The 144,179-nt window shown below is 44.2% G+C and overlaps 3 protein-coding genes across 5 annotated transcripts; 2 read left to right on the top strand and 1 right to left on the bottom strand.

Moving 5' to 3' along the window:
* Positions 1-52,960: 52,960 nt before the first annotated feature.
* Positions 52,961-69,340, bottom strand: adamts15b (ADAM metallopeptidase with thrombospondin type 1 motif, 15b). 3 transcript variants are annotated; one of them, XM_078930107.1, is made up of 9 exons: positions 68,298-69,340; positions 65,106-65,238; positions 60,689-60,856; positions 60,233-60,516; positions 59,985-60,162; positions 58,772-58,947; positions 56,308-56,483; positions 53,505-54,232; positions 52,961-53,104 (listed from the first exon to the last, which is right to left on the bottom strand). In XM_078930107.1, the coding sequence occupies exons 1-9, from the start codon at positions 69,183-69,185 to the stop codon at positions 53,091-53,093; spliced, it is 2,745 nt and encodes a 914-aa protein (XP_078786233.1). In that variant the 5' UTR covers positions 69,186-69,340; the 3' UTR covers positions 52,961-53,090. The 3 variants fall into 3 exon arrangements, with proteins under 3 accessions (XP_078786233.1, XP_078786232.1, XP_004076049.1); XM_078930106.1 differs by having other exon boundaries at positions 52,997-53,104; positions 53,449-54,232; XM_004076001.5 differs by lacking the exon at positions 52,961-53,104 and having other exon boundaries at positions 53,306-54,232.
* A 2,087-nt stretch (positions 69,341-71,427) lies between these two features.
* On the top strand, positions 71,428-88,058 carry LOC101155949 (A disintegrin and metalloproteinase with thrombospondin motifs 8). The gene is made up of 9 exons (XM_023961706.2): positions 71,428-72,214; positions 73,594-73,833; positions 78,411-78,543; positions 78,643-78,810; positions 79,354-79,646; positions 81,393-81,579; positions 82,067-82,239; positions 82,345-82,520; positions 84,871-88,058. The coding sequence occupies exons 1-9, from the start codon at positions 71,594-71,596 to the stop codon at positions 85,613-85,615; spliced, it is 2,736 nt and encodes a 911-aa protein (XP_023817474.1). The 5' UTR covers positions 71,428-71,593; the 3' UTR covers positions 85,616-88,058.
* A 1,363-nt stretch (positions 88,059-89,421) lies between these two features.
* Positions 89,422-112,808, top strand: zbtb44 (zinc finger and BTB domain containing 44). The gene is made up of 6 exons (XM_004076003.5): positions 89,422-89,715; positions 98,998-100,094; positions 102,299-102,383; positions 102,698-102,849; positions 105,944-106,244; positions 109,006-112,808. Exons 2-6 carry the CDS (start codon positions 99,026-99,028, stop codon positions 109,403-109,405), a joined length of 2,007 nt encoding a protein of 668 aa, XP_004076051.1. The 5' UTR covers positions 89,422-89,715; positions 98,998-99,025; the 3' UTR covers positions 109,406-112,808.
* The last annotated feature ends 31,371 nt before the right edge of the window (positions 112,809-144,179 follow it).

Here is a 144,179-nt window from a genome sequence, read left to right as displayed (position 1 = left end):
GTCCAAGTTATTTTTAGCAACCACTCTTCTTTTTGTTTTTCTGGAATTTTATTTCATTTCTAAAATGTCAAGGTTGTTTATTCATTATCTGTTTGGCTTTTTAAATTTCTGATACGATTTGTTGATGTGATTTGGACATTAGGGCCACTGTACAATAGAAACATCCCAAAAAACCCTGATCAACAGTAAATGGAGTATTCCAAAAAACAGTTCTAACTGGTTTAACAGAGAATACAGCAAATTTTAAAGCCAGCTCTGGTCACGGAGGCCTTTAGGAGGTTTTGGATTGACTGAGCTTGACTGTTTGAAGGAGTTGTGAAGCAGACACAAAGACGTAAGTTGGTGGAATGGACGGCCGATGGTGGGAAAAGTCTGACTCAATGTGAATCTGAAGGTTGTTATTCAAACTAAATCCCCAAAATGATGACGTGACCCTCCAAACTCTGTTGACACAGCTACAGAAACATGCAGCCGGTTCTCTCTGCGCACAGATGGATGATGAAAGCTGTATACATTAGAAACACCTGGAAGTACCAGCTTCAGGTTTCACGGCTGGCCTCATGAATGAGTAATAGTATGGAATTACACATGTATTGAAAAACCTACGGCACCTTGTGTTTAATAAGAGCCTGTCCTTCTGTCAGGCTGATAAATGAAGGCCCTGGATTGTTGAAAGTGTTTTCAGGGATTCTTTAGGCCCCTAAATAACACCTCCAAAAACTGTTACGCAATCTTTCTGAGGGTGTCAGGAAGAGTTCAGTCGTATGTTGAGTTGGAGTTCTTAAAAACAGAAACCCACCAGAGAGAGGGGCAGATTCAAACATATCGACTCTCAAATCTGCAGTGCAGGAACAGATCCATTCCCCATCCATTCAGCAAGTACGAAGGACAATCCAATGTCATACAAAAGTCAAGAAACCTTTATTTCTGTGTCTAATGCAAAGGAACATGGATTTGTATTCCGTTTTATTGGTGTTGACATGAAGCCTGGAGAAAACCCAACATCTGAACATGATTGTCTTCAGGCCAGGAAGGAAGAACTCCTCCTCAGCCTCATTCTGTTTCACGGTTATGCAAAATAATGGAAGCCCTGATCGCTTTCATTGGATTCTGCAACCCAAAACCCGGATTCTGCTTGGTTTGGTTCAGTCCAGCCTGAGCTTCTGTGTGAGAAGCTCCAGAGGAAACAGGCCGCTGCCTCCATGGCTGAAGAAGTGAGCAGCAGGTCAGGAAACCCTGATCTGTTGTTGTTCCCCCTGTACCTTTCAGGCTCTCAGTAAAGCTCAGACTCATGCAGGGAGCCTCGATTCCTGTTTAAAGACAAACGCAGTTGTGGGGACATTGATCCGTATAGGGTAACATCAGGTTTACGCCATCACACACCTTTTATTCTTTTGTTACATCGCACCAGCCTTTGTATGAGCCGATTAAAATGCTTTTTTTTTTTTTTTATGATTGGATTTATCTGCGCTTTTCAAGACACCCAAAGTACTTACATTGTGTCCATTATTCATTCACTCCTCATTCATACTTGGTGATGGTAGCTGTGGTTGTAGCCACAGCTGCCCTGGGGCAGACTGACAGAGGCGTGGCTGCCAGTTTGCGCCTACGGCCCCTCTGACCATCACCAGGATCATTCATACACATTCACACACCAGTGGAGCCACACTGGAGGCAAGGAAGGTGAAGTGTCTTGCCCAAGGACACAACGACATTTTGGCTGGTGGGAGCGGGGATCGAACCGCAACCCTTCGATCATTGGACGACCCGCTCAACCACCTGAGCCACTGTCGCCCCTTTTCTTCACTGTTGCTTGCTCATTAGCAAATTTCAAAACATTTTTTTTACGTTTTTCTTTATTGTTGTCATTTTCTTATATGTGGATCCAAACTCGAACCAAAACAAAACGGTGACCCAAAAGTGGAGGTTTGAACTGAGTCATGGGTATAGTGACTCTTTGCACCCCCAGTGTCATGCGTCATGTCTTTGGGGAACAGAAGATCGAGGATTTATAATCCAGGACAAGCTTGAAGAAGTTCACAGATGGATGCTGGATGATGGAGCAGGCAGTAATATGAAGGAAGAAACAGCAGCTGAAGCTCTGGACCAGCACAGAACTGAAGAACCTGCATGGGTGTGTTCAACCGTTCACGCTCAGCCATCTGAAAACCTGTTCCTCTGATCATAAATCCATCATCCAGTTTACATCAAGAGTTAGAAACAGACCTAATGACCTCATACACGGCTGTGCAAACTAATGAAATGACAGACAAACGGATCTGAAGCTCATATTCCAACTTTGGTTGGTTTATTTTTGGTCTTTACTTTGGGGAAACAAATGGACTACAGCATGTGGAGAGCTGTGGCAGCATCTCCATGATATTTTCACAAACATTTTTATGACATTCCTGGAGATTCTCAGTCTTCCAGGTCGTCCTATCATGGGATTTCTAGACATTAACCCTTTAACACCAGAGCTTTAGCTCAGCTGTTGGCGTCAGCGTGTGATGTTTAGGCATCAACATCTCAGGGGTTAAAAGGTCATCTAGAAGACATTTCACTACTAATCTTGGTTTTGAAGCTCACTATGAAAAGTGAAAGGCTTTCTAGATGAACCTGTGAAGTTCTGTTGCCCCGGGGGGGCAGGAGTTTCAATAAAACTCTTTTCTAAGTGGAACCTCTTTTTGCTTCAGTTGCTGATTTAGAAATGAAAAAATGTCTAAATGTTATTAAATGATTAGGTTTAAAAACAAAAGCACTGTTTTTTACCGTACTTAGCAATAAAGAACAATAATCAGAGAATCCCAGCTGGTTTATAACACGTCCAGCAGGTCACAGCTGTCCCAACATCTGCAGGCTGAGACTTCTGCAGCTTTTCTTAAGTGACACCAAAAGTACATTGGACTTGGTCTGACTCTTCTAGTCTGTACCGTCCGGATTAATTGGGGTTGACAGTTCTGAACCCGAGAGGTGACCCGGTATGGAACAGCACCTCCCCGTGCAGACTAAACACACGGATGCAGCCCCTCCGTCAGTCATGGAGGCTTAAAACGGAACGCTGCCACTCAGCTGGCCTTAAGTGACGCATCATGCATATGTGTGAGAAAGTCAGAAATGTGTTTGACAAAAGGAGAAAAAGGGCAACAACAAAGTCCCAAAGCAATGCCAACGCTTGAGCGTTTTTGTTTTTGTGTGATTTCCTGTCTATTTGGGCCTAAAAAAACACCTTACAATTTTAATTTTTTTAAAAATATTTTTTATTTTAATTTCCCAACATGTCCACTGTAGAGGACAACAGGACGATATTTCTGTGAAAATAGAACTCAATTAGGAAAATCAGAAAAAAGGAGCAGATTAAATCTTTAGAGTGATATTCACCCAAAAAACATTAAATTTTGTTCTAAAACAATAAAACTCTATATCACTCTGTTGTCACTGGTTGGACCATCTGCTACAGAGGAAGATTGACCAGTAAATTGAGAGCTTTGCTTATTGGCTCAGCTCTCTCCTCACCACAACGGACCGGCACAGCAACCACATAACTACGGACGCTGCTCCAATCCGCCTGTCAATCTCACGCTTCTGTCTTCCCCCGCTCATGGACAAGACCCCAAGATAAACTTCTCCACCTGGGGCAGGAACACTCTACCCACCGAGAGATGGCAAACTACCTTTCTTCGGTTAAGAACCATGCCCTCAGATTTAGCGGTGCTGACCTTCATCCCAGCCGCTTCACACTCAACCCAACTCACAAACCACCCCAATGCACGCTTAATGAAGCCGCCAGGACAGCGTCATCTGCAAAAAGCAGAGATGAAATCCTATGGTCCCTAAACCAGACCCTCCGGCCCCTGCCATAAAAACTATGAACAGAACTATGATAAAAAGCATCCCTGCCGGAGTCCAACATGCACCGGGATAAGGCTTGATCCTCAGTAAGGCTCCCCGGACCCCGTAATCCCATAGCACCCTCCACAGGGTATGGGGGACGCGGTCGAACACCTTCTCCAAATCCACAAAACACATATGGACTGAATGAGTGAACTCCCGCAATCCCTCCAGCACCCTAGAGAGGATATAGAGCTGGTCCACTGTTCCACGACCAGGACGGAAACCTAACTGTTGTTCCTGGATCTGAGGTTCGACTATCGGACGGACGCTCTTCTCCAGTACCCTGGCATAGACTTTCCTAGGGAGGCTGAGGAGTGTGATTCCCCGGTAGTTGGAACACAACTAGATCAAAAACAGATGTTATCAATGTACTGTGAAAAGTAAAGGATTGGACACCAGTATTCACAAACTTTAGCGTCATCTCGATAGGCAGGGCGCCCTGCTAGCACAGGTGCAAACCTGCTATGATGGACGTTTAAAAACACAAAAAAATCAAGTTAACTATAAAAACAAGTTATTTTTTCCTGAATCTCATCCTCATCCTTTTTACCATCCGAAAGCTCCAAATCTGAATCTTCTCCGACTATCTGGCATAGAATCCTCTCTGCTTCACTTTTTTCTCCAAAAATCATGTGCAGCCATCAAATACATTAAAATGGTCTCGGTGTCCCCTACAGTGGACATTCCTTAAATGCCTGCTGTTTTAAAACAGAAACCATGAAACTGTTTTCAGATCTAAATATATTGTTCCCAACATGTTTATGACCAAGAATATATATAATTATCATGGTAAAAAAAGGAATAGATACAGAATATTTGACTTGCCTTTCACCTTTCCATAAAAATAGGTAAATGGTCTGGTAGCCATCTTGGTAGAGGTAAAACTGAAAGTTCCCAGCACGCAAACTCATCACATGACACATCACTGGAAAGCCCAGGATGTCCTCTACAGAGTAGAGTAGGATTTTGAAAAGTATCTCTTAAATCCTTAAAAATATACAGGTAAACAAAATGCCCATTATAGAGGACATAAATGAATGGGCCGGGTCTCAGGAGGATATACATTTGATTTGATTCCAGTGGCTCAGGCAGTTGAGCAGGTCGGCCAATGATCAAAAGGGTCAGCGGTTCAATCCTTGCTCCCCCCAGTTTTCTGTCATCGTGTCCTTGGGCAAGACACTTCCCCCTCCCTGCCTCCAGTGTGTCCACTGGTGTGTGAATGTCTATGAATGTCCCGGTGATGGTCAGAGGGACCTTGTCGGTAGCCCCGCCTCTGTCAGCAACGCCTCTATCAGCCACGCCTCTGTTAGCCCCACCTCTATCAGCCAAGTCTCTATCAGCCCCGCCTCTGTTAGCCCCACCTCAGTCAGCCAAGCCTCTATCACCCACGCCTCTATCAGCCAAGTCTCTATCAGCCCCGCCTCTGTTAGCCCCACCTCTGTCAGCCACGCCTCTATCAGCCCCGCCTCTGTCAGTTGTGCCTCTATCAGCCCCGCCTCTGTTAGCCCCACCTCTGTCAGCCAAGCCTCTATCACCCACGCCTCTATCAGCCAAGTCTCTATCAGCCCCGCCTCTGTTAGCCCCACCTCTGTCAGCCAAGCCTTATCAGCCACGCCTCTATCAGCCACGCCTCTGTCAGCCCCGCCTCTATCAGCCACGCCTCTGTCAGCCCCGCCTCTATCAGCCACGCCTCTATCAGCCCCGCCTCTGTTAGCCCCACCTCTATCAGCCACGTCTCTATCAGCCACGCCTCTATCAGCCACGTCTCTATCAGCCACGCCTCTATCAGCCACGCCTCTATCAGCCACGCCTCTATCAGCCACGCCTCTGTCAGTTGTGCCTCTATCAGCCCCGCCTCTGTTAGCCCCACCTCAGTCAGCCAAGCCTCTATCAGCCACGCCTCTATCAGCCCCGCCTCTATCAGCCACGCCCCTATCAGCCCCGCCTCTATCAGCCACGCCTCTATCAGGCCCGCCTCTGTTTGCCCCACCTCTATCAACCCCGCCACATGCTAAATCAGCAGTTACTATTACCAAGTATGAATGAATAACGGACACATTGAAGAACTTTGAGCGTCTGGAAAAGCAGATCAATCTAATCCATTATTGTTATTAGAGTTATGACTGAAGCTGTGCTAGAATTGAGTAATAGCTGCTCAATTTATGACTTGAAGGGGCAATTGTGGGATCCAAAATGCCTTAACTGAGCTTGTTACAGCCATTATAGATATTTTTCCAACCTATTTATCAACAATCACAAAGCTGATAAACTGCCTTAAAATCTTCCAAAGCATCATACCAACAGGTGAAATGACTACAGGGTTTTACATTCTATATGTTAATACTTGACATCAGGCTAGTTGTCACCTGTCAGCGATTATCATCACATATGAACTTTTTTAAATTAATGACCACAAACAAGGAAAAACTAAAGGCCCGTTCACACCGGGACGAATTTCGCGCGCGATTTTCGCTGACGTTTAACGCCTCGTGACTAAACAAAGGGCAACAATGTGAGTGTGCACACCGACGCGAAAAAACGCCACGCGTCAAAGCGTAAAAAAAAAAACGCCTCGGGTTCGTTTTTTTTTTTTGACGCGTCGCATCGAAATCTATTCGACCAATGAGAATGGCGCTTTTGCACACGTGTCTGGAGCTCCTGAAGTTACAGTAAAACACAACTTGGGGAAGCTCAAACACAAAATTGCCTTGCTGAGCACACATACCAGCGAAGAAGATAGACGCCGAGTTGCGTCTACACTGCCGCGAAGAAATAATGACGGACATTTTAAAATATCCCCGAACCAAGCACCAGTTGGAGCTACTGGTGCTTGAAATATTCATGTTTTCTTTGTATGATTCTGACAAGCGCGTAAATACTTGCTATCTTCTTCTGAGGGAAAAGCGACTTTAAGAAGCGTAAAGTTGCGCAGCACCACCTTGTGTACAGGAGTATTTCTGTTTTACATTAAGCACCATCTAATGTCAGGGAATGAAATTGCATGTTCACTCGGCTCATCCTCAGCGAAAATCGCCTGGGTGTGAACACAAAAAACGTGTTGAAAAACGCTGGGAAATAATGGCTGGCGAATATTCGTACCGGTGTGTACGGGCCTTAATGCTCAAATAACATGCAATGTTGTATGACCCAAGCATGGCCTTTGCTTCAGAAAGGACAAGAGAGGAACAGCAGCAGCTCCACCATCCTCCTTTGGTTCTGGGGCAGGGAGCAGGCTTCCTGGGAGCAGCTCTGCGCTGGCGAAGCGTCTGCAGGTCATGTGACACAAATGGCTTTTTTCCAGAATGGGTTCATTCGGAGCGAGTGAGCGTGAAGGGAAAAACACTCCCTCAGAATGACATCATGAGAGCTGTGAGGAGCGTGTTTGATGTCCTGCACGTATCGTGTTCCCGCACCCCCCCCCACTCCGTCAGCAGACAGAGGCTTGCTCTCTGCCTAGGCTACGGTCATCGGTACCCCCACGTTAGGTTGCCATGGCACCGGGATACACTGAAGGGAAACAGAGCTGCAGCATGAGGCGTGGTGTTTGCACATTCCTGCAGACCAGCATCCAGAGCTTTACCTGAGTCAACAGACGGAGAAGAAACCATCCTTTCTGTCCTCAGGCTGGAGCAGATCTCTTTCAAATAGCAGCTCTTCAAACCAAACTCACAGACCTGCAAAGGTCCTCCTGGAAGGATGCGTAGACGCTTCCCTTCCCTAGAGTGACCTTTTATAGCGTCTTTCTCTCCTTTAGGTTTTTTCTGGACAAAGAGCAGGAGACGGCCTCTGACAGGCGTCCACATGAACACCATGATATTAGAAGATGACATCATGCGCCATGAAAACAAACCAGAAAGGCTTTGTTCTCACTCTGAAAAAGTTGAGGTCCTGGTTTCAGCAGATGACGAGTGAGGCCCCCCTGAACCCCCCCTTACAATCTGTAAATGCTTGCTTGACATCTCAGACACTGCGCTGTGACCATAATAAGCTGTGCTGTGAGCGGCAGACCGGCTCTGCTGGGCATCAGTGTCACGCAGATGTGCAGCTCTGCTCACATCTGGTTTGGGGACATCTGAAGCCATCCACTCCTCAACAAAATAACAAAATCGAAGACGAAGAAGAACTTTTTCTGTAAGTCTGTTTAGTTTTTGTCATGTCCACCATAGGTTCCCCTCGGGGGGACTGTCAGTGTCCACACTGGACAGATAAATTCCAGCCCCTTCCATGTCTCAGGCCTTTTTAGGGCTAAACATGAGAGACTTTGATTGCTATTTCTTTCCATCAGAAATGTTGACCAAATTACAATCCAGTAAGAAATGCAAAAGAACTTTCCTGAAGCCTTAGTCACATGCACCTACACGGGGGCTGCAGGGTTTTGGGTTGACCCATAGACGGTCGTAGACAGCAGCAGTTCAATCTTCAGGGCAGCGCAGGTGTGTCTTGCAGTTTCATTGAGGCTCACACGGCCATCGTGAAAATGGAACACACCATTGTCGTGCGTGTGATAAGTGTATTGTGAAGTATTTGTGAGGCTAATGGAAGTTTCACAGACTTATAACGTTTGGGTGATGCGGTCATACGAAGTGACATTAGTCGTTAGTGCAGTGTGCACATGCATGGGCTACTTACTGACTGCACAAATGCTGCACCCATGAGGTGTGCAGGTGAAGCATACATGTAAGTACCCAGTGCGACGATCAGGATGTCTGTACAACCTACGCTCTGATTGTCTGATTTCCTAAACTCTAACCCAGAAAACTCCTCTTCAGTCAGCCTGGTTTGTATTTTCTAATATTTCTTTTTATTTTCTTTCTTTCTCTCTATTTTTCAGCGGATAGTTTCTGCAGTGAGGTCAGATTCCAGAAATGATTGACATGCTGAAACGCTTTTTGTGGGTTGGTTGTGTTGGTGTGTCCGGGTTGCCGCTGGAGAACAAGTGTTCTGTTCTGTTGGCCCTGTTGCTGAACTAAAACACAGCCGAGCTTGAGTCATCCACCAAAAATGCTCCTCTGCTTTCTGCAGCTCCAGTCAGCAGAGAAAGTAACAGAAAACTGAAATCTTTCTTTCTGTCCTTCCTCAGGTGCTGGCAGACGTTCTGAAATGTGGACACAGCAAAGAAAGTGACCTCACTTTGTCCCTGCTCACCGGTGGCACTAAGAGCTCCTTCAGTTTGACCTGGTTTTGACCTGGCCACCCAACAACACTAAACTACCCCATAACCACAGCCCCACAGCTACGTTCACTGCAATGCTCATCCAATGAAAAGAGTATGCAAATGTGTTCAGCATATAAATTCTAGAGTTCGGGTTTCGCTGCTCGAGTTTTTACGACTGTTTTCAGCTTCTGCGGAAAAAAAACCTGTGACTATTGAACATGTGTTGTTAGTGAGACCCTCCCTGCTTGTCCAGTGTGAACACTATTAAGACTAAACGCTGGTTTAGCGCGTTTTAGAATGTGGGTCAAATGCCCAGTGTGTAAGTAGCTCCACATGCATGCACACACACACACAAACATGCACACATGCAAACAAACATGCACACACGCAAACAAACATGCACACAGACAGGATGTACACACACAAAAATGCACACGCAAACAAACACGCACACACACAGGCACACACACACACACAGGATGTACACACACAAACATGCACACGCAAACAAACACGCACACACACAGGCACACACACACACACAGGATGTACACACACAAACATGCACACGCAAACAAACACGCACACACACAGGCACACACACACACAGGATGTACACACACAAACATGCACACGCAAACAAACACGCACACAAACATGCATGCGCACACAAACACTCACATACACACACAGGATGTACACACACACGCACACAAACATGCACACGCACACAAACACGCATGCACACACACAGGATGTACACACACACGCATAAAAACATGCACTCGCAAACAAACATGCACACAAACATGCACACGCACACAAACATGCACACACACTCAGGATGTACACACACACGCAAACAAACATGCGCACAAACACACACACGCACACAGACACCCAGGATGTACACACACACGCAAACAAACACACACAAAAGATTTGCCCACACACGAGCGCATAGACACATACAGACACACACAGGATGTACACACACACACACCCACAAACAGACACACACGCACAAACATGCACCCACACACAGGATGTACACACACATGCACCCACAAACACACACGGACCCACACACACAGACATACACAAAAGCGCTCATACACACACACGCACCCACAAACACAGACACACAGCATGTGCAAACTAATCTTAGCTTTACTTGTAAATGCAGTCCAAGTCTTCTTGGACGCTTCTCCTCCTAAACAGAATTCTCAGTGACGTTGGCGTAAACTCCACATCTTTGAAACTTTTCCTGTGCTCAGCCCAGTTTGGATGGGATTTCGCCATCGTGAGGCAGAGCTATGAGCTTCATCTCTTCTCAGCCTACATTGTAATTGAACATGAAATGCTTAAAAAAACAGACATTTTGATTATAAAGAATAAATGCAATAATTAGAATCCCACAGACTGGCATCACTGGCATAGATCAGTGCTCTTATTAGCATACATCTCATGATGGCAGGTAGGGATGATGACTGTTTCTGATATGAAGGTGGTAAAACTTTCCCGGGCATGGAATCATTGAGGCTCTAACCGGCTTTATTTCTCTCATGCAGAATGCTGAGTTGGCAGCAAACCGCAGCAGGTCAAACATCTTCAGTCACTGAAACGAGTCCAAAGACAAGATCAGAAAAAGCTTAGGAAATGATGCAAGGTGAATCACTCAGCAGGATCATAAACTTTGAGGCAAGATAGACCAGGAAATGTTACCAAAATAACAGTCTGGGATAGGAAGCAGAGAGAAAGCTTTTGAAAAATGAAAGATGATAAGTTATATAAAGGCGTCTAAACGTTTGGTTAGCCATACATTCCACGTTGTTCCACCAACAATGTTAGTGTTTCGTGTTTTTGTTGCACATTTCCCATTCCTGCCAAAAGTAAGATCGGTCAAATTTGCCGTGCCTCTTTTTTTCTGTGAGGTTAAGGTCAAAAATGTGACGCAAGCTGAAGGACAAGCAGAAAGGAGCTGCAGGATAAGAATGTAAAACGGGAAGTTTCTGCAGATGCAGAGGGTTAAAGATACAAAGAAGGAAAACAACGTCAAGCTACAGCATCAAGGATGTGCAGAAATACAATGACTGTAGAAAAAAGCCGCCAGAAAAACTATTTTTACAGGATTGCTGATAAAAATGAAGAAATTTTGACAGTTAAGGAACATTCCTGGTTTGCTCCCATTGCCTCTGTGATGCTCTGACCTATTCCACCCATCCATCTTCAGAACCGTCTTCAGCTAGAGCCATTCCAGCCACTGGTAGCTTCCACAACCTTTGATGGATGCTACACAACTGAACATGCTCATTTGTTGAATCTGCTGCATTAGGACATTAGAGCTACTCTAATCAAAAACATCTTCATAGGTCAGGTTCCATCTTAACATAGGAGCTCTTATTCTGGAGCAGCTTCACAACTCTCTCATCCATAGAACTTGTGAATTTTTAGAAAGCTTATGCTTGAATATCTCTGCAGGATGTCAGGATAGCCTCCCAGAGCTGCTGCTTGGATGGGAACTGCCCCCCACCCTCAGAGATATTCAACTTGAGGATGCTCCAAAGGTTCTCAATAGGGTGGAGGTCAGAGGATGATGGGGCCACCATCAGTTTCTCTCCTCTTCTGCCCATGGCAGCCAATGATGCAGAGGTATTCCTGCAGCATGAGATGGTGCATCATCATCCATGAAGATGGTTTGTTACAGAAAGCACGGATTTTCTTTTGTCCCATGGAAGAAAGTGGTCAGTCAGAAACCCCGCCCACTTTTCAGAGGTCTTCCTCAACCCAACCTGCAGACCAAACAGTAAAGGCTGATTTCCTCTGGTCCGTCAGTGGTGCATCTGCTTTGCGCTGTGTTGAATGTTTACAAGGCCTTGGTCATGTCTGCGTCTCACATCCGTCGCTCCGCACTGCAACGCAACGCAACGCAACACAAGCTTTACCCAGGAGTTCTATTTACAGTCTGTTGACACATGAATGTTGCAGCAAAAAGCTGGAGAAACAGGAAACAAACCAAAGACCAAAAACATTCTTTGTACTTTCAAAATAAAATGTTATCAAATTTAATTTTGTATTTAAGGTGACATGCCCACACTCACATTCGTCCATTTTCCTCATGGATGACAAACGTTTAATAATGGCAATAAAATAAAATAAAATAATAACTCAATGAGGAAGGAGAGGGGGCGGGGCCTGACGGTTTAAGTTTTAGATGAGTGAAGGGAGCGGGAAAATCTACCCAACACGCAGGACAAACCACTCCGGGACGGGCCGAGACGCAACTGAGACAATGTAAACGAACATCCGGCCCACCCAACGCAACGGAGATGCAGCGCAGACGGCGTGTGTCATTTAGGTGTCGCTGGCAGCATCTCCAGTGTTAAAAGGCTGAGAATCACGCTGCTCACTGATGTGAGGGTTATTGGTTTGTATGTTTGTCTCACCTCAGCTCAGAATGTGAAGCTGTGAAGTGTCAGGGTGGAAGGTTCAGATCCCAAATCACTAACATGCTCTCATTGACAGATTTTACTCCTGTGACATGCTCGCTGGGCTGCTGGAGAGACAAACGAGTTTTCTAATGTAGATTATTGCTACAGAACAAGAAAAGTTAGTCAACTTTAGGCAGTTTTGTTTAATTGTTATAAATCAACTAAACAAAAAAAGCAAAGGAACAGAGAGAAACTATTGGCTTCTTGTCATTGATTTCCAATACCTACAGCACTTTTCAGTCTCTTTAGACCAGTTCTCTCCAGAGCTAGACTTACATGATATTTACACTCAGCTGCTAGAGAAACCAGAAGCTGTGATGTATTAAAAACGTGGCTGTACGCTGAGGCAGCTAAACAGGCGACACCAGCCTCCATTAGGTCTGTCAATGGGTGAGAGCAGCTAAAAGAGCGTGCATGTGAGATAGCTGCACTGGTGCTGCATGCTGACTTCAGATGCTCCGTTATGCAAACGCTGTTCCACTGACTCATGCTCCTGGCAGCAGATTATATTGGGGGTTTTCAGAGACATCCCAGCAGAAAAGTAAACTTAAAGACAGAGTTACTGCAGGTTTATGGGTTAAAATGTGTTTCAGCTGAAACTTCTGGACACACGGTGTCAATGCGCCGCCAAGTCCAACCTTCCCAAACGACGAGCAGATGTTGTGTGAGTGAGCACAAGCGCGTCAAGAAGGGTGTAAGGCTCTGTGCGCCTTCAGTCATTGGTCTGAAACACACAAACCGCTGACTGAACTGTCATCCCACACCCCCTCTATGCTCCCACAGATCCCCTAAACCACACACAACATGGTTCAGGCTGACTTTGACCAGTCTGCACCACTCTGTGTGGCTGTAGACTGTGTCTGAACTGTACGATCTCGTGCAAACACTTCATACACAATGCATGAGCCTGAGGGGTCTGGGAGAATGTATGACATAATTCAGAATTAACTGATATGCATGTGTAATATCAAAAGATGCATTTCTACTCATCACAAACTGTACATTTGATCCACCTGCACTTGTTTCTTACACACCGATAAAGACCTTTGTTCCTGGGCGCCAGCGTGTCGCACCCCTCCCCACTCTAAGATGAATGGTAATGTGCAAATCACACAGAAATGGAGTGTGTATTCACATGTGGGGTGACAATTTAGCAGCTGCAAAGACATCCTGATAGAAGATCAGGACGCCGTTGCGACCCTCCAGGGAACAGCCGGTGACACATTATCTGATGCTGGATGAACGGTTTTTCCAGATCCAGATCCAGAACCATGAAGATTCCTGCTGACCACCTCCTCTCTTGGATGTCCTGTTGGGGGCGTTACCAAGTCTGACGTCAATGCTTTTCCCGATGCTGACCACTCAACATTTTAGACAGCAAACTACTTCACTAAGGAAGGTGAAGTTCTCTCTCTGTTGCAACGACCTGCTTATCTTTTCTGCTGTGTTGCACATGCTTTCAAAATCTTGAGTTTCTTTGTTTTCATGTCGTCTCTTCATTTTAGTTACTAATATATCTCGTTTGTCTTTTAACGGAGGTTCTTTGGGCTTCATGGCTTCACTTCTGCTGCGCATTTGTTTTCATCTTCCATGTTTTGTCTCTTTACTGTCCTTTCAGAGCCCAGCCAGTAACGTCAGACAGTTTCTTCTTTTACATTCGGTTCTGCTGGTGGTCTCTTTCAAAATCTTCCATTCAAAGGGATTTCTCCTCTTTGCCGTCACCTTTTGCTCAAACAGTGTGAAGAAATCCACAGAATACCCTGACAGTTGTTGGAGTGACTTATGCCTGAACTGAATGACATAAATGCTTTTTTGTGCAGTTGTTTCATTGATGGTTTAAATTCAAAAATGCTGACTGAAGATTGATCCACAACAATGATTATCTGCAGTGTCAGAGGATGGGGGGGATTCTTCAGAAAAAACTGTTTCATATTGGTAAAGAAACGTTTGGCATGTAAACCAAATGCTAAAGGTGAACAGGGTTGATTTGCACAGGTGCTGTGGGTTTTGGGATGTTCACGGCCGTGAAGGGGCATAGAAAATGAGCAGCCGCTTCTTAAGAAAAGCACAGGTGAGTCTTTAAGTTTCCTTAAGGTTTCTTGTAAATGGAACCTATGGTTATTGTGTATAAATGGTGTGTACTTCCATAGCACTATCTACCTTCCTCAAGGCCCAAAGCACTTTACAGTCACAAACCCAATCACCCACTGATGGTGGCTCCGCTGCTAAACACTGGCGCCAACCTTCCTCCAGAGGCAAGCTAGGGTTCAGTGTCTTGCCCAAGGACACTTCGACACATGGGAGGGCAAGGTGGGAATTGAACCTGCAATATTCTGATCACAGGTTGACCGCCCTACCGCTGCACCACAGTCGAAGACACCTAAGTGGGTATAGGCCCCTCGCTCAGGCCACAGGATTTGTGGGAGTTAAAAAAAAAAAGGAAAATCTTTACGACATGCCAGCATCTCACCTCCTTCATCCGTACTTTATCCAGCGTGTTGCATAAGTGTTCATCACAACCTGTCGCTTGCCTGTAGCAAAACATGTGCATGAACACGCTTGATGAGCTCACACAGTGATAGATGACTTTACCGTTTTGTGCAACCAACCTGCATGCTGTACAGGTTTGCCCATTTTTCGCCTGCAGACCGCCCGTACCTAGCCATGTGGACAGTGGTGATCTCACCTTGTTTTCCCAGTTCGTCTGTTTGAGCATTGCTCTAAAACGAATACTCCATTTTAGTGATTTCACTTAGTAGTTGAGTAAAGAGTGTGTACACCTGTACACTCAGGTGTACAATCTTGTCAATGGTGTCTTTGGACAGCTCTTTGTCTTAAAGGTTGTAATTTAACTGTTTAGGGCGTGGAAAGGTGTCTTTCATGCAGATAACTTGTTCAAACTGGTGAAGTAGCCCTGAGTAAAAAAACACTCCCAAATCATAATGTTTACACCTCCATGCTTAACAGTGGGGATGGTGTTCTTGGGGTCATTGGCAGAGTTTCTCTTCCTAAAAAAACGACGGGTTGAGTGAATGCCAAAGAGCTCCATGTTGGTCTGATCTGATCCCAGCACCTCTGTGCAAATCACCTTTTGTCTAAACCATGAAGGTGTTCATTGGCAAACTTTTGCCCAAGTGCCTTCTAAAGCAGGGGGGCTTTGTGAGCTCTGCAAGATGCTAAACCAACATGAAGTATTCCCAATGGTTTTCTTGGGGACTGTGGTCCCATCTGCTTTGAAAATGATGAGCGCAGGAAACACCTATGAATTATGTGCATCACGCACGTCTCACAGGAATCACTCATGGACAATGAGCAAATTATACGTAGTGGCAGTGTGACACGACCCTGGCATGAGAGTCAATCCAAAATGGCTTCCCTCTGACACCCACTGTCAGGTGTGACTTAAGAAACTGGAACTTTCCGGTTGAGTCTCCGTTAAATTGAAAAGGTGGGGGCGTGGCCAATGTTTGTGTATATTTTTGTCTTTGTTGCTTTAGCTTTTGCTGCATTAAAAAAATGAATTAAATATGTATTGTATTGACTAGTAATGAGTAAATGTACTAGTATGTAGAATACAAATCCAAAGTAACTTTATTGCAAAAGGGGTTTATTCAGACATACCTCTGGTTTCTCAGAAGATTCATAACCCCTACTGTTAAAGTAAAATTTGTCCAACACAAGATCCCCTCAGCTCTCAACTGTTCGCCCAGCTGTTGGACAGGACAAGTAAAAAAAAGAAATAAAAGAAATAAAAAAATCCAAATAAAATGTGTTCTGTTACATTTACAATTCCAATAGATGGTATTTAGAGTTATATTGTAAAAAAAAGATTTTTTTTTAAACAACTTTTTAAGGAACATATTAAGTAACGTTTACTGAAGACGTGCACGTCTTGAGGTCTTGAGGTGTGTCTTGAGGTTCTAGTAATGTGTGCATACCCCCGCCTTACCGGCTGAATGCAAGTGTTGTACGCAGGGGGTGGGGTGCAGGTTGTACAAGTGCCTGTAGAACACCTACGCAAACTACACTGACTGTCTTATTTCCTCATTTCTAACAGTCAAGCGACACGCATGGAGTGAGCACTTGTCACATGCACAGTGCGACATGCCTGCATTTCACCGATTTTACCCTGTCGTGATGTATAAGAGCTCGCTGCGTCCTGTTGCTCTCAACATGCTCGTAGGGTAAAATGTGCCTGGAAATGTTCGCTTTCTGGGCTCATCGAGTGGTTTACAATCTTAAACCTTTGAGCTGGCCACCCGCCTGCCCCGAACGGGTATGCCTGTTTTTCGCCCGCAGACAGCCCATAGCCACCTGAAGGTTGGGACTAAGGTATTAATCATCTGAGAACAGCTATTCATGAAATCATTTCCCGTAGCCTGAATGATGAGAGCTGCTTCCATGTCTAGAAGCTCTCATGATCTTGAGTTTCAGGGACCCAGCGAGCTCCCTCTTGTCTGAGTTTCCCTCCAGCCGTCCACTGGCTCCATCAGAAGACATCCTGGTGACTCAAGGAAGAATGTTTCTGTCTGTCGGCAACCCCCCCACCATCACACACACACCTGAGCCTGATTGTCAGTTTTGTAGAGTTTAGAATCTGCTTTGCCTCCAGCTAAGCTTTCTTCTGTTTTCTTTCCTGATCTCTTGGGAAACAGAAGAGCTACTGTTCATTCATCCAGACACAAAGAATCTTTAGTCTCCAACACGTGTCACCATTGTTGTACCTTTAGATCTGCAGATGCAGTTAAGGACCAGGATTTAGCTGCATTCTTCTCTGTACTTCTGTACTGCATTGGATCAGAACAAAAAACGTTTGATTCCTTTTTCCCTTCCTCAGAAAAGCAGAGTAGCTGCTTGTTTTTTCTGAAGGGAGTCCACGCAGAAGGACGTCACATCAACCTCTCTCTGGGCTTTGATGTGCTCCCGGGACTCCAGGCCATCCCATTCATCATTCGCTTCATGGCTCTGAGATGCGTCATCTTCCTGCAGTTCAACTGAGCTGAAGAGCGCTGGATTTCTGTTGTCCATAGCGTGAGCAGAGCTCAGCGCACCAAGTCCTTTTGTTATGGCGGACATGTCTGCACAACTGTAACTCATGCCGTGCCTCGGTTCAGGAGCCATAAAATGACCTTTCGTTTTTTCTCTTTCAATCCAACAGTTGGTTAAAAACAGAAAAAGCAGCATCCTGCAGGGGTGCATCTTTTATCACCAGCGCAGAGACAAGGTCAGCGCAGGTTATCAGCTGTGAAATTCCAGATTTATGGGCAGTTATTCTTAAGATTTGTGGTTTTGAAGGTTGCAGGTGAAACTGCTTTAGGCAGAACACTGGCCATGAGTTTACATGAACACAATGGCTCCATCCTTTACTGCAAATGTGTTATAGCTACAACACAAAGACGAGACCTTATGCAGGGTTTTTCTAGGTTTTGGAAAATTTTCAGGGACGTTTTAGGGTTCCCTAGAACAAAAATTTGAGCTTCATACACCAGAGTTGGAAAGGAATTATTATGGCCCGCAGCAGCAGTCACTGACTGCAAGGACCATATTGTTTTCGCAGTTGGAACGACGACTTCGCCGCCTTTCAGCGAGAATGTGACCCCCGCCGCATGCTCGAAAAGTCACCAAAATGTGCACACACCTGGGATAAATTGCAAATGAATTTTCCACAAAGTCAACGTCACCCCCCCGAAGACGATGACATCACGGCCAGCGATCCCGTCAAAAAAATGAATGGGCCGAAAATCGCGTATGGGGCCCAACAAAATGTACTTCAAAATACAGTCGCGAAACCCAAACACATGTGTCGGGGATATCCCAAAGAAGTTTTGAAATCATTACGGCGCGGCCACACGACCTACGGCTTGGCGGCCATTTTGTGGCGAACTCTGAGAATTGGCGATTTTCGTGTTTTCCCACGATATGGGGAAACGACACTTTTGTTTGAGCGATTTTCACGCAATTGCACACACTTGCTGCCAGCTCCAGTCTACAAACACCACAGAAGTGTCGTTGACCTGTGACCTTGGGAAAAGTCCGCCATCTGTAATTTTCTCAAAAAAGCACCTTTAGCACCAGATACAAACGAAAACTCGTCGTTGGAATTTTCATCAATTGTCTCGTAACTTTTTGGGCATCAACGGCCAGCTACTCTGGACAAAATGTTGGAATTAGAAGTTGTAGAATTTGAACGGCGTGCGCGTGGCGAGCTCGCAACCGTTGCCATCTTAGCTAGCTCGCACATTTTTCGTCGGAATGTCGTGAAGAGGAAATATGCAATTCCCTGGCCCGCGCTGAAAAAACGATGTCACGCACGACAAGATGGATAAAGGAATGTGGGCGTGGTAAGCAAAAAACCGTCGCAAAAAAATGTGCCGACTCGGCAAAAAAAAATCTGATTTTTTTTTTTAAGAATTGGCTAACGAAACCCAGATAACTTTGTCCAGTATATCCAAACAAAGTTTTGAAATCATGACCTGATGGCGACACGACACATGGTTTGCCGGCCATTTTGTGCCAAAATCTGCCATTTTGAGTTTTTCGCGTATTTACACTATATGGAAAAATGAACTTTTTTTTGAGCGGTTTTGACAAATTTGACTTGCATGTCCCTAGCGTAAGTTTTACAATCACCTCTGGAGTTTCATCGAAAGGCGGCCATCTTGAATTTTCTATAAGAAAACACCTTTGCCACCGGATTCAAACGTAAACTTGTCGTTGGAATTTTCATCAATCGTCTCAAAACTTCTCTGGCATCATTGGCAAGCTACTGTGGAAAAAATGTTGGAATTAGAAGTTGTAGATTTTGAACGGCATGCGCGTGGCAAGCTAGCAAAGTGGCGCACTGTTATAACTCCCATGCATTTCAATACAATACAGTGAAAATTGAATGCATGCATTCATCCCTGAAACTGAATGCATTGAAAAAGACTGGATATGGACATATAAGGAATGTGGGCGTGGTTAGCATAAAACCACTGTTGCTAAGGACGACAAAAAGTTTACTTTTACCGATTTGTCCGAAACTGACGTCAATCTGTTCGTCTTCCTGAGGGGACCAAGACATAAAATGGTTGTTATGGAGATAAAATCAACAGAAAAGCCGCCATTTTGAAAAAAGTGTTTTTTTTCTAACTTATGACATATAGCTTTCACCAATGGAGGAATGTGTTTTTCGGAGTCAGTTAATGATGCTGCTCGCTATGCTAGCACTTTTAGCAACATTAGCATAGCTAGTATAGTTAGCATAATTAGCAATTGCCGTTTTGACTAGCCTTTATCAAAAGTGGGCAGTGAGGGCGGTGAGGGAGGCGGTGGTGCGTAGCGTTGGGCGTGGAAGGCGGGTTGCGTCTGCGGGCCATACAACGCCGCTTGCGGCTTTAATTATAGGTTTGTATTGGTGGCATAACTGTTATATTATCAAAATAATGTTGGAATAAAAGTTTAAGGATTGATGGAAAAAACAGTATAAGGTCATAAGGTGATACTCCTAAAAACTACTCAAGTTATTTGTTACTTTTTCTGATGTTTAGGGGAACAGTTGTTTTTCTCAATTCAACATTTTCAATATAAAATCTGTAATAGAGAAAAATATGTTTTTGTGACATAACAAACAGCCAAGGTTATATCAAATTGTTTAAAAAAGGACAGTTATGGTGAGAGGTATGTCCTAAAATAAAAAAACAAAATCAACCAAGTGCTCATCTTTCATTTTTTTTTTAATTAATAATAGAGATGTTTTAAGGCAGAAAAACTCATCATTAGGTACTTTTTCCATTTTTCTCAGACGGACTTGAACATTTTCACCCTTTTACTTTTTCTTTAAACTCTCAAAGTTCAAACCTTTGTAGAAAAAGAAATCATAGAATTTAGCTAATGATCTGACAAGCTGTGCGCATTCTGTACAACGATGGACAATAAGCTCCAGCCAATCAGGTTACAGAAAAATATGTACTGTAAGGAACAAAAAAACATGCAAAATTACATCAAAAATATAAGAAAGAACAAGAAAGGTGGACTGCTTTACAGCGAGGGTATTCATATTTTAATACCTTTATGACTGGGCCTTTAAAGGTACTTTAAAGGTCAAAAAGCCAAATAAATTAGGGTAAAAATGAACAAGTTCACCTTAACTGTTTGGACTGAGAAACTAACAGTAACTGACCTAACTAGAAGACATACTGGGGGAAGATACAGAGACACTAGAAATACACTGCCTCTACATAATCTGTATAAACATGGGGGAACCAAAGCATTTTACAAAGAAAAACGCTTATATTTATACTGAAAATATAAACATATATGCAATGCTGTGAGGGTAAGAAGCTGGAAGGTCAGAATCCACAAAGATCTTTAATTATTCTCACTTGACACTATTGACAATGTGAGAGCCCTTAATTACCTCAGTACGGTGGCCCTGAAGTACAAATCACATCAACAAATGACTTGATGCAAATACATCTTAAAGATCACAACGACAATTAAAAAAGCAAAACAAATCTTGAAAAACAGCATTTCATTCTAGAGAACAAAATTTTAAAAACCAAAACGTAAAAACATTTAGAAAAACAAACTTATTTTCCAGAACAGAAAATGAAATGTTAAAAAAATGAAACACAATGAGAAATGGGAAAAAGTTTTTGGCCAATGTTGATTGGATGATGACATGCAGAACGACTCCATGTCAAATAGCTTTTGATTGAAATGATGGACTAACATCTTGGTCCAGTCAGCGACATCCCATCGGACGTTTTCTGGTAGTTTTCTGGTAAATTTCACTGACGGCTTTAAAGTTTACAGCAATTGTTTTTGACTTAATCTGTTCTGAAATTATGGAGACTAATAATTCTGTAAACAAGTTAGTAATGAGGAAATCGCAGATTTAACACATAAAATTTCATCCTTTTGTAGGACTTAATAAAGTATTGTCTGTGAATTGGTAAATGGAAGACTTTTCTTTATGGCTCCACAGGTTTCCTCGTTGTGGTTTGTGTCTTCATGGATGTGGAGGTAAAACTCTGCTGAAGCATCTGGCTTGGACACGAAGTAATATTCTGGAGACTAAAAACACAGACAACATTACACCATCTCCCAGTTGACACATTTTCTACAGATGTGGTCATGACCTTCTTCCAGCCAGAACACTTTTGGACCAAAAGCTCAGGTGTTGGCTGTAAAAGCCGTCGCAGAGCTTCCCCCTGCTGCTTTGTGGCCCTGCAGACCAGTCAAAGCATGAGGCCCTGAGAACAAGGTACACGACGGCAGCAGGTAATGTGAACCAGGTGCTGTCGCTCAAGCGCATGTGGGTGGCAGTCCCCTCAGTCTTTGAGCGTCATTGACCTTCATCCTCTCAGTCTGAGCTTCATGAAGTTCAGTACATGAAGTGTGAGATTTACAAGGTGCTCTGTAATTAACTACTTTAATTAGGAGCTCCATCTCACTTTGGTGGAGGTAGCTGGATGTGGACTTTTAGTTCTCCACTGAGTTCTTGTGAAAACATCACATGTGGTGGTCCCGTGTAACATTACTAGACTCATGGTTTGTAACGCAGCCTCATGTGTCTCATGGGACTGGTGGGAGGCTGAGATCCACAGGAACGTCCCGTGTTTCAGCATGTCATACAGTTGTAAGTATTCTGCTTGCAGCGGTGTTGCCGTGAAATCACAATGAAAGACCGTAAATGTCAGTCAGAGCTGCTGTCATTGTCTGTGCTGACGTGATTTCAAACGTCAGTCAAAAAAATGAACACTGTGGTCATCATTATTCAGGAGGGCCTGAACACTGAGGTCTTGCATGTCAGCGAGCCAAGAACAGACTACATGAAGCTCTCTCTGCAGCACATTTTTGCAGTGGAATGTTTTTATACCTCATTTATCTTTCTCTTGGACATGGAAAATATTAAAGGTGTCCAGGTTTCTCCATTGTAGCCGGACCACTGCAGGTTCAGTACATTGTGTCCCCTTTCTTTCTCTAAACTTGTCTGACAACTAGGCATTTGGTGTGATACAAGATTGGACTTGACTACTGGTGGTTTTCTAACTGATGGTGTCTGGACACGGTTATAAAAACTGGTTAAAACTTCAGGTGTAAACACAGTAAACCTCGTAGGAGCAACACAGGGTCAGTGGAAGGGGGCAGGGACCAAGCAGCTGTAGGTAAACTTGGCTCAGTACCTCCTTAGAGGGTTTTTCCCCCTTATATCCACTGCAGTGGGTACTGCAGTGGTTAGCGTTCTTGCCTTACAGCAGAAAGGCCCCCGGTTCATGTCCCGGGGACGTGAACCAGAACACCAATGGGGGGCCTTTCTGCGTGGAGTTTGCTTGTTCTCCCCGTGCATGTCTGGGTTTTCTCCAGCTTCCTCCCCCCGTCCAAAAACATGCTTCATAGGTTCATTGGTCACTCTAAATTGTCCCTAGGTGTGAGTGTGAGAGTGAATGGGTGTGTGACTGTGGCCCTGTGACAGACTGGAGACCTGTCCAGGATGTCCCCCGCCTTCACCCACGAGTGGCTGGGATAGGCTCCAGCAGCCCCGTGACCCAGAACAGGAACAAACGGGTTTAGAGAAGGATGGATATTCACTGTTTTGATCATAGAACATTAAGAAAAGCTCAGTCATCGTCTCTTTAGTGGAAGCTCAAAAATCCACCATGACTCCTTAAAACAACTTAATTGTAATAATTATGAATAATGAAAGAATAATGTGAAAAGATGATGTCAAAGAAGCAAAGTGGAGTTGAATTTAAATTGTTTTGAAACATTGAAAACAAAATAATGCCATGAATCCTGGGCTGGGAGAGAAATCAATTATTTAACAGTACTATTGCCATGACAACACAAACTGTATTGACATCATAGCTACAGTACATCCATAATTCTGACCATGTGGTAGATCACAAGAACATCTGAGGTCAAGGAAATGAAGAACATGAGGATGAACACATGCATTTGATCAGCTAAGGTCAACGTAAGCTCCAGAGGTTTAGCAGCAGGTAGCTGAAGTAAAGGTAAACCTCAACTATGAGAGACAAAATGAGAAAAAATCCAGAAAATCCCATTTGTTTATTATTTATTTGTACATTATGGTGGAAAATAAGTATTCGTTCACCTACAAACAAGCAAGATTTCTGTCTATCACAGACCTGTAACTTCTTCTGTAGAGGATCCTCTGTCCTCCACTAGTTACCTGTATTACTGGCACCTGTTTGAACTGGTTATCTATAGAAAAGACACCTGTCCACAACCTCAAACAGTCCCACTCCAAACTCCACTATCATGAAAAAAAGAGGATTAGCAATAAAACGTTAAAAAAGATAGCAGAGCAAGAATGGTTATTCTGACCAATGACTGTGGTTGGGTCTGAATTCCTTCCCTACTCACTATATAGATCATTCTCCATGTTCTAGAGCTGTCTGAATCTGCAATTCCAAAATCCAGTGTCCTAGAAATTTCCCAGAAGTCTCTGTGAAAAACCAATGTGCATAGATGCTCACTAGATTGGCGAATATAGACTACAATGCATTGCATTGGAACAATTTTTGCCAAAAAAATGTATCTATATCTGTTTTTTAATAAACCATCAACGTTTCATCAGAACACAGTAGATTCATAGTTGTAAAACGCTCATATCAACTAGATTTTCACTTTGTGAAATCAGTGACGTCATATTTGCCTTTACCAAAAAAGACTTTTAAAATCCAGAGCACTAGATAGTGTTTTAGTAGTAAGGTCTTAGGGAGTAACAGCCGTTTATTTGTCTATCCCATATGCTATCTTAGATGACCCCACCCTTACATTGACGTGTTATTCCTACCATGACAAAGGTGGATAAAGGTGAAGAGGATTTCATGTAATCCATGGACACCAGTGAAGATCACAAATCATTGAAGAAAAAAGGTTCAGAACTGTCTAGTGGGTCTAGATGACCCAACTCCCAATGTTTAAATGCCTAGGACAGCACAAGGGCTATGGCAGTCTGTGGGATTTTGGTTCCTTGGAGCCAGCAGGTTCTTCCTGTTTGGAATGCCAGGGGCAGAGGAGTCACTCAGTCCACTTCTCATTTACAGTCATTGGTCAGAGTCCTGGGGGGTGATGTTAGAGATTGTCCATCCAGAATCTGTCGGTTTATGGTACATCATAAAAACAAAAGTAACCCTTTTGCTATCCTAGGCACTTTACCATTGGGAGTTGGGTCATCTGGACCCACTAGACAGTGCTCTGAACCTTTTTTCTTCAAAAAACACAATAATGACTGATCCCGAATGGTTCTGTGGTAAGAGGAAAATAGATGGATACACACAAAGGCAGGAGACGGGGTCCCAGTTAAAACTAATTTTAATTACAAGATTCCAAAACGACAATTAAGAATGAAATATTAAAATACATATACACCTAAAATGAAAAAAAAGTTCAGTATGCCGAGGACCTGAACGTCTAAGGGAGGTAGGGTGAGGCTCCTGAAGAACACTAAAGTATAAATCAGAAGTTGTCAAAGAAGCACTGATGTTAATTGCTAAAACTGTACTATAAGGCGGGAAAATGGAAATGATTTCCACTCTTTGACGTCCAACTGGGGGATCTACGATGGTGAGACGAGTGACAGCTATGTCTGCTAACTTGACCGATCCGGGATCTGGGAAAGTGCAGGTGGTTTAGGATCCAGTGTGATGAGTCCGTGGAAGTACAGTACAGTGCAGCTGTTGGGTTTTACATGATGTTTGAAGATTTCTCCACAAGAGAAGAACTCCTGACACGACTGCCCTTACAGACGACTACAAGAGGAGTTGATGTTTAGAACACAGTGAAGGAGTGTTTCCTGCAGAAAAGGTACCATGGAGAAGCTGGTAGCAGTGACTGCAGACGGGGCTCCAGCTAGGATCAGCCGGCAAACAGGTTTTATCGCTCACTGGAAAGCTGACTTCCCAAAATGTCTGCATTAGCACTGCATCATTCACCAGCAGGCCTTATGTGCTAAAGTGATCGGGTTTGGGCACGCTTTGACTCCGGATGTGAAATTCATGAATAACATCCGCTCCTGCTTTTGCAGGAGATGTCTGCCACGGTGACCTGCTGCTGCACACAGATATCCCATGGCTCAGCAGACGACTTTTACATTGTTTTTAGGCACTTTAGGGTGAAATCAAAGAGTTCCTGCAGTCCAAAGGCGAAGACATCTCACTGCTAGAGGACCCAGAGTGGACACTGTTTGACGGACATTACTGGGAAACTAAACCATATCAAACTAAAGTCGATATGATAAGTGCTTTAAATGTTTTTAAAGCCAAGATGAAGATTTTCTCTGGATTTACAGAGAAAAAAGTGCTGCACTTTCCCTCTGTTCAGTCGGTGCTGAAAGCCACTCCTTTTGCATCTCAGGAATTTGATAAAGTGGCAGAAAAAGACTGGGAGGTCATAAACAGACTTGAGTAAGAGTTTGAGAATAAGTTTTGTGACCTTGATCAGCTTGAGCCACGTGTGTCATTCATTTCTAATCATTTCATGAATGTGGACACAACATGCTTTGCTGAGCGACTAATGTTCAACTTGGACGCTGGACAGGTGGAGATTGACACCACAACATTGCAGAATGACCTCCAGCTCAGAGCCCACCAGGCTGCCCCTTGCTGACACAGATAAGGACAGTGATGTTTGCACAGCAGCCATGAAGGTCACCAGCCTGTTTGGTTCAACCTTCCTCTGTGAACCAGCATTTCTGACATGAACTTCATCACAAACAAACACAGAACACGCCTCACTGATGCTCATCTGATGGACCCACTCACAGCAGCTACACACCAGATTACAACACTGCTGAAAATCAGTCCGTCTACATCCATGAGATACCAGAGGCTGTCAGTGAAACATGGCAGTGCCGTGGCAAAGTTGAATCAAAATATTGAAGAAATTAGCTCAACATAAAAGTTTGTTCATGACATGCAACAGTTATTATTTTGTTAAACACACTACAGATTAGTTCAAAATGTGACTAGATTTAAAAATGTGTAAGATGATTTTTCTTTAACATAATTGATAAACATGGTGCAACATAGTGACAATAGGACATTTTTCCTATGAAATGTAGTGATGTAAGGGATCATCTGAAAATGTCATAAAAGGCTGATTATTGATATCTGTTTCCCGCCTTGTTGTCACTATTATGAGAACTCATCAATGTGATCAATGTCTTCACGTGGATGAGAATCATTAATCATTATCAATAATGTAAACTAAACCGACCACATTTGTTGTTCCAGGAGACCCTATCAAACTGACTCAGTACCCATGAAGTAGCTCTCAGTCTGAAAAAAAGGTTGGTGACCCCTGACCCAGAATGCTGACTTGCTGAATGCTGATGTATTGTTTTGTGTTTTCCAGAAGGAACGTCTTTTTTCCTCGTGTGTTTCCTGTTCTTCAGCTTTGGTTCAGCGTACAGACCGCCCATCTAAAAGACACCTTTTCACAAATAATATGGCGCCGTCCCACCCAGCAGCTCCCACTGTGTTTTGCCAGCACACCTGAGGACGGCGGCTCTGCTGCTGTCCTCACTGGTGACGCAGAGTAATGACAGCTTAGTGACTTTATCACACAGAGCAGCCTCACAGTACGATCATCAGTCATGTTAAACTGCGGCAAACTGCCACAGGAAACAAAAGCTTCTTAGTTTTGACACAGACATCTGCTTTAAGAAAAGTTTTATAAAAACAGGTTTTCCATTAGCTTTTCCAGGACTAATGTCACATTTTGATTTCAACTATATCTCAATAAAAGGATCAAATATATTTTTCATCAGAAGAACATTAGAAGCTGCTTCTGCTCTCCAAAGATGAAAACAACAGAAAATCCTGTTAAAAAACTAGATCATTCTTTGTCTTTAAATCGTACTTTTGATCAGAAAATGCGTTTGATCAGCCTTTGAGTTCAGAATTGATGTTTGTTGCAGTTTCTCTGTGTGCTTAAAGCCGTTGTGTTCAGGCGCCAGAACGTGTCTGAATCCTGTTGTGCTGTTTTTGCAATGAAGTGACACTACAGCAGCCTTCATGCAGTGTGTTCATGTTTGTGGATGTACGTTTGTTAGAACGCTGCTCTCCAACCCCTTTGATGTCAGGCATTTCGGACCGGTCTGAATGGGGCAGAAGTTTGTGTTTAATGTTTTTAGACTTCGGTTTCTGAAAGAAAAGAAAAGAAAAATTAAAATGTTGTTGATTTGAACAACAAAGTTGTTGATTTGTAGAAGTTGTTTCTTATTTGTAAATCATTCAATAAAGGCAGCATTACAGTTTTTTTCACAGAACACATCATAACACTGAGAACTCAATCCAGTCTCTGATCATCTTTCAAGGCAGAAAGATTTTTCATGTTTGGTTTTGACATAAATCCTGATTAACTGTGTATTTTCAACACAGGAACATTTTCTGTGTTAAAGTTTCTGAACAGATGTCTAGTTCATCCTTGCTGTTGGAAAATTCATAAATGTCCTTTTTAAAAGTTTACACAAATCTTTAATTGATTGAATCTGCATTCTCTGTCAAATATTTGCAGCTGGTTTAAACCTAGACTTTGTGATGAAGATTTCCCTTTAACGTCACAGTAGATGCTAACAACCGGACGCCAACTTCAGCCACGTCCCACTTTTAACAAGTGATGACAAGAAACATTCAAGAGTCAGTCAGAGAGAGAGAGATAGACAAACTGTCCCGAGACACCTGTGACTCACATGCAGATTATTTTAGTACTGCAGCAAATGCCATGGCCTTTTCAGGTGAATCAAAGCTCCTGGCCTCTCCATAATGTAGGATTTTCAAGGAGGCAGGGTACAGCATCATGTATTTGCCGCCAATGTGCCGCAGATGGTTTTTAACCTCATCAAATCTTTTCCGCCTGCGCATGACAGCAGCTGACAGATCCTGGAAGAACACGATGCTTGACTCCTGAAATTTCACAGACCCTTTGCGTCTTGCGGCGTCCAAGACCCTCTGTTTGTCAGCAAAGTTGTGAAACCTGATCAGGACAGGACAGGGCTGCTGATTCGGACCCGGCTTGGAAGCGAGGGTGCAATGCACCCTCTCAATTTTAACGCGGCTTTTTTGGCTTCAAGCCCGAGCAGGCTGGGGATCCTGGCCTCGATAAACCTTGTTGTGTTGCCTCCCTCCGTCTCTTCTGGTAAACCAATAATCCGTAAATTCTTCCTCGTGCCCCTGTTCTCCAGATCATCAACATGCTCCACCATAGCCTGTATTTGGCTTTCCAGCGCCTTGATCCGCTTTTCAGCCACGTCGGTAGTGTGTTCCGTCGCCAAGATCCGATCCTCCGTTTCGGTAGTTTGTTCCTCGATTTCCTTCAGCAGTTGAGAATGGGTCTCCAGCAACCGGGAAATTGGCCCAAGCCTCTCGTCAATCACCTTAGTTATATTCACAGTTATCACATAGTTTGACGAAAAGGCGGGTCCAGGGCACTCTTGGTGTCGTTTAGCGCCTGTTGCTCCTCGGCTACCAAAGGCAGACTAGGCAAGCTAGCAGTGGCCTCAGGCTTGCTCGTCTTAGTTGATTTTCTACTATCTTTCTGTGGCATCTTGTCCCGACACTCCAAAAAATACTCATCAATGTTCATAATCCAAGACAAATAAACCACTCTACGCCGCCATCTTGAGTTCCCCCTTCAGAGGAACTGGTTTTAACACGGATTATGGAGCAAAGATGGAAAGATGCGCGTGGTCAACCGGAATATCGTAGGTTCAGTTCCCGCCTTGCCAACCGATCTGTTGAAGAGTCCTTGAGCTAAACACTGAGCCCCACTGTGCTCCTGGTGGTTATTGGCTGGTGCCAGTGTTTGGCAGCAGGAAAGTTCATGTACATAATAAATATCTTTTTTGTCAAAAACCCTCCCCACAACACGGGTCTGAAGTGAGTGTCCCACTCTGTTCATCTTTCAGTCAGTTTCAAATCATCTCCAGAGGTCTGGAATCCCCTTAGCCTACATTTTAAAAAAGTATTTTTTGTGTGGGCAGGACTGTGGGTGTGGTCACCCCCTTACCTCAGTTATTTGTTACATTCTCTCCGCTAGCTTACAGCCCCTCCCACCCCCAGCCTAACATTACCCATACTGGAAACCATCCCGATTGATCTGTCTCAGCACTTACTTGAACACTGAGGAGACATGCTCTTTGCACTGAACTTTTGTTTTTGTGAGTGATCGTCTTACCTGAATGACCCACAGGTTTCTGGAGTCCATCCCAGCCACCTTCAAGCAAAGGTGGGATGGTACCTTGATGGTTCACATGTCAGTTCAGGGCCACATATCCACACACATTCAGATTTACATCTTCAGATTCCCCAATCGATGTGAGAGGAAACCGGAGTGCTTGGAAAAACCAAAGCATGCACGGAGAACATGCAGACTCCACAGAGAAATGTCCCAGCTGAGATTTCAACCAGACGTGAGACGCTAACCTCTACTACTCCACTGTTCAGCTCCTCCCTAATGAACCTTTTTAATAGTTAGAGACAGAACAAAAAACCCAGCAGGATCCAAACATGCTCCTCTGATTGTGCATCCTTTTGCTCCAGGATTCCTCTGGGACTGTGAAGTTGTCAAAACTTACTCCTACCTTACCACCAATGACATGTCAGTGTCAGGGTTGGCGTGGACACAAATGGAGGATCAGGATTTTCCATAGAAAAGTCCAAACTTAATTGACAGACTTGCTCTGAAGACAAGAATAGTTCTGTGAAATGCACCAAACAATCCAGCAACGAGTGCAGGGGAGACGCAGACCATAAACACGAGGACTGATTGAACAATTACACACAGGGAGGGCAGGTGAACACACTGTGGGAGAATTTACACTGAAGGGAAAAAGTCAAGACAGCTGAAACGAGAGGACATGTGAGCAACAGGAAGTAACAAAAATAAACCAAAATAAAAGCAGAACTAAAACCGCCCTGGCCCGAATACCTCCCAGTCAGGGGTTAAAAGGTCGTCCTATTCTGTGGATGTGTATGAAGGTAAAGATGTGTCTAAATGGACGAGCTGGTAGATTTGAGAGGCGACTGCTAAGGGACCGTCAACAAAGTACAAGTTCAGAGAAAAGACTATTCTGCAAAAATCATTAATGTCTCAAAGTAACAAATGTTTACATTTATATGAGCTGGTAATGAAGACTCGTCAGCAAATTCATGTTCCAATCTATATTTTGTGAAAAATTCCATCTTTATTGTATTTTAGATATTTTTAAAATTTGAAAAGAGATATGATTCCTAATAAAGTGCTCAATAGCTCTGTAGGCAATGAAGCTATTGTCACCAAACTTTCTGGACTAATCATGACCCTATTTTCCTGCTACAACAAAAATGATGTCATGGATGTGCCTTTGAGGAGGCACACAACAGGTGTAGTCAGGGTTTGTCCCCCCATTCAGACTCACCGTGGATGGAAAAGAGGAACATGTGAACATGTTCTTTGAGGAAACTGGCTTCTTTTTGAGGTGAACTTGGAAATGTAAGATTAGAATAAATAGGAATTGAGTTCTTTTTGTGATCTGCCCCTGGTGGTCCTTTGAGGAACTGCAGAATTTCAGCTATGTCGTGGTGCAGTGGTATGGCGGTCGACCTCGGATCAGATTTCCGCCTTCTCCTCCCATGTGTTGAAGTGTCCTTGGGCAAGACAGTGAACCCCAGCTTGCCTCTGGTGGAAGGTTGGCTCCAGTGTTCAGCAGTGGAGTTCATCAGAGGGTAAACAGGTTTGTGACTGTAAAGTGCTTTGGGCCTTGAGGAAGGCAGAAGGCGCTACACAAGTGCACGCCATGGACCATTGACCATGTCATGTGAAAACGAGTAGGTAACTTCACGGGCCAGGCTTTATCTTCAATGGCACCAAGCTTGTGAAAAAGGTCCAGACTGGTGTTGGTTGGTCGGGTACACTCTGGGGACAGGTATGGACGGAAAAACCTGGAGTTAGAGAGACCAACAGATGAGGCTCCTAAACGGATGAGGCGTTTTTAGGAGCCTCATCCTGAACAAGGTTTAAATGAAAGAGTGCAGACCCACATGTCTCCGGAGGACAACAACAGTGACTTTTGAGTGGAGAATCAACCGCTGAAGACATCTTCACATCAGTTCTCCCTGCTCTCTGCTGTGACAGAGATCTACAGATGCAGATACCTTTCTGGTGACTTCATGGAAGTGGCCTGCACATGCCTGCAGCTCCACTTCACCTGAAAAACAAATACCGGCTCTGTCTTTGTCTTTAGTGTGGGGGAGGATTAGCTGCAGATTGCTTTACCCTCGCCTTGCTTTGGTTTCGCCGTTCACCTGTGAGATGCAAATGCTTCCCTGCAGACTCGCCTGAGACGGTCTGAAGACTTCGGCTGCTGGAAGCCCCCCCTCTCTCTGGATGAAGGCACTTAAAGCTCTCAGAAACACTCAACACTGTTCCCATGGCACACATTCAAACATGTTCATGCTTTTCAACACTGTATTTAATAAACCTGACACCCCAGACCTTGATGGATGAAGCTGAGCTGTCTGAATGAGGGCGTGAAAGATGGTTCCACAAGTCCTCCTCGTGCTTCTGCTGAGAGAAGGAAGTTTCATTCTCACGCTTCCTTCCAGAAAGGTTCCAGATGAGGGAAATCCAGCTGTTGTGTTTCAAGACGAGCACAGAGGTGACAAACGAGAGCAGGAACAAAGATGGATGATACGCCCTACATGGGGCCCACATTTATCAGCATTCTTCTGGATCTGGGAGGATTACTTCCAGCAGTCTGGAATTATGATAGAAACCCAATCTGTGTGTTATGTGTGAAGTTGTAACACAAACGGAGGGCATGACGTCTGTCTGAGTTCAATTCCTCTGTGGCTGCATGAACGCTGCAGGACTCACAGCACAAAGAACTATTCACCCTACATACAATCTTTAAGAAAAAGCATCTGTTAGGGTGTTTATTATTTGCATGATAATTACACCCTAATGATCAACATCATGAGTGCAGAATCAGTCAGGGACGACCAACAAACAATAGAGTTCATCTGTTACAACGTTTTTTTTTTTGCTTAGTGTAAGATTCAGTGTGAGGTCATGTGTCTGTGCATGATACCGTCTATTTAGCTCAATGAAGATGCAGGTAAATTCCATTTATTCGTCTATTGTTTTAAACTTTATTCATTCAGGCAAGACAGATTAACCCTAGAGCACTATTGCCGGGTGATTTTCACCCGAGCTAACTATTTACATGATCCAGGAGTCTGTGCCTTAAACAGGGAAGTCCCAAATGTCCCAGGAATGGGTGGACCAAAGACCATGTTTCTAGTATCATTTTATTATTTTTTAGGATATTTTGTTCTCTTATTCCTAATTTTTCTGTAATTTTTGAGCATGGTTTTAGGAACTTCCTAGGTTTTTCTTTTTCATTTGTAAAAGAAAACCACTCTAATTTATCACATGTTGTCATGTTTTGATCTATTTTTTATGACAAGTACTTTTTGTTGGGTGTATTAAATCGGGTAAAAATGATCCGGCAAAAGTGATGGTGTAACGTTTTATGGCCAAAGTGTTCTGGGGTTAAGATGGAAATGTCATTTTCAACGGTGGCCTGCAAAAGCCACGACCTTTTGAGAAAGAAATCGAAGGAGTGACTGGAGAGAGAAAGAAAAAAAACCAGGATGAAACAGCAATAACACAGACAACCATTAAAATGATTAAAACCTTTCAATTATTAACATTAAAACTGTCGCTGAAGTGAAAGAGTCCATTCTAAGGGTTTTTTGTAAATCATTTCATTTTCCCTTTCAAACTTTTTAATCATGGGAATATTTTAAGAACTGAAAGGATTGACAAAAAGTAACAGACGGCCTTCAAAACCCCTAAAAAAGAACAAACCAACCCGTACTATGCTTCACAGCCATTCCTCCATCAATCTACAGTATTGTCTGGGCCCATTTCATCCCTCTTTGTGACAATGGGGGTGCTGGAGCCAATCCCAGCCACTGTTGCACAAGGGCGGGGTAAATCCTGATGGTCTGCACAGAGGCAGACGGCCATACATATTAACTACCATGAGGAGCAATTAATGGTCTCCATGATGCATTTCTATCTGCTCTGTCTGCACAGGCGGGAAGAAGGAAGGCACACCCCGGTTCAAACCCAACTGGGGTCTGTCTGCGTTGAGTTTGCATGTTTCTTCTGTGCATGTGTAGGTTTTTTCTGAGAACCACGGCTTCCTCTCATAGTCCAAAACATGCGTCATTATCCTTTAGCTCAGAATTTGAATGGTTTTGTGTCTCTGTGTGTCTCTGTGCAGTGTCCCACCACCTTGGTCGCAGCTGGGAAGGCTCCAGCAATCAAGTGACCTTGAAGTGGAAAAAGTGAGCATAGAAAATAGATGGACGGATGAAAGTTTCCTGCGGTCTTCTGAAGAGCGCCGACAGCTACGTAGCATGGTTCTTTCTGTCTTGTGTTTAGCTAGAGAACAGAATGTGGTAACGTGTTCCAAACACCCTCAATGTCTTCTTTTGGGCTAGAAAGACCTGATCCAGGTCATCCTGATTTAGACTAACCCTTTGGGACAATAGTTAGGACATCAGCCCTCAAAGTTGCAGTGGTCCATCCATGCTTTCATGTGTAATGGCAGATGATGCAGTTCTATTACAGTTTTTTCTCTGTGGCTTTGGTGCATTTCTCACAACAGAGTTAAGGTTTGCACCACTGCGAAGGCGTTTCTCCAAACAAGTAGTGCAAACTGCAAAACATGGTAGATAACCTGCAAAAGTGAGTCACCTTCTCCAAGTGGAAAGTCAATGACACAAAAGCAAGTCCCTTCATCAGAATGGATACTTTGATCTTCAAAAGCAAGTTTTTATGTTAATGAAAGAGTCGTCAAAATGACAAGTTATGACTTTGAACAATCAAGTCCAAAAGTTTCAGAGGTGCTGGCTCGTTCAGAGACCATCCAGCGTTTGCTGGCCGGCCCTTGCTTACATGAAATGTTTCATTTAAGCCAACACTTTCACTATTTCACAGATTCCATGTACAATAATCTCTGTTCACAGCAGAAAATGTGTGTGATTGGACATTTCAGCTGCATGGCTATGGGTATAAATCTGTTTTCATATCTAACTCTTAGATTCAGGTCTGAGTTAATGTTGTTAAACAGTAAATGATTGAGCTCCAACAACCTTTTACAACTCTTTGGAAGGATTTTGGGATGAGCTTTTTTGTTGAGTTGTGTTTGTAAAAAAAACTTGGTCCAAATGTGTCACCTGTGAGTGCTGAAGCTACTTCACAGAAGTGTTCTGCTCAAGTGTCAAAAGACAAAAGAAGGTAAATAAAATAACTAGAGGGACCAATCTGGATCCATTTATCCCACATTTTTAAAAAACGTTTTCCAGAAGTATCGTATCAGGACTTGGTATCAAAATCAAATGACTCAATCGGGGTTAGAAAATTCTGATTGGGACCTCCCCAGTGACGCCGCCTGAAAGGACATGCAGAACGGTGAACCAGAACAACAACAGAATAAAGCCTGGAAGTAGTTCTAAAGACAAACAAAAACTCGTGTAAAAACTCCGATGGGCTTTGTTTCAGGGAGAGCTGCTGAACCCAAACAGCTCCGTGACAGAACAACAGTTGTGTGTCATGAAAATCTAGAAATGGTGATGTCATTTGCTAGTGGGACTTCAAGAACAAACAGGTGTCAGGAGATTTTCTGTCACAGTCAAAATGGTTAAATCATGAGTTTCTGCTGGAGTTAAAAGGCAAAATAAAGGCCTTCCTGCTCATCACCAAGTCATATAATCGTGTTTATCTGTGGCTGACAAATCTTCCTCCTGCGCCTCAAACATCTCCTGTTGTCTTGTGTGTTTCGTTTTTTAACACACTCCTTGATCCTTTTTTGTACAGAACCCCCTAAAGTTGTGAAGTAAAAGCTGAAGGTTTCCTTTTTCCTGCTTCAATTATGAGCGCCTCCATTCCACAGTCTCCTCTATTCTTATTTTCTCTTTTCTTTGGGCTGTAAACAGTGAGAGTGGAGCAAAGTCTTCTTCCATTTATGGTCAAATATGTGAGAAGACGTCAGGTCATTGAAGCCAGGAAAACCTCACTCACTGATATTTATTAAAAAGCAAGAAGCATCACAGCTTCAGCGAAAGGGTTTGGTGTGATTTTAGAGTTTCATGGACACTCATGGCAGCACATTGTTAGACATTTGTCAGTTTCTATTGGACATATTTAATAGCCAACATTTCAGTCTTTGTGGCCTTGACTTTAAAGTGCACTTAAAAGTCTCAGTGTTGTTTTTTTTAAAAAGACAGTGCGCCTTCTAATGTGGAGCGCCTTGATTCATGCCGGTGCTTATTGATACTGCAGTGATTTTGAGATGTAAAAGGCGCTCTGTCAAAAACAAGTACTGTTTCCTTCAAGTACCAAACAGGTTCAGGTGTTACACGCTAACGCGGCTAATGTGCAGCGGTGTGGGACTTTTTTAACTTGTTACTAACAGGTGGTTAGCGCATTAACAGTTGTGTTTGTCCTAGCAGTATCAGTCTGTGTTTTATACACAGTGAGGAGTTACGGGTATCGTAGGTACCTGTCACTCTCTTTTTATTCACAAAAGGTTTCATATTTGTTCTCAAGGTTTGGTGGACAAAACAAAGCAGATTAGGCAAACAGTAAAGAGGTGAAGGTTTGACTTTGACCTTCAAATATTGTTTATTTCACACAGTGAGAGATTAAAGGCAATAAAAAAGGGTCTTTGGGGCTACAGCTGAACACCTTCAGGTGGAGGTAGCATCATGATGTGTGGCAGCATCGGGAGACATCTGTCTTGGGGCGGTAGCATGGTCACCCTGAGAGAAAACACATTCTGGTTCATGATTGATCAAGTCTTTGAACTCAGTAAAGCATTTCCGACATCGACTGAATCAGAAAACGGATTCAAAGTTGATACAGATTTGACCAATAGGAGAGCTTTGCATGAACATCTGGACTGCTGATATCAATTACTTAAGGTGCCTGCTTACCCGAATGTTTTGGCAAAGCTCAAAACAACTAAAAGAGACATGTAGACTTTAGATACCATTTTCATCAAAAAACCCTTTTGTGTGTGAAGGTTAGTTTTACAGAAAATATTCTAGTTTTGGAAGATTCTGCTAGAATTCTGATAAACAGATAACAATCCTTGAAAGTAAACACTTCTTTTTACGCAGTTAAAACTGTCATTGACATCAATAAAATAGTCCTCCACTTGTTACACCTTCTCACTTTTTGTACCTTTCTTTGTTTCTTTATTATAACAGAAAGTGTCCTGCTTTAGTGATTTAGCCCTTCACTGTTTCAGAAAAACAGAAATGTGAGAAATGTGTCTCAGAAATGTGAGTTTTGTAGCTGCTGCTGCATGAAAACTTGTGGAGCCACACCATTTCTGACCTCATGAACAGTCTGAGGGTAAAATCTCAGACTGTTTCTGAGATTTTACCCTCAATCTGTAAATGATTTTAAAGCCAGACTGAGAGCACTTGAGGTCAACTCCTTTAAATGTAACTGTTTTTATAATTGAAATTGTAATTTTATTTGCAGTCTGTGTTTGTAACTTTTTGCTGCCTTTTGGCCAGGACTCCCTTGTAAAAGAGATTTTTAATCTCAATGGGACTTTCCTGGTTAAATAAAGGTTAAATAAAAAAAAAAATGTCCTCAGGATTATTTTTGCTGAAATTTCCTCCAACATGACCTTTGAGTGACTGATGTCAGAGCTTGGTTTACGTCTAGCAGTGTTTTGTTGCGGTGGATCCAGATGTCCGTCTGTTCCTCAGGAGTCTTTCGGGGCTCAAACTCTTGGATTACAAAGCGAAACATTTGTTGCAGCAGCAAATGTTTCTGAGCCTTACACAGTGAGTTTTTAAGAACCTCCTCAGATTGGGATGAAGACCTTAAATGTGAAAAACATCTTGGTCTCTTTTGTCCAGGAGGACAAATGCAAAAGACAGTTTTGATGTTGCCTCTTAAGCTACAAACACTCTGAACATGTGAAGCGTGTTTAAGAACATGCTAAACAGGCATTCTGGAACACACTTGAAGCATGTGGTGTGAGTACATACTAGTGCATGTACTCACAGTCAAAGCAGTGAGAATCTGTTGAATCTTGATTTTCTTTCTTCTTTTACTGCTTTATTCCAATAATGGAAAGACCTGTGTCTCATATCTCCATCTGCACACAAAACAAATTTAATAATTTCTCCTCCATGATCAATTTAGAGGCGGCTGAGACTTCCGTGTTTTGAAAAGGAGGCTACCCACACGGCTCCACCAAATTCTCTCCACCAAGTTCAACTTTTGACGCACGTTAGCGAGTTTTGAACGCGGAAGCCCAAAGTGCGCACCTAACATGTGCTTGTGTAGAATTTTCACTGGACGTGGTTCTTTGAACACAAGTCATTCTACACAAAGTGGAAGTGTGCGACGATAAAAATGGCACTGATGGAGACAAAAATAGAACTTTAGCACCACGAAAGTCTTTAGATTAACATTTAATGAAGAGAAATAAAAGGTTGGTGTGCTCCGAACATTGTGAGTCAGGGTAAATATCAAAAGTCGATATGTTTATGTGTGGGTGTGTTTATTTTAAGTGATGTTGTACATTTGGATTTTTATTTTTCCGTCTGCCGTCTGTGGTTGTTGGCTGCACAGTGACACGTTTCATCTCAGGGCCAATCCTCCTTTAAATTAAACTGTTTAAATAAAGTTAAAATAACTAGTTTTTGTCACAGAAGGAACCCTTAAAACCAGCCCTGGACCATGACAGCTACTGATTGGGAAAACGTCCAGCTTTTCTTTGGTAGAAAACAGATGGAAACACTGCAGGTTTACTTCATCAATACTCAGTCACATTTCCTACAGGACTGCAAAGGAGCAGTGGAATAAATAATAAAAGCTTCTTTTTTCTCACCACCTGAATCCAATGAAGAAGACATTTTAACCCTTGTGCTATCCTAGGCACGTTAACATTGGGAGTTGGGTCATCTAGACCCACTAGACAGTGCTCTGAACCTTTTTTCTTTAATGATTTGTGATCTTCACTGGTGTCCATGGATTACATGAAAACTTTCCACCTTTATGCACCTTTGTCATGGTAGGAAGAACACGTCAATGTAGGGGGGGGGGGGGTCATCTAAGATAGCACAAGGGTTAAAAACTGAAGAGAATTGGAACTTGATGGACAGAACTTCACATCTTTAAAGAAATTGGAGCATTCAATCCAAAATCTTCTTCTTTTGGATCAAGCATTGTGCTGACAGCAAGAACCAACCAAAACTCCAAGCTGAACATTTGGGACACGACTGACTTCAGAGCTCTTCTTTGAGGAAGAGGAGCAAAGAAGAAGAAAAAATGGACAAAAGTTCACAAACTCATGAAAAATGTCAGTAACTAAGGTTCCAGCAGGAAGTTCCTGAGAATCAAACTCTGAAGACTCTGAGATAGTCTCCTGAAAATCCTCACATATTGAAGGAACCTGGAAGAATGTGTGTCTTCAGGAGCTAGAACGGACATGCTAGCGGTATTCTGACAGTCGGAGTTTTCAAAAACGTTGGCAAATGCAGCTCAAAGCGTGTTTTTAAAAAGAACCATCCAGAATTTTAGCAATGAAAGCAGAGGAGCACACCATGGACGGATGGGCAGAGCTCATTCCAACAGCAAGTACCAGCTCCTGTCATAGAGGACATCTTCCTTATTGAAGATCTTGTAGTTTTCAGCAGGATGATGCTGAACCAATGACAACATTAGGACTCCACAGCTGGAGCTGCTGACACTGCTTCCTGCTGCGGTCCATGATGACTGATTCCACTCACTTTATCCATACAGATTACCAAGAAGATTTTGAAATATCAGACATAAAAGGTCAAAGTTTATAGGGATTAAGTTTTGACCGTAGAGTCCTGTAGCCCTTGTGTTTACAGAGAGGCTGGAGACAACATGAGAACGGAGGATGCTCTTTAAGATGCTAGCATTTATGTCCAGAAGCAGCATGAGAGTTTTTTTCAAATGAGATCAACTCATAATAAACCATCTAAATGAGATGTCAGAGTTTCTGTAAAACCTTAGTACTGATTTAGAGCATTTAGCCCAAACCTGACCTGTAGATGAGCCCTGGCCCTGCAATCACAGCAGAGCTCAGCAGACTGATGGGGAGTGAAGATCCTCCTCTGCAGCTTCCTTCCTTTCATTCGCTATCGTCTAAAACCTGATAGCTGTCACAGGATCATGTGACCAAAGCCTGATGTTCATCCAGCCGTCACATCAAAGCCAGATGGGGACGACTCCAAGAGAAAATGGAAACAGCTTTTCTTCACTGAGGTGATAAATAAGAATCTGAAATTACTTACAAGTGAGGAAAAACCCTCTGATCCTACCTCACACACTGCACATGAATCTAAGATGAAGTTCTCTCCTTGCAGCTGACCTGAGACTTAATGCAGTAGAGACAGACGATGTGAGGTGTGTGGCGTGGATCTGTCACAGTCTGGAGCAGGACAGCAGCAGTAATGTGTTAGGCTGACTTTGACCTGTGAGGATTCTCTCCCAGCTGCATGTTCAGCATCACGTTTCCATCAGAGGGCTTTAAACTCCTCAGATGTTTCCAGCAGCTTAACAAAAATGTGGGCGTGGTCTTAGAAACAATGACCAGCATGTATCCGTGTGTGAGTGGACCTTACTTCTGTAGTATACAGTTGTGATGGATGGATGACATCACAGAGGGGTCTGCAATGACAGCTGTTCCCGCATCAGCAGCCTGCATCACTTCAGGTTTGAACTGCCTTCAATCAAAATCCTTCCAGGAGGTCCTGCCTTACCTGCAGGCTTACTCTCTCTGCCTCTGGATGGGTTTGTCTGTTGACTGATTTAATGGACTTTGTAATTGCTTATGGAATGTTCTTTTTCTAAAATCAGACCATCTTCAGCAGGAACATAAACTGGAACTGCCTTAGCTGGACCCAGATTATGTTACTGGAACCTTCTTTAGTTGGAGATGTCATCAGCTGGGACTTACCATCTTTAGGTACTCTGGTGGTTGGAAGGAGTGAAAGAAGCTTTAGTCCTGACAGAGCCCCCCCCCCGTCACAAAGTCGACCACAATGTGTGTCCATGGGTGACAAGGCCGGACGCTGCTAGGGTACTTTGGCCATTTGACATGTAGCACACTGGGTTACAAACTGGACCACATCTGCCTGCAGGGTAGACCACCAAAAGTTGTTTGTGACGAGTGACAGTGGCAATATTGGTGTCTGCCGGCTGGGGTATTGTGCAAGGAGCCAATAAACATGAATCATAAAGAACATAAGTCATAGAGTTCAACAGCTGATTTAAACTAAACTAAACAAACTAAACTAAACTAAACTAAAATCCCTCCTTCTTTGTAAGGAAAAACTTCTAAGAAAACAGATTCCGGAAAAAAGCAGAAGCCTCAGGGGTGTCCACATGAAGGAGGGATCCTCCCCCAGGAAGAATTAGCTTATCTCCAAAACTACATGTTTAAATAGTCCAGCGGATGAGCTTCATCCAGATGAAGTTGGGGGGCAGCTGGGGGCGCGAGACGAGCCAGAGGCAAGATCCTCAGCCAAGTGTAGGAGCAGTAGTAGAGGCAAGCCAGGGACGAGGTACAGGGTCAGATACAGGAGCACGGATGAGGCAACTGGAATCTGGAAGAACTCCCACTCCCCGGGATCTGGAAGTCCCTTGAAAATATTTGTGTGGTTGTAAATGGTGTCAGATCATTCCTTGAAGAGTGTATGGTACAAGGGTCAGGTCAGGTCAGGTCGAAGATGGGTTAACCCTTGTGCTATCCTATGGGGTCAAGATGACCATTGACGTGTTCTCCCTACCATGACAAAGGTGGATAAAGGTGGAGACGATTTCATGTAATCCATGGAAACCAGTGAAGATCACAAATCATTGAAGGAAAAAGTTCAGCGCACTGTCTAGTGGGGTCTAGATGACCCAACTGCCTATGTCAAAGTGCCTAGGATAGCACAAGGGTTAAGATGCCGACAAGGTCTGGGGCAGCCTACTAACAACTAATTGTTTTGTTTTAATGTTGGATGGAGCAGATTTTCATGGAGCAGTCTGTACGAGACTGGAGTTTTAGCCTACAGTTTCTCCCAACTTTTAAAGGTAATATCTGCAGCTAGTTTAACAGTTATTTGAACAGTAGATTTTGTGTATGAACCATGTGTCAAAAGAACAGGCAGAAGGTTGGATCCAAATGCAACAGGTTTATTTGCTCAGCTAAAAGTTCCTAAATCAGGCAAACGGGGGTCAATAACAGGCATAAGATCATCAGAGGAGAGACGGGGTACCCAAGATCCAGGCGAGAGTCGGGGAAGGTGGTGGTCAAACAGAGTCAGGAGACAGATGATCAGGTCCAGATATAAAGCACTGTCAGGAAGGCAGAGAGGCACAAACAATACTTCACACTGAGCTCAGCTCAGCTCAGCTCAGCTCAGTGCAGAGGTTAAGTAGACTGTGGTTGATTGAATGAATGAGAGTCAGGTCTGCAGAATCCAGGAAGTGTTGTTAGAACTCTGGAGATGGTTCCCGCTGGTGACCAGAGGGGGAGACAGAGCTCTGACACCATGCAAGTGCAATTTTTTTTAGGTGTGACAGATAAATACAGAAAAAAAAACATTACAAATAATCCATGACATAAATTCAGTTTGACAGTCTGTATACTTTTCTCTTGCAGGATGTCCTAAATGTTTAAAGATTAAAATCAAACATTGTCTGGAATAATGGGGGTTCATGGAGGATCAAAGGCGGTGCAGACAAAGGCCGAGCTAAAAGGCTTTCCTTCAAACTAAATTTCACGATTTTAAGCATTTTTCAGGATAGGAGTATTTGCTGTGTGAACACAGCCAGCAGGCGTTTGGAGTCTGTGCAGGACAGATGCCTCTCTGAGCTTTCTCCAGAATCTGAACCGCTGTAGCAGTCAACAGCTAAAAGGATGCACCTCCTCAGCAGCATTCAAACACGTTTGTAAAACTGTTATTATGGCCATAAAACCCCATAAAACTCAGTCGATTTGGTGATGTCTGCTGCTTGGTTTCTTGTTTTGCTGCATCTCCATGGAAGCTTGGATGCGTGAGAGAGCTGGAAAAACGTCACGATTGGGATGTGGAAGAAAAGCGGCGTCTTCAGGAAAGAGGAAGACTTGGAGAGACGTTTGGGAGAGACTCCCTGATGCTGCATGGCAGCTGTTTCCTGTCATTTCTCCATAAACAAACGGGAACACATCAAAGCTGCTGAGGAGGAGCTCAGGCCAAACTGTCCCATAAGAAGCTCAACATACACAACTTAAGACAAGAGGTAGTTCAGAACCAAAAGTCTGCTTACGGGGTTTATTTGAAACTGTAAATCAAAAGCCAGCAGTTCCTGAGGAGGGTGGGGGTTCAATATCCTCAAAGCCTGCCTTCAGAACAGCAGGAGAGTCGATGAAAGTAAATAGCCTTCATTAAAGAGAAAGGTTAATGATACATATGAAACGTATTATCTTGGTTATCAAAGTAGATTGGTCATGGAAAGAATCACCAATTAAAAGGACATTTGGTGAAGGCCTGTTTCTGCAACAACGATGGCGTCTTCCTGAAACAATGTAGGCCTCATCACTCAGTTGTTTTTAAGAACTATGTCATAAATAACCTGTGAAATGTGTCTGCCATTCTTCATCCATTCTTCATCAAAACCTTTCGGGGTCACAGGGTTGCTGGAGCCAACCCAGCTGCCGTTGGGCAAAGGCGGGGTAAACAGCTCGCCAGTCTGTGGCAGTCATGGTGTGGTTTTATTTCTGTTTTCTTCAGTTCTGTGCAGCTTAGCTGTGACTTCTCCTGGACCCTCTCCCCTCTGGTTTCTCCCTGAGAGTCACAGCTGCCTGTGATCACCTACCAGCTTTCCAGTATTTAAGGAAGTGTTTGTTGTCTGCCTCAGTGCGTCTTGCATGTTTGCCTTAGTTCTGGGCGTTACTCTTGGTTAAATAAAACCTTGGAACTGCTCTGGCTTGTGTGAGTTCTTCCTGCTCCGGGGTTTTCCTCCACCAGCCCCCATAACAGTTGCAGGGACACACTCACACCTAGGGGCAATTTAGAGACATCAACCTCTACAGCAGGTTTTTTTGGACTGCAGGAGGAAGCCAGAGTCCCCATAGAAAACCCATGCATGCAGGATGGAGAAGATGCAGACTCCACACAAAAACAATCCAGCCCGGATTGGAACCAGAACCATCTTGGTTCAAAGGCGGAAGCCTTAACCACCACGATAACATGCCGTCCTATGACAGTCTTACCATAATATTACTATTTGGCCATAGGAACACAGGGCAAAACAATACATTTTCCATATTTTTTGCTGAAATGAGTTACTGCATCTAATCTTTATCTTCAGAACCCGCTGAATCGCATTTGGGGTTACGGGGTTGCTGGAGCCAATCCAGCTTTTGTTGAAGCCACTTTAATGCACTTGGTTGAGGCCAGGGGCTGCATGGTGGTGCAGCACTTTTGCTTCACAGCCAGAATGTCATGATCAGCTTAGGCTGAGCAGACCCAGACGCGACCTTGGGTTGCAGCTTCCTCCCTGTCACCGGCTGGCCTTTGAGCAGTGGGAGTGTAGGAAGTTCTCAGAGGTCAGGTTAAATTAGTAAAGATATTTATTTGTCCAACACATTCACAAACGCAAGAGGCCTCGCCACTATAATTACAGGTGGTTTAAATACTAATTAAGCCTACCATCTCCTCCTTCCTGGAGGGAGGTTTACCTTTACTGAAATCTACAGTTCATATAAAAAGGCTAAATTCTTTATTCTAAATTCCATACACAAATTCTAAAATCAAATTCATTTTTATTACTATAATTTAAAACATCAAGTAGAAACATTAAAACAACAAATATCTCCCAAATACAATGACTTCCCCCCTCAGGCCTCTGAATAGATTCTCCCGGAACCTCAAATATAGCTCTGTTCCCAGGGGAAGGGTTTTGCTGGAGCACACTGGAAAAGACAAACACAGGTGAGTACATCTTGCAGTCACACCTAATTATAATGAAACTAACATTCCTTTTTTTCCAGGTAGCTGCCAATTCATCTACACACCACACAGGAAAAATAAAATCATGCAAACCCCAATAAACCCTTATTCAAACCTATAAAATGTGACATTTATTTCTGTTTTAAATGTTACTTTTTAAAATGTTGTGTGCCCACGTACCATACCTATAACTTTAATAAAGTAACGAAGGAGATCTTTGTTACACTCCCACAGTCCACAAACACGCTTCATAGCTTCATTCATATGTTCAAATCCTCCCTTCGGTCTGAATGTGACTGTGTAGTGTTGCAATGGACCAAAGTGTACCTCACCCTTGCTCAACAGCAGCTGGGATAAGCTCCAGCAACCCCATGACCCTAAAATGGATTGAGCAGGTTCAGAAAATGGATAGATGGATGGATGGATGGATAGACTGTTGCTGCCACTCTATTTTTTACTTTATTTTAAAGTCCAACAACATGTACAGTACGTCAGACTTCAAGACCACCCCCAACCCCCATTAGAACGTATTATAAGCCTACTTCAAGTCAAAGAAACAAACATAAGTTTCTGGAGGACACTGACAGACCTAAAGGTTCACATCCAAAGCTGGACCCTGCTCCCATGATTCCCCTGAGTTTGAGGTTTATGAATCAACTTAACTGTTCTCTCCAGAACTCTAGCCTGGACCTCACGAGGGTAACGCTTGGGGTTCTACTGATGATCTACTACTGATCTTGAGCTGACCGATGTTTGGCACATAAATGACAGGCTGTCAGGAATCAATAAAAAATTTTTCGTTTTGAGTTTATTTTTCAGTTAGAGTCCCAGCTGTAAAAGGATCAAATTGAATACACTGTTTACACTCTTGGATTTATTTGTGGCTCTGACTAGAGGAACCTCATCTCTGTTGGCAGACCTGCGGGGGTGTGAATGCAGTTTGTTGTGGACAACCCCAGACCCACAAAAACACAACTCCAACCACACCACACTTCCTCCACTCCCATGTCAACCAAGCCCCGGCGGATGAGACGCCACAGGCGCCGCCGAGCTGCCGCTGCACCCCTCGTGGTTTCTTTTAAACTTCTAATAAACAAACACATCAGTCTGGATAATCTGTAAAATGTCAACGAGCTGCTCTAGTTTGAGGGTCATTCACAGGACTCTGAACTCCTTTTTCCTTCGCTTACAAAACGTTTGTGTCACGCTGAGAACACGGCGCACAAACATCGCTGATGTTCCTCATTCAGACTGGGTTCTACAGCTTTGTCTTTTGGGCTTCCAAGCATTCAGTCCTGAGGATCCCCAGAGCATTTTGCTCCAATGTTTTTCCTTTTTTCTCCTGGTCAGGCAAGCGAGCAGACCTTTTGATTGATTCCATCATCCGAAAAATGCCACAACATAATAGAAACACGATTTTCATGGGAGTGGGTCTCTAAAACCATTAAAATAATGGTTTTTCCTAAAATGTCACTGTGGGCAATCCTAATTTTAAAGGATTGACTCATTTTTATTCCATGAAATTTTCCAGGATCTCTTGTACAAAGTTCAGTTTGGGAAATGTTTTCGTTTTTATGAGTTGAGTGGAGTTTTTATAAGAAACTTTAAGCTGTGCGATGTTTGTCATTTCAAAACAAGTGTTTCAGAAGACACACGTGAAGATTGAGAGTCTCTACTCTTTTCAGCCTCGTAAAAACAACCAAAGCCTTCTGAGATGGTAATTGGACGCACTGCCAGGAAATTCTGTACTTTTAGGCTCTTAGCACCTTGGTGTCACACATCCAGCTGTTCCCAGCTCTCCGCCTCCATGCAGTCCCGCTCTCTGCTCATTTGAGGCCCACATAGAGCGTCTGTGTTTCCCATGGACGGGTTAACCCTTCGTGCTCATTGTGCCCTGGACCTGCATCTGAATGGGGGGACCGGCCTCTGTTTGGAGAAGAGGTGAGGGAACCCGGAGAGCCTCCGCTGCTTTTGGCAGCGGCTCCTGTCGACAGCAATGCTGTTGAGTCAAGCAGAAAATGCGATTTCCGGAGCTAGCTCTCTGCAGGAGGGGGCCGGCTGCGACAGAAGCCCTTGAACAGCCAGTTTTCTCTCAGGCAAAGCTCACTGTTGACCCCCACCCACCCAGCAGGCAATTAAACAGCTCCCCAGTTTTGCTTCCATCAGGTGGAGTTGCTGGTATCAGGTAAGTTGCACACAACGATCCTCAGGTAAATGGAAAACAGACATTATACTGTTGAGTTCAAATGAATGATGGAGAAGACAAAAACAGGTTTCTATCTCATTTAGACCAGTGTTTCCCAACCCTGGTCCTCGGGGGACACTGTCCTGCATTTTTCAAACCAACCCTTGCCCAACACTCCTGCCTTTCATGACTGTCACTGCAGAGTCGGATGATGAGCTGAGTCAGGTGTGCATGAGCAGGGCAACATGGAAAACATGCAGGACAGAGTTCCCCGAGGACCAGGCTTGAAAACACTGATTTAGACCACCGTCTCCTAAAACGTTGATCTATAAGAGAAAGAAAAAGCTTAATCTGGACTCCTTCAAGAACTTGGGCCTCTATTTCTCAAGTCAGTCCCCAGGCCTTTGCTGTCATTTGCACGCGTCTATGGATTCAGCCGCTTCAGGTGATTTCAGCTCACTCTGGTGATGGAGGACACAACCACACAGGGCATAGACCGGTAGAGAGGAACCTCATTTATAAAAGAAACTTCAAATGTTCAGATCAAAGCCAATGAACAATAAACGAACAGAAACATTTTGGGTAACATCATTCAAAGAATCCCAGTACATGACACACTTTCCCATTCAGCTTGAAGCAAAACTTCATCCTGCAAAGATTTAGATTGGATCAGATAGACTTCTCCACGGTGGGGAAATTCTTTTTGTCTGATTTGAGTAAAAATTTACTCAATTAAGGTGAGTTAGAAGGGTTTTCTTTATCAACCCTGATGTACAGGATATGTTGTAGGAACATTTTCACATGAAAAACTGCTTAAAATTTTCATAACTCTTTGGAAAGTTTTCACAAGGTTTGTCTTGAAATGATGCTCAGATGAGTGGAGTGGAACGGTGAGGAGTCAGGGAGCAGAAGTGAAGAAGGTGGAGGACTTTCAGTTCTTAGGATGAACACTCCGGAGCAACAGAGAGTGGGGAAAAAGGAGAAGAGGTGTGCGGAAGCAGGTTTCCGGTGGGATGTGTGGTAGAAGAGAGTCATGAAGAATGAAAGGAAAGGTGTAGAGGAGTGTGGTGAGAGCAGCCATGTTGTTGGTAGTGACGCTGATGCAGAGACAGGAGGCAGAGAGGAAGATGCTGAGGTTCTCTTTGGGACCAGGATGGATCAGGAATGAATCCATCAGAAGGACATGTCAGATGTTTTGGAGATTATTGCAGGTAAGCAGATGGAGATGGTTTGGACATGGAGAGGAAAGACAGTGATGATGATGGTTCAATGATACTGAGGTTGGAGCGTCCAGGAAAGAGGCCGAGCAGAAGACCAAGGAGGATACAATCCTCGGATGAATGATGGATGAAGCACATAAAGGTGGTTGGTATGAGTGAGGCGGGTCCAGGGGACTGGGTTTGAATGATGCAGACGTGGTTTTGGCGCTTCTTCCAGTCCCAGATCTTACTGACTTCATGTTTCACCACTCCCAAAATGTTTGTTTTACCTTCACCATTGTTTGCTTAGCTTTCACCTGTGTGTTCTGTCTCTCTGATACTCTGCCAGATGGTCTGTTTGCACTACATCAGTGCTGCCTGACTTTTTGATGCTGAACCTGATTTGACTACTGGATCTTCTCCGTCTGCCTTTGGCCCTTTTGACTCCCGTTCTGCCCTTTCTGACCTTTCTCTGCTTCCCTTTTGGATTCTTCTAGGTTTCTGGATTTGGACTCGGTTCAGACTAACAGACCTGTTGCTTCTTCACCCGCCTCTACACGGGTCACCCCTCCTCAATACGCTTTCTCCCCTTTGCACCAGTGGAGTCTGCACATTTCTCCCCTCACCTCCTCCATAGTACACTAGTGTGCACATAAACCTGTTTGTTACTAACCTACTTGTCTTGTCTTCCCAGAGCAGCCTGTTGTTGCCACCTGAAGCCAATCAACACTTTCTGCACCAAGTTCCTCCAAACATTTGCATTTAACTGTATTCAGAGTCCTGGTTCTATAATCTGGTCCCACTATTCAGTCAGTCACTATCAAAGGAGTGACTGAATAGCCAAATAGAAAGAGCGGAAAGGCTCTCGACAGTCTAAATACAGCAGACAGCATGGTGGAGTGTTCACAGTTAAGAATTTTAAAGCAGCCTTATTTCAGTAAAGCACTGATGGAGAGGAGGGAGACAGGCCAGTCATTCCTTTTCATCCAAGGTCCTACATTCTGCATAACTGATAACCAGTGCGGACAATAGACTTTTTTAAAATTCAGATTTCAAATGCAAAATTAACCGTATCTGACTCACACATGCTTTGCAGCAGTAAATACTTTCCTATATATGAGGTACAATGGCAGCCGTTCCCACTTTTTTCATGTATTTGATGTAAATGCATTAAGTTTCACATTATCATTATCTTTTTTTACAGCGGTGAGTTTGTGTTGGTGGGTCTAACATAAAGTCTTTCAGAATAGAACTGATCCTGTATTGCTTTATGGTCTTAGACTACAACAGAGACCATTTCTGAACTTTCACAAGACAGACAGTCAGTAATCAACCACCAAGCTAAAACATGTCTGGACGTCATTTAATACTGGCTTTCTCCTTTTCTTTTGTCCTTTTTTTTGTTGCAGGAGGTTGAACCCACCCGACTAAACGTTGTGATTTCAGGGGAAAATGCATGCATGCATGGTTCATGTCTCTTCTTAACACTTTAACACCAGAGCTTTAGCTCCAGTCTTCACATTTTCTTGGACTACCGTAAGTCTTCAACCATTTACGCAACTAATGCAATTCCAGCAGATTCTGAAGTGGAGAAAAGCAGCGTTCCACTGATGTGCAACAGTGAGGTGCAGTTATGCAACACTTGTCGCATAACTGCACACAACCACTTTTCTTCCACTGCAGAATCGGTCGGTTGAGGCTGATCGCGGATATAGTCAAAGATTGACGGTGTGTCATAAAGCATGTTTTGTTTAGCGACATATTCAGTGTTTAAGGGTTCATGCAGTAATGATAAAAACTGCTGCTTGTTTATCACAAACCAAAACCCTTATTTTCCTTTAGTGATTACAAAGAACAGCAAGTCTCTCCTCTTTTAGAGATTATAAAGCAGTATTTAGTGTCAAATACTACTTAACCCCAACCTCTAACAGGGGTCTGCTGTTAAAAATTCCTCCACATGCTTTTGGACCTGCTGCTGCATTTCTGGTCATCATGGACACACGTTCCAAACAGAACTTTGAACAATTAAGGCAATTTTCTGCTGATATTAGCATTGCGTCACTGTCTCTAATACGTAACACTTTTTGATTCATCAGGTCTTGCATATAAAAGATGGAACTTTGACAAAATATTATTTAACATACGTCTGATCTGAAGCAGAGTCACGGATTGTATCAGCTGGTCATTTGAAACTAAAATGAGTGAAAAACCTGCATTTGAGTTTTCCATCTCTGATGATATCTGTCCAACATTCTTCAGGACTTACGGAGCAGACGCTCTGTGTGTTTTTGCTTAACCACTGAAGCAAGAAGGACTGAGAGCAGATGACCAAAGCGGATGAACCGATCCGTTCTCCTCTGCTTTCTCTGTAGAAGAAACTTCCCATGGAAAAGTGAGTAGTGCGAGAAATCCAAATGAAGAACGCATCTGAAGGACCCGGACAGACTCACTGAAGGAAGGGCCACTCTAGACAGTCACGACTCGGCACAGGGTCTGATGGTAACATACTTTATTTCACACAGCTGAGTGACTGTATACACAGTATACAATACAGAGGACTGAAGGAAATCTGTCAGAGGTGGACATGCCTCTCCATGAGCGTGAACAGAAAAGCTGGTCCCTCTGAACCCAGAGACAAAGACGTGAATGTTGGAATCGTCCAGCATGGACAAACAAAAACCATCAGTGTTTGGGTTGATTGAAACAATGCAGCTGTGGATCTGTGAGCAGCTGTCACCCACATGATGCTCCCATCTTCTGCAACCGCAGAGCACATTTACCTGAAACATGAAAGCACAGATGACAGCACTCCACTTTGGAAGGGCAAAGGGCAGAATAACAGCTCAACAGTAATAATCTGCTGACTTTGTACCAGATGTTTGCATACAACTGAAAAAAACATGCATTAGATGTGTGAACATCCATCCAGCCATGTCTTTCACCTGCTCCTTCCTCACATGGGGCTGAGCTTTGGTCACAACACTCCGAGTGGCGTATACATCTGACCTCTAACCTCTCAGGCCTTCACCCAAACAATGAAGGAAGAGATCTGGGCTCTGAGGACATGGAAAGAGTCTAAAGAGATGCTCACAGGACAGTTGTCCACAGCTGAAGTAGCTTTGAACAGGAGCTGAAGGACCTCAGAGAGCACCACTGCTTCAACTCAACAGCTTTAGGTCAAATGCATACGATATTCATTACTACAAAACTACAAACGAAAACTAAAAAACCTTTTATCTCATTTTTGCAAACTAAAAATGGGATAAAAGGACAGAAACAGAGCAGCAGAGACAAACAGATGTGGAGAAAAGCCTTTAAGAAGTCCAAGTCTCAGAAAGTCCTATATGAGCTTGATTTACTAATATCATGGGGGGTTGGTTTCATTTGTACTGATGTTCTGTGTGGAGAGATTAAATCTTTAAATAGTGACGATGATTCACTTAGAAGTAGGAGGGTTTTGGTGGGGAGATGGTGATGGTTTGATCAGGCCTCGGGGTTTGAGGTCTTTGGTGAGAACACATCTGGCAGCTTGATTTTGATCGTTTTTATAGGCAATAGATCCTACAGAGTAGGAAGGACTCTGTAGGTGCTTCTCTTTTGTTTTAGACTCAAAGATCTTTTGACAAGGTCTTCAATTTCAGACGCATTCTTTTTCTAATTGGAATGGGCTAAACTGTTTTGAAGCCGGATTTGACTCCTCCAAATATTTCTTCAGGCCGGTTTGATCAGAACATCATTACAACATGACAGTAACTGCAGAGGTCCAAGGACCCTGCCTATGAAGGTACAAAGTGTTGTAAGCAGAGGGACCGGGCTCCACACCAGCACGTTGAGTAAACTTTCAAGAAAACTTATGAGATTTCCTGAAGGAGTTCAAAGAAGGGGGTTTTCATTTAAAAATCCAATTACTAATTTATGGAAAAAGACTAAAGGAAAGCCTTCCCTTTTCCTGACAGACTTGTCTGCTCTATGTTCCTCATGTATGGGCAGAGTAAACCCCATATCTATCCTACGTCCGGACCTCATGTCTAGTGCAACCACACACATTAACACCCAATAACTCCTGGGTAATGTGCTCAACATGCAGGTACTGTCTCGCCATTGAAGCTGGTATGTCTGGGTTATGAGGACTGATAGGGCCTGGAGTGAAACAGTTCCACTTCACTTTTTGAATCAGCCCAAATATAGATATTATAAATAAATCAGAGTTGGAAGCATTGACTGTATAAAAGAACTGGACTGAGTGACGGTGACGTCATCCATTGAAAATGGTTTATCCCAGCTCCAACCAAATGAAGTCAATTCAGTCGCTATTTTTTATGATGTGGACACCGGAGCTAGATGAGTTAGTAAGCTGTGATTGGTCAGAATTGGTCTAAGTCATTGTTTTATTGGCAACCACTCTCACCAATCAGGAGTGGGCTTGCTGGAGGTCCACGCCCCTACCAGTTGAAAGCGGGCTACACAAAATGTCAATCAAACCCTTTGAACATTTGACGTGAGAAAACGTCCTTTCACTGAGCCATCTGATTGGTCATTTTATATCTTGAATAACTTGCACAACAGAAAAATATATCATGAGAATAAAAGAATCAAGAAGATGCTAAAAAAGGTATCAGATCCAGAATGGTTCTTTTGACAAATGGAATGACGGAGTAACAGCTGTTTATTTTTTTATTGAAATCCATGGGATTTTTGTTTCTTGAAACCAGCGGGTACTTCCTGTTTGAAGGGGGGGGGGGGTCAGTAGTTGGAGGTGACACAATCCCATTTGTCTGCAGTCACATGAATTCAGGCCTGTTCAAACAGACATCACAGTTTAGATGTCTGACGTCTTAGATGTCAAACATTCAATGACCCTGATAGCTTTTCTGGCATCCTTATAGGCATGTGCTGATGACACTGCATGGATGTTGGCACATGATCACTTTCTGCTTTACATTTTTCACCAATGACTCAAAACAAATACATGAAAAACCTTAACAGTGGTGGCAATTTCCTCAAGAGAGCAGAGAATGACTGCCTCTCCCTGGAGAGTTACCACTTAGCTTTGCCCTACCTTCTGGTTGGGATCAACTGGGCAAACCTACTTCAGGTAGGGCAGGGGTAACTGGAAGTCATTCAGGGCGGGAGCTCTAATAAAACAGAGAACATTTTACAAGCTCCTGTCACATTTAGCCACAGTGGTACTTTAAAACAACTATTGGGGTCACAATAAAAGGCAAAGAGTGTTTCACAAAAGAAAATGTACAGAGACCTAAATCTGACACTGATGGTCCTAGAGGTAAATATAACGGTAATCAATGGAATGCTGTACACAAGTCACAAAGGTCAAGTCTCACTGAAGGTCCATGTATTCTCTGAGTCCCTATCTGTGTAGAGTAGACAGTAGTCTAAGGGAGGGCTCTTCATTAATATATCCCAACACAACAGAGATGCTGTTGCTTGAACTGAGAGGGTCTCAAGAAAAGAGCCCCACCTGAGTTTAACATGGCATCAGGTTGCAGAGGTCCAATTCCTGAGGCTTCCTCTTACCAAAGCAGTGCTCCCTGGGCAGATTCAGACCGTTGTCAGTCATGCAGCGCACCAGCCGCCTTTTGAAGCCCCGCCCACAGGACTTGGAGCAGTGAGACCAGGATCCAACATCCCATACAGGGCAGGGATCCCCACAGACTCTTACTGCTGCAGGTCTTTCAGCACCCTCACAGTTCCCTGCTGGGAGTCCTTCCACGCTCTTGCACTGAACAAGTCTCCTCTGCAAACCGTTCCCACACGACACTGAGCACAAATCCCAGCTCCCACTAATCCAGTGGCTGGCAGGCTTCCTGGCCATTATTTGTTTCTTGGTCTCTATTTTGTTACTGTCAACCAAAATGCTGTTGTGTGCTTTGTGGCTTTTCTCCTCCTTCCAGAGAGTTTTCTCCACCTTGCTCTCCTTAGAAATGTAGTAGGAGTAGCGAATCCTTGGAGGCGTCATGTTCCCAACAGAGAGCACCTCCACGGTCAGAGGCTCCTGCAGGGGTCGCACCGCCTGGAGCATCTCCACAGATGTGGAGGTGCCGCTGTAGCGCAGAAGGCTGCCTTGAACCAGCAAGTCCCGCTCCACGGCCGACACCACATAGTTTCCATTCAGGAGATACTTTCCGTGGCTGTTCTTCACAGCAAGGTAGTTTTCGTCGCCCACCATCCCTCGGTAGCCCCGCTGACGCACGTCAACGTTGGAGGCTCCAACTGGCAGCGTCACCACGAAGTTGTAGCCATGACTACAAGAAAAAAAAGGTTTCTTGTCAAAGCATCTAGGATTGTTTTCTGTAACAACAGCACAGATGAAAACAAGAAGCTGCTTTTAAACATGATCAGAATCAAGAAATGTAGATTGTAAAGCCTTCTTCCTATTCGGTCTGAAATGAAAAAAGATATTTCTGGTCCCATTTGTAAGTTTATCTATTTGCCTTTCTGATTAGTAAAATAGAAGCCCATGAGATGCTGAAGAGTGGCTTCACCTGACAACGATATCACGGTAAAATGGTTCTTCTTCAGATTTCAAAATGTCAAAACAAACCTTTGGGTAATGTTTAAAAATAAAGACGTTTGGAATTCGAAACCAACCACAAGATTTGAACCAACTGTTTACTGATTTGGTCATTTTTATTGTTTGAATTTGCACCAAACAAGTAGTAAGTATAGAGTGGTTGCCAAGCATATTACCACACCTCCACTACCATGCTTCACAGTTAGTATAATGCGTTCTTCACAGAACGCTTGTTGGGTTTTCTCCACAGTGCATGAAGAGAAGAGACTTCTCAACTATGTTCAGGATGACCAGTGTCCTTTAGTGTCCACAAAAGAAAAGTTATTTAGAATTCAGGATTTGTAGAGAAAAAGACTGAAACTATTCCTTAAAATAGTTGGTCAAGTCGTTTTATAAAGCAATGCTGTGTCAATACAGACATTTTTTTTATTCCTGATATCTATAAAAATAAACTCCAGGCATAAACAAAAACAGATTTTAGGTTTTTATTGCAATAATGTATAATTTTATCAGCTACATAAATATTGCTGTTCAGTTTAAATCAGCAGCTGAGAAGAATCTCTTCTCTTCTCTTCTACAAAATAGAATGGGTATTAAAATAGAGATATGACAGACAAATCAATGTTTAATTGGCTTTTAAATCAAATATATTTAGGAATTTGGTGACTCACAGACCTATGGTTTTAATACCATAACTTTTCACGTGTATTATTCGTTTATTCTGGGAATTTAACACTTCATAATGCTTTACAATTATTTCTCTGATGGCCATTTCTCAATGAAACATCCCTGCAGATTTGGATTTAAATGGCTGAAATGAATCCAAATGATCACACTTTCATTTCGTTTGCTTTTCCAATCTTGTGGAAATCTTTTCCAAGGGTCAAGAAGTTCCTACAGTTGGCTCATACCTTAGTCACAACTGCCATTACGGGTAGATATGTGCTGTCTGTGGGCGAAAAAGGGTCAAATCTGGAAGGGGAGCAGGTGACCCGTACAACATTTTAAGACTGTAGACCACTTGCTGGACCGGCAGACCAAAAATGTTCATGCTCATCTTCTGCTGCAAGCATGCAGAGGTCAATAGGTCATAGCGCGTGTCATATGGATTTTTGTTTTAAACCACCAGGAACCCTGTGCACTGCTGTTCCAGCGATAAGTGAGCAGCCTGACTTTTAGAGATCAGGATCCTAGACAATCGGAGTGTAATGTGGGCATCCTTCATGCATCCTACGGACACTTAGGACGCCTGCAACCCTGTAGATGCAGCATATACGTGGTCAGTAAGGAGACAGTACGCAAACCCCAATGTTGACTAGAGTGCAGCATAAGAACACCAGGACATCACCTCTATGTGTTACTTCCATTATCCTTACAAATACTTCTCAATACACTTGGCACACACGACAATGGTACGTTCCATTTTCCTGACATCTCTTAAGGTAGTCATAGAAGCCTTAAAGAAACTGCAACACACACCGGCACTCCTCTCTACGACTCTCCACTGACCCAAACAACCAAAAAACCTGCAGCACCCGTGCATGTGACTGAGGCGTATGTCAGTTATTCTCTTGTGCTCTGCGGTTCACCGGACACTTTCAACACTTTTGGACACTTTGAATTCGGTCCAACGGTAGCAAAGCACTGTACTGAAACCTTTCTTCAGAGGGACAAAAAGGTGGGCATACTTACAACAGAATCTTTTATTCTACAAACGTTTTCTTGCCATTATCTTTACAATGACTGATGAGTGAAAAGTCAAACCGGGGTGCACTGCCTCCCCATGAGCGTTGGTGGGTTACTCACACAGGCTTGGTGAACATCCCTGACACCTTCTTGCAGCCCTGGTTCTCCCCGCCGCACATGCCACACTTGTCAAACTTCTTGTTGGACTCCAGCTTGCCATCACAGCCAGCCTTGATACACTTTCCCTGAACACAGATGGCTGAGGTGTCAGGAGAACAGGGCGTCCCGTCCACGACCTGGAGAGATACAACAGGTGTCAATCTTCTGATTGAACACCACTTCAGCGACTAGATGGAGCCTCCGTTCCCATGAAACCCAAATCGTTCTGCTGTAAAATGGTTTCTCTCCGGCCATGTTGAAACAATTTGCTGCACGTTCTGAGCAGCAGCGGGATTTTCGTTTGTTCTGCACTGGGGAGGGGCGGGGCTTCACAGCGTTAGGTAGAGTACATGTCTGTAGAGACTGAACTCTGGTTTTTACCTCACCTTTTATGTTAACTGTCTGCTGTGTGAAGGTTCTGGTGTGTGCAGATGCAGCAAAGAGTCCATTTGATCCAAATTAAATGTGAAAAAAGCTTCTTTTCCTCAGATTTCTTAAGTAAAAAAAGTCAGGATTTTCCTTCAAAGCTCCATCACAGAGGCTAGCTGCTCCCCACTTTACATCTAGACCATATAGATTGCATAAATAATTATGGTATGTCAAAGGGCAAAGTAGGTTATGACAAAGACATCTCCGCTATTAGAGGTAAGTTTAAAACTGGGGAGAAATGTAGCGGTTAGGGTTGCCAGTTAATTGATTGAACTTCCAGCTCCGGTCAAAGACTTCTGATTCTGGCGAAAGGTGTCTGCTTGTCTGCATCCAGGTCCTCTAACAACTTTTTTTCCCCTTTTTCAGGAGAAATTCAGCTATAATTTGGATTTAATTTCTAGAAATACAGATGGAGTGTAGGTTTTCTCCCATTTTTAGTAAAAGTCTTGTCTTTGTTGTTCTAATGCACTTCCACAGACAGTCCTTAGGATTGTGTAGTCACCACCATCCTTTAGTGTGGAAACATTTAGAGGCTTTTCTGTCATCAAGATCAAAATGAACCACTGAAGCGACAACATCTTTAAATTCAACAGGTCATGGTGAATGCTTAAACGTCACATAAGCGTTTAAGCATTCAAATCCTGCACAAGTAGCCCTTCAGTGCTGTGTAAGTGACAAATGTGCGGCTTGACCGGTAGAGATTAGATTAATGAGGAGATTAGACAATCAAAGTGAAGTTTGTGTGGAGAAGCTGCAGCCATCCTGCAGCACTTACGGATCACGTGCACACCTGTGCGTGCAGCACTTGTGCGCAGTCAGTAAGGGGCCAGTACGCGCACCGTACTAATGAAGCTGCTATCATTGTGCATCCCGAAATGATACGGAAGCTTCACAACACCAAATACTGAAAATGCTGACTTAGAGAACTGGTTCATCAAGGTCAACAGGTTCTCAACCCAACTCTTCAAATATGGACGCAGGGACCCTCCGACTTGCAGAAAATAAGACAATAAATCCTGAAATGCTGCTATTGATTTACGTTTTTAACCATAAAAATCATTTAACTTAAATTTCAGTTTCATAAACCAACAAAAATGTGGGGTATTTTAAGTGGAAAGCGTTGCATCGAGCGCTGATTTATAAAGGGAAGCGAAAAATACTTTTATTTTTTCTGTCTTATTCTAGTGTTTTTTAAAGACGGAAGTCAGAATCTGTGAACACATTCTAACTTTACCAAAGTCATTTAATCAGAGCAGGTGCTCTTTTTAAACATGACGAGTTGGGCTCACCCAGAGAGTCAATATGTGACACTGAAGGGGGGGCCCTACCTATATGGCCATTTATACCATGGTCCGGGTGAATACTCGATTGCTGATTGGCTGCTGGCTGTGTATTAAAACCTGGTAACCGCACGGTAAAAAAGGAAGTTCCGGTCACCTAGCTTAAATGTTTTGTATCACTGCGCCGGCTTCTTTAAAACAACCTTTTGCTTCATAATTTGGACAAAAACAAGCGGTAAGAGGAGAACTTTCTCTCTGAACTGATGCTTTATTCAACCCATCGGAAAGATCAGTATATATATATATCGCCGAATCTTGACTGCAGCGGTGGTGCGGCGCGATGCACCACGTAACAAATAGTCCGCTTTTGTGAGAAAAGTGATCCAAATCAGAAAAAAAACAAGAATTGAGGACGGTTCAGGCTTCCACGGCGTGCGTTAAAAAGTAATAACTCACACTTCGTCGGCCATTAACCCTTAAATATGGCAGGTTAGTGTGAGAATATGTTAAAAAGGCATGCAGTCAGAAAACTACTCTGAGAAGTATAGTTTTTACCTAAAGTCACTTCTGTCAATGCAACTGCGTAAATGTAGCTATTATGACCCAACAATGCTTCTGTCTGCAAAGACTGTTCAAATATGAGTCCACCCACTGACTGAATAAATAAATCTCAGTCATTAGACTGCAGAGGTCATATAACAGAGAATAATAAAGACCTTTGGGGAAAGAACATAGAAGTATCCCGTCCCGTTGGCTCTGCAGATCAGCTTGCATTTGTCCTTGGGAGAGATGCCGGAATATTTGGGAACCCAAACCACTGTGGAGCCCAGTCGACTGGTGTTCAGGTTGAAGCCGTTGTAGGCCTCACACTGCTCCTCACGGAAGCTCTTACCTGCAGACAGTTAAAGCAGCTGAGCACCTCAAAGCAGCACACACTTCCTCATCAGTGGACGAGCGCTACACTGCCTGACGTCACCCAATCCTAACCGGATTCACTCATTTCAGCTCTAGATTTCACTGACCAATTTTGAACGTCTGTATCAAGGTAAAGCACTTACCACTGCTTTGGTACAGTGGAAACACACTGCACTGCGGTTACTGAGGGGACAACAGCTATGAAGGTACACTGACATATATGACATATAGGTTGTCAGGACAACAGTGGGAAGCACTGTAACCACGTCAAAAGCGTAGGACTTCTATTATTCTTTCTTTGCTGCTTTGCCAATGACGGATCTTCCATATCCTGCTTTTGTTTAAAGATAAGATAATATAAAGATACTTTGTTAATCCCAGTTTAGGAAATTGGGTTGTTACAGCGTCAGCATTAGACTCAAGATACAAACACAAACAAATTTACCTAATTTCCCTCCGGGGATCAATAGTCCTATCTTAGCTTATCTTATCTTAAACAATGGGTGACAAAAGAGAACAGATCAATCGATCAGAAATAGAAACATCAGTGAAAAACAGTTGTATTGCATGACAGCTCTGGAGAAAAACAGACAGGCTTAAATGAGTTTATCTATTGCAAATGGATGACGAGTTCTAGAGTCCAATGGAGTGAGGTCGGAATGGTCTCCTGTAGCGGTTGGTGTGACAGTGAAGCTGCCTAAGCCTCTTGGAAAAGGAGCTCCACTGACCGTCAAGAACAGGATGGAGAGGATGCTCCGGATTATCCATGATGGATACCAGCTTATTTAAAGTCCTCCTCTCCATCACAGCTTCAAATGTGTCCATTTTACAACCGATTATTAGCTTTGGTTCGAAACGTCCGGTTGTAAGCAGTCTGAATACAGACGAAAAGGGTGAACTATAGTCTCAGAACCTCAATAGTTCCCCTGTTGATTTCCATTATAGTAGTAATGTGCCCCCCCACACACATGAACCCTCATGCATAAAGACATTCCTGACACCACTTAACCATACCTGTTTTAGGACAAGGGCTGAAGTTGCAGGAGCGGTACTTAAGGCGAAGACCATAACAGTATTTCCCTCCGTGTTCCGGGGCTGGGTTGTTGCATTCTCTCTTGGCCAGTTGCACTCCCCCCCCACAGCTTCTGGAACAGTCACCAAATGCACCCCACTTCCCCCAGTGGCCGTCCACCTAAGACAACGGACTCCATCAGGCTCATAAAGCCCAAGGGGGGTGATGTGGCGCTCCCCTCCAGCCTCACCTTGACACGCACAGTGGTGTTCTTATGCACGCAGGCGCTCCGGTAGCAAACCTTTTCAGGGCCACAGCTTGTGCCGTCCGCCCAGGGGAAGTGGCGGGTCTGACACACAAGCTGCCCCCGGGCCTTTCCGGTGCACCACAGCTTGGAGCAGGACTGCATGTAGGGGCAGGGTTTGGAGCCCGGGCCGAAGGCAAGCTCACACTGACGGTGCAGGCTGTAGGAGGAGCCAGGGAGGCTTTCGAGGAGCGCCATTTGCTTCTGAGGCTGGTCCAGCAGACAGTCTCCTGCAGGGACCAAGCACAGCTGAACACAGCTGCTGGGGAAGCTGGGCTCTCACACTTCTTCAGTTACCTCTGACGGGACAAACTATCCAAACAATCTATGCTTTTGGATTCCGTGGTGTAAAGCTCTGGTGGTCAGAACAGAGTTCTAATCAGACACAAACAGCTTACGGACCGTGACCTCTGTCCAGAAACTCCGTGATGATGGCAGCACTGCACACAGACCAGGGGCGGCTCCTGTTGATCTGGATCAGCGTGGGAGACATCATGTGGTCGTCCTTCAGTTTCCCAAAAACCTCCTCACACGCCTTCACGTTGTCGTGGGGCATGTTGAAGATGTGACCTGCAGGGGGCGTAACATGTCAGATTGAAAGGACTCACAACTTTTGTTTAGAGGAACAGGAGATGTTTGGAATATTTCAACCAAAAACATCTTTAGATTAAAAAAAACTAAATTTTTTGCCAAGTTTTAGAAGAAACAGCTATGAAAATACCAGCTCAGGCTGGGGATAACCCGGCAGGCATTCTGACATTCCCCTTTCTACCGATGTGGTTTCAGATCAAAGCCCATTTTCTTGACTTTCAATCCCCTCAGCACCAGCTGTAGTCTCCACGAAGGTTCAGAACCCTCAGGCTATTCTAAGCACTTTCCCAACATTGGGAGTTGGGTCATCTAGACCCACTAGACAGTGCTCTGAACCTTTTTTCTTCAATGAATTGTGATCTTCACTGGTGTCCATGGATTACATGAAATCTTTCCACCTTTATCCACCTTTGTCATGGTAGGGAGAACACATCAATGGAAGGGGGGGGGGTCATCTAAGATAGCACAAGGGTTAACCCTTTAGACCTGGTAAAAGAATCACTTCATCTTAACTTTGACGCTTTTGTTTCTCTACACCTTCCATAGGCAGTAAAAACGCAACATTTCAAAGTATGTCTAGTTTAAATATCTGTAAGACAAAAGTAACTTTTCAGTGAGATGTAACAACTTTTTTTCCTGATTTGAGATTATCAATAGCATGTCCAATCTCCGCTTTGCTGATTTCCAGATTTAAAGCCTCTCTTTTGTCATCAGATATAGGTGGAATGGTTAACTGATCTAAGAAATTGTTTATGTTTTCAGTATTTGTTTTCTCTTCTGCATTGTATAACTCACTATAGTATTCTCTAAATGCTTCATTAATTTCAGTGGGATTTACAAGAGTTGTGTCATTTGATATAATAGATGTTATTGGTGTTTTCCTGAAGCGTTTTAACCTTGTGTTCCAACTGTTGTAGATGTAACAACTTGTTTAGGACAATAGATCTAGAACATTTTTTTGAGTTATTTTATCTCTTATTTCAAGTAATTCTCTGATGAAACAGGTCTTTTATTTTACATCGTTTTGAACTACAAGTTTTCTTTTTGAATGTTGCTTGGTCTTGTTTCAACAGACTTTTACAGAAGTATGACGTAAACATACATTAACAACAATTGTATCCTACAATGTGTCATTCCTGTCTTTTCTGGGAAAAGTGTTTAAATATGTCTACTTTAAAGTTATAAAACTAATTTTTAAGCAATCATTTTAAGACAAATATATCCAGTTGTCAGAGTAATACACCTAAAACTAATGTTTAAATGCATGATTTATTTTTGTGTCCTAAAAGGGTAGAACATCACAACTTTTTTTCTGAAATGATACCAAAACCATTTCCACTGGCTCCACTGGCAGATTTTTCACTTCAATCAAGGGAAAGTCTTGTGCTCTACATTTAGAACCTTAGAGAATGTTTCCAATAGAAGACCCAAACGTTTGAAAGGATAAGAAGAACTACAGCTCTGAGATGATGGAACAGTCTGGCAATGACTTGGCTAAACACCAGTCCCCAGCTCATTTTGGGAGGAAAACGCAAAAAGCCCCGGTCACCTGCACCTGTTTGGGGAGGTTGACCACTATGCGGGCTGCAACCTTGAAATTTCCTGCTTGCTTTCCACAGGTTTGTACATATTTCACATGCAGACGCCTGTCAGCTGCAACAAATGAAGGATTTTGACTCAAGAATGTCATGACAAACGGTCTGAGACTTTTTTGAAGTTCTGTTTTAAATTTGTCCCAAACTGTACTAGTCTAGTGCAGGGGTCGGCAACCCGCGGCTCAGGAGCCGCATGCGGCTCTTTGGCGCTGCCCTAGTGGCTCCCTGGAGCATTTTTAAAAATGTTTGAAAATGTAAAAAGATGGGGGAGAGAAACATATTTTTTGTTCTAATATGGCTTATGTAGGAGGAAAAACAAGATACAAACATTATTAACGTTTTCCAATGCTGTAAGAATGCGTAGAAAAAACTTTGTAATGTCAAGCAGGTGTGTCAGTTGCAGAGGGCAAAGTGGGGGCCAAGCTGTCAAAAAGTAGAGCTATCAATCTGTTGACTTCACTGGCGAAATGTCAGTGACCCATGGTAGCCACATCTCCAAACAGATTCAATGAGGAGCAGGCAGCAAGCTTAGCTGAGAGCATAGACTCCTTTCTAGTATTACAAGCCTGTTTCCTTTACTCATGCTCCACATTGAACATTGCACAGGAGTCATCAACCTCTCCCCCTCCCACACTCATGGTGCAACATAAAGAAACAACATAAGAGGAAGAATAAACTAAGGTGGAACAACAAAACTGCCATATGAAAAGAAACGTGGGCAAACAGAAACGCTCATGCTGAGCCCTAATTAGATCAGGAAACCGCGTCCCACAATCCCCTGCTGCTAACAGACCTAAAAGGCACATGACTTTTTTTTTAAACTTTATTGTACAAAACGAAAGTACAATACAAAACACAAATTTACAAGTTAAACTTCAGATATGCCAGGGGAGCATTCTTTTGTTCGAATCCTCAAAATACAAATGACATCAAAAATCGGATTTCTTTATTACATTTCTTTAATTTTATCAAAGCAATGAAACATAATTCATTGATATTGTAGCGACCTGGGGGTTAGCCCCCCCTTCAGCCCTTAAGGCTCATGGGAAGTGGGGAGTTTCTGGGTAAAACCTTGAGTGAGAGTGTTGTGAATTGAAGTGAGTTCCATGTTGTTTTGGCTGTTTAAGTGCTTGGTTAAACAGACTTAATGCTGACAAGGAATTATGGTACGCTTCCTGTTTATTTTTACTTGAGACTATCCGGGTCCGTGCGGTGTTTGGGATACGGATAGCTTGATACGGATAGCTTTTCAATTAAGCCACTACGCCAGCAGTTTGATGTTATATTCCCCGCTAAAGAGACATCCCGGCTGGGTTGTTACAATATTATTGTATTGAAGTTAAACTTGCACAACAGAGAAGTCACGTGACGCGTCGTTCTTCGCAGAATGCAAAAAAAAACATTTAATCGTTAATAATGCTCATTCTGTATTTGTAGCAACTTAGTCATTTTGATAGCAGGCTAATATAGCTAATAAAGATACATATTGCATGTGTTGCCTTCATTATAAGGCTTAAATAGGGCTTTTAATATTTTGCAGCTCCAGACATATTTGTTTTTTGTTTTGTTCGTCCAATTTGGCTCTTTCAAGATTTTGGGTTGCCGACCCCTGGTCTAGTGAGATATTGTCCACACTGAAGCAGGAGACTCACACATGACAAAAAACATCTGTGGCTTTGTTTTAGTGGGACACTAGGAAGTGATGTGTAACTGTCAGAGCCAAAGCAAGCACTTGTAAAGGTTCCCCAAGCGAAAACACTTCCTGATCAACCAGTCCAGGTCCAATTCTTTAGTGATGATCACATTAACAATATTGCTGCCTTTTTAGGAGTGGCTGACCAAAGAATGGCAAAATGGAAAAACACAAAGCACTTTGTTGGTACACAGACTTCCTGATTTTTGGACACCCATGAAAAAATAATCAGAGCTGCAGCGAGAACTCCACTGTTCTTCAGGCCGAGGTTTTCCACCCTCAAAATCCACTCTTCTGGTTTTGTCTTAGCTGTCGCTGCCCTGATCCCTGCTAAAGAGCTGAACCAAGTACTTCTGGGATCTGACTGAAGAACGTCCCTACATGACTGGAGGATCATGAGGGCGGAGCTTGGAGTTTAGGGTCGTACTTCCCTGCTTTCTGTCCCACTCAGCACTGCGGTGATCGATCACCACGCTGATCGGGCTGAAGACGACAGATGTGAGGTAAAAATAGAGAGTCCAACTCTATTCCAGTCAGCTGGGAACAGCAACACATGCATGGTTCCTAAAGAGTTCATTCAAACTATGATAGGAAGTGAAATGATGTCAAAATGAATCGGTCCACGTCTACAAGAATCACATCAAGGGCTGAAACAGCATAAATCATGAGGGCATTTTGCAGAGCGTCTACAAAATAATGAGTTCTGTTCATAAATAATCCTTACCTCCTACCACACCACCAACATCATGAAGGCAACAAATAGAGGAACAACTGGACGCTTTACAACACCAGCAATACAATTTTGGTTGTAAATTGTGTTGAAAACAAACACCCCCATTGTAAAATGTCAAACACAACTCCAGATTTCTGTCCTCTTAGTTTTACTGATGTCACTGGGGATGTGAGACCCCCCCCCCCATGGCCCCTGAAAAAAGCTTACCAAGCTCATGGGCCGTGGTGAAGGCTGAGGGTAAACCATCGTCCTCAATGACCGAGCAGCTTCTCTTGGGGTCACACATGGTTCCAACATCAGCCATCCCCAGGGTGTCACAGGTTGAAGCTCCGCAAAGATCCTGAAGACACACAGAGCAGATGAGGAAGACTCTGGTCAGACAGCCTGAAGTTCCTGAGAGATGAACATGAAGAACGTGGACGCTACTTTGATTCTCCTGTTCCTTTAAAATCAATGGAGGAAGTCGTTTTCCTGATGTGTTTGCACGTTTGACTCTGTTCCTTAAACCTTAATTCTCTTTACTGACTTCTGTCACTCAGGATCTGGGTTTATTTCATGGCCCAAACCTTCAGATTGAGAAAGAAAGACTACACCCAATCATATGCCTCACTAAAAGTAGGTGGTACCTGCTGGCCCCCACATTCAACTTTTGAAACGTTTGATAGCCCGCTTTCATGAGTTAGGGGTGTGGCCTTCCAACAAGCTCACTCCTGATCGGCGAGAGTTGTTGCCATAGAAACAATGACAGACCAATCACTGCTCACTGATCCTCTGTCTCCAATGTGGCAGCGTCCGAACTGGAAACTGAACTCATTTGGTTGGAGCTGGACGTGCTGCGTTTTCTGTGGGTGGCATCACTCTGTCCACATCTCATAGACTTGAGGGTTCTCCATTGTCATAAACGTCTAAGTCTGGATTTGGTTGGAGTCCCAGTATCAAGATCCATCAGTCAGTCAAAAGAGCAATTTCTTTCTCATCTTATCTTGTCTGAGGTTGGAGTTGTGGCAGCGTCAGACCTAGCAAACATGCACAGATCTCTCTTTTCCTCAACGCCCCCGAAGCTTTTTTTCAAGCATCTTGTGAGACCTGGAGGTTGTGACTTCAGACAGCGAAATCTTCATACAACAGGAGCAGGATGATCCCAAGGCCGGACTGCTTGCTCTTTGGCTGAGGACTTCTGTCCATAAAGGTTCTGACCAGCCTTCGGGAGAAGGGACGATCCTTCAGAAGCTCACAGACTCCAATTCCTGCATGCTCTCCCTCCTCAGCATCAGCTGAGCATACAGAGACATCAAAAGGGAGGCTCCAAACGCGTGGCCTTCAAAGGACGAACAGGAGCATGCTTTGACTGTTGTGCAAGCGATGTGCAGATCCAGAGGGACTTTGTCCTGTGCTCTGTCTGCTCGTCCCAAACAAACCTGTTGACCTGCTGCTGAGCTGAGGCCAGCAGCTCGCTCTGGAGGCGGGCGTCCTGCACCCCGCCTGCTCTTCTCAGCGCTCGTGAGAGTTTTCCAGAGCTGCTGTCCGGGTGTCGGCATGCACGCCTGGGAGTTCATGAGCGCTGCTGCTGGAAAAAATGAGCTGCTTTTCTACAAAATGTGCACATTTATAATCCTGAGAAGACATGAGGTGTAGAAGCAGAGGTTCATAGTCACAGCCACTAAACTTGAGTCAGGACGGTAGTGCTGCAACAAAGCACTGAGCTGCTGCATCCAATCACAGCTCTTCCCTCCTCTATGTCCTTCAGCTGTCATTGCAGTAAAAGCCCTCCTCTTCTTCATCCCACCTTCACCTGCATCTTAACTGCTGCATCTGCACCTGCTCCCTCCTCATCCAACACGTTTAATGATGGCTGACCTTACTTTATTCGCAGACTTCTACATTTCATCGTCTTCATTTCAATTCTGAAAGGGAAATCTCAAATTTCTATCTCCGATTTTTTTGTTTTACAATGCTGGCTTTAGTCTTCCAAACGTGAATCAATTGTCAGAATTCAAACTTTTTCCATCAGAAATGTTCACTTTTATTCCAGATTTGGAAACTTAATAGTCTTCAGTTATTTTCAGAAATCTAAATTTGGTGTTGGTTTTTATCTTAATCTGAGGACATTTTGGAATCTAAATTGTTGTAAAATCATTTTTGAGAATTTCAACTCTAATCCTGGGAGGCTTAAGTCTAATTGTATTTATCTTTGTGTGCTTTGGCAGCATGAACTTCACAGAGGAACGCGCTGACAGCGGAAGATCTCAACGAGGACAAACTGTGTGTCTGCAGCAGCTGCACAGTGGTAAACATCTGGGGGTGGGGGGTGGGGGCAATAGGGGCTCCTCTGTTACAACAATCAATGCGTAACTGCAGCTCTGAGCACCACCGAAAGACTCAAAGCTGCTGCTGCTATGGCTTTTTCTGCAGAAACTTTGCAGCAGTTTGGGAACAGATGAGACACTGACAATAGTGTGAGTGAGTGTGTGTGTGTGGGGGGGGGGGGGGGGGGAGGGATTGCTGAGCAGTGATGGAGAACCGCAAAAAGGTGTGCTGTACTTTAAACCCACTCAAAGGAAAATAGTGTCTGTGGTGTTTTGAACTGTGACATTTATAAAGAAAACTGTACCTAAAACAGCATTTCTGACTATTTCTTTAGGCAAACCGTTTTGAATCAGAAAACGGCTTGTAGGTGTGACGTAGAAGCTACAACAGCGCCCACAGTCTCTCTGCTCTGCCCCTTTCTGATCCTCCACCTGCAGACAAATAGATCCCTGAACGTCTTTGTTTTCCTGGTATGAGCTGGAATCTGGATCAGAACTGGACAGATGGATAGTTCTGATATTTGTTGCACCAATAATGTTAGCTTGGGGGTGTGAGGGGCTAAAGCATAACCAGAAAGCCCTTGGTTGTAGGTGAGGGGTAGTGGGGCGGTGTTGCTCTGCGCTAATTGTCTGAGGGGTGAATTTCTGATGAACTCCTGCTGCTCTGCCGAAACTAGGTCCCAGAAAAGGACACAGGTTTGGGGATTTCCTCATCAGATCACAGAGAACCTTTTCAACAAAGACCAGAAGATGACTGGAAGGGGACTTTAAGTCCCCAAGTCATCTGAAAGATGAAGTGTTCCAGCGGAATCAGGGGATTTTCCTGCAGCTGATGGCTTGACGCACGCGGGTTCGTGGACGGACGTGCCTTCGCGGTGACGCTGAAGTCTGAGGCACAGAAACCATAAAGTCTAAATGCGGTGGATGTAGGTGAGAGCTTATCCTGCGCAGGCGCAGTGACAAGCTTTCAAAGCTGCATATGTTTGTTTCTATATCAGACACGTAAACACTCCCACGTTTCCTCTGAGGAGCACAGCCGTGAAACCCCGCCAGTGGAGGCGCCGCGGAGCTCCGCCGCACCGTCAGTTCGTACCTGCTTGGTGAAGAGGATGGCGGTGTCCCAGTACTCTGGGTGCTGGTCGCTGTATTTGTTCAGCTTTTTCTGCCAGGAGCAGAAGTTGCGCAGAGTTAGGGCGGCGTTGCTGGAGACCTTGGGACCCTTGTGGGCCTCGTGGATCACCATGAATCCCACCACCACGATGTTGATGGGGTTAAGGATGCTGGGGTGTTTGTAGAGCCTGGCGGCTACGGACATGAGGGTCAGCAGGTAATGCTGCAGGTCGTCCCCGTGGAACTTGGCCATGGATTCATCCGCCACCACCAGAACCTCCACGTACCTGGGGGTGGAAGCGAACCTCCTGGACCTCCCCAGGGACCCCCAGAAGTCACGACGGAGGCCGTTAGAGTACAGTTCCTTCATGTGGCTGTATTTCTGCAGCGAGAGGGTCAGGTTGGAGTCAGGTGAAACTCCGCACCTGCTGCGCTCGTGCGCGCGGCTCCCGCGGCGGGTGATTACGTGGATCCTTTCCTGTGGGTCCCCGCGCTGTGGGGCGATGAAATACTCCACGCCGTCAATGGAGAAGGCCCCCCTCAGACCCCCGCATATGCTCAACGCAGCCAATGAGTCTGGGTCTGCGTTCACGTGCCCCGCGTAAAAGCACGGCCGCGTGCGCGCAGGTGGAGGACCATCCAGCGCGTGGAAGGTGGGATCCGGAGCCAAGTGGAGGAAAAAGTCTTGCTTAAACACGCTCAGCTTGAACGCAACCTGCGCGTCACGCGCGCGGTCCGTGCGCTCGTGCTTTCCGTGATGCAGATGAGCCACGCGCACAGGCACGCAGATGTCCACCTCCATGCAGTCCGAGGCTCTCCAGTGCAGAAAGAGGTGCACCAAAATCAGCAAAAGGCGAAAGAGCGCGGCCATCTCTGCCTCTGGGGCTTCGCTGCGCCGCGTCTGCGCCTTTGCGCACAGAGGCGCTCTGCCTAATACAGATGCGCACACGCGCTCCACTCCATCTCTTGCGCCATCTCCAGACTGGGAACCACTTCCCTGTGCTGCAACGCTTTAAATCCACGCATGCTCACGTGCGCAACAGAGAACTGGCTCTCTAAATATTATTGTTGCTGTGCAGCGGGTCAACGGGATCCACACCCCTTCCACTGCACATGCGCGCCTGCACCCACTTCCAAACTCGGGATCTTTCTTCCATGACATAAAAAGTCTGATTAATGAATCAACAAAACGTTTAAGATTCTCCTGAAAGCCAATTAACCCTTGTGCTTTCTTAGATGACCCCCCCCCCCCCTTCCATTGACGTGTTCTCCCTACCATGACAAAGGTGGATAAAGGTGGAAAGATTTCATGTAATCCATGGACACCAGTGAAGATCACAAATCATTGAAGAACAAAGGTTCAGAGCACTGTCTAGTGGGTCTAGATGACCCAACTCCCAATGGTAAAGTGCCTAGGATAGCACAAGGGTTAAAGGAGGATGAAGATGCATCCCAGGTCTGCTTCAATGACCTCTAAAAACAGATCGGGACTGATTTCCAGCTGCAGCTGCACAAGCGGCTCTCCAGGAACTTTGCTGCTTCCTCCTGCAGCTCTGATGGTCTGAGCCCAGCTCTTCTTTCATTCTCCACTCTTTGTCTGATCCGGTTCCATGAACCTGTTCCTGACCCAGCTTGACCTGAACCAAGCATGTTAAAGGCAGCAGTCTGACCAAAGTCTTTACTTCTGTACCACAAACAAGGTGAAAGCAACAACAAATACTGAGGGAAAAATGTGTTTTCTCACACATTGAAGTCTTTTTAATAACACAAGAGCTAATTCCAGGTCATGATAAATTTATGTAATGAGAATGGTTTCTGTAGAACAGGGGTGGGGTTATAGAAGTTCACTTCCTTCCACTTGATACGTCCTTTTATGGATGTTTAACTGCTGATTGTATTGTTTTGTGCATTATTCTTGTCTTTATTGCGTGAAACAAACCATTTCAAATCAAATTAAAAATCAAATGTAACTAGGAAAAACAAGCCCACATCATGAACCCTCCACCGTTCATGATGTGGACAAAAAAAGTATGTTTTTTTTCAATCAGATCAATTCCATTGATATAGCCCAATACGACACGGTTGTCTCACCGGGCTTCATACTGATAATTGTACAAAAGATAAAATAACTCATAAAAGACAATACCTGAATAAAACTGTTGCCAAGTAATTACATGTCTTTATCTTCTTTCCTTATCTTTATTTTTTAATCAGTTTAAATATAAATATTCCAAATAAGTATTTTAGTCTTTTATTGTTTCAATTGCTTGGGATTAACCAATTTCAGTTTTGTTTGTTGTCTCTGCGTTGAGCTTTCCTTTATTCATTTATTTTTCTTTATTTCATTTTTCAGGAACATAACATGGTCATAGACCTGTAAAAGTTGAGGTGACGTTCAAAACCCGCGCCGAAAAACAGCGACACACAGCGGCAGACGGGGAGTACTGCAGCCACATCACTTTCTTTTCCGCTGGCGCCATCTGCCGGTGGATGGCTGCAGTGACGCCTCTTGGATGAAGGTAAGTTTCTCCTGCGCACGCGCAGCGAAGCACGTTCTAACGTGCATATGTTTGTTTGTGTGTTTATCAGACACGTAAACACTGTCATGTATGCTCTGCTGAGACCATTGAATCTGTTTGTGTGCGTGTGGGGTGTGTGTGTTTGGAGGGGGGGGGGGGGGGGGTCAGAGGGTCTCTGTGTCTCGAGGATCTTGAGGGTCCTTTTTAAAATAACCCACGCGGGATAGTGGCATGCTTCTGTCACACCGCCCAAATGAGGGGTGTGTGTGTGATGAGGGTGGGGGGCGTGTGTGTGTGTGTGTGTGTGTGTGTAGGGGGTCAGAGGGTCTCTGTGTCTCGAGGATCTTGAGGGTCCTTTTTAAAATAACCCACGCGGGATAGTGGCATGCTTCTGTCACACCGCCCAAATGAGGGGTGTGTGTGTGATGAGGGTGGGGGGCGTGTGTGTGTGTGTGTGTGTGTAGGGGGGCGCTCTGATTGGACCCGTTCACTGCTGGAGTTTCTCGTGAAGTTGGAGTGGGAGGAGAGTTTCCAGCAGCGAGGATGTCAAAAATAATGCGCGCGTGTCCAGAAGAGGAGAAAGTATAAATACTCGGCTCGGCGCGAGCGCAGACAGACAGAGCGAGAGAGAGAGAGAGAGAGAGAGAGAGGGAGGGAGACAGAGCCTGACGAGGAATCAGATCCACAAACCGGACAGTCCGAGGAAGACGCCCCTCTGACGCACATCTGTACATTTATTTCCATTTGCGGCTTCCCGAAGATGTTGCACGCATCCACGTGCGCGGTACTACTGTTGCTGTGCTTTGTGAGCGCGGCGCGCGCCTCTTCTTTTGAGTCTGAGGATGTTGTTCCTGTCCGGATCCACGCGCGGAGGAAGCGCAGCGTGGAACTGCCGGTGTTCGCGCTCCGGGCGTTCGGGGAGGAGCTGCTTCTGAAGCTGGTCCCGGACGCCCGCTTCATGGCGCCCTCCTTCTTCATCCGCAGCATCCGAGCCGGGGACGGCGGCGTTCTGAACCGGACCCAGGAGGCGGGGGGATCTCTCCGGGGCTGCTTTTACTCTGGAACCGTGGGTCAGGACCTGGACTCGGTCGTGGCGGTCAGCCTGTGCTCCGGCATCTCCGGCTCCTTTATCACAGACGGGAAACAGTTTTTCATCCAACCCAAACGTGACGGCGGTCTCCCGCTGCTGGATTCCACGGAGCAGCCGCATCTCATCAGGAGAACGGCGTTCAGCGGGGGCCGCGCGGAAACTTTTACGCACGGCGCAGGTGGCGCAGGGAGCGCGGGGCGTGGCAGGCGCTTCGTGTCCGCGCCGCGGTTTATAGAGACGTTAGCGGTGGCGGATCTGAGCATGAGCCGCTTCTACGGGGAGGACATCAAGGTCAGGCCACGCGAGCACACAAACACTGCATCTGAAGCGCGCGCGCGCCCTTACACTTTTGACTTCCTCGCTTTGCCCCTCAGACCTAAGACAGGACAGTAAATCCAGCTGCGTTGGATGGCTGTTTTGGCTGTACAGATGTGTTAAGGGCGCGTGTGTGTGTGTTTGGGGGGGGGGGGGGGATTGCTGGGAGGGGGGGCTTTTTCCACAGGAAAGACACAGATCACTCCGAAGAAATGTCAAAAATGTAGACGCACATTCCTCTGAGCTGTGTCAGCCCCGACACCCCCACCAGATTTATGAAGTCTGATCCTGCTACTGCACATGTGCAGAGCCGCCCCCCAACAATGGTACCCCCTCCACACACACACACACCACACACACACCAAGCGGAGGGAACACATCACATAAACTACAACCATTCTGGATTTTCTCTAGAAGTCCTTCAGGCTTAATGTTTGTCTGTGATAAGGCACACAGACACACACTCTCACACACACACACACACAGTCAAACACAGTAACACACTCACAGTCACACATACTGTCACACACAGTCACACACACAGTCACAAACACTCAGTCATACACACAGTCACACACACACAGTCACACACACACACAAGCAGTCACACAAAGTAACACACACAGTCACTCACAGTCACACACACAGTCACACACAGTCAAACACAAATTCACACACAGTTACACACACAGTTACACACACAGTCACACACACAGTCACACACACAGTCACACACAGTCACACACACAGTCACACACAGTCACACACACAGTCGCACACACAGTTGCACACAGTCGCACACAGTCACACACAGTCACACACAGTGTCATACACAGTCACACACACAGTCACACACAGTCACACACAGTCACACACACAGTCACACACAGGCACAAACACACACAAACACACACACACTCTCCACGGGCGCCCCTCCTTTAACCAGCTGGAAAAGCTTTAGTTTAGGGAGAAAAAGGATAAGGAAGGTGAAGTAATCAACTTCTTCAACACGGTGGCCTGGAGACAGAGGACCAGGCTCTGACATGTAGCTGGCAGTTGTTCAAATCAAGGAGTCAGCTGATGTGGTGAGGTTGGGTGAATGGATAAAAGGCCACAATACAAACCCCCAAATGCACCTTGTCTGCAGCATCTGCCTCAGTGCCGTTGGGCAGTCAGAGAAGGTCGTCGGCTTACCTCAGGTGGAACCAGGGGCCGTGTGAATCACTGTTGGTTGTCTCCATCCAGTTTGTTCTGCTTCTTCCAACTTACAAAAGCCTGAAATGTTAGGACTTATGTAACACATGGCAGATCTTTTCAGCCTCCGTGAACTGACCCACGTCTGCCTGTCTCTACAGCATTACATCCTGACACTTATGGCAGTAACCGCACAGCTCTACAAGCATCCCAGCATCAAAAACTCTGTGAATCTGGTGGTGGTGCAGATGCTGGTGGTGGAGGACGACCAGGTGGGGCCGCAGGTCTCCAGCAACGGAGGCATGACTCTACGCAACTTCTGTTCCTGGCAGCAGCTCTTCAACTCACCGAGTCAGAGGGACCCGGGACACTACGACACCGCCGTGCTCTTCACCAGAGAGGTGAGGCCCACACTTGGACCTGTGTCTGAGAGAACTGTGGCCCACCAATGCGGTCCTGTTCAGATCCGAAGGGGTTCTTTTCTCAGCTGACAGAAGACTTGAGAGCACAGACCCTTCTATATTCAGCAGCCATCACAGACAATCTTGATACAACCTGATTGAACAGAGGCAGCTGATTAAAACCACAGAATGACATTGTTTACTGGAGGTGTTATCGGTGGGGTCCACTGTTGTCCTAACGTACTACTGAGAGACGTGATAATAAGATGTCATCTGATTCATTATGTCTGAACCCGAATCTATACTGGTCCGTCTGTGGTGCATTTCTGTTGAGGTGAGGAATCTGTGTCACCACCGTCAGTAAATTTACCCTCCGCCCCCCGCCCCCCGGAGGAGTGGTTTGTCCTGTCACCCCTGTGTCGGGTAGCTCGTCCCACTCTCTTCGCTCATGCAACTCTAAAACGGTCAAACCCCATGCCCTCGCCTTCCAAACCGAGTCCTTGTAAAGTATGTCTGGTGACATTAATGATCTTATGTTTCTGAACCTCCACAATTCAACTTTCGTCATCTGCTGCAGTGTTATCTGTGGTGTTAATGTTCGTTAGAACATCATCGTAAATATGAAATTAAGTCTTAAAGTTTGATTTTGAAAGGTCGACAGAAGTTTTTATTTTGAAACCGGGACCTGTTTTGGTTCCCGGCTTTTTGCCGCGAAATTTAAACGGAGTGGCGATAGAACTCCTGCGTGAAGCTTGGGTTCCGGTGCGGAGGCCATGTAAACAATCTGATCAATGAACGATCCAGTTTTTTGTGTCAACCCAACAGAGACACACCGCAGACGGACCAGTGGAAATACGTCGTTAGTCCCAACTGCCCTGACAGGTGGAGGCGGGCTGCCTTTGGGAAAACATTTGGGAAAACCTGCTCAAGAAACGCAGCTGGCCTGCGTGCAGTATCAAGGTCACTGCTTGATGAGCCCATAGAGGGAAAATGTTCATGCTGTTGTGTCAATTTTGGGGACTTCTCAAGCCTCCACATGGCTTCATGATTCTGTGTTTGAACCATTGGAAAAAGGTACAACTCAATGTTGGCCTGAGGAGAACCAAAAAGATATCTGGAGAAACTTAACTCCTGAGAACTCTGGCATGAGGAGATGAAAGCCAAAACATTTGTTTCATGCAAAGCCAAAACGAGAATTTGGCATTCTGCACAGCTCTAGTGTCCACTACTTACAGGATTCTAGTGATAAAAAAACAGTTCTACAGTCACACCAAGCTTCCAAACACTAGCAGGGGTTCTCAGTGTCTTCGTCACAGTACGTCCCACTATTGTTGTTGTTGGAGATTTATACAAATGTCTCTGCTTGAGGATGTCTTAAACACACTGGAAGACCATCTCAAACCCATCGTGATCACGAAAGAGCCTCTAAAGACCAAACCTCTCTTTTTCAAGAGTGCTTGGCATGACTGAGCCCAACAACGGTCCTAGGTAAAATACCAATATGCAATCAGGCAAATGCTTTTACAACAATTCCACGGAGTAAATTCAAATGCTGTTTAAATTGGATTTAAACAGAGCTGGAACACTCACATCAGCTGTAACCCTTGTGCTATCCTCGGCACGTTAACATTGTGTGTGGGGTCATCTAGACCCACTAGACAGTGCTCTGAACCTTTTTTCTTCAATGATTTGTGATCTTCACTGGTGTCCATGGATGACATGAAATCGTTCCACCTTTATCCACCTTTGTCATGGTAGGGAGCACACGTCAATGGAGGGGGGGGTCATCAAAGATAGCACAGGGGTTAAAATGAAAGTAAAGTCAGTGCAGAGACCCGCAGCAGACGATGAAGGAAACTCCTGAGAACAAAGACAGAACTGTTTGTCCGGAATTCGCTGAAGGTTTGTATGAAGATATGAAGGAGCCAGACTGCAAACACATTTGTCAATAAACACGTACCAGCATGTTTTTCTATGTTTTTGCAGCCGTCCGTGTGTTTGGTGTCTAGAGTTAGTGATAAAAGAGGCATGATAGGTTTAAACAGTTCCAGAGCAGCACCAGTATTCATATCTACCAGATCCCAAATGTCAGGACGGAAAAAAATGTTGCTAAGATTAGAAAAACACAACCAGACAATTTTAGGTCTCAGCTTCCTTCTGAATAGTTCAACATAGACTTTCCTCAGTTACAACACTGGTTCTCAGATGGGGTTAATCCTTCTTTGACCAATTAATCAATATTTGCTTAGATTCAGTTGCATTCATAAAGAGATCTAGCTGTGAAAGAGGAAGCGCGTTTGCTCACATGACAGCTTTTGCTTCATCTTCCTGTCTGCTTGCACGAAGGCTTTTATTACCGTCCCGTATTTCTTCACCAAAATTACCTTTCAACCTTTTGGGAAACACCAATGAAGTGTGATTGGAGATGAAACTTGGTGCTAAATTGTGCTCATCCTTCAGCAGCCCTTTCAAATACCCACTTTGCATTTTAAGCCTCTATCATAACGCTGTCTGTTGCTTAGCAAAGAACTTTTCTTTGAAGCTCCCATCCTGATACCTGCTGGGCGATAAAGTGGTAGATTGTTTGGAGAAAACAGATTGGACTGATGGAATGGTTGTAATCTTTTCCAAGCTGTGGAACGTCAATACAGAGTAAACAAACTGCTCTTTATGGAGAGGAAATTGGCTCACGAGTCCTCAGGGTCTGAGCTTTGATTGGCTCTCTGTGGTATTTGGCTTCCATGTTCCATCTGGAATCAAAAGGCTGACAGGGTGTCAGCGGACGCCGTGTCAGGTGAGGGATTCCTGTATGATTCATTTTTATAGCCCAGTGTGCAGCTGGCCTGATGACAGGCTTTATGCTGCATGACATCAGTTTGTGAGTCACATCCCAGACAGAGACAAGACGAAGCCTTTGAATCGTCTTCTATCTTCAAACCACTTTGGTTTTTCCATTTTGCTCTAAAACCCAGTGAGCCTCCTCATGGAAGAGTTAACTTTAGTGCCACCACAAATCAGCCCCCTCCATGATTAAGAAAGCAGCCCAGGTTGGAACCCGCACACCCTGTAGTGAATCAAAGCGATCGTTGGACACGTTATTGCGCAGAATGGAAACCTTCTTTCTTTGGTCTTCCTGTGGCCATGTAAGACGTTTGTCTGAGTTAGATTCCCTACATCTGCGCTGCGTTTGCTTCCATGTGTGGGGGCCGTTGTTGTGGAACAAGGTGTCCAAACACACACTCAGCTCGGTCCAAGCAGAGGCTCCATGTCCAGATGTCTTTTGCATCACAGTTCTAGTGTTTGTAGAGAACGTTGAGGCGAAACTACAAGGGCAGCAGTTTTCCTCAAACGGGACCACATAGCCTGTAAAGTACATTCCTAACCATCCCACATCAAATACAACAGTTTGTTATTCATAGAAACTGTTTTTTAACCCAACAAAAAAATCTAACTCAGACTCTTCTACAGAATATAAAAGACAAAAGAAACAGAATATTTCAGCCAGTCTTCAATGCATGATAACAAAAATCACTCAATCATTCAAAACATTGCTCCAAATATTTCCCAGCACCAGATTAGCTAAACTAAATCAAATTGAACATAAGTGGAACCACTTTAGTGTGGCATCCTAGATTCTTCTTTGGGCTTGTTTGGACCCTCTCACAACATTGTTCTTATATTATGTATTATTACATAATCAACGTTTTGGACCCACTTTGACTTCATTTCTCTTTGAGTTTAGAAATGAACGGATTGTGTACTATGAAACTTCCACTCAATCAAAACCACTGAATGCATGTGAGAACTGGACTGAGTGACCCCCCCACCCACACACAGACACACACAGACACACACACACACACACACACACAAATCAAGAAGCCAGAATCCCGTAGACTTCTAGAGAGAATCAATCAGCTGTTCCTCAGTCATTCTGTTGGACAGAAGAACCGTTCTGGATCTGATTCCTTTCTCAACTTTTTCTTTCTGATGCTTATTTTCACAATATTTTTCTGTAGCACAAGTTATTCAAGTTTCTCCCAAGCCCGTTTTTAAGTGGTAGCAGTGTGGCCTTCCAACAAGCTCACTCCTGATTGGCGAGAATGGTTGCCATAGAAATGTTAACTCAGACTGACTCTGACCAATCACTGCTTACTAACATCGTCTGGTTCCAAGTTGGCAGCGGCTGTATCACGAAAAAAAGGTGACTGAATTGCCTTCATGTGGTTGGAGCTGGAATAAACCATTTTCAATGAGTCCCACTCACTTGGTCCAGTTCTAGTTTCCAATCAGTGGTCAAAACCGAGAAGTTTTCTCATGGATTTTTGCTGTCCTGCAGAGAGGCGGCCCTAACTCCTCATTCATGTTGGTGCTGCATTCCTTGGCTGACTGTCATTCAGAGAAGATGCTGACTCTTACAGACTGTCCCATGAAGAGGCTTGTTCAAGTCGATACACATTTTTGGTCTTCAACAGCCCACTTGCCATTTTCATATCTGGCAGCCAGATTCATTCCTCTAGAAATGCAAACCCCTGTAGATCGTGGCAAATGTCTCTGTCCTGTGTTTGGTCCTGCAGGACATCTGTGGACAGAAGGACTGCAAGACACTCGGTGTGGCTGACGTGGGAACGATGTGCGATCCCAAGAGAAGCTGTTCTGTTATCGAGGACAACGGCCTTCAAGCTGCCTTTACAGCGGCGCACGAGCTTGGTCCGTCCACACTCGCAATCATTCTTCATGACTATTATGTTTTGTGTTTTTCACGAGCAAACCTTTGAACTCCTGCTATATGCCCCTCACCCACTGCAGGCCATGTGTTGAGTATGCCCCATGATGACTCAAAGACATGCAAGAGGCTGTTTGGGGATCTTGGAGGGCATTACTTGATGGCTCCTCTGTTTGTCAGCCTGAACAAAAGCGCTCCCTGGTCGCCCTGCAGTGCCCTGTACATCACAGAGTTTTTTGACAACGGACACGGTGAGTCTCTGTTGGGAGTCTGCTTCCTCCAAATTACAGGCTGACTCAGATGTGTGAATAACAAGATTTTTCCTGACGGAAGGCGCTGCTGCTCCCCTTTAATTAATTATGGGTTAGAACTGTCTGGTTCATGATTTCCACATCCTGTCCTCCACCCTCCACTGCATCCAGTTTGCCTTTCTATGAGGTGCATCTCGCAGTGTTTGCTCGATGGATCGCTGGGCCTTCCTTTCCCCTGAGTCATTCAGCTTGCATTCTTCCCTGCTCTCCACCTCTGCTGCCAAATGCAACAGTTGGCGTGGAAGAGCTTGTTCTCTGTCTGCAGAGGAGCGTGTCCCATGAAAGCTCATGTGTTGGGGAATGTTCATTCTGTTGTGCTGATGTAATTGTTGTCAGTTCCAGACAAAGACACACTGAGCTCAAGAGCCATGAGCTCCTCCAAAAAAGCCTGCACCAGATCACATCAGACAGATTGCCTGTATATTGCAGACGGAGCAACACAAAAACAAGCTTTGACACTGTCTGTGTGGCCTGGACCCACAGGGGACTGTCTGCTGGACGTTCCTGAAACTGCCATGCCCCTGCTGCAGGAACTGCCTGGCGCCAGGTACAGCCTGGACCAACAGTGCCAGCAGATCTTCGGAGAGGAGTTCGTCCACTGCCCCAACAGCTCGCTCAGCGATCCCTGCAGTCAGCTGTGGTGCCAAGAGGTCGGCACGTCGCAGTGCTCCACCCAGAACGGCAGCTTGGCCTGGGCTGACGGTACGCCTTGCAGCCCCGACAGGTCGTGCCTTCACGGAGTCTGCATGTCCACGCAGGAAGTGATGCAGCCGCTGGTAATGCTGTGTGGGGGTGTGGGCTTTATGTCACCATAGTAACACAGACTGATGAGAAACACAGTTTAAAAATGCTAACGTGAAACGAACGTGTCATTCATCTTGGAAAGAGAGACTGCAACATTTCCTGAGGAAATAATTTGATTGTTGCAATATTGAAAACTGCTTTTCATGACAGATGGAAGTCTGGATAAAAGAACTACACTTCATCTTTAAGAATTGGTTTCATAAAAAGCCAGAAAAAAAGTTGTGTGTGAGAAAAAAACAGATTTTTTTCTCTGTTTCTTAAAAACTCTTGGAATGAAACTGTAAGGCTGCTAAATTTGACTTTCAAAACAAAGTTATGAGAAAAAAAAACCCTATTTCAAAAAGAGCCGTGGTTAAAGAATCAAATGAAATATAAACTCTTTATATGAATGTTCTGTAACCTAATGCTCTCCCTGCATTTCAAAGCTCAAAACGTAAAGTCTTGATTCAAAACATTGTTGAAACAGATACTTATGAAAGCGAGGGACAGGTTAAAGCAGCCGTTTACCCAAACTGATTTTGATATAGAGAAATATGTACAAAAATCTTTAAACATTTTAAACTTTTTTAGACAGCTATAGAGTCCATAGAGTATGGCGGTCCTGAAGTGTCAATCACATCAAATACACACCACACAGAGAGGGACCCCGGGGTGGGGGGCTCTACAGCTAGACAGTGGTGGGGCCCGCCGCACTGGAGACCTCCTATTTTACCTACAGCACACACACAGCACACCCACACCACCATACATGGGTGGGGTCAGGGAGGGGCGGCCGGTCTTCACCCGCCTGGTCCTCTCAGGGCGGCCAGGCTTGTGGGTATCCTGTTGGCTGTAGTGGTGGTCGGGCGTGCGGCGCTGGGGTCGATTGGTCGGAGGGGCAACGGGGGGTGGGAGGTGGGGGGGGGGGGGGCAACCAGAAGATTGTCTGTGTGTGTGCGTGCGAGAGTGCATGGGTGGGGACAGTTGGGGAATCTTGATCCCGTTGAGCAGAGTAATTAGGATTTCCTCTGTTTGATTTTAGGCATCGTTCTGTTTTTGTTGTCATGGACACAAAGGTGCAGACCAGAATCCAAAAAACACTTTACAAGTGTCTTTGGTAAAAACCTTGGAATTAAAAGTTACCTGACGGTCTGCATGTGTTATCGTTGCATTGGGGTCGTCCAAACACACTTTTCTCTGTTGTTTTGGAGTATTAAGGCTCTGTGCAGCCCTGAGTGGAAATCCATGAGTGGAAAGGAAAAGCTTTATGGGCAGATTACAGCCATTTTGGAATTTAGTGCGTTTAACAGCAGCTGTGTTTTTTTCTGATTTATTTAGAGAGCTCTTAAACATCTTAGTGTTTTCCCTGGTGCTGGACACATCTGGTTTTGAATCCACGTTGGCAGCAGGCATGTTTGCGGGGCCAGAATCGTAAAACTACTGGCGAGGACACTAACAAACACACTGGCTTCTCGTCTGGACCAAACATAGCTGCAGCTTCGCAGGTTCCAGTTCTGGCAAGTGACGCACGGGGCAGGAATGTGGGCGGGGGCGGACAGCAGACGCGTGCCACCCTTCAACACAAATTTAGTCCTGGAACTTGCGGTGGTGACATACTGTGTAGTTTTAAACCCAGAAGCCCAGCCAGCGGTTTCGGCCGCACCGCTGAGGCTGTCTTTGGCTCTGAGCCCTAACCAACTGCCCCGGATGCCTCCGGCTTTTTCTGGCTCTGACCACAGATCCTTGTGGACGGCAGCTGGGGAGCGTGGGGACCGTGGCAGCAGTGCTCCAGGACATGTGGAGGTGGGGTGGAGTTCTCCCACAGGGAGTGCACTGATCCAGAGCCTCAGAATGGGGGAAAGTACTGTGAAGGACAGAGGGTTCGGTACCAGTCCTGCAACACGCTGCCGTGTGCCAACGATAAAGGTGAGAAACCACCGACAGTCATAGAATAATTCCCTACGAGTAACTCAAAGTTGAGTCTGGCTGCTGTAGCTACAACTCAAGCTCATATTAGGACTTTTCTACCACTGGGCTTGACAGTCAACGGGTTCCTTTTGTCTTTAATTGCTCTTGAAGCCAAAAATGGAACCAGGTATTGAGAACATCACGAGTTCAGCCTCATCTGTTAACTGCTGACCCCGGTTCTACAAAGATTATGTCTTCAATTGTCAGCCTGAAAAAATTTCTTCAATATAAAACCACAACAGAACTCAAATTACAAACAACAACAAATTGGAGCTAACCAAATTTCAGGAATATTTTTATTTCAGTTCTTCATTGACAGTTCATTCTAAAGATGCACAAAGTTCTTCTACAAAAAAGTAGTCTGACCACAATGTGATGTTGAGTAATATCACTACATCTCTAATAAGCATTATTTTTAAAAGAAATTTCTGTCATCAATCGATAGGTAAAAGTTTTAGGGAGGAGCAGTGTGAGAAGTACAACAGCCCCAACTACCTGGACCACAACGGATTTGTGAAACAGTGGATACCAAAATATGCCGGAGTTTCCCCCAGAGACCGCTGTAAGCTGTTCTGCAGGGCGCGAGGCAGCAGTGAATTTCAAGTCTTTCAGTCCAGGGTACAGATCCGTCTGTGGACACGCATCACAGCCACAAAGACATGCAGCAAAGTTTCACTTGTGTGTTTCAGACATGGGACTAATGGGTAAATTCTTCCACTGTAGGTGATTGACGGGACAACCTGTGGCCCCGACACCACTTCGGTGTGTGTTCAAGGCCAGTGTGTGAAAGCTGGCTGCGACCAGGTGATCGGGTCTCAGAAGAGGATGGACAAGTGTGGAGTTTGTGGAGGAAGTGGTCTCAGCTGCAGGAAGATCACAGGCTCCTACAACAAAGCCGTGTAAGATCTGTTCTGGAGCAGACTCTGATGGAAGAGCTCAGAGGAACTTGGTGTTATTAGTGTAACAGTGAATCTTGATGTCTTTGGTTTCTGCTTTGGTGAACCATGCCAATTGGTCATCTGCTTAAGCTATGGTGGATAGGAGGTTTACCCTGGTGGCACAGAGGAAGTGCTGTGCATATACTGCTTCCCCAGATGATCAAGAAAGTTTTCAAATATTTTATCTTTAGACCTATAACACCGGAGTTTTAGCTTCAATGTTGCTGTTCTTTCGACCTCCTAAACCCTTCAACTGTTGACGCAATTAATGTAATTCCAGCTGATTTTGAGAAAAGCCACTAACACTTTACGCTTGTAAAGTTTGGTGCAAAGCCACTTTGGTCCATGTCAGAATCAGCGTATTCACACTGATCAGTCAAACAGCATGTCAAAAGAAGATGTCGCAGGCGTCATCTACAGTTTTAAAGGGTTCATTTAATCCTGTAACAACACTTCTTGGGAATAATTTAACTAATGCAGAACAGGCACAGAACAGGTGTCGAAAATGAACCAAAGTAGCTTTTTAGAGGCCATAACTTCTGAAAATCACAAGAAATCCTGTGACAGCCAGTTTTCCTCTTGTCTTTGGTCACTGTGTCCTACATGTCAGTAAACAAACAAACAAACAAACAAACTACGGTAACTAACTAACAAACAAAAAAAAGGTAATTTTAAGTGGCTGTCAATCGCTGAATTTCAGCCGAAGACCTGTTTGGCATAACTAGCTGTGTGATGGTTTGTCATGTTGGGGGGTTGGTGAAGGACCCAAATGCAGAGACGGGAAGCAGGCGGTTCCAAAAACAAGGGGTTAAATGAGATACAAAAGGCGCTGCCGTACAGAAAACCAACTGACGGGGTTCACAGAGAAACAGGGCAGCAGACAGTATGGACCAGCACAAGAGGAAGGAAGTGACAAGACAAATATACTGACAGGACTGACGAGACACAGGGGCAAATGATCAGGGGAGAATGGGACAAGGGAAGCCAAACTCCAACTAGAAACAGCCTCGTGAAACCTTCAAAATAAGACCGGAAGTTGAATTCAAGGAAAACAGAACCCAAACCACAACATGGTTGTGCTTTTGGATTTGTTAAAGGCAGAGAGAGAATAAATATGGCATTAATTGTGTCTTTCTATTTTCCTATTTTCTTGAAAGATAAGTTTGTGCCTAGGACTTTTCTCTCCTTCTGGGTGCGCTCCTCTTCTCCATCTCTCCTATGCCCTTTTTAATCCTCAAGCGCTGGCTTCTGCTGCTAACCACCTCCTGCACCTGGACATTGATGCCTCTTTTGAGGGTATTATTGACTGTCAGTGCAGATAATTGACAGGTTCACCACCCTTCCAGCTTTCTAGTTCTTTCTCCACTGCTTCCTGCTGACTCAGGTGTCTCTTCATTCTGATTGAGCAAACACACCTGATCCAGGTAATCAGCAGCACAAAGTGCAGGAAGAATTGGAAAACAGGTTGGTAGATGTTGAGGACAGAGTTGGGCAGCCCTGAGACACAGAGTGGAGTATCTGTCCTTGTGTCACAGAGAAGAATGCCCACTTTGTGCATAATAGTAGTCATACCGTATGCTAGAGCTGCAGCCGATGTCATTTGTTCAAGAAACCTATTTCTGATTTCATGTGCATATTCTCATTTACATACTGCTGTTTGTGTCGGTTATCGTTGCGTGTTTAGTCTTAGAAAAACAACCGTAAATCCTAATTATGTGCCTTGGCAGTTTTTATGCGTTTTAATTGGGATCCTAGGACAGCTTGATCACCATAAAAACAGCTGCAATTATAAAAAAGGGCTAATGGAGCTTTAACGGGACCTTTTTAAATTGTTTTTTGGCACTAAATTGCAGTTCACCTTTTGCTGTCTTGCTGTTTTGCTTAGTTTTTTTTTTAAATCTTACTTTGCACGTTTTCTTTTTTAAAAGCACACTGTGTTCTGCATCCTGATTGGTTGTAGATTTTATTTCCTTTATAAGATATGTTCAGTTTTACAAAATTGACATAAATCTTAGATTGCAAACAGATCTTTGTTCTCATTCTATAATTGTGGAACAGGACTTCAGCAAGACAGAAAAGAGTGAAAATGTTCATGTCTGTCTGAGAAAAGTGTATAAAGTGTGTAGGGGGGGATTTGTACGCCCTTGATACATCTGTAAACCTACTTGGCAGATTTCACCTATCGCGGGTTATATTTAGAGTGCAACCCCACGATAAACGAGGGATTACTGTACGTATATGTAAAACTGTCAGACACTTTGCAACACCTGTATTAACCCTTAACTAATTTGGCCTCTGTCCCTTCTGACAGCTACGGGTACAGCGACATCGTCACCATTCCTTATGGCGCCACCAACATTGACATTAAACAGCGCAGCCACAGGGGGATAAAACATGATGGGAACTACCTGGCAGTGAAGAGGGAGAATGGGGAATTCATTCTCAACGGGAACTTCTCAGTGACAACGGTGGAGCAGGATATTCCTGTGCTGGGTGCAGTGCTAAAGTACAGTGGCTCCTCCACCAGCCTGGAGAGGATCCAGAGCTTCAGACAGCTGAAAGAGCCCATCACGATCCAAGTGCTGGCTACTGCTGGAGATGCCAACCCACCCAAGATTAAATACACCTTTTTCATCCCAAAGGAGACAATGTTCAACAAATCCAAAGAGAAAAAGGACTTGTACTCATCTCTGCTCATAGAGAGTGTCTTTGATGTGCCCACCTGGGTGCCAGGAGAGTGGTCTGAGTGCTCCAAGAGCTGTGGTTCTGGATGGTCCAGGAGGAGTGTTGAATGCAGAGATGGGGAAGGACTCCTCTCCTTTCAGTGCGACAAAGACCACCGGCCCACAGACATCAGGCCCTGTGGGGATCTGCCATGCCCATTATGGCAGATGGGGCCTTGGTCTGCCTGCTCACAAACTTGCGGCCGAGGCGAGCGTCGGCGCAGCGTCCTGTGCATAGACTACACCGGAAAAACTGTTGACCCAGAGCTATGTGACCCAAACAAAATCCCAGAGCCCATCTCGGGAGAATGTAGTACCCATGAGTGCTTTTGAAGAAGGTTAAACAAGTCTTTTGTCTGAGTGCACGTCAGCCATGGACAGATTATTGAGTTGGCAATCCAGGAACAGGTGGGGGAGCACACATACGTCCGCACTAGCTTGATGCATTTCAGAACAGATCTACATCCACACTACATCACTTGCAGCACCTACCGCGACTGGGCAAACAATGGCTTCTTTTATAAACGGAAAGAGACCCAGGTGCGCCTTCAGGTGTTTCTTGATGCAAGATATCCTGGTTTTGCTGTTTAAAGGTCAAAGTTACTGGACAAAATACTCTTCCCTTTAACCACTTAACACACTGACATTCTTTTGACTACTGTAACTTTCCAACTGTTTTTGTAATTTATGTAATTCCAGCAGATTCTGAAGTGGAGAAAAGCAGCCTTGCGTTGATACACAACACTTTACATTAGTCAAATGCTAACAAAGTCAACATGAATCCTGATTTTGACTTTTATTTAAAGCAATTTGTTGCATATGGGTACAATCAGGGTCAGAATCAGCTGATTCATGTTGATCACGGGAACGATCAAGGAGTTACAGTATGTCAAAAAGCCTGTCATTTAAGACATCGTCAGTGTTCAAAGGTTCAGTACATCATCTTTGATTTGTTCCAAACTGCCAAAAAAGCAAAAAATACATTTTGGCTCATTTTTAGACCCAGTTCTGTTAATTACTGGGATGTACTGGTAACTGCTAGCCAGATGCTCATGTGAGTAGCAATTGTGTTACCAATGTTTTAACTGCACAACAGCAAATATAAAGGCCAACAAACTTAGTTAAACTATAAGTTGATATTCACATACTACTCATATTGTGTAAATAATGGAAAAATCAGTAAAAGTGCATGACATTTGTAATAGTCTCCAGTTTGACCCCCAAAACCAAAACCAAAACTATAACTTCAGATGTGAAACAAAGACTAATATATTCCAAACAGATTTGCTTGTGAGGGGTTTGGTGGCCATGAAAGACACAGGGGTCCCTTAAAAGAGATGTGGTGTAGATGTTAGTAGTAGTTAACATGGCAGCAATCAGGCTGGTTTTCAAACATTAAATTGTTTAAGTCCAAAAGCCTTTCCAAGATAGCAGATTTCTGCTATGACAACAGAATAAATATGGTCACTTGCAGTTATTTAACCACTATTGATGTTAGAAAGCATTGGAATCTACCTCAGGGTTTACGTGTGATATTTTGTAGAGATGCTTGGTAACGGTCTGGCGGGGCTTTCTCCAGAATAAGGCATATTTTTAGGCTTGCTCAGAAAGAAGCTAAAATACTGATTTATAGCTTGACCTTTGGGTCTGCAGGGTCCATAACTTTGGTATGAAACCTGCTGTCAAAGGCCATCATGGTCTGAATGGACCTCCAAAAACTTTATAAAGCTTTTGTTCACCTGTGGTACATGTAGGTAAACCCACATGAGGCTGAGAGCTTGTCAGCCTTCAGACATTTGATCCTGTGTCAGTGATGTGTTATTACACGATTGTACTCATCTTCATGCAATGTATTACATCTATCTAGAAAAGGAAGAACATGTTGTAAACATTGAGGACTCTAGAGTGTCCTTACAAGCTTTACTCCTATCCTTCCAAACTTATCATTTTGCCCACAGATGGAAGAGCATCTGTTTGTGTCTGTGTTTCAGAGGACAACCACGATTCCAGAGAACGCTGGGTTTCCTGTTCAGACCAGTTTTATTCACTAGTTTGCATATTGTATTTGGGTGCGTTTCTTGCAGGTAACCGTCCCCACAGAGAACTGAAGTGCAGAGCATGAAATGGTTCTCCACTTTGATCCAGCAAGAGTCGATGCCAGTTGGAACCAATCTGGAGAGCTGGGAATGTTAGGTGTTGAATAGTTTAAAAAAATTGTGCCTAGTCAGGCTCCGGCTCCAAAAAAGCACTGGAATGAGCTAAATGAAACTGCTCACAGTGGAGAAACTCTGGCCCTTAGAGATTAGTGACAGAAAATCACACATGAAGTGTTGACTCCTGAACTATCAGACAGATCAGTTGTGCAAATGTTCTTTAGAGCAGCCTTTAATATATTTGAGTAATTGAAGTGTGATAGAGTATACCATTTTTTTAAATTTCAGACCTATTATTTGTATTTTGTTTATAGGCACTCACAGCTGTTGTATGATTTGTGTGTGTATATTAGACATGTTTATTCTTTTGATAAAGTTGCAGTAAAATGTAATATAAAATGATCCACTAATATTCCTTCAGTGAAGGAAAGTACCATTTTAGTGACAGCTTAAAAAAGCTATTTATTTTTGTAAAGTTTGTAATTTTGTCTTGTAATTAACATTGCAGGTGCTGTTGTATTTGTAAAAATGCCAGTTAAACACATTTGTGTCTGTAAATGACTCTTTTTTGAGTGTAAGTGAAACTGCGGCACAAATGCACATATAAAATGGTTTCAAAACTACACAGTCTGATTTTTTTTTAAATCTTAGTTTCATGGTAATTGTTTGCTCACCAGTCCTATTTATAAGAGTTCTGTGAGTAAGATCATAAAGTCACATTTATAAGCACTTATGTCATAAAGACAGTATTACTCTCTAAATGTGACACTTCATTTTGAATAAATCCCCTTACAATATTGAACTTTTCAGACTAAATAAAATGATATCTGACCATTTAAAGATATTTTTCTTCTAGAAAAGAGGAATAACAATTAGAGAAAAAAAGGAAGTTGCAATTTAGAACTACAGAAAAAAAAACATTTTCTATCACTTCTTTTTCTTTTTCTGCATAAAGACATAAATTAATTAACAAAAAACTTGGTCAGTCCTTTAAGCCCATGGTCTCTGCTGGAGCATCGGCCTGTTTCACAAATATCATCTGGAGGCTACCACAGCAGCAGCTACAACAAATATCTGTAATAGCTCAACCTCAGGCTTTTCTGCTAAACTCTGATGCTTGGTTTTGTTTTCCTTTACTCTGGAAAAGAGGCGCTGCTATGCAGACATTTTTTCAACAGCACAGAAAATGAAGTACTGAGCCAAGTTAACTGTGCCAATTTCCATTGTGTCCCATTATCTCATGTCAATTCCTATAGTATCCTCAGACTTACTGAAACATGTTACCAAAGAGTTACAGGCGACTTTCAGATGAGTGTCATGGTGTGAGGAGTGATTACCTGAGGAAAAGTTAAGCTCATTAAAAATGCACACCCTGTGATATATTCAGTTGTGGTAAACATACCACCAGCCAACTACTAGTCTTCTGGAGTATTCCTGACCTAGTATTCTATGGCAGAAACATTTTTTACTTTTTGCACTTGAGTTGAAGAGGGAGCCGGTTTAGCTCGTGCTGGTTTGCGGTGCCTTCCGTCCGTGAAACCAGGGTTCGACTCCGGGCTGCTCCCTGTTCCCTTCTCTACTTCTGTGCCTGTCCCAAGCCCGGTTGCTTTGAGAGGGTTGCGTCAGGAAGGGCATCCGGTGTAAAACATTGCCAAGTGCCCGGTTGCTTTGAGAGGGTTGCGTCAGGAAGGGCATCCGGTGTAAAACATTGCCAAGTTTACCGTGCGACTCGTTCGCTGTGGCGACCCCTGATGGGAAAAGCTGAAAGGGAAACAACAAGCACTTGAGTTGAAGAGAAGTTCTGATAAATCTCAGTTGTAAATCTCAAGTGTATTGTGAGCTAAAATGGGACAACATTGGCTCAAATTACCGTCAATGAGCATTTCTATATGTTGTCATTAAAGCTCAGTAAATGTGCTAAAAGTTTGTGTCCATTTTAGCTGTGCAGGCTGTCAAATGTTGCACTTCCGGTTTCCTCCAGCCAGCACTGTAGGGGCTCCGCGGTGCATTGTGGGAGTAAAAACAGACTGTCGGAGCGCACAAAGGACAGGGACCAGATTCTTTCCAGGTTGGGGGTCAACCGCCTTGTGATGCAGGTGGTCGTGAACGGTGACTAACGCCGTCTCGAGGCCGCCGGACGGCTGGCATCCGCAGGAAGGGAGCGGGGAATGTGAGCTAGCGCAGCGGAGCCACGCCGCTGCTTCCCCCGCTGATGATCATTGTCCGCGGAGCCACTGGACACCCGAGGCCCGGCCGCTGCTCCAAACTTCGCGCTTGAACGTAAGCCCTCCCCGTGCGGTGCTCGTTATCAGCCTTAGCCTGCTGTTTGGACCGTCATCGGGGGTTTGTGAGGTCGGTGCGGTGAACAGGCGGGATGCGCGGAGCCGTGGCGCCCTGCTGCGTCAGCCAGCGTTAGCTTAAACTAGCTAGCAGCAGCTAGCCTGTCTGTGCTCGCCTCATTCCCGGCTAAAACTGTTCAGCCACATCCCGGCGATAATATCGTTACCTAATTATCACACGATAGCTAACCAGGACTCCGTGATGAGGAGCATTTTTAAGTGTTTTCTTCGTCATAAAAAATATAAAGTAAATCTAGGACATCCGACATAAACAAAGGTACTAAACAAACAGAGGTGAATAACGACAACATTTAGCTTTATTTAATACTTTGCAATAATCGAACAAGTTTAGGTCGGTGACAATTGTTTTATCTTTTCAATTTGAAGGCTTTGGTGCAGTGGAACAATTCATCTGAGTTCTAACACTAGAGTTTGTCTCTTATTTTGACAGCCAGGGGTTTGACTGTTGCCTGACTTCCTGTGTGAGGTAGTGTTGTTGTTGCTGTAGTTTCCACTGTGACCAACTCCTAAGAGAGAGAGAGTAGCTATTGGATGGCCTGGAAGTTCCTGTAAGGAATTCACATAATTGTATAGTGGTTTATAAGTGTAATTAAGGCTGTTGTCCATCCACCATCTACACTCGCTCCACCGTGTAAAGTCAGATGGGAGAAGGAGCTGCCTCCAGCCACCATGACACCCAGCAGACGATCAGTCCATCATAGGACCAATTATAGAGATATGTACACACATTCCCTATAGGGGCAAGTTGGAGTCACCCAAAAAACGTATGAAACGTATTTCAATCATTGGCTGTTCATAAGAACTGAACTGAGCTAGTGTGACGTCACCCCCAGAAAATGACTTGCTTTCAGTTCCAACGAGACAAAGTCAATTCAGTCGCCGTTTTCTGTGATATGGACAGCAAAATAAAGGAACCAGACGTCATCAATAAGCAGTGATTTCTGTGAGTCAGCCTGAGTCATCATCATTTCTATGGCAACTACTTTCACCAATCAGGAATGAGCGTGTCTGAAGGCCACACCCCTCACACATGGAACTGGCTCGGCAGAATCTGTCAAACACTTTGAATGTTCAACATGAGACCACCTACTTTTTATTGAAGCATCTGATTGGCCAATTTATAACTTGGAATAATAAAATGACAAAATTAGGATTAGCAAGAACATGTTTAAAATAAAAAGTAACAGAGCAGAAATGGTTATTCTGACCAATAGAATAAGTGACAGCTGTTTATGTGTATAGAAATCTGTGGGAGCCAGGGGGTACTTCCTGTTTGGACAGCCAGGGGGAGGGGTCACTCAGTCCAGTTCTCATGTACAGTCAATGGTTTGGACTGTGGAAAGACAGCAGGGTGATTGGTGGAACCCTCATGGGCAACAGGAGAACATAAAAAGCCGACACAGAGAAGAAGCAGCTGGTCTGACACATCAGAACCATGGAGCCTCCAATGACTTTAGGAACAGTAGAGCAACAATGTGGGACAGAAAAATGTAATACAACTAAACAAAATGCTAGAAGTTTAACTTAAATTACTTTATATTGATTCACTCTTACAATTATTTGCTATCTCTAGCTTTGTCATTTTTTGATCCTATATTTTTTCATAATTGGCCTATCTGCTGGTTATTGATTTCCTGCATATGGGTTTTGTATTAAATATTTATCAAGTCACTAAAAATAGATATGCTTTCATGCCCAATACTAAAATCCTCCAATCATGCCAGAAATGGGCTATTCTTAAAAATGAGCCTGAAATGTCATCTCAGGTTGGCAGCAATGGTTTAATTTTTCTGCTTTGAGGTCTGTTTATGGTTCCAATTCGATTCCCAGATCAAACTTCTTACTATTAAATATATTATGTTGGAATGGTTGCTCTATGCATGTCTTTTGACTGGATGTATAAAGATTAAAATAATAAACTCCATTAAATACACATTTTGAACAGGGGATCAGAATCAACAAAACATGACAGAGAAAAACAGATTTTGAAAGAAAGAGATATTTATCATATTAAACATTATCACACTCAGGAGTTTTCCTGCTGTAAGCGAAACATACAGGTCATTGTGGCTTTGAATGTTCTCTAAGGGGTTTCCAGCCCCAATGTTTTGCTGACTAGTCTCAGTAGAAAGATGACCAAAAGGTGGTAAACGAAGACACAGCAGCTCCTAAATACAAATGGAACGACTTACACACTGGAAACGGTGGCTCAGTGGGTAGCGCTCTTGACTCACAGCAGCAAGGCCCCCGGTTCAAGTCCAGGCTGGGGGGACTTGAAACAGAACACCAATGGGGGACCTTTCTGGCTGTCCACTGTCCAAAAACATGCTTGGTGCATTCACTAATTGTCCATAGGCGTGAGTATGAATGGGGCCCTGCGACAGACTGGCGACCTGTCCAGGTGTTCCCTGCTTTCGCCCACACCGGGATAGGCTCTGTGACCCCCGTGACCCCAAAGGGATAAAACGGCAGAAGATGAATGAATGAACGCTGGAAACATAAACTAACCAGTGTTTCTAACAGATGTGTTTTCCAGTCTTCTTCAATTATAGTAAGAACATAGAAAAACCTCCCAATGACATTTTTACATGCGTGTTCTAGTGTAGTTTCTCCGCCATGACAGCAAACTGTCAAATGACATCACAGTCTTGAACACGAGATTTTTGTAATACAGCATTTATAATTTTATATTCATTTTACTTTTAATTATATTGTCAACTGTATTTTAAAACAAAATCATTGTTTCAGTAAACTGAACTTTAGTCTCATTTTATTCATGAAAAACACTCCATAGTTGTAGTTGTTTTAGTGTACGTTATAATCTTCATTCTGCAAGTTTAGAGGGATAAACAACGCACAAACCTCGGGGTGTGACGATAACCGCATCACCACACAATTTTCTTTTTTTTTGAAAGTTCTGCATATGGTGCGTGATTGGAACTATAATAAACACTTAAACACGTTCATCTTTGCTGATAATTTACTTTTTCTGTTGGTCCTGTGTTCAGACTTCAAGGGTTTCTGGGAGAAACCTTTTATTACTGTTCTCCTTCACTACCTACGCTGCACGCGGCTCCCTCTTCTTACACACACACGTGTGCGCGGTTTCAGCAGCACACACACATCCTCATTAGCCGCGTTTACATGGGCAAAAGTAATCTGAAAGAACGCCTGATCGGAAAGAAAATGCGTCATGTAAACGCGCCGTTCGGAATCTCCGATTGAGATAGGTGGGTTATACCGATCGTTTATCCAAACGTGGAGCATGTAAACGGTCATTCCGATCGTGTGTCACTACTGCTCTGGTTTACGTCACGCATAGACGGTGTTGCGCTGAGAGAAAGCTTTGGAGCTCAAACGGGACCGACCAGCTGCTCTGCAGATGCCCCGTGTAAAGCGCCGCTCCGCTCTCGCCCCGCTGGCTCTCGCCCCGCTGGCTCTCGCCCCGCTGGCTCTCGCCCCGCTGGCTCTCCCCTCTCTTACACCCCTCACGAGGGAGATGCATGGAAGGAGTGCTTCGTGCCCCCCGACGCTCACTCGGTCCACCGGCACCCGAGTGAGCAGAACAGCTGGATTAATAACTTCGTGTCTGATGGGAGGAGGATCCTTTGTTATGTGTGCGTTTTTTTTGTTTTGTTATGTGTGGGAGAATTCAGACTGCGAGCCGTCCTGCCGCTCTGGGTTAGCGGCTGCAGGACTCAGGAGGAACCGCCAGCACACACAGCGGCTTTGGGGAAGCAGAAATAAATGTCACTCAGTCCTTAGAAACTGTTCAAAAAATCACGTGAATTTGTTTCCAGTTGTGTCCTGACAAAATGAAGACTGATGTTATTCCCAGACATTTACGTGCAGCCAAGATGCAGATTGCAGCGTTTCATGGTCCTGGATTTTGTGTCCATCAGTCTAATGTTGTTAGCCCGTGTTAGCCTGTCCTAACCCTTCTTCCAGCACTGATCACACGGATTAAATAAAAGGATGAGCGAACAGGCGCTTCATACTATTCATGACATTAATAAAAGCACGTTTGGAAGATCGTCTCGTATATTACCGAGCTGCTGCATAAAATAAATGTCTGTGGCAGCTGTTTTGTTTAGAACGGGACCTATTTCCTCATCCGGTTGATTTTACACTACTGCGCATGCCCAAATGATTCATTCCGACCGAAAGTGTGAGCCATGGGAACGTTTGTTCTAATCGGAAAAAGGTTTTCTGATCCCATGTGCACGGGTGAATTTTAGCCCGACCATTGATCCGATCAAGATATTCTGCCCATGTAACCGCGGCACCTGATTCTACAACAGAAGTTTCCGTCTCGCAAGGAAATACGACAAATTTACTGCGTTCTAATCATTCACTTCCATTACAAGCTGCGTGCATTCTTGAGTAGGGATGGGTACCGAGCCCCGGTATTGAATGAGCCCCGGGGCCACATTCTTTAAGACCGCAGTATCGTTAAGATCTGACCTGAACGGTTCTGCTATCGGTACTGAAAAAGTCGTTTTTTTGTGTCCCACAAGATATTTAACTCTACAAGTCAGTCAATTTTCCTTTAATTAATGATTATATTAATTTCGCTATTCTGGCTGAAGAGGACAGGTCTGTCTGTCTATTTGTGTGCACGGGGGGCGGGCCTGTTGTTTAGAGAGTATGCGGGGCGCGCGCTCAGGCACGCTACCAAAGTTATACGATGGCGGAAAGGGCTTAACGGTCCAAAATGCTGCGGCTCTCTGTATTTTTGTAATATAACCATCATGTTCTCAGAGTGTCGTGGTGGGTTTAACATTGCAGGTAGTACCGAGCAGGTAGAAGGAAGGGAGCAGCATAATCACACGGAGGGGGGCGTGTCTGCAGGTGTGAACGCTGGCAGAGTCAGTGGCGATCTCGTAGGGGACGCGTGAGCGCCCCAAAAAAATTCCTTTTATCCCCTAGACTAAGACCACCTATTTCCACGTAAAATGAGTTAAATTTGCGTCAGGACGCCCCCACTATCCTGTCACCTTGCTGCTACGATGACCATATGAAGCGGGAGAGAGGCGGGGGCGGGGCTTAGACTCACCGCTTATGATTCCAGCCCCGCAAGTATAAAGTAAAATGTTTTGTTAAAAAAACAATGCTGTTGCACAATGAGGAAATAAAACACTTAATGTTCTTAATTGTTATTTATTTGTTTATTTTTCGTCCTCAAAAAGTATCGATAAGAGTACTGTTAAAATACCGGATCGATAAGCAGTATCCATCCATCCCTATTCTTGAGTGAACGACACCACCGCCCGCCGGAGGATTTTGTTTTTGGGGAGGGGTTATTACTGTTCTTCTTCTCTGTAACACCAAACATGAACGCGCACTGTTAGATTTCCATGAATATCACTACATGTTTTGTTTGGGAACTATTTTGTGCAGCGCAGAGTTACGTGTCTGTATGAACAGAGGCGGAGCCTCCTGCCCCGCGTTCTTCATGGATATCAGGCTTCATGGCTACCAGAAAGGTGACAAAGTGTTTGCAGTCTGTTTATTACTGCGCAATAATATATAATATTCTGAGAAGACGTCTGTACCAGAGAGCACAGGTGAAACTCGTGTGCAGCTGGAGAGCAGAAGAATCAACACACACCCCCAACACACGTGTGTGCACTTATGAATAAATAGCAAAACAACCAAAAACATAATTCCCATTTCATTCCAACAGTTTGAAAATTGTACTCCAAATGACCTTCGTCCACGTAGGAGACGACCATCTAAGATAAAAGGGCTCCATCCGGTTGGTCAACAACGTGAAGGCGTCCATCTGATTGGTCTAATGCATAAATGGATTTATTTCATTCATTAAATACTTCGAGCTGCCAGAAGATTTTTTAGCACATTTAAGGTTATCATTTATTGCAATTTTCACCGTCTTTTGCGATCTGCATATTGCACAGCTTGATGTCGCGATAACGATAAACTTGCGTTATATTGTGCAGGCCTACTTGGCATCTTTGTGAATTAAAACGCACATCATCCGTTCATCACTACCAACTGAAGTCCACCCTGCTTTTTTTAAATGTTTTAATTTGTTCTGTCCAACAGCTGAGCAAACAGATTAGAGCTGAAAGCCTTTTGTGTTGGACAGGGTTTACTATCACAAAAAGAGGTTATAGAACTTCTAAAAACCAGAGTGTAGATTTGTTTAAACCCCTTTTTGTTACTTTAATATTTTTTATTTATTTGTTGCATTTAATGTGTGTGGGGAGGGAGTGGGAAAGAATGTGAGGGGGGGAGTGGAAGAGAGTAAAATGAAGAGAGGTGAGAAAGTGGGGGATACAAGCACTGATTTGAATAAGTTATTATTTTGAGCTGTAACAATTATACCAGATCTGCTGGAAAGACGAATGTTACATCAAAGGGGAAACTCTGAAGATAGTGAGTAGTGAACAGAACTTTAGGTGCACCCAGGTTTTCCGCTGCATTGATTTACTGGGGCTTTTGCTGAGAGGGAGAGCGGACCTACACACATCTATTGCAGTATGATATGTGTTTCCAAGTCACATTGAGATTTTTTAGCTCAAACTGCATTAGAATCCGTTACAAATGGCTCATTTCCAGCCATCGCTTTCCCTGATGTCAATCCCAGCGCTCTTCTTCAAATGCATCTGCTTTGGTGGCCTCTGTTTGTGAAAAGCCCTTTTTGTTTCTGTCTCTGATCCGTATTCTCAGACGGGAGCACAGATGATGCTGCAGCTCTTCTGTGTTAAAAAGTTCTTTGTTTGAATATTATTTGCCCTTGACCTGGTTCTAGGATGTTCTAGGATGAGCAATTAACTTTCATTCAGCTTTCATATAGGTTCAGAGAAAACCCAACTCTCAATATCTTTAATAAAATTAGCATTTAAAGTAAAAAAAAAGTAAATTGCAGGAAACATTCCCCCAGTGCAGCTCTGGTCTGGTTTCAAAGTTGGTGTCATGGGCTGTTTTCTCCTAGCTCATGGCTTACAGTCATGCTCTCCATGACAACGGTCCTGCCCAGAACTCAGAGGTGAATCCCTAATGAACTCCTGCAGCCACTATGTCCTAGTAAACAACCCAGAGTTTGGCTCAAACTGGCATAATCGCGATGAAGAGACGGCTGGGAACGATGAGCTTTTGAAACTTTAGAGAAAACTCCACCAGTAGATTTCATGAAGCAGTTTGACATTTTTGATTTGTTAGTTGTTTAACTATGAAGTGACTGATCATGAATTCATATTTTCTAAACTAAAACAGAATCCGTTGGCAGGTCACATGATCACCAGAGAAATGTTGGTGGATTTTCCTCTTGGAAGTATTTGTAATCAGTTTGAAAGATCTTGCGTATTTCTTTTGTTGGGTCTGTTTGCTTTCATTTTAATATCCAGCCTCTCTGTGATCACAAAGAGCCAATCGATCGGGCCGGGCCGGCTCAGATCCCCAACCCTCCGACTGATCGTTTCAGTTCAGTGGGTCTTTTCTGGTCCTGGGTGGCTGTGGACCGTTCCCCTGCGAGCGCCCCTCGGCTCTGCGCTGGATCTGGAGAAAGCAGGTCTCTGACAGCTGCTGAGTGTCCTGCAGCGCGCTGGCCCCCACGTGGCTGCACATCTGCTTTGATTGGGGTTACGTAAGCTGGAATTTTCCCGTCTTTCACTCAGAGTTTCACCCTCCAAGACGGGCTGGACTGTTTGGGTGTTTTCAGTGAAAAGTTACCTTCGATTTCACTTCAGATTCCGTGACGGCTGAGCTTTGAGTTTGTGTGAAAGTCAAAGTATGAAGATCAAAACTTGTTTTCAGTACATTTCAACTTTGTCAAGATTTTAGCAATTTGGATCTGTGTGATATCAGATAAATTAGGACATTGTTGAAACTTTGTAGAGAGTCCTTTTCTTTTACTGAGCTTTCAGAAAAGCTTTTTATTTGACCAGTTATCCATGAATCTATGAACCCTTTCTGAGTTGTTGTTTGGGTTTCACAGGACGTTCCAAAGATGTTGGCATCATAAAGACCAGAGTATTGGATTCTTCCTAACAAACGGTTCACTTTTGAGGATTTTTCAGCACACAGAGCAGCTTTAAGAGCAACTTCACTTTTTGGCTTTTGTCCTTCTACTTTCTGCTTGAGAGATCCTTCAAAGTCTCAACAGTTCAGCAGGGATTTCCTCTATAGCTTCTTGACTTTTTAAAAAGTTTTCTTCTTCATAATTTCCTCATTTATGGACTTTTTTGGTGGGGGGACTCGCTGTAAAATGAGAAGCCAAAAGCAAACATTTTTTCCTCTCCAATTGTTATTCCATTTTTAAAAAGCAGTCAGTTTTATCAGCTGGCATTTTCCAGGCAAACGGGAAGAATTTCACTGGTAGTTGCTAGAAAACAAAGAAACGCGGCCAAGATGGAGACTCTAAGGAGAAGAAGACGAACTAACAAGCAGGTTCTCTGGGGTTTGAATAGTGCTGTGCAGGAACGGCCGTGCACACCCAGCTAATGCCTCAACTGCCCTTATGGGTGGAGACGGGCCGTCTGTGGGCAGGAAATGGGCAGTGGCCTGTAGATCCTCCACCACTCCACACTCCACACCACACTACAGGTCATTGCAAACACTTAAACAGCACGTAAGGTGACGTAGGTGAAACGCTGGCGTGTTGTGTCCCCCCCCCCCCACCTGAACCCTGCAGGGGGCTCGTCAGTTTTGTTGGAGTTGTTCAAGTCGACCGTTGGGAATGAGGGCATTTGACAGAGCGTAGTGTGTGTGGGTATCCTACAGACGCCCCATGTGGGCAGCGTTTGCGGGCAGTCAGGAGTCAGTACATGCACCTCCCTAACGACTACAGTGCTGTAAAAACGGCTCCGCCGTCATGACTCCGTCGTGTGTCATAGGTGCGTGGAACTTACATTATTCTTACAAATACTTCACCATACGCTTAACACATGCATGACAATGGTATGTTCTATTTTCATAAACCCTTAAGGTGGCCTTATGAGCCACATGCAAAATGCCAGACACACCCCTTCAGATGCGTCCACACCCATCTTCCACCCTCCACCTGTACTGGTGCAAGTGACTAAGACAGAGTTTTCCTAAAACAATCCCAAAACGCTGGCGGGTTGGATGGTAGACGTAGTTGAGGATTTATATTTTGGCAGCCCCTGATTTCTACCAAACCCTTTCTGCATGGCCTCCTAGGACCTGACAGGGTTTTCTTCTTTTGTCCTCTCTGCAGGAGTCGTCATTCGTGCCCAGACTCCAGCATGGGGGCCAAAACCTTCACCCACAGTTCTGCCTCCCACAGCCAGGAGATGCTGGAGAAGCTCAACGCCCTGCGGAACGAGGGGCACCTGTGTGACGTCACCATCAGGGTCCAGGACAAGCTCTTCCTGGCTCACAAGGTGGTCCTGGCCTGCTGCAGTGAGTTTTTCCGCTCCAAGCTGGTGGGCCGGCCCGACGAGGAGGACAAGTTTGTGTTGGACCTTCATCACGTGACCGTCAGCGGGTTTGCGCCGCTGCTGGAGTACGCGTACACCTCCACCCTCTCCATCAGCACGGAGAACATCATCGACGTCCTGGCAGCTGCCAGCTACATGCAGATGTTCGCGGTGGCCAGCACGTGCTCCGAGTTCATGAAGTCCAGCATCCTGTGGAGCTCGTCCAACAACAGCAACAACAACAACAACATCACCGCAGAGAAGCCGCACGAGTCCGCGCCAGAGAGCGCCTCATCGAACTGCGCCCTCACGCCTCTGGACGGCAGCGTGTCGCCCGTTTCCTCGGATTGCAGCGTGATGGAGAGAAACGTTCCCGTTTGCCGCGAGTCGCGGCGGAAACGCAAAAGCTTTGTGACCATGGCGTCACCCGAGAGTCCGCTCAAGTGCACCGCACAGATGGTGACCACATCCCCGCAGATCCCCAACCCGTCGCCGTCTTTTTCAGACGGCACAGCACAGCCCGTGGAGTCTTCCCTCGCCTTTCCCTGGACTTTCCCCTTTGGCATCGACCGCAGGTTCCACTCTGACAAGTCCAAGCACTTGGAAAGCCCCCGCTGTCTGGAGCAGGGCACCTCCGCCGGCTCAGAGGTGGTGGTCAGCCGCCGGCTGACTGACTTCCTGTCTTGCGAGAGCGCCAAAGCGGTGTCCTCACCCACAGCAGCGGAGGAGGAGGACGTACGCGTGAAGGTGGAGCGTCTGAGTGATGAGGAGGTCCAGGAGGCATCGTCGCAGCCTGTCAGCGCCTCCCAGAGCTCGCTGAGCGACCAGCAGACGGTGCCCGGCAGTGAGCAGGTCCAGGAAGAGCTCCTCATCAGTCCACAGTCTTCCTCTATAGGTGGGCCTCTTCCTCATGTGTCCTCACTCTGTCCCACACAATGTCCATTTGCTCACACATTGACATTTAACCAAAAGCTCCAAGACCTAAACTTGGCTGTTCATGTTGGTCATTTCTCTCATATATGTTGAGCTTCCAAACAATTGCTTCTAGATTAATGCAGTATTTTGGAATAATAATTTCCTATTTCTTTTTAATTGTAAATATTATGAGAGTTCCTGCTATGTGGTCTCTCTTTATGTTTTAAAAATGACCTGAGAAAGGTGTAGTCCCCGTTGTGGTCCACTTTATTAGAGATTAAGGCTATAAAAGCCCTCTCCACACTCGTTTCTCTGACGGACGAGAACATTTTTACACTTTTCTCTCTTGTTTGAACCCTGCCTGCAAGTCTTTTAAGGTTAGCTGCTGATTATGCAAATGCGATCCAGTCATTCAGACCTCATCAGCTGTCAGTGTGGGTATGCTGTGTGTGGTGATGGTGGAGGATAGGAAGCATACATCTGCCTCGCCCTTTTATGGCTTTATAAAACCACATGTTTGCTTATTTCACCTCTTTGATCTGTGGGTGCATTAGTCCCCGTGTGGCTGGCCTGGTCCTCTTGGTCTGACGGGTTTTGAAGCTCACCAGATTCTGCTTTGGACCAAACGTGGATTTGGCTCCCCATGAGAAAGAGGCTTCACGTTCGCTCCTTCATGTACTCCTAGCTTACTCTAAAGGCCTGTTCACACCGGGACGAATTTCGCCGGCGATTTTCGCCGACGTTTAACGCCTCGTGACTAAACAAAGGGCACCAATGAGAGTGTGCACACCGACGCGAAAAAACGCCAGGCGTTAAAGCGTCGAAAAAAAAAACGCCTCGGGTTCGTTTTTTTTTTTCGACGCGTCGCGTCGAAATCTACTCGACCAATGAGAACGGCGCTTTTGCTCACGTGTCTGGAGCTTCTGAAGTTACAGTAAAACACAACTTGGGGGCGCTCAAACACAAAACTGCCTTGCTGAGCACACATACCAGCGAAGAAGATAGACGTCAAGTAGCGTCTACACAGCCGCGAAGAAATAATGACGGACATTCTAAAATATCCCCGAACCAAGCACCAGTTGGAGCAACTGGTGCTTGAAATATTCATGTTTTCTTTGTTTGATTCTGACAAGCGCGTAAATACTTGCTATCTTCTTCTGAGTGAAAAGCGACTTTAAGAAGCGTAAAGTTGCGCAGCGCCACCTTGTGTACAGGAGTATTTCTGTTTTACATTAAGCGCCATCTAATGTCAGGGAATGAAATTGCATGTTCACTCCACTCATCGTCAGCGAAAATCGCCTGGGTGTGAACACAAAAAACGTGACGAAAAACGCTGGCGAATAACGCCTGGCGAATATTCGTCCCGGTGTGTACGGGCCTTAATGCTGCCGTCTGACCGAACGCAATTCAAACGTCAAATTGTGTTCGCCGCTTCTCTTTTGATGTGCGTCTAATTCTCTGCTGGACATTTGTCCAAAAAAGTGTTTATAATCCTAACGCTCCTCCCTCATGTGGGAGGAGCTACTGCCAAAGGTTTTTAGCCTCCTGCAAGCGGTGACTGTATATCTGAATATTTTATATACAATCAGTGCATGAAAGACACGGACGATGTTCAGAGATCAGGTTGATTTAATTGACAGAGCTCTACGCAGCATCGAAATGACGGCGCATTCTCTTCCTGACTGTTTTCTCCCTGCTGTCAGATTCCTGAAGCAGCGCCACAAGACTTCCCGAACTCCTCTTATTCACATCGTGAAAAAAGAAAAACTGCCCCTCTAAACGGAACAATATTTGTTACCATGACGACCAGCCATGTGCCACAAAGGCTGAGCTCATCGTAAACCTGCCGTTTTGGCAGGAAATGTTATTGACTGACAAAGACACATCTTTTATTTTCAGAGTTCCAGGCAGGAGGTGTAATATTTTCCTCTGGTGGCTTCAGTGGGAGATCCCCCTTTTTGCCTAGAGCACACATCTATACAGGTTTAAAATGTATATCTTTTAGTGGAAAACTCTTGATTGTTGACGTTTTTCCAGGTGTTTTTTAACAAAAGCATAATAAAAGGCCCGGTTGAGTGAGCAGCTTTCAAAAGCGGTGGTGTTCCTCTGATCCTGTTCTAAGATGACCTGTTGGAGGGTTTCTTCCCCACGTCGCCATGGTGACTCATCTGTTTCCCCCTGCAGGTTCGATGGATGAGGGTGTGTCGGAGGGCTTACCGTCGATGCAGGGCACCTCTAACGCTGGAGGACACGCAGAGGATGATGAGAGGTACAGAGGACTCGTCAGAGCATGCAGACAGGAAGTTGGTGACGGGCGCCGCGAGCCACGGCTGCTCCGATGACGCGTCATACCGAGGTGACGCTGGATTTGAGCTGTCGCTGCCTCCAGCTGAAAAACTATAAAACTGATCAGACTTTTCCACATCAGCCTCAACCCTTTGTTGAGCTCAGTTACGCTCAGATGTATTTCTCCATTTAGCGGAAACCGAGCCAGACCCTCACGCCCCCTCATCATTCAGACTGCTGTGTCTCCGTTCAGGAGGGGACGGCCTCTCAAACGTCTCCCATGTGTTTGTGTTTCAGGTTGGAAGGGATTCAGTATCCATATCACCTGTACATAAGCCCGTCTGCTCGGCCCGGCACCAACGGCCCTGACCGGCCTTTTCAGTGCCCAACCTGCGGGGTCCGATTCACACGCATTCAGAACCTAAAGCAGCACATGCTCATACACTCGGGTAGGTGAGACGTCCACGCGGTCTGTGCTTACTGCAGGACCTGGAAGAATCATTTAGAGGGTGTGTGAAAAGGATCCGGATTGGCTCTGGTGTTTAAGGAGGTCGGTGCAGGGGTCAATGTGCCGAACAATGTTTAGCACACTTTCCAATGACTTTAGGGAACTTCGGAACAGAACTTCTGCTTGCATACATGCACACTTACATACACACACTGTCACACTGTTGTCCTTGCAACAAGTACAGAACACCTTAAATGTTGTTTTACTGGTACTTGCAGCGACGATAAAACACTTCAATGAGGTCAAATCAGGATCAGCTTAAGGTGAACGAAAAGACAGATTATAAATGGAAGAAAAAGTGAACATTTGAAAACTGTTAAATGCTCAAAAGTACCAGAACAATTATTCAGACAACCATAAAGAACATGTTAACACGTCGACTAAACATTAGATTCAATTAACTAAATCAGTTTCTTCTTATGTGTCACTACCAAACACTGAAAATCTGCTGTGTTTTTCTATCAGTCTGCATTCACCACCACATTGGAGAATCCCACTGTGGAATTTCCCTCTATTTTAATTTAGTTTCTGTCCATTACCACAGTGAATTTTAAATAAAACAACTCGGAGGCCATTGACGTGCAGACTTTCAGCTTTTATTCTATGGGTTGAACAAAAAGATAGCATAAAAATGTGAAAAACTAAAGCATTTTTTAAACACAATCCCTTCATTTCATGGGCTCATAGGTAATTGGACAAATGAAATAACTGAAAACAAAATGGTCATTCCTAATATTTGGTTAAAAGCCTTTGTTGGCAATGACAGCCTGAAGTCTTGAACTCATGGACATCACCAGATGCTGGTTTTCTCCTTCTGATTGCTCTGCCAGGCCTTTACTGCAGCGGCTTTCAGTTGCTGTTTGTTTGTGGACCTTTCTGTCTGAAGTTTAGTCTTCAACAAGTGAAATGCTGCTCAATTGGGTTAAGATCAGGTGACTGACTTGGCCATTCAAGAATATTCCACTTCTTTGCTTTAATAAACTCCTGAGTTGCTTTGGCTGTATGTTTTGGGTCGTTGTCCATCTGGATTATGAAACGCCGTCCAATCAGTTTGGCTGCATTCACCTGGATCTGTGCAGACAGTTTGTCTCTGAACACCTCAGAATTCATTGGGCTGCTTCTGTCCTGTGTCACGTCATCAATAAACACTAGTGTCCCAGTGCCACTAGCAGCCATGCAGGCCCAGACCATCACACTGCCTCCACCGTGTTTTACTGATGATGTAGTGTGCTTTGGATCATGAGCTTCTCCACGCCTTCTCCATACTTTTCTTTTCCCATCATTCTGGTAGAGGATGATTTTGGTTTCATCTGTCCAAAGAATGTTTTTCCAGAACTGTGCTGCCTTTTTTAGATGCTTTTTAGCAAAGTCCAATCTAGCCTTCCTATATTTGAGGTTTATGAGTGGCTTGCATCTTGCAGTGAACCCTCTGTATCTACTTTCATGCATTCTTCTTTTTATGGTAGACTTGGATATTGATACGCCTACCTCCTGGAGAGTGTTGTTCACTTGGTTGGCTGTTGTGAACGGGTTCCTCTTCATGGAAATGATTCTGCCATCATCCACCACTGTTGTCTTCCGTGGACGTCCAGGTCTTTTTGCGTTTCTGAGTTCATCAGTGCTTTCTTTCTTTCTCCGGATGGACCACACTGTTGATGTTGCCACTCCTAATACTGTAGCGATTTCTGGCATGTTTTTTTCTGTTTTCTCAGCTTAATGATGGCTCCTTTCACCTGCATGGAGAGCTCCTTTGACCGCATGTTGTCTGTTCACAGCAACATCTTCAAAATGCAAGCACGAGTCCTCTAATCAACTCCAGGCCTTTTATTTGCTTCACTCATAATGACATAACAAGGGAATCGCCCACACCTGCCCATGCAATAGCATGGAAGTCATTTGTCCAATGACTTAGGAGCCCACGAAATGAAGGGATTGTGTTTAAAAAATGCTTTAGTTTTCACATTTTTATACAATCTTTTTGTTCAACCCATGGAATAAAAGCTGAAATTCTGCACTTCAATGGCATCTGAGTTGTTTTATTTAAAATTCACTGTGGTAATGTACAGAAACAAAATGAGAAAGAATGTGTCTCTGTCCAAATATTTATGGTCCTGTATGTATAATGGCTGTTTTGTCTAGTCTAGTCTTCAGTGCCCTCTAGAGGTTGTTGCTATTTATCCTTAAAGTCACACATACGTCACCCCCCCCCCCCCCCCAACTATGCAAAAAAATGCGACATATGCTCTGAAAAATATGGTGCACGTTGTAAATTTAAGAGAAAACAAAAAAGTACATATACAGATCTTTAAATTTGAAGAAAACTTGAATAAAGAAAAGATATAAACCTAGAACTGTTACCAAATGAAAAAAAAGCTTTGTTTGAATAGCTCACAAGTACAAAAATGAAGAATACTTTCAATTTCAGTGTACTTGTCCTTGTTGCATAAAAAATAAATAATAATTCATTGATTGATAGTTATAGTAATCAGAACACTTAAATGGTAAACTGCGTGTTCTTGTGTAGCTCTTTACCACCCTCTCTAAGTGCTGTACAGTCACAGTCCCATTCACACACCGATGGCGGCTGCGCTGCCAAACACCCACCAGGAGCAATGTGGGTTCAGTGTCTTGCTCAAGGACACTTCGGTACATGGAAATGCAGACAGGGATTCAAACCTTGCAAAACATTTCAATGACAAGTTGACCGCTCTGCCTCTGCACCACAGCACCACCATTTTAATATATTTATTTACAAAAATAAAAAGTATCAAACATAAAACTATTTTAAAAATCCAAAAGAAAATGATTTTAATATTATCAGTGGTTCCAAACATTTTTTGAATTTGCTGCAAGATTGAGTCACGAGATGACAATAAATGTGCCAAAAATGAGCAGAAATGGTCCGTTGTTTTTGTGTTTGTGTGTGTGTGTGTTATCCAAATGAGACAGTGTTAGTGATGAAGGCCATAGTAAAAATGTGGAGGATGACATTTTGTCCCTGTGTGCCGTTGTGTTCTTGTCCCTCCCCCCTGCAGGCATTAAGCCCTTCCAATGCGACCGCTGTGGGAAAAAGTTCACTCGGGCCTACTCCCTAAAGATGCATCGGCTGAAGCACGAAGGTAAACGCTGTTTCCGGTGCCAGATTTGTAGCGCCACATTCACGTCCTTCGGTGAATATAAGCACCACATGAGGGTCTCCCGACACATAATCCGCAAGCCGCGGATTTATGAGTGCAAAACATGCGGCGCCATGTTCACCAACTCTGGCAATTTAATTGTACACCTGAGGAGTCTGAACCATGAGGCATCCGAGCTAGCAAACTACTTCCAGAGCAGGTGAGGAGTCTGGGGGCGCTGAGCCCATTATTTCCTTAGATCTCACCTGCATCCGAACCGTTAGTGCAGATTCTTCTGCCAATACTTGACTGCGTCCTGACTTTGTGTTGTTGTATTGATGACTATTGTTTTCACTGCTCAGTTGTGGTGTTCATGAACTCTGTTGAATGTATCTGCTGGGAAACTGCACTGTCATTTAATGAAATGAAACCATCCTGGTCCGGTTCAGGTAAATGACACATGGAGGACTATGAGACTGCTTGTTTGGCGGTCTCCTCTGTCCTGTCAGCTCCAGGCTTAGATGATGAATGAATGTTTTATGCTGTGGGTCTTTCTCCATCAAACCACCACCTGTTCACAAGCGACTATTTATCTGTGGTCCCCGATCTTTCTCAACAACCAGTGTCCCTTTGTAGACGTCATTGATTTGTCTCAGAGTTCATAAATTGGGTGGAACTGTCTATGGCCGCCACCTCTTAGGGGTTCATGTGTAACCGGTACAGTTCTAACTTCAACACAAAGCTGTTAGCTGTAGAGGGGCCCTGTGATGATGCTTCAACAACACTAATGTTTGTGCCTTTTGCAGGAAATACAATATTTTTTCACATTTAGACTACTCATGAAGTCCTTTGTGGAAAAAAAAGAATACAGTGTTCCCCTCTTTTAACCCCGGGTGGTACGTTCCATAAATAACCCGCAATGGATGAAATCTGCAAAATGAGATTACAGATGTTTTCAGGCTGTCAAAGCCCTCACTACACACTTTCAACACTTTTCTCAGACAATGATGAACACTGTCACACACTCCTCTTGTTTAAACTCTGAGTTCAAACCTTTGTACAGAAAAAGTCCAGGACTACAGACAGCATCTGAAGGTTTATATAAGTACTGGGTCTCTGTGCACCAAAAGACCGATCGACAAGATCAACAGCACGCCCATTAAAAAAACTAAAATAAAAAACCTGCAAAGTTGTGCTTTGCACGTCAGCAAGTCTACAAAAGGAGACCTGTGGTATTTGGAGGGACCCCTGTATCTTACAGTGTCAGTAGCAGAGATCCTCTCTGTGCCTTTGATGAGGTCAGACTGTTCTTTTAGTGGTAATCCACCTGAGAGCAGGAGACACCTCACTTAATGCTACAGGATGTAGTTCCTCAGCGGACAGTTGACTTACCGGTAGTCCACGTGCCGTTCTCCCCGTTTCATTGGGAACATTGTGTGCCGACCCAATCGTCAGAAGCTTTTGGCGTTTGTCAGCAGAACGCCTTGTCTTCATAAAGTCAGTGGAGGCTTTTATGGCCCGGATTTTTCCACTGCTTGGTCAAGTAAAGGCTTCACAGGTCTGGACCGTGGCTCTTTGACTCCTCGTGCTCTTTACAGCAGAAGATCTCTGTCTGAGGTCATCACAGAGGGGAAAATCCTTTGCTGCCTCAGTCAGAACCGGTCCGCTCGTAAAACCACCTAACTGCTCTCAGCTTCTACTTCAAATCGGTGGTTTCCGTAATTGTTGACTCAGATTCAACTCTACAAAAAAACGCTAAGCTTTATTTATTTGTAGTGGTGGAAAGGTTTGCTAGAAATTGTGACCGCTTCAAACACCCTCAGCAGGTCTGTCAGGCGTACAGATACCACACTCCAAAAAGGTTTCGATTCAGTTTGTCAGAGCTGGAAGCTTTAACCCTTTAACACCAGAGATTTAGTTCCACTCAGTGTTTACATTCTTCTGTCTACTGCAACTCTTCAACCACTGATGGCGTTAGCATATTTCCAGTAGATTCTGTCACAGGTAAAAGTGTCTTTGTGTCTTTATGCAGGACTTCACATGGTAATGTGTTGCATATCAGTGCAAAGCCTCTTTTATTATCATAATCAGTTATAACATGCTGATTGTGTAAACGGTTGAAGAGTTACGGTAGGTCAAAAAGCGTGTGCTGTTCAGGCGTCACCGCTGACCCCCTAGCTTCGTGAACCTAGAGGTTGTTGTCTGAAACTCCTCCATTGTTTTGGTCTTTAGGGAAAGTTTTTCATTTCAATCCTCTTACACATTGATCATTGAAAGATAGCGGTCCCTTTCACACACACGACTGAACAAACCAGAGCTTGGAGTCCAATCCCAGTCCCTCAGGGTCTTAAACCAGATCGGTTCCACCAATGAGAGACAACAAGGCCAAGCCATGGAGGACTGGGCTAGACCTTTAGCACGTGTCTAAGGCAAACACTCCAAACAAACAGTTAAAATATCAACTTTCAGAACAGATGAGCGGATCAGATTCAGTAATCTCATTACAGCAGCAGCAGATCTTTACTCTCAGAGGAAGAGGATTACATTCTGGGACATGGTTTCTGCTTGGCCGATAACAAACCTGTTTTTCAGTGGATCTGAAGACGTGTGGATGTTATCGTTCATCCGTCTAATATCAGTACAGTGTGATGGTAGTGGAGTGTTTTTGACAGTGCTGCCAGCAAATGAGCCCGACTCAAAGGTTTCAGGGAATTATCGATGTATATTTGTAAAACTGAAGACATTTTGGTGGAGAGTTTTGAAATGACACAAAAATGTTCTTGTAGTCTCAGGTCTGATTGTTGGAACCGTTTGGTTCCTCCTTAAAACTGTTTCTTCTGAATTAACCGTTGTTGCTTGTGTTGTGTCAGACCCACACAGACGTTGTGTTGGTCACCTGTGACTGAATGTTGGTGTTGTAGAGTTTGTCTGCATGCAGCTTAAAGGACGCTGATCTCAACCGGCTCTCTGGCTCTTTGCAGTGATTTCCTCGTGCCCGACTACCTGAGCCAGGTACAGGAGGAGGAGGAGGCGCTGGGAGTCCAGTATGAACTGGAGGAGTCTCAGCATCACCACGCCTTCCCAGGCAGCTCCTCCGCCGCTACCTCCACTGCCACCTCATCCTCCTCCTCTGTCCAGCTGCCCGTCATCTCCCAGGTCTCGTCCTCCACGCAGATCAGCGAGACTTCCTCCGGTTTCCGCTCACCCGAAGCCCTGGATCCTCTGGAGGCCTCGGCTGTCCTCAAGGCGCACGCAGCCGGGACGGCGGGCATGGCGGTGGAGACCAAGCTGGATGAGGGCGCAGCAGGCAGCTCCCCGGAGGAGTCTGAGGAGGATCTGCACTCTCACAGCAAGGATGTGGCTTCCATCACCATCGAGTGATTCTAGTCTTCTGCTTGCTGTTAGCACAGTCCCGTCATGTGGGATTATCTGTTGAACGGGGAGACCCTCTGGACGTGGACACGCCTCCACTGGCGGAGGTCTTCTGGAATCTGAAGCACTTATTTCACTGAGACTCTGGACAGCAGGACGGCTGTTCTTTTTCCCATAAGACCTGAAGGCAGCACTGACTGTGGCTGAACAAATGGGGTCTGGTAATTCCAAGCCTTGCTCTTCTTTGGAAAGTGCCTGAGTGTTCACCCTTACAGCAGACATGGAAGTTGACAGACGGAGTCTGCAGACTGAGCGGCGAGCCCCGTCTATGGACAGAAACTGTGTTCTTACTTTGGTGCCGTGGCTGACGGCCAGCCCTGTTGTGTCCGGTATCAGTTCTGCAAAAGCTTGTACTGTAGATCTGCTGTTGGGTGTCGTGAAACATGAAGTGCCAGACGTGTGTGCGTTTCTATGATCAACACATTTCATTTTTAGACATGGAAAACTTGAAGATTTATCCACAGAGTGTTTCCTGAAGACGCTGGTGCCGTGACTCCTGTTTCTAACCGCTTTTTAACTTTGAGTGGACATGTGTGTGGATTCCTAAATGCTCTCTGCAACAATACAATGTGACTGTGACAGTTTCAGTGTTAGATTCTCTGTCCCATCAGCAGCTGAATGAGTTCCAAACAGCAGTGTTTGTGGAGTTTCAGGTTGGAGGATCTTCCAAGTGTCCGTCAGTCACTGGGGTGAACCCTTACGTTTGTGTTCCTGTGTTCTGTGGTTCAGTCTGAAAGGTTTCAGCGCAGCAGCATGAAGCTGCTCGGCCGGACTGAAGTGGTGGTGTGTGCGTGAACGTGTGCAGCCAGTGCAGTGTGTGGCTGGGGCAGAGGATGGACGATGTAGACCTGAACACAGACCGTGTCCAACCTAGGCAGGTGCCACTTAGGAAGGCTTTGACTTTTGTCCACCAGATACTAAAATAAGCTAACATTCAGAGTCAGCAGAGCTGGGTTTCAAAAAAATCACATTTTCCTTTAAAACTTCAGTATTTTTTATTCCGATTTTAAAAACTCCCTCTACTTAGTTTATAACTGAAAGACATGATGATGTTTTTATTGAAAGTTTCACCTTCATTTGGTTTGTATACCAGCTTATGTGTTTGAGCTGGAAGCAAATCAAGATGTCCAGAATAGTTGGAGGAGCGGTTGGGCGTCGGCATGAAAAACGTCTCTGCTGTTTAGTTTTAACGTCTCGGTTTTGTCCCGTCTACCAAAACCGCCTGCAATGACGAGTCGTTCCAAAATAACCGAAAAACCCCAGACGAGTAAAGTCGACTTTTGCTTCAATCACGTGATTAATAGCACCTTATAATCGAGGCTTTCTCTGATGTGTCGCCTCTTGTTTCCAAGGCGACGATGTTCTTCGCTGCGCTAAGGGCGGATCAAAAGCGGCGGGCAGACAGGAAGTTGAGAATATTCTCCAAACAGAATCATGCGGGGCTTCACCTCACTTGTAGAGCTGCCATCTCTCAGGTTCTTCCTGATGGGCAGAGCTGCAGCAGCAGGAAGAGCATCAGTGCTGTGTTTTTGTTGGCAATCAGAACACTGGAAGGACTGTGGTCCTTTCTTCATGCACCAGCTGAGTATTCACCACCAATGATTCCCCACGAAAACTGCTGAGGATTGACGTTTTATTGGGGGAAAAAGAACTGCCCTGAGGACTATTTGCTTTTTCTTATGAGACATTTTTGTATGTTTCAAAAGAAGAAGTCATATTTCTAGTGTATTTTCTAGAAACAAGCCATCATTTCTCCATGAACTGTTAACATGTTTATTTGAAGTTTTAAAACCTCAAAGTTCAAATTCTCCCTGTGACCTCGTGAGGTCACAGGATGACCTCACGAGGTCCGGACAATGGGGCACCCCTACAAAATAGCCCAATTTAGCTGGAGGTGCTGCAGAAACGCCAAAAGAGCTTCGCTTAAGTCCAGGTCTAAACGGTGTCCGATGTGCCCTGGTCTCAAAGGTCATGAAGCTGAAGTCAGCTGATGCTTGAGTGAAAGGAAGGGTGAAGCGTTGAACCGCCGTCCGCTTGACTCTCAGATGGCGATGGTTGAACCCTCCAGCTCCTGTAACCCGTTTTGTGCCAATCAGCTGTGCAGGTAGATGTTTGTGATGCACATGGAAGGGGTCCATGACGTTTCCCGCCGGCGTACAGGGTCGTAGGTGACGGTAGATGCTGCACCTTAGCCTTGGAGTGGGTGCCATTGTTCCGTTTTTGTGTTGTTGTTTTACAAAACGTCGTGCCATTTACCCTCGTTTCGTGATTCAGGTACAAATCCAGCTTTGTCCTCCAGGACCAAATGTTTGTGATTTCATTGGGGACTTGCAGTGGCAATCAGAAATAGCACATGATCAAAGGAAGATAATCATTGTTGGCCCACACTACCCCTGAAAACACTGTACGGCGTTGTGCGTCCCAGAGCCCCGCCTTAGTAAATGGACCTAATCTCTGGCTGCACAACGTCCCAAACATACAGAAGAGACGACGGTGTGTCCTTGTGTGTGTGCGTCATGCTGTTCATCTGCTGTGCTCTCATCTGAACCAACTTTTATAACTAAATGCTGCTGTTTGTTGAAACGCAAAAAGTGCCCAAATGTTTGTTTTTTTGTGAGCCGATGGTGTGCAATAAATGGAGTTAGAGAAATCTATATACATGTACCTCTGTGCGTATATGAGTGTACCCTGAAACGACGAATGTATGGCACGGTGGAGGGGAAACGGGACTGTAGGTGCTCCTGCTCCTTGGTGTTGTTGCATGTTGTGTTGTTGTTGTTGTTGTGTGAAGCGAAGGCGGAGTTTTGAACTCATCTTCCTGCGACAGCATGCCCTCCTGTTCGCCCCCCTCCCCCTCATGTGCAATGTTCTCAGACCACAGGACAGGCCTTCAGCTGTGCACGTGATGTGCACGTTCTCCTGGCTAAAGGAAGGAGCGGAAAGCAGCTGGTAGCTCTTCATTCTAGATATTTTGGTGACTTTTGTACTCTAGTTGCGCTTTAATGGCTATTCTTGTGAAATGTGAATGAAGCAGGTTGGGGGGGGGGGATCAGGGGATGTGGGGTGTACATACATACATGTATAGATGTACAGTACATGGCTGTCCTGCTCTCAGACTGATGTTGTGTTCGTGTCTTTGATACAGTATTTAAGCCGTGGGCGGGGCGGGCGGTCAGGTGATCCATGGTGTTGACTGTTTGACCTGAATCCTATTCCACAGAAAAAGAGTTTGTGCTTCTGAAACGTTGCTGTTGTTCTGCAGTTCGACTCCTGTTACTCTCAAAGAGGGGATTGTTTTTCTTCTGTTTTATAGAACTCTAAAGTGTAAATAAAATAACCTTGAATCTGTGAACGCGTGTTTGTTCCTCTTCCACGCCGGTTCCCAGCTTCCACGGCTTCAGGGAAGCTGCAGCCGTCTTCCATGTCTTCCCACCGTGACGGAAACGCCATCAAGAGTGTAAAGAGTATTTAGACGTTCATCAGGAGACACGGCGCTGTAAAGCTGTGTATCATCAGCATAGATGTGAAAGTCAACGCTGTGTCTCCTGATGACAACATCACCAAGGAAACGTATAAAAGTTAAAAAGTAGTGGACCTAAAATCGTTCCTTGGGGAACCCCACAACTTATTTCATGGATTCTTGAAGAGCATGTATCCATACTTACATAAAAGTGTTGGTCTGTGTGATGGCTGCCTACGCTGCCACACCATCAGGGCAGTAACCTCCTGCACCACACCCTACATATATCTGTTCACTTTATTTGTTTGCATATACTTTTAGATTTCTTTTTCAAAAATAACACATTTGATCATAAAATTTATTAACATTTTTCAGTTTACTTTATTATAATTTGCTTTATTAATTTGATGTTATGCTTTGAGTCACCAGTGCTAAAGGGAACCATTGCTGCCATCTGCTGCTGGAACAATCGAGTCAGGCCTGACACAAGAATACATGCCAGTCAGAAGAGGCCTTATATTCAGCAGGCAGCTAATTGGACTCAACCATCACCCAGTGGACAAGGAACTCTTTTTGTGTTTCTTTACTTTAGTTTCCATTTTGATGGTCCTTAGTTTCATTCATTGTGTATGTTAATTTACTATAGGATGGACATTAGTTTAGTTTGTTCTCTGTATTTTGTCTTAGTCTTTTTTAAGTTCCCCCTTGTGTGTCTAGTTGGTTTGATCAGCCACTATATATGTTCCCTTGTGTTTTCAATTAGGAAGGTCAGTTTAATTATGTTGGTCTGTCTGTTCAGTTGTCCTCTGTTACATTTAAAAACTTGAGTTAACTTTGTTGCTTTGACCTCTTTTAAGGGCCCATTTTTGCCCATTTACACATTTTGAAAAATAAATTTAAATATTTTTGATTAAATTGTTTGCTGTCCTTGCCTTCTACTGCTCGGTCCACCACAGTCTGTAAGGTAAGAGTAAAACCACTTCAGAGCATTTCCAGAGAGATCCACTAGACTAGAATCTGGTGATCCACTGGATCAAATGTGGCACTAGGATCCAGCAGCACCAGAACAGAGTTTCTGTGAGTCTTAGTTTAATCTAAGATCATTAATGATATTTAAAAGAACCCTCTCTGTTCTGTGGTTGGTCCTAAAACCTGACTTTTAAAAACTCTTGAGTTGATTAGCGACACTTATTTTTTTCTATCATTTAACTTAAAAACAGTAAGTTGGATATGGTAGAGTATTTGGATCTAAGTGACTCTTCTTCAGAAGGGGCCTCACCACCGTCTGAAGAGAGCAGTTAACCATGTTTAAAAGCTCTGACTCAAAGAATCCATCAAATGTTTTAAAAAGTGAAGTGGGAATGGGATCTAAAAGGCAGGTTGTAGTGTTTACTTGGGATACAACTCGACCCAGCATCTCCGCATCAAGCAGGACAAAACTCCCCAGTGTTTCTTCCGGTAAAAACAATGCTGGAGGTCTGTTAAAACCAGTGTATTGCACGGATGAAATGTTTGATCTTCTAGCATTGATTTGACCCATGAAGTGGTCTGTAAAGTCCTCACATGCAGCATTAGATGATGGCATGGAGGACTTGTTGAAGTCTTTGTTTACTAAAATATCAATTGTTTTTAAAAGAAATTTTGGATTGTTTTCTAAAATGATTTTGGAAAAAAGGAAGTTCTGGCCTGTTGAATTGACTTTTTGTAAATGTTGAGTTGTTCTTTCAAAATGTCCTCATGAATTGTTAATTTCTTCTACCTGTCATCTATTTCAGACGCTTCATATCGTCAGTCTTTCATGCCGTTTTAGGAGTGGTTCTTAATATTGTCTTGAAGGGAGCCACTGCATCTGTGGAAGACTGAAGTCTGTCATTACAATAATCAACCATGGAATTAGCAGAAGATTGGTTAAAAATATCAGTAAAACTTTCAGCCACTTCAGGAGTTAAGTAATGTTTCCTCACGGTTCTCACCGAGGCTTCCTGCTGGATTTCAGTGATGACATTAAAACACACAGTAACAGTCTGATATGGTCAAGTCAACACCAAATGCAGCTCTAACTGGAAATAGCTCAGCTGGGAGAGCGCTAGACCGAAGATCTAGAGGTCCTTGGTTCAATCCCGAGTTTCGGCAATAACGTACTTCTAGTGGCTGGGTAGCCCGGTTGGTAAGGTGAGAGGCTACCATGCAGGAATCCAGGGTTCGATTTCTGGAGGGGACCGGGCAAGACCATTAACGGAGGGGCGCAGCTCGTCAGCTCGTCAACGTGCTAAGCACAGCCGCTTAGCGCATTGGAGAACAGCCGCTTAGCGCAATGGAGAACAGCCGCTTAGCGCAATGGAGAACAGCCGCTTAGCGCAATGGAGAACAGCCGCTTAGCGCATTGGAGAACAGCCGCTTAGCGCATTGGAGAACAGCCGCTTAGCGCATTGGAGAACAGCCGCTTAGCGCAATGGAGAACAGCCGCTTAGCGCAATGGAGAACAGCCGCTTAGCGCATTGGAGAACAGCCGCTTAGCGCATTGGAGAACAGCCGCTTAGCGCAATGGAGAACAGCCGCTTAGCGCATTGGAGAACAGCCGCTTAGCGCAATGGAGAACAGCCGCTTAGCGCAATGGAGAACAGCCGCTTAGCGCTATGGAGAACAGCCGCTTAGGGCAATGGAGAACAGCCGCTTAGCGCTATGGAGAACAGCCGCTTAGGGCATTCTTCAATGGGCTTTTAGCAGACGTTCACACTGGGGTGCCGCTGCCTGATACCAGCACATGCACTCACACTCAATGGAGGCTTGTTGTGAAATGTCAAAGCGGTGCAGATCACCTGAATCTTGCTCCAGACTTTTGTCTCTCCGATAAATGACTGACTTGGTGTTATATAATTCTGTCCGTGCACAATCACATTTATTAATTTCTCCTCTATGATCAGTTTAAACAGGATTTGCTTCCCCTTTAGAAAAGCTGGCAGAGTAATTGCTGCGCAGCATTATTGTCCTTTAGGGCTTGCCATAGAGTCTCGCAGCACCAACATATCTGTAGGTCAGTTGTGTTGTTCGTCATCTATTACATATTTTCTCGTCACAACGCTGAAGTACATATGTCTGTAAGTCATGTGATAAGTAATATTCAGATAAGTGTTCAGTTTTTGCCATTTTAAAGAATGTCTGCATGTAAGATCTTTCCAAAACGTTAGCAATGCTAATCGCGTTAAATTCAAATTAATTTTATTTATAAAGCACCTTTCGTGTCAGACAGCTCAAGGTGCTTTCCATAAAAAACAAACAAGAATACAATAAAACCAATCCCCACACATGTAATAAAATAATTAAATAAGCCCCTCATAATAAAATACAAAAAACAAGCACAAGTAAAAGAGAAATAACAGAGCTAAAGAAAAGAGAACCCAGAAGGCGCCGTCCGCCCCGTCCTCCTGTTGGCCGGGGTGTCAGCATCTATGCAGCACAAGCACAACTCATCCCCAGCACCTCCCGCCCCAGAGACCCCCCACCCCCAGGCCCAGTGCGCCCAACATTCGCACACCAGGCCCGGCGGCCCGGAGGACCCGGAACAAGAAATGCCAGAGGACAAGCATGGGCAAAATCTCATGGAGCCCGAACACTATCACCCCAGCCAAGGGTGAGAAAACACTCGCAAACAGTTTAAAAGTTAGAAGTATTAAAACATAAAAACAGGTAAAATATGAAAATATTAATTAAAATAAGATAAGTTAGTGCATAAAAAAGTCTGGAATATAAATTTGTATAAGTTTAGACATAAAAGGACTAAAAGGCATTAAACAAGTAAATATGTGATAAAATAGCATATAAAATATAAGAGTAAAACTCCCACATATGAGATCTAATTAAAAGCTGAGTTAAATAGATGAGTCTTTAGTTTCTTTTTAAAAACCAACTCAACAGTGGATGAGGCCCTCACATCCTCAGGCAGGCTGTTCCACAGACGAGGTCCGTAGTGTCTGAATGAGGCCTCGCCGTGGTTTTTTGTCTTGACCCTGGCGTACCTCAGCAGGCCCGCGCCTGAGGACCTAAGGGCTCTGGGGGGTTCAAAAGCTAAAAGCAAGTCGGAAATAAAAGGACCAAGAATATGAACACTCTTATAAACTATCTAAAAAATCTTAAAATTGTTCCTAAAGCTGAGGGGGAGCCAGTGCAGTTATTCTAAGATTGGTGGAATGTGTTCCCTCTTCCTGGTTCTAGTTAAAAGGTGTGCAGCAGAGTTCTGGACTAGCTGCACGTGAGTAAGAGTGGTTTTCTTTACACCAGAAGGGACGGCATTACAGTAATCTATTCTTGACGCAATAAAAGATTTCAGCCAAGACTTCAGTTTTGTCTTGGTTGAGCTGCAAAAAGTTCTCTCCCATCCACATTTTAATATCTAAAATACAGTTTAAAAGGCTATCCATGGGTCCGGTGTCATCAGGAGACACAGCTACATACAGTTGAGTGTCATCAGCATAGCTATGAAAGTTAATGCCATGCAGTGGCGCCTCCAGAAATTTTTCATGGGGGTGGCCAGTGGGGGGCCACATTAAATCTTGGGGTGGCACACAAAAACCATGAGCTATATTTTTAAAATTCATTCTACCAAACGTAGTAAAACAACCTTTAGAAAACCAACAGAAAGATAAATGCCTACTGATATTTTGTAGAACATGAACTTATAGTAGATACTACTAGTATAATAACTAATAGATACTAGTAGATACCATTAGTAGATACTACTACTGATATATATATATATATATTTTTTTTGTTTATATTTAATGCTTTGGTGTCTCTGCTTGGGCTGTTCGGCTCTTGACTGAGAGATATCTATAATGAACAAAAAATAAAATCTGTTGTTCTGAAATAATAATAAAAATATCCTTCTAATTATTAATTATATCTGTAGACATTTCTATTCAGACTAATAATGAATGAAACATTTTTATTATTAGGGTAACATAATTCTAACTTCACCAGTTGGTCCAGGAACAGGTGGAGCCCCTGCTTATGCTGAGTTCTGCCTTGCTTCTCTGACCAATGATGCTGACTGTCGCTCCTCTGATGCCGTCTCATCTTTGTCTTCCTTATTCTCTTCTGTCATTCATGCTGCTCTTTCTCATCTTCCTCCTCCTCACTACTCCTCTATTGCTCCCCTACCATCTCTTTCACTCCTTCTGCTGCACTTTTATTCTTAAAATAAGAATATATGTTGAATTTCTCTTCATTCTCTGAAAATGGACAGACACAAGCATCAACTAATGTCTATAGGTAACTCTGTGCAAACAAAAACACATCAAAATGTTGCGGTAACACAACAACCAGTGCTTAAATAGTGCCATGAAAATGAGTGGCTTGTGACAGGGACATCCTTTTTTTACTTATTAATAAAAAGTAATGACACATCCACCGCCGCTGATGATGTGGCGTATTTGCACCAAGTATTTGCACACTGGGTTTACATGTTTTGCAGACCGCATGTTTTTTACACCTTTGCAGCTGTATTTATTTAATATTTAATATTTATTTCTTTATTTAATAAGAATCTAATTTTTGATAGTAATTTTTCGTAATAATTTGAGTGATATTTTTAATTATTTAATATAAATGTCATTTGTGATGTCCTTTATTGATGTTATATTATACAGATTATTTCTGAATGTCGTGTTGCTGCCACAGATAAATGAAATTTCCCCATTGTGGGATTAATAAAGTCATCTATCTATCTATCTATCTATCTATCTATCTATCTATCTATCTATCTATCTATCTATCTATCTATCTATCTATCTATCTATCTATCTATCTATCTATCTATCTATCTATCTATCTATCTATCTATCTATCTATCTATCTATCTATCTATCTATCTATCTATCTATCTATCTATCTATCTATCTATCTATCTATCTATCTATCTATCTATCTATCTATCTATACAGATCTAAAGTACAGTAAACAGATTGTTAAAGAACCACGGAAAATATTTAACAGGAGTAGAAACGTAGCATTTTGGGATGTGTGATTGTGTGTGCGTGCGTGCGCTCTCGCGCGCACGCGTGTGTGTGCGTGCTGAAACTGGTGATCGCGCGATGCAGGAAGAGAGGTGGGAGAGCGCGTGTGAGGGTGTGGAGCGCATACACGCGCGGTCAGTCGCCGTTTTGGACTTAAGGAAAAAGTAATAAAGAAAGTTTATCTTTAGTGACTGAGACTGGTTCTTTTGTCTGACCGGCCCAGAGGATCTGAGGGTTCGAACGCGGAAGTGAACCACGCGTCTAAAGGCCCGTACACACCGGGACGAATATTCGCCAGGCGTTATTCGCCAGCGTTTTTCGCCACGTTTTTTGTGTTCACACCCAGGCGATTTTCGCTGACGATGAGTGGAGTGAACATGCAATTTCATTCCCTGACATTAGATGGCGCTTAATGTAAAACAGAAATACTCCTGTACACAAGGTGGCGCTGCGCAACTTTACGCTTCTTAAAGTCGCTTTTCACTCAGAAGAAGAGAGCAAGTATTTACACGCTTGTCAGAATCAAACAAAGAAAACATGAATATTTCAAGCACCAGTTGCTCCAACTGGTGCTTGGTTCGGGGATATTTTAGAATGTCCGTCATTATTGCTTCGCGGCAGTGTAGACGCTACTTGGCGTCTATCTTCTTCGCTGGTATGTGTGCTCAGCAAGGCAGTTTTGTGTTTGAGCGCCCCCAAGTTGTGTTTTACTGTAACTTCAGAAGCTCCAGACACGTGAGCAAAAGCGCCGTTCTCATTGGTCGAGTAGATTTCAACGCGACGCGTCGAAAAAAAAAAACGAACCCGAGGCGTTTTTTTTTTTTGACGCTTTAACGCCTGGCGTTTTTTCGCGTCGGTGTGCACACTCTCGTTGGTGCCCTTTGTTTAGTCACGAGGCGTTAAACGTCGGCGAAAATCGCCGGCGAAATTCGTCCCGGTGTGAACAGGCCTTTATTCATTCTGCATCCAGCGGCTCCTCTGTAGATGTCTGCGCACTCAAAGGCAGCAGGGAGGGGAGGGGGTGAGGGCCGGTTTAGGTGATCAGAGCGACTTGCCGCTTGCTGGCTGTGCATTTGGGATGAAACGCACAACTGATGCTACCACAGCTTATAGTGGCTACTGGGGTGGCCACTGGGGTGGCCAGGTGTCGGAGAGGGGTGGCCATGGCCACCCCTGGCCACCCCCTGGTGGCGCCACTGATGCCATGTCTCCTGATGACATCACCAAGTGGAAGCATGTAAAGATTAATAAGTGTGGGACCCAGGATGGAGCCTCAAACTCAGTTTGTGCCTTTCAGATGAAAAGTCATTTAAATAACAATAAAATCTCTGTTTGTGAGGTAAGATTTAAACCAATGAAAACCTGTCCCGGTAATTCCAACCATGTCGCGAAGTCTGTTTAAAAGGATAGAGTGGTCAACTGTGTTGAGGGCTGCACTCGGGCCCAGTAGGACTAAAACAGATACTTTCTTCATGTCAGCATTGGACCTGAGATCACAAGAATGATCAGAAATGCCAACATCCACAACAGAAGTCACTGAGGCTTTCAGGCCGGGGGGGGGCGTAAGCACACTGTAGGACAGCAGCCCCCGTACATCAGAAGTGTGTGTCACTGACAGCATCCTTACAAATACTGTTGTTCTGTTTTGGTGACGTCCCTCATGGCGGCCGTTGGGGCCTCAAGAGAACTGCTAGACTCCCTTTAAGATGTGATCCCCCCCCCCCCCCCCCGTCTACGACCCTCCACAGCCCCCGACAGCCCAGAAAGCCACAACCTGTAGTTGTATGACTAAGGTAGAAGAAATCTGTGTTGTGCAGATGTGTAGGGGAAGTTTGTGTGGATCTGTCTGCAGACCCAAACGCAGTCCAACCGCTCCAGGATCCAGTTCTTAGTTAGGGGGGATGGTTCTGGAGCTCATGGACTTCATGGGAGGATTCAGGAATGCTTCCTTGCTGTTCTTTTTTTTTGTTTTAGGAGGAATGTTTTCACAATGGGGGCTGGTGGGTAACTCTAAACTGTTCCTCACATGGTAGTGTGTCTCTGTCTGAGTGTGGCCCTGTGATGAAGCCTGACAGGATTGGAACTGTCCCCATAAAGTAGCTGGGATAGGCTCCAGCATCCCCGTGACCCAGCTCCCAACAGAGGCATAGATTAGATCACGGCCCAAGAGGGGCTTTTGGGAGGGGGGCGGTGTGTGGAGCCCTGCTTAATCACACATTTGTTCATCATCTTACACAATAATTCCACAACAAACCTCAAACTCCAAAAAACTAACTTCAGAGAAGTGATGTCGTCTTTCCTTTATTCTGTAAAAGTCACAGAAATTCCAACGATCTTTATCATTTTAACAAAGACAAAATATAGATGTTTAAATAAAAAAAAGCAAAGACAAAGTCATGAGTCCTTCAGCAGGAGACTGTTGCCCCACAGTGCAAGAAGGAGCTACTGCAGGCCCCCCCCACAGCCATCAGACTGTACAACACCGTGTTACAGTGACACACTACAGTCCCACGAGGGTTTTTGGTGTTTTGTTTTTTCATTCTCTCATTTGACTTATTTTGTAAACTGTTGTTGCTGTTTTTTCAGTTCTTCTACGGTTGCTTCTGCTTTATATTTTCACTTAGTTATTCTCTGTTTGCTGTTTGTAATTCTGAATGTCTTTTTTTGCTGCTGGAGATTAAAGAATTTCCCCATTGTGAGATGAAGAAAGTTTTATCTATATCTTGAGAAATAGACAACACTCCCCTCCACTGTTTAAAATCTTCCAAGAATATTATTTCTGTTTGAAACGTTCATATGAAATTTGGAATGAAAACTAGAATACTGGCGGATCAGCGTCATTCCTGTGTAAACGAGTCTGCTAAGGGTTGAAGTCCTCTCCGATCCGCTTCTGATTTATTCTCAAAGTGTTCCCGGTAGTTTTGGATCATTATAATGATAATAATCATAGTAATAGTGATGCAGTTTTTAGCCAAAATAAAAAAAAACTGTTTTTTTCTAAGACATATTTTCTGCAGAGCGGCAGGGCAACCCCCCCCCCTTTCCCTCCCTGCTGGTGAGAGCTCGAAGCAGGGGCCTGTGACCCCCCCAGCCTCCTCTCTACGTCACAGATAGGATCTTATTCCCGCTGCATTTTGTCGTCTGCTCCTAATTCACCACAAAGTGAATGAAGAAATCCTCAGAAATGCAGTTTTCATCTGAATTTTCTCTATAAATGTCATCAGAAAATTGCCAGATGACACTGAGACGTTTGAATCTGAACTGGAATGAGGAGACGCAGACTGGCAGAAGACCTGAAACCTAAAAGCTTTCCCCCGTGAGCAGACCCTCCTGAGACCCCCGAAAAGCTTCTGTGTCCACCGTGACAGCAGAGCAGCTCCAACCAGGAGCAGCTGCTCAAACGGAGTTTCAAAAGGAAAATCTGGAGAGAAAATAGCAGAAATCTTTGTGTTTGGCTGTTTGAAACAGGTTAGGAACTCAACAGAAAGTTTCTTCGGACAGACAGCTGAAGGCTTTTAAAGTAGCATCAATGAGGTTACCATGGGGACCCCTGGTCCTACCAGAGGGGGGTTACAAGTCTCAAAGACCAGACTTGCACTTGGACCTGATGTGGAACTGCTTTCCAGACTGTTTTAGGAAACAGTGAAAACTAAAGACGGGCCTGCCTTAGTCCCTGTGATGGAGGCGGGTCTCTGGACCGCTGTTCCCTCATAAAAAGACGTGTTTTATGGCGCCTCTGCTCTTACATAACCTGATTTATGAAGCGCTGCTGTCTGAGCACGGCTACAGCTAGAAAAAGAAGACTGGAAAATCCGACTGTCTTCAGTGTCTTTGGAGGATGAGGAGCTGCCTTCATCATCAGGCATCAGTGAAAGAGGAAGGTCGGTCACTTTGCACACAGTAGAGAAGTAAATCATGATGTTTTGTTGCATCCATCCAAACTCAACCTACTTTTGGGGGGCGGAGCTGCCAGAGCCCCACCTGGCTACTGCAGGATGACGGTCAGGGGAGCGGTCTGATGCACCCACACACACTCAGAGACACCAGTCTGCATGAAGCTTATCAAAGGCAGGTTTTGTTGCAAATCAAGCAAAACTATACATGAAAACACACTTTCTAAATGTTTAGAGCGGCTGCTCCAAAGGGAGGCGGACAGAAGCTACCGCTCACACACTTCCTGTTTTGACACAGAAAATAATGAAGGAAAAATAAGAAATGTACAGTTTCTGACACGGTTGTCTGATAATAGAAGAAGTCAGTTAACATGTAGAGACACTATGAACTTACTGAACTAATGTACAGTTTCTGTTCATTTACAGTGGTGGACAAAACTGTTGGTACCCCTCAGTTAAATTAAATGACTAAATTTCCCATAGGTGTGTATGTAAGTGTGCCTGGTTATTTATCTATGTGGCCCTGCAATGGACTGGTGACCCATCCAGGGTGTACCCCTCCCCAGTTGCTTGTGACTAGCTGAGATGTGCTCCAGCAGACCCCTGTGATCCTGACTAGGATGAGCAGGCAGAGAAAATAAATGGATTGACAACTGCTAGAATCCGCAAATGAGAACAAGATGTTCATGAAATCTTATCAAAAGAAATATCAGTCTGAGTCCAGCTAAAGGACTATCTTTTCTCCCTCAGAGTCAAATGGGTTGACTTGCTCCAGGATAATTTTCAATGTCTGCTCAGGGTAGTAAAAATAAGGCATCTTGGTTTTTCAGTTGACAAACTGGGAGTCAAAGTTTGTCAGAGCTTGGAGGCTCTTTTGAAGCAGAAAAACCTCCCCCACCCTGATCTGAGTAAAGAATGTGGTTAGCTAGGACATGTCTTCATCCAGATGATCAAGTAGTTAGTGCTGCATTTACAAATGAAAGGTGGCTAATTGAAGGCTGTTGAATTAGTCATTTCGAGCCACCCAGCCATTTGGCTGTGCTCTGGACGCTGCAGGGGGAGTGAAAAATCCTGGGCGTTCTAGTGTTAAAGAAAGAAAGTCCACAATAATCACTGAAATGACTTTAAACGTTCAAAAGTAACACTAAATTAAAATGTATTCAAAATGAAATAATCAAAATAAGCCATTACTTTTGAGTTGTTGATTAACAGAATTATTTAAAAAACAAACTAATGAAATAGGGCTGGACAAAAACGATGGTACCCATAACTTAATATTTTGTTGCACAACCTTTTGAGGCAATCACTGCAATGAAACGGTTTCTGTGTTTGTCAATGAGCCTTCTGCACCTGTCCACAGGTATTTTGGCCCCCTCCTCATCAGCAAACTGCTCCAGTTGTCTCAGGTTTGATGGGTGTCTTCTCCAAATGGCATGTTTCAGCTCCTTCCACAGATGTTCAATGGGATTCAGATCTGGGCTCATAGAAGGCCACTTCAGAATAGTCCAACGCTTTTCTCTCAGCCATTCTTGGGTTTTTTTGGATGGTTGTCCTGTTAGAAGACCCATGACCTGAGACTGAGACCAAGCTTTCTGACACTAGGCAGCACATTTCTATCCAGAATGCCTTGATATTCTTGAGATTTCATTTGACCTTTAACTTCAAGACACCCTGTGCCAGATGCAGCAAAGCAGCCCCAAAACAGAACTGAGCCTCCTCCATGTTTCACAGTAGGGACAGTGTTCTTTTGGTTGGATGCTTCATTTTAGAGTCTACCAACATAAAGCTGATGTGCCTTACCAAAAAGCTCCAGTTCTGTCTCATCTGTCCAAAGGACATTTTACCAGAAGCTTTGTGGCTTGTCAACATGCATTTTAGCAAATCCCAGTCTGGCTTTTTAATGATTTCCTTTCAACAGTGGTGTCCTCCTTGGTCGTCTCCCATGAAGTCCACTCTGGCTCAAACGACGACGAATGGTGCGATCTGACACTGATGTACCTTGATCTAGGAGTTCACCTTTAATGTCTTTGGAGGTTGCTCTGGGCTCTTTGGATACATTTCCAACTATCCGTCTCCTCAATTTGTCATCAATGTTCCTCTTACAGCCACGTCCAGGGGGGTTGGCTACTGTCCCGTGGATCTTAAACGTCTGAATAATATGTTCTACTGTCATCACAGGAACGTCAAGCTGCTTAGAGATGGTTTTATAGCCTTTACCTTTACCATGTTTGTCTATAATTGTGTTTCTAATGTCCTGGGACAATTCTCTCCTTGGCTTTCTGTTGTCCATCTTCAGTGTGGTTCACACCTTTTCACCAAACAGCAACGTGACTATTTGTCTCCCTTTAAATAGTCAGACTGACTGATTATGGGTTTGAAAACAGCTGTGATGTCAATTAAAGGACATACCTGAGTTCATCATGACCCCCTGGACAATTGGTTCTCAGTCTTTTATGGAGGTACCATCATTTTTGTCCAGTCCTATTTCCTTAGTTTGCTTATTTAAATAATTCTGTTAATCAACAACTCTAAAGTAATGGCTGATTTTGATTATTTCATTTTCAATAAATTTTAATTTATTGTTACTTTTGAACATTTCAAGTCATTTCAGTGAACATTGTGGACTTTCTTTCTTTAACTGAGGGGTACCAACAATTTTGTCCACCACTGTAAAAAAATGAACCAAAGTCAAGGAGAAATGATGAAGTATTAATAAACTCAGTTTTATGAATGTTTAATACTTAAAGTTCAATAAATAAATAACACCTGATTGTAATGAATACAGTCTGATAATCAATCAAAACATTTCAGTTTGTCTGCATAACATGAACAGGAGCTCTCCCGTTACCAGAATGATGGATGATTCTTCTCCTGATGGCCCTGAGGGCATTAGAGAGGCCTGACGGTCAAAGTCCTGAAGGTCAAAGTCCTGACGGTCAAAGTCCTGAAGGTCAAAGGCCTGAAGGTCAGATGCCTGAAGGTCAAACGCCTGAAGGTCAAATGCCTGAAGGTCAAACGCCTGAAGGTCAAACGCCTGAAGGTCAAATGCCTGAAGGTCAAATGCCTGAAAGTCAAACGCCTGAAGGTCAACAGTTGTTGTCAGACGTGCTAATCATAGACTCTAAATCACATTCCATCAGCTAAACTCATTTGCATCTACTCCTAGGTGTTTTTCCAGCTCAATAGTTATAAACATTCATAATAATGCACTTTTACAAATGCTCATGTCCATTTAACTGAATGAATCTGGTTGGATAATCTTGTACAAGCTATTGAATGCACACGCTAGATTGAAAAGACTTGGATATTAAGACCATTGACTGTATCAGAGACCTGGACTGAGGGACATCACCAATTCAACTGTATATTTTTGAGATACGGACGCCACACTGATGGAGCCAGACGACGTCAGTAGGCAGTGATTGGTCTGAGTCAATGTTTCTACGGCAACCACTCTCACCAATCAGGAGGGAGCTTGTTGGATGGCTGGGGAGAATCTGTCAATCAAACGTTTTGAATGTTCATCGTGAGACCACATGCTTTTATTGAGGCCATAATGTGGAAAACACTGGGAGGCGTGTCCATGACAACAATTCAACCAACTCTGTCCTGAAAGTTTGGGAAGTGAAACAAAACCTGTGTGTATGACATCACAACATTCCTGTCTCATGGTGAGACAGGGAGGATTCATATTAACCCCCCCCTGCATGGGTTTTGGTTCAGTCCGTCCGTCTGGATCTGGCTGATGGACCAGAACAGAGCTAGCAGCTGTCAGGAGACCATCAGAACTCCCCGAACAGACAGGAGAAGACACAGAAGGTCATTTTAGCTGTTCATCAGAGGGCTGTGATGCATTCATGGACAGTGGAATAAAAAATGGGTTAGAAGAAAAGATGAACGTCTTCCAGGAGAACTGCAGCCCTCAGACAGCTTCCAGATGAAGAACACTGAGAACTTTAAAGGCCTGCTGCTGCAGTCGGATCCTCCCCAACAGCTCATCCCATCTTGGATGCACCTCGGTGTGTTGCATAAGTCTGTTCCTGACAGAGAGGAGCAGTCTCACGTCACGCAGATTTCCGTGTTTGCTCTGAAAGCAGAGCAGAAAGGATCTGTTTTTACGTTAACAAGAGAGCAGAGGAGTCTTGTAAACTCTGTCTCATTCGGCATCTGTACACTCTGAAAAATCCAGGCGGTTATTTTCCCTTGCAGCGTCCGAGGAAGAGCCTCCTCTTATCTGTGGCAGTCTTGGACAGACAGCTGGAATTTTCCAGAGAAAGTCTGGGCTCGGGGAGGAAGCAGCGTTGGCTGACAGCTTTGTCGGATTGAGGATCATGCACATATAGGGAGAATTCTCCCAAAAAGATTCGGCTCGTAAAGCTCTGGTATGCCTCTGACACCCCGCCACTCGCTCCTTCCTGGGGAGCGTGCTGCTTTGTCATCGTTCGCAGAAATGCCTGGAAACCTGCAGCGTTTGGAAGACGACCAGGCCGAGACGTTTCCTGTGATTCTGGCTCCAACCAGACGCTCACACGGATCTATTTTACAAACCCAAAGTTTGAGGCTTCCTTTGAATTGACTGACAATGACGCGGTTTTGTGCCAAAAATAATTGAGCAGATGGGAACACGGGATGCTTAATCAAATGTATTAATTATTACATGTTAATAAATGTATTAAAACTGTGCTGAACCACTACATCTTCAAGTTTTAATACTGTACACAAGTCAAGAACTCATTTTATTTCTACTTTGCTTTGGTATTTAATGCATCCAATAAGGCAAATAGTACACTTCTATATAAGTATAGAGTGAGGCAAATAAGTATTTGAACCCCCTGTGATTTTGCAAGTTCTGCCCCTTAGAAATTATGGGGGGGTCTGACATTTTCATCTGAGCTGCATGTCCACTGTTATGTTGTATTTTTGAATAATGTATTAATAAAGAAATAAATATTTGAAGACTTGAGAAAATCCATGTTAATATTTGGTACAGTAGTTTCCTGCAATTTTCCACTGGTTTTTCACACACTGCAGCAGGGATTTTGGCCCACTTCTCCACACAGATCTCCTCTAGATCACTCAGGTTTCTGGGCTACACTTCTAAAGATTTTCTATGGGGTTGAGGTCTGCAGACTGGCTAGAACACTCCTGAACCTTGATATGGTTCTTATGGAGCCGTCCTTGGTTCTCCTGGCTGTGTGCTTTGGGTCATTGTCCTGATGGAAGATCCAGCCGTGACCCATCTTCAATGCTCTAACTGAGGGAAGGAGGTTGTTCCCCAAAACCTCTCAATACATGGCCTGGTCATCCTCTCCTTAAAACAGTGCAGTTGTCCTGTTCCGTGTTCATGATGCTACCACCCCCATGCTTCACAGTAGAGATGGTGTTCTTGGGATGGTACTCATCATTCTTCTTCTTCCAAACATGGCGAGTGGAAGTAAGAGGGAGCTGCTCTGCTACACACGAAACTCTGACCCAGAATCAGGTCGTCTAAAAGTGATTTAGCACCAGGTTCTCCACAAACATGCAGAGCACAATGGGAGAGGGGCGACCGCTTTTGGGCCGCACCCCAGCCCCGTCACGAAAGGCTCTCCGCACCGGACGCACCGGCTATCCCGGGCCAACCGAAGTTCCGCAGCGCTAGGGTATCGTCACGTCTAGGCGGGATTCTGACTTAGAGGCGTTCAGTCATAATCCCACAGATGGTAGCTTTGCACCATTGACTCCTCAGCCAAGCGGCAAATGTCTGAACCTGCAGTTCCTCTCGTACTGAGCAGGATTACCAGAGCAGGATTGCAGGATGGCGGCAGTGGCTCAGCCGGTTGAGCAGGTCGTCCAATGATCAAAGGGTTGGCAGTTCAATTCCCTCTCCCCCAAGCCAACTGTCATTGTCTCCTTGGGCAAGACACTTCACCCTCCTTGCCTCCAGTGTGTCTCCACTGGTGTGTGAATGTGCATGAATGATCCATGGTGATGGTCAGAGGGGCTGTACTAGGGCAGCTGTGGCTACAACAGTAGTTACCATCACCAAGTATGAATGAAAAATGGACACATTGGAAGAACATGAAGCGTCCGGAAAAGCAGATAAATCCAGTCCGTTATTATTATTACTACCATTGCAGCAACACATCATCAGTAGGGTCAAACTAACCTGCTTCACGACGGTCTACCCTTTAGCTTCTTTCACCCAGACTATAGCGGTCGGCAGATTCAAACATTTGAAAGAGTTGATGTCCTCAGACAATGGCAGCCGTCAAATCATGTGTACATGTCCTTACAGTAAAATCAAGCGAAAGTTGTTAAGGAGGGAATTGCTACAAGAAAACCGTGTACGTGGAAAACTTTCTTCCTCTTTACCTCCCAGCTCACACGTTGATATATGCTGACAAAAAAACATACCTGTGTACTTTTGTACGTTTGCTTCTAGGGCGGTATAGATGAAAGCCTCTCTATGAGATGAATGTGAATCCTACAGATTAACACGTGGAACAGAAGGGAGGAAGATCAGAGCATCTCCCAGCGTTCAGAAGGACCTGCTGCTGTCCGGACCTTTAGCTGCTGGAAACGTGTGGAGCTCCACAGAACAGGACAACATTGCTTGATTTTCCCTGGAAGCAGAAACTTCTGGTATCAACCTCTGAAGCCTTTGTTCAAAGTTCCAGCTTCTCTGATTTGTATTGTCTCCATAATTAATAATAATGGTTTGGATTTATCTGCGCTTTTCATGACACTCAAAGCGCTTACATTGTGTCCATTATTCATTCACTCCTCGGTGACGGTAACTATGGTTGTAGCCACAGCTGCCCTGGGGCAGACTGACAGAGGCGTGGCTGCCAGTTCGCGCCTACGGCCCCTCTGACCATCACCGGGATCATTCATGCACATTCACACACCAGTGGAGTCACACTGGAGGCAAGGACGGTGAAGTGTCTTGCCCAAGGACACGACATTTTGGCTGGTGGGAGCGGGGATTGAACCGCCAACCCTTCGGTCATTGGACGACCCGCTCAACCACCTGAGCCACTTTCGCCCCAACATCTGAGTGTCTTCAGGTTATGACTTGGTTTGAAGAGCAGAGCAGCTGGAAAAGTCTGATCAGCACGCTGCATCTTTTCTGACAGCTCATCCTTCCTCCTCCCAGCTTCCTCGTCATCATCTCCATGTTCTCCACCTGCAGTCCCCACTGCCTCTTACTGCCCTCTGCAGGACGAACAGCAAACGGGACCTCAGCTGTAATGCACAGAAGCTTTCACTAGATGTCAGCAGTAAAGTACAGAAGAACTGGCAGAGGGGAACAGCTTAGATTCTGTCAGTTCATAAATATCCCCGCTGCGGAGATAAGACATTCTTCAAAAGAGTTCTGGAGTTCTAAAGGGTGGCAAGCAAACATCTGGATGTCCAGATGTGGTTCAGACCCAAACACAAAACCCAGCAGCTTTTTCAAGCTGGATCAAGTAAGCAAAGTCCTACAAAAGTCTGCTGGAGGACATCGTGCTGGCTCAGCCGTTTCAGAGTCCAGCCGATCCTCTGTTTGACCCAAACTGTGGTTTCTAACCCAGACATGGGAGAATGGAGTCTAAAAGCCTTTTTCCAATGTTTTTCTTTTCTCCTCTCAGGCTGTAGCTTCATCTGCAACCAGCCTCTGTTCTCTGGAAGAACGTGGGTCAGAGAAACTGAGCAGGTTCTGGAGTTCATCTGCATTCACAGCAGAACAGGCTGAGCAGTGGATCTTCCAGTGATCCAGGAACTTGGATGATCATGATGATCTCCACATCTGTCTGAACATTCAGGTTTGATGAGAGCCAGCCTCAGCAGTAAGTGAATAGAACTACACTCAAACTTCAGACGAGAAGTTACAGTTAAAGTGAAGACAGCAGCTTCATCAAGAGAAGAACCAACACCCATGAGTACATTTACTCGATTACTTTCCAACCCTGGCTAAGTTGATCATTTTTAAGTCGCATCCATTAGAATATGTATTAAATGTCATGGAACAAACTTCCTAAACATAACCCTTGGGGTCAAGATGACCATTGACATGTTCTCCCTACCATGACAAAGGTGGATGAAAGTGGAAAGATTTCATGTAATCCATGGACACCAGTGAAGATCACAAATCATTGAAGAAAAAAGGTTCAGAGCACTGTCTAGTGGGTCTAGATGACCTAGGACATGCCTATTCAAGGGTTAACCCAATTGTTTTCAAAAATAGAAACCTTTAAGTTTCTGTTCCACATTATTCCACACAATAGAGTTCCACAACCTTTGATGGATGCTACACAACTGATCATGCTCATTTGTTGAATTTGCTGCATTAGGACATTAGAGCTACTCTAATCAAAAACATCTTCATAGGTCAGGTTCCATCTTAACATAGGAGCTCTTATTCCGGAGCAGCTTCACAACTCTCTCATCCATAGAACTTGTGAATTTTTAGAAAGCTTCTGCTTAAATATCTCTGCAGGATGTCAGGATAGCTGCTGCTTGGATGGGAACTGCCCCCCACCCTCAGAGATATTTAACTTGAGGATGCTCCAAAGGTTCTCAATAGGGTGGAGGTCAGAGGATGATGGGGCCACCATCAGTTTCTCTCCTCTTCTGCCCATGGCAGCCAATGATGCAGAGGTATTCCTGCAGCATGAGATGGTGCATCATCATCCATGAAGATGGTTTGTTACAGAAAGCACGGCTCTTCTTTTGTACCATGGAAGAAAGTGGTCAGTCAGAAACCCCGCCCACTTTTCAGAGGTCATTTTCACACATTCAGGGATCCTAAAGGGGCCGACCAGCTCTGTCCCCATGATTCTGGCCCAAACCATGACTCCACCACCTCCTTGCTGACATTACAGCCTTGTTGGGACATGGTGGCCATCCACCATCCATCCATCTGGACCATCCAGGGTTACATGGCACTAATCAGTGAACCTGACTGTTAGAAAATGAGTCTTCATGTGTGTCTTCTGCTTGGGAGGGTTGTTTGGGGGGGAATAACAGATAATCGGGCAATTTTTCAAAATAAAACATCTTTCAGATTCCGAAATAAAGAAAACTGAAGTCATGTAAGTTATTTTCTTTTTTCTGTGCCAACGGACCGGTACCGGTCCGCGGCCCGTGGGCTGGGGACCACTGCTCTGGAGGATCCTACACCCTAAAGTTGGTGGGACTCCAGAGACAGCAGCAGCTTCAAATCTGTGCTGCTTTGTGATGGTGTTTCAGCAGCTGCTCTCTTGATCTGATGGATTTGTCTGGTAGAAACCTTCCTCATTCTGCCTTTATCTGCACCAACTCTCTGAATCTGCCACAAATCTCCTCATAGTACAATGATCACGCTTACGTCTTTGTAAAATATCCAAGGTTTTATACTTTGTCCAAGGCATTTAACCATTTGACACTTTTCAGCAGCAGAGATCCTTTTTCTTTCCCATAATGTCCAATAAGGACACAATTTTATCTTTTTGAAACTTCAATTCAATTAGCATATTCATTTGGAACACACTGTTCAGAGAGATTCAGCTTGCTCAGCTCAGATCAGAGCAGGACAACGCCCCCCTGTGGGCCCTCTGAGGAGCAGCTATGACCCCCTCACACAGGTGACTCATTGTTTCTGAAACGCCTGCAAACAGGCAGTGTCGGTTCCAGAATAATGCGAGAGCGCCGTGGCTCCTGTCCCTGGAGGTGCTGGCTGTTGAGGCCTGTGCACCAGAAGAACGTGGTCAGCACTCTCGTGCACGCACAGTTCCTTCCTCTTCTGGCGTCCGTTGAAGAGGCGAGCAGCATCCCTGTTATCTGTGAGTCATAACTGATAAATCCCACAGAATACGAAGCAGGAAGTGGCAGTTCTGTGGAAGGCCGGCTCACAGAAGCCGCTCTGTAGTCGGGAGACAAAAGCCCCTAACAGCAGCCACGCTCCGCTTGGGCTTCTGTGGAAGAGCCCACTCCGTACTACTTCATGATCCTCAGATTTAAAAGAAGGATCACGTTTGACCTAATGTACCACGAAAAGGTCCAAATCTCAGGTTCTCTTCTTCTTTAGTCCACATACAGTAAATGCAATAATCACACGGTTCATGTTCCGCATAGATTTACATGTTCTTTGTGCTTTGGTTTACCATGTTTGTCTGATGCCACAAAAATAGAGAAGCATTTTATCGTAAGGAGGAAACAATAACATTAAAGATTTGGTCTATGAAGTTTGGAATCAAAATTCTTGTGTTTGTATTTCACACTTTCTCGACCAGAGAAAGGTAGTTTTCCCTCTCTTGGTGGGTGGAGTCTCCTTACCCCAGGTGGAGGAGTTTAAATATGGGGTCTTGTTCGCAAGTGAGGGAAGATCAGACAGAGCGGCGTCCGTAGTTACGGGTCGCTGTATCCGTCCGTTGTGGGGAAGAGAGAGCTGAGCCAGAAAGCAAAGCTCGATCTTCGTTCCAATCCTCACCTATGGTCATGAGCTCTGGGTCATGACCCAAAGAATCAGGTCCCGAATACAAGTGGGTGAAATGAGCTTCCTCCAAGGGGTGGCTAGGCACTCCCTTAGAGATAGTGGGAGGAGCTCAGTCACCTGCGGAGAGCTAGGAGTAGAACCGCTTCTCCTCCACATTGAAAAGAGTCAGTTAGGTGGCTCAGGCATCTGATCCAGATGCCTCCTGGACGCCTTCCTGTGGAGGTGTACCAGGCATGTCCCACTGGGCGGAGGCCCCGGGGAAAAGACCCAGGACACGCTGGAGAGACTACGTCTCTACAGTCTCCACAGTCCAGTCCCGGATGAGCAGGAGATGGATGGTTGGATACTAACTCATTATTTATTCAAATTGTTAGTATTTATTTAAACCCAAAGAGCCGCATGTGGCTTCAGAGCCTCAGGTTGGACACCTCTGTCCTAGTGAGACACTTGGCCTGGTTGTCGTTGGCTGGACTGGGAGAGAGTCCCATTCGAGCCTCCAGTCAGATTCTCTTCCTAGTTTTGGTATCAGCTGTGGACACAGTGGAAAATCCCAGCTTGCATTGGTGTGAATGAAAGGAGGAGCCCTTACTGCTAAACATGAGTGTTCCTTTGAGGCTGCCACCCAGAAGGAGTCTGGGTCCAGTTTCCTCCACTGTACCTTAAAAGTGCTTTCCACAAACAGATCCAACATCCGAATCTCTGGATTTGAGGACAACGCAGCATCACAGAGGTCAACAGAACATCTGCCCAAAACCCGCATGTCACGTCTCTCTGGGATCCTCAGGAAAGTTTCTCTGCCAATGGAAAGATGAGCCCCGCGAAAGAACCAAGCAGAACAGGAAACACGTCCATCCTCTTGTTACTGAGGACAGAGTGCACATTCTCCATGAAAACTTGAGTTTTGTCTGCATAACCAAACAGCTTTTTCTCCTCTGGAGTGAGAGAAAGTCATATTCTGTTTCTCCTTTCCACAGCTGTTCTAACTGACGTTTATGACCCTCTGTGTATTTTTGTCAGACCATCTGCTTCTGTTTCTCCACATGTTTCTGAATTTGTTCAAGTTAAAGTCTACTTATTTAAGCTCAGAGTCCCTGCCACCAAGAATCGTCTCCTGGACTTGATGTGATCTTCTTTTTATTTTCAAACACAGACTATAAAACAGTTTAATCTATATGATAAGTGATAAAGTGCTTGAATAAGTAATGGGTAGAAGAAAAATGTTTTTGATTCCCACCTCCAATCCTGGTCTTTTATGCATAGATTTTTCCCCTTTAAATAATCATTGTTCACACCGCCCTCACGTGTTCACACCGCCCTCACGTGTTCGTACCGCCCTCACGTGTTCACACCGCCCTCACGTGTTCACACCGCCCTCACGTGTTCGTACCGCCCTCACGTGTTCACACCGCCCTCACGTGTTCGTACCGCCCTCACATGTTGAAACTGGGCTGCTTTCAAATGTCCTCTGCTAATTAAAACCCAACAAAGATGTCCAATTTGGGCTACCGTGTTCCAAACTCTTGCAGTCATGCGTGGCCATGCAAGTTTTACCACCATTTTGGGGCACTTCGATCAAAATCCATAACGACTCGCACCAGACCTCTTTCAACTTTATGTGGTGGACATATGCTAGGGTAGTAAACAGTAGGAAAAGAGGAGCCCATCCCTGCTTGTCCAGTGTGAACACCTCGGGCTAAATGTCTGGTGTGTACGTAAATTGGGCTTCTCATTTCCAATTCGTACGTTTCCAAAATGTTCAGTTTGTCTTTTTTTAAATTGTGTAACATTTTTACTCATTTGGATGTTTTTCTGCAACCTCACCCCAAGGACACTTACTTTCTTTGTGTTGTCGTTTCACAGTTTAATGTCATTTTCTTTCTTTCTTAGTAAACATTCTGGGTCCTATCTCTACCACTTTGTAATAGTTTAGGCTTTGGTGAAACTTGATTTGATTTAATTTAAGGCTTTTAAGATGTAGAAAATAGTGGGTCCACTTAGCCTGAGGTGGACGTTAAGAAACCAGCCCGGTGACCCTGTTCTGGCAGCCATTTATTGACGTTGCACACAGACCCACACAGTTCTGCCAGCCCACGCTGTGCTCTGCAGGTCTCTGCAGCAAAAGCATTCATGGGCTTTAGTGCACAAAACCCAACAGCAGTGCAACATGTGTGACATCAGTGAAATTCAGAGAAAGAAAGCCTTTTTTTCTCCTTATTGATCCCATAGCTGATGCTGCACATCTGAGGCCATGATGCGCTCACTCTCTGTGCCGTTTGAGAGTGAAGTGAGGAGCAGTTTCTTAGATCATGTAAAACTCACTTTCAGAGGAACATGAAGCATTCTTTTGCTATTTCCAATGTCTCCCCACTGTGTGCCACACATCTAGCTAAGCTAGCAATCTTTCAGAGCAAGTTTGGACTTGCTGGTCAGTGACACAATGGACTTTGTCCAATTCTGTAGTCCAGTGAGGATTCTCATGTGTGGTGAACACAAGGAACACAAGTCTGATGGAAAATTTCCAGGAAGAGAACAGACTGGACCTCCTTCTTTCAGGACGTCACGGCGCTACTCTGCTGAGTCACCTCCATGGTAACTCAGATACCGGCCCAAAAACAGGCCGGCCCTCGCTGGGAATGGGAGTTTCCTCATACAGTAGGAAAATAATCTTGAAATATTTGTAATGAGAGCACAGGACTGCAGGTGTTTTGCAATGTGTTTTTGCCTTCTGACTTCCTGGAAGACAAACGTCTAAACATGTCATTTCATCAGTGGAATATTAACACTCAGAGTGCGGACGATTGCATTCGTAAAGAAGCAGCAGCAAACCTGCTTAATGCATGCGATGGAGCCGCTCCAGAGCTCTGCTTTTGTCATTATTGGTGCTAATAACTAGCTTAATCTGATTCTCTTTTTTCTCAAGACAGCTAAGGGAGATGGTTATATGTCTTTAATTCTTCGTTTACATTTTTTCTTTAACTCTTAACAAAAATAAAACTATTTACATCCTTTTTATGTGATACAGCAGAATAACATAGAGGTAACTAGATTTGACTAAATGTGGTCAGAAAAGTCGAGTTTGAGTTGATTGTTCAATTTCCATAGAAGTGGGCCTTTCTCTGGTTATTCGTATCCTTCAAAATAAGAGTCTGACCAAGCTAAAAGGTGACAACTGTTTCCTTTTTGTGTATGATAATGGAAAAGCCCCATTTTTGTAATTAAAAATACAGCAATACAACTGTATTAAATTAGATGTTACATGAAGATTCTAATAATGATTCCCTTTGCAGCTTGTTAAATGGTAGTTTAGTACTGATGCCATTTCCGAGACTCAAATCTAAGAGGACAAGACCGTGTTTATCCGAGCTACACCCTCTGATTAGGGTTCTGTGGCACAAAATTGCAAAATGCCATCATTCTGGACCGTATTTATGTACTATATGAGGTCTAACCGTTTTTTTTTTGGAAGAAATGAGGGTTTGCAGACTGATCTGAGGCTTCTGCCAAACACAGAAATGAGCCAATTGTATAATATCAGTGCCCTCTTATTTTGAAAGGCATCAAATCAACAGCTAAAATCCCGACTGTGAGAAAATTCAGAAATCAGTTTGCTTTTTTGTTTTTCCAACCATATTTACTGAAAACAAATAGTCTGAAAAACAGCCTTGTTAGTCTTGTCAGGAGTTGTGTGGCAAACCAAAACTCCCCATGGTAAAAACAAATTATCCAACTGAATTCTGTTTTTTTTTTTAAATATAACAATAAATTGTTTTAGTACGAAGGAGTATTAGGGCCACCAAAAAAAAGTAAAATTACGAGTTTTTATCTCGTAAATTTAGGAGATAAAAACTCATAAATTTACAATATTAAGTGGAAGTGAGCATCATGCAGAGCAGCAGGTGAACGCCGCGCAGCAACAGAGCAGACCGACTAAACTCAGTTGAACATGTGAGCTGAATGAGCTTGAACGTTCCAAATATCTGGAAGCTCATTCGTTTGATTTACAATTTATTAAAGTTTTATTTATTGATGGTTGGTTTGCAGGATCCCTGCAGCCCGATGAAGCCATCGGTGTCCCTGCAGCTTTCCACTTCAATCCTTTCTTCTTCCACCAAAAACAAGATCAGTTTGTGTGACGCATCTGTTTGAGGAGGAGGATCACTTTTTTTTTGGCATTTTCAAAATTCTAATGCTAATATAACAGACTATTTTCATTCATCTTTGTTGTTTAATGATATAACGGGACGTTTACTTCCGCATTGGTGTTCGGATCTGATGACAGGTTCATGATATAAGGTGACAGATGAACTTCAGGGTTTGTGAATGAAAAGGAGAATAAAAGCTGCAGCAATCCTCTGCACCCAAACATGTCTCTGAGCTCCTCATTTTACATATGAAACTCTGCTTTACTGACACTGAACCTCAGAAACCCGCCTCTACTGACAATAATCTGATTTTGAGTCGCCAAAGGTTCAGAATGTCTTTGTTTTAAACCTATAATAATCCGGAAATAAAGCTTCACAAAAGGCTCCACGTCTTTCATCTTCAAGCGATGCTCCCATAAACGGACAACTTCTGTGTTTTCTCCTTGTTAATCTATGACTAAAATCTCGTAAATTTACGAGTTTTTTTCTCGTAATTTACGAGTTTTCTTCTTGTAAATTTACGAGATAAAATGTCGTAATTTTACTTTTTTTTTTTTTGGTGGCCCTAAAACTCCGTCGTGTTTTAGAAGCCACTTTATCATTTATATTTTTTCCCAATAAATAATAATTTTTAAAAAACTAGACGTTTAATCAATTTTTCCAGCTTTCAACAAAGTAGTGAAACCTGCTTTTTATTTGGTCAGAATGTTAAAAAGAAAAAAAGTTTAATGGCTTATTTTTAGTGCTATGAATATAAATATTACAAATCATGAAATGTTTTTATCTAAAATGTTTCATCCAATGCTGCTGCAGCCAAGGTTTCTTTGTGGTGTTTCTGCTAACCGTTCTTAATCTTCTGAATCTATGAGTAAAATGTTAAAGTTTAGCAGCTGAGGTTCAGTATAACAGCTTGAGCAGCTAATAAACTGTGCCAATTCTTTAGCAGCTATAAGGCTGTTCAGGTAATGTCAAGTGCTAACGATACCAAGCTCGTAACTTAGCAAAGAATTTACCATGCTAATGCTACTGCATGCTAACGCTACTGCATTAGCATGCAGTAGCGTTAGCATGCAGTAGCATTAACATGAAGTAGTGTTAGCCTGCAGTAACGTTAGCATGCATGCATAAAGTTTTTCCTGTCTGAGCTGGTAATTGGTTAAAATCGTACAGCTGGATGTCTCCAATGTTGCTCGCTACTTCAGCTGTATTGCTAATCTTAGATTAGGCAAGACAAGGCAAGGCAAGTTTATTTGTATAGCACAATTCGTACACAAAGTAATTCAAGGTGCTTCACAAAACAGAAAAATGCATTAAAATCACAATACATCATAGAAATAATCAATAAAAAATTTACTTTAAAAGGAAAAAAAATTTTTTTTTGAAAATTGATTTAAAAATAAAGGAAGGAAAGGAAAGAAAAGTGCAGATAGGAGCTTTCAGTCATATACACGGCTAAACAGAAATGTTTTAAGTCTAGATTTGAACATGAACACAGAAGAGGCCTGTCTTACAACTTCAGGGAGGCTGTTCCAGATTTTAGCTGCAGAATATTGAAACGCTGATTCCCCTTGTTTAGGGATGTGAAGGGCTGTAAGGTAGCAGGAGAGTGTGTAAACAAGTGGAGGCAGGCGGCAGTTCTGCCCACAACTCAGAAGTGAATTAAAATAAAATCATTAAAATTTAAAAATAGATAAAGAGAAATGATCGAAGTGGGACTTTAATTGTGTCAGAACACGGTCTTGAACTAGCAACCCTAGAGCTACGGACACACTTGGCGTGCGATGCGCGTTGTTGTGAATGCGTGTCTAGCATTCACAACAACAGCAACATGTCTTTTTAAAATAGCTTTTTCTTAATTTCTTTTTAATATGTGTTTTTATTGTGTTTTACTGTTGTTTTATCGTGTTTTACTGTGAAGCACTTTGTGATTTTTATCTGGAAAGGTGCTATACAAATAAAGTTTATTATTATTATTATTAGCATGCTCTTGAATGCGCATTTATCCCATGGTGTTCACACTGGACTGTCGTTCCCCGATGCCAGCGCATCTCTGCCATGTCCCGTTAGAAGAGGCTTCCTGCAGTTTCTGCTTGCTACCTTAGAAAAATTCGGGTTTGGTGAATCGTTTATTAATTGGATTAAAATCTTGTCTCACAACCCCAGTGGATCTGTCAAAACTAATGAACAAACCTCTGACAAGTTTGTCAACCAAAGAGGCACTAGACAGGGGTGTCTATTGTCTCCCTCTCTCTTTCCTTTATTTATAGAACCTTTAGCCGCAGCTATAAGACAAAAATAATGGCATAGAAGGAATTAAAACAAAAAACATCCATCATAAAATTAGTCTTTAATCAGATGATGTATTACTCTTTCTCCAAAATTCAGAATCTTCGATCCCCAGATTAGTGGCAGTTATTGACACATTTTCATCTATCTCTGAATACTCCATTACCTTGAATAAATCAGTGCTTTTATCACTCAATAGTAATGTAGAGACAACTTTAAACATACCATGAAATCAGGAAATATAAAATACTTAGGTGTCACTCCACAAGTCTATCAGACTTTTTGCAATTGAACCATGTGCCATTGCTTAAAAATATTCAGTATGATTTAATGCAATGGGTCAACCTGCCCATATCACTTACAGGCATAATGGCTTCAGTTTAAATGGAAATATTACCCACATTAAACTATTTATTTTCTATGATTCCTGTACAACCACCCACAACATGGTTTAAATATTTACAGTAGATACATCCATATCCAAGTTTTCATGTAAAAATAGACCACCAAGAATCAGTTTAAAAACTTTGAAAAATGTAAAATCCCGTGGTGGCTTAGAATTCGCTAACTTTTAAAATTATTTCCAAGGTCATAGATTACAATATATTTTAAAAAAGCATACTAAAAACCCAGCAGGGAACTCTGTTCTGGTGAAAAGGTAACAGATAAATAGATATATACAGTGAGGTCAATAAGTATTTGATCACCCTGTGATTTATCAGGTTCTCCCACTTAGAAAACATGGAGGGGTCTAAAATTTTCATCATAGGTGCATTTCCACAGTGAGAGACAGAATCTGAAGAAACATTCAGAAATCACTTTGTACAATTTTTAAAAACAATTTATTTGTACATTACTGTGACAAATAAGTATTTGATCACTTGGGTTAAACAACTTTAATATTTGGTACAGAAGCCTTTGTTAACAATTACAGAGGTCAAACGGTTCCTGTAGTTCTTAAATAAAATAAACCGCATAAGTTATAATCAATACCAGAACTTACTTTTGGATCATGTCAGCTTAGAGTTAACATCCGCAGTGAACAAAAACAATACAGAAGAACTTCAGTCCCTTTGGCCCCTGTCATTAGCACCGTCACCGGTTTTTACTCCTATGCGAACTGTATCTGATCTTTTCATGACAGTCTGAACGACACAGATCCGATCTTTTCAAATGCGACCCAGGCCACTTGGGTATGTGGTCCTGAATCCGATACGTATCCGATCTTTTCAAATGTGACCTCCGTCTGAACAGCCAGGCCACATGAATCCGACCCGTACGTCATTGAGACACTACAAACGTCATAATTCTCCATTGAAGTAGAACGAGAACATAAACATCAACCAAGGCAGACAATGCTGCTGAGACCAGTCAGTGGAAGGGAAGCGAGGTCACCGTTTGGATTAATATTTGGGGTGACAGCTCTATTCAGGCCAAACTCCAGGGCTCTTATTGTAACCGGGCGCTTTTCGAAAAAATTTCCAGCGAAATGGCAGAGCGTGGTGTTGAACCTTTCCCGCGATGAATTTTTTTTCTTTCCTACCAAGGTCAGAGGCGCAGGGGGAGACCTTCTCCAGGGCCGAAGGCATATTCTCCTTTGGGGTTCACTTCCTGTTCGGACGCTCAGATTCTCCAGAGAAGGTTAATAAAGAGTCAATAGCATTTATTCTGGGGGAAGCCTTCTTTTATTAACGTTCTCCTTCCTTCATAAAACACAACACGAATGCCACACCCGACACACTTCCGCTGCCCCCATCCCCACCCCCTCACACACTCCCTTCGCGCGCTGCGCTCTCTCTCCTTTCTCTTACACACACACACGTGGCCCCAACACACACACATCCCCATTCCACAACAGTGGGTACTGACGATCCTGGCTCCAATGGCTTCTTACAATGGGAAGATTGTTATTGTGCTGGCTCCTTTGTGAAAATAAATTTAATAATTCAAAAAGAGCTCCGCTGTTGACAACACTGTTGTTGACATCCATTGTTAACGTTAGCTACTTCCGCAAACAACAAGTGACGTCGTTAACCGTTGAGTACTCTTCTGCACATGCGGGTCACTTCTGGGTCATTTCACGGTCACACAGTAGATCACAAAAGTTCACATTTAATTGGAAATGTGAACGGTCTTGCAAAAAAATCTGATTTTTTCAAAAAGAATCGGAATTGAGCATTAACCTGCAGTGTGAACGTAGCCCTAGTGGGGAGGGGTGGCCTATTGTGCTTCTTTCAGGGGCATGTGTGTGTGTGTGTGTGGGGGGGGGGGGGGGGGAGGGTTGCGGTGGTCTGGTCTGGGGGTGGAACACTCGCCTGGGGGGGATGGGGGTGCTTGTGGTTGGCGGGGGAGGTCTGATGGGTCCGGGGTCCAGGCGCCTGGGAACCAGAGCTCCCATTGGGGACCCGGTTGCCTGGGGATGGGGCTTTGTTACGGCCCTGGGGGTGGTGTCTAGACCTGCTCCTCCCTGGCTATGTGGCCTTGGGGGCCTGGTGTACTCTGCGGTGCTTCTGCCGCACTGGGCCTGGTGCCTCGTGCTTGGGTGGGGTTTTTGGCACAGGGATACAATCATACTGTGCATGGTAGAGCATGACGTCTCCCTCTTTACACATAACACGTCACCAGGAAGCTTGGGAGTTGATAGTGTGTGTGTGTGTGTGTGGGGGGGGGGGGTAAACTAAATTAATTAATTAATTAAAAAAACAAGAGACAAATATGAATCAGTCAAAGGGGGGGAAAATAGTGGGGGAAAAGGAAAAGGAGAAGAGGAAAAAGGGACAAAAAATAAAAAAGTAAAATAAATAGCAATTGAGGAAGTAAATAAATAAGGTTAAGTAGCCCCACCCCTCTCTCAATCAAGCTTTGTTTGCTATGGACAAGTGGAAGCTTCCACCAATTTTGATTGCACCCCTCCTAGAACATACACCACCCACTAAGCACCACCATATATAAACACACTCATGTAGGGCCCTGTGGGGGACACGCTTGGGTGATCAGATTCTGCTGTTGTAGAATGGAGGAGTCTGTATTGCTCCTGTCCACCAAACCCCAATCTTTTCCATCGTTGCTCACAGCAACTAGAGCCTGGTCCTCAGGCTCACCGTCTCCTGGCCCTGTCTTGGGCCTCCGCTGGTCGCCTGCGTCCGCCTTCCCACTTGGGCGGTCAGTTTCTGCCGCTTCCCCCCTCTTGATGGCGGTGGGGCTGGCAAGCAGGTTGCAGTGTGGGCTGACCATGGGCTGTGCCGATATCTGAAGGACTTAATGTCATGGAATTCCTGCTGGGGTCAAACCACCCCAATGTTCACATTTTGAAAAAGGTGGTACTTCTGCTAATGAAATGGGACGCCATCCATCCATACGTCACAAAATCGAGTCCCTGACTGGTCAAAGTTTGAGCTGATTTAACTGTCAAACTCTTTCAAAGGCCGCTCGTTTTGTATGTAGAGCCTGAAAAGTGTCGTAGGAACTTACAGAACTATGCGTGAGCACAAGTTTTGAACACGGCAGTTTGAAATGCACATTTCTACGCCCTTTACACAGACTTTTCATTGAATGTGACTGCTTGAGGGTGGTGTGAACGTAGCTTCCCTGCATGTCCTGCATCCACTGTTCCAGCGCTGCGCTACACTTGGGACTATTTTCTTTCATTGATATTCTCTACAGGGAAGATGAGTGATTGCAGTAGTCTCTGTCAGTCAGTACCAGGACAATGTAACTGTACAGTCTGTGTGTTGGCCTTTTGTGAGCCCATCCTCCATCCAGTGTCTCATTTTGTCATTGTTTCTCATCTGGATGGTTCTTTTCTTTGAAAAGTGAAAGGAGTAAGATGAGAAGCTGCATGCTTTCTGCCAAGCAGAAATACCCTGGGAATCCACTAAACTCTTGATCACATATGTAAACATGGACGGAGCTCTGCTTTATGAAAACGCTGTTTTCTTTTCAACGACGTATCGAGCAGTCTTTTGTTGTCCCAACAAAAGTGCTTTAAGAGCTGCTCCCCCTTAAAAGACCTGTGTAAGCTGGCTTTATTATGCTGCGACTGGGATTTACCTGTGAGCGCTCAAACGTGTGCACAGCGGCTGCTGATGCCAGAATGCCGTCAAATAAAGAGGCTGGCATTGTTTGTGTCCTCAGTATGAGAGGCAGTCTGATGCAGGCCTGCTGCTTTTCAGTGTGAGCTGTTCTCTTTTCATGAAACAAAATTAACTTGAAATTAAACCTCAGAGGTTACCTACTAACAAAGGTTAATGCAGTTGAAAGCAACTAGATTTGCAGAGACGGATTTTTTCAAGCAAACAGCCTTTGGTTTATTTGAACTTAATCAGTTAACCCTTAAACTCCGGAGCTTTAGCTCCAGTGATGACATTCGTTCAACTTCCGTAACTCTTCAACCGTGCACGCAATTAGTAAATGTGTTGTGTGTACAACTCATTCACGTTAGTAATATTTTGCTGCAAAGCTACTTTTCCCCGCGTCAGAACCCGGTGACTCAC

The sequence above is a fragment of the Oryzias latipes genome, chromosome 13 (assembly GCF_053564925.1).
Source record: "Oryzias latipes strain Hd-rR chromosome 13, Olatipes_Hd-rR_3.1".
Taxonomy (NCBI): Eukaryota; Metazoa; Chordata; class Actinopteri; order Beloniformes; family Adrianichthyidae; genus Oryzias; species Oryzias latipes.
Note: the sequence above shows the minus strand (reverse complement) of the source record. Positions and strands in the feature narration are given on the sequence as shown.

Excerpts from the sequence above, each read along its gene's own strand:
- adamts15b (XM_078930106.1), bottom strand. The coding sequence starts at position 69,185 with ATGGCCGCGCTCTTTCGCCTTTTGCTGATTTTGGTGCACCTCTTTCTG. Across the intron at positions 60,857-65,105 it reads CACCACGGCCCATGAGCTTG|GTCACATCTTCAACATGCCC; the intron begins GTAAGCTTTTTT and ends CGCCCCCTGCAG. Across the intron at positions 60,163-60,232 it reads ACACCACTGTGCGTGTCAAG|GTGGACGGCCACTGGGGGAA; the intron begins GTGAGGCTGGAG and ends CCGTTGTCTTAG.
- LOC101155949 (XM_023961706.2), top strand. The coding sequence starts at position 71,594 with ATGTTGCACGCATCCACGTGCGCGGTACTACTGTTGCTGTGCTTTGTG. Across the intron at positions 81,580-82,066 it reads GCCGTGTGCCAACGATAAAG|GTAAAAGTTTTAGGGAGGAG; the intron begins GTGAGAAACCAC and ends ATCAATCGATAG. Across the intron at positions 82,240-82,344 it reads TTCAAGTCTTTCAGTCCAGG|GTGATTGACGGGACAACCTG; the intron begins GTACAGATCCGT and ends CTTCCACTGTAG.
- zbtb44 (XM_004076003.5), top strand. The coding sequence starts at position 99,026 with ATGGGGGCCAAAACCTTCACCCACAGTTCTGCCTCCCACAGCCAGGAG. Across the intron at positions 102,384-102,697 it reads CACGCAGAGGATGATGAGAG|GTTGGAAGGGATTCAGTATC; the intron begins GTACAGAGGACT and ends TTTGTGTTTCAG. Across the intron at positions 106,245-109,005 it reads GCAAACTACTTCCAGAGCAG|TGATTTCCTCGTGCCCGACT; the intron begins GTGAGGAGTCTG and ends GGCTCTTTGCAG.